General features: G+C 53.7%; 10 protein-coding genes and 1 pseudogene across 23 annotated transcripts; 7 read left to right on the top strand and 4 right to left on the bottom strand.

Moving 5' to 3' along the window:
• Window positions 1-1,299: 1,299 nt before the first annotated feature.
• FXYD3 (FXYD domain containing ion transport regulator 3) lies at window positions 1,300-15,696 on the top strand. Its single transcript, XM_010347898.3, has 9 exons — window positions 1,300-1,413; window positions 8,052-8,148; window positions 10,984-11,037; window positions 13,059-13,091; window positions 13,210-13,233; window positions 14,780-14,854; window positions 14,932-14,968; window positions 15,304-15,341; window positions 15,477-15,696. The coding sequence occupies exons 3-9, from the start codon at window positions 10,998-11,000 to the stop codon at window positions 15,494-15,496; spliced, it is 267 nt and encodes an 88-aa protein (XP_010346200.1). The 5' UTR covers window positions 1,300-1,413; window positions 8,052-8,148; window positions 10,984-10,997; the 3' UTR covers window positions 15,497-15,696.
• A 794-nt stretch (window positions 15,697-16,490) lies between these two features.
• On the bottom strand, window positions 16,491-34,711 carry LGI4 (leucine rich repeat LGI family member 4). Of its 2 annotated transcripts, XM_003937341.4 has the most exons (10): window positions 34,501-34,711; window positions 26,737-28,055; window positions 26,262-26,333; window positions 25,918-25,989; window positions 23,942-24,013; window positions 23,760-23,831; window positions 23,367-23,536; window positions 19,220-19,384; window positions 18,631-19,136; window positions 16,491-17,485 (listed from the first exon to the last, which is right to left on the bottom strand). In XM_003937341.4, exons 2-10 carry the CDS (start codon window positions 26,907-26,909, stop codon window positions 17,171-17,173), a joined length of 1,617 nt encoding a protein of 538 aa, XP_003937390.2. In that variant the 5' UTR covers window positions 26,910-28,055; window positions 34,501-34,711; the 3' UTR covers window positions 16,491-17,170. The 2 variants fall into 2 exon arrangements, with proteins under 2 accessions (XP_003937390.2, XP_010346201.2); XM_010347899.3 differs by lacking the exon at window positions 23,942-24,013.
• Window positions 31,114-32,347, bottom strand: LOC120362691 (uncharacterized; annotated as a pseudogene).
• Window positions 32,347-35,288, top strand: FXYD1 (FXYD domain containing ion transport regulator 1). Its single transcript, XM_074386555.1, has 7 exons — window positions 32,347-32,411; window positions 32,891-32,923; window positions 33,418-33,492; window positions 33,769-33,805; window positions 34,710-34,759; window positions 34,958-35,009; window positions 35,155-35,288. Exons 1-6 carry the CDS (start codon window positions 32,351-32,353, stop codon window positions 34,978-34,980), a joined length of 279 nt encoding a protein of 92 aa, XP_074242656.1. The 5' UTR covers window positions 32,347-32,350; the 3' UTR covers window positions 34,981-35,009; window positions 35,155-35,288.
• Window positions 35,289-35,401: 113 nt separating this feature from the next.
• On the top strand, window positions 35,402-47,364 carry FXYD7 (FXYD domain containing ion transport regulator 7). Of its 3 annotated transcripts, none has more exons than XM_010347903.3 (6): window positions 35,402-35,603; window positions 41,452-41,481; window positions 44,059-44,133; window positions 44,243-44,276; window positions 44,453-44,493; window positions 46,956-47,364. In XM_010347903.3, exons 1-6 carry the CDS (start codon window positions 35,573-35,575, stop codon window positions 46,976-46,978), a joined length of 234 nt encoding a protein of 77 aa, XP_010346205.1. In that variant the 5' UTR covers window positions 35,402-35,572; the 3' UTR covers window positions 46,979-47,364. The 3 variants fall into 3 exon arrangements, with proteins under 3 accessions (XP_010346205.1, XP_074242657.1, XP_003937398.1); XM_003937349.4 differs by having other exon boundaries at window positions 35,405-35,603; window positions 44,243-44,285; XM_074386556.1 differs by lacking the exon at window positions 44,243-44,276 and having other exon boundaries at window positions 35,403-35,603.
• A 402-nt stretch (window positions 47,365-47,766) lies between these two features.
• Window positions 47,767-63,822, top strand: FXYD5 (FXYD domain containing ion transport regulator 5). 3 transcript variants are annotated; one of them, XM_003937350.3, is made up of 9 exons: window positions 47,768-47,864; window positions 48,590-48,650; window positions 50,447-50,527; window positions 51,368-51,424; window positions 53,506-53,598; window positions 57,119-57,208; window positions 59,114-59,143; window positions 59,224-59,298; window positions 63,509-63,822. In XM_003937350.3, exons 2-9 carry the CDS (start codon window positions 48,590-48,592, stop codon window positions 63,556-63,558), a joined length of 537 nt encoding a protein of 178 aa, XP_003937399.2. In that variant the 5' UTR covers window positions 47,768-47,864; the 3' UTR covers window positions 63,559-63,822. The 3 variants fall into 3 exon arrangements, with proteins under 3 accessions (XP_010346208.2, XP_003937399.2, XP_074242655.1); XM_010347906.3 differs by lacking the exon at window positions 63,509-63,822 and having other exon boundaries at window positions 47,767-47,864; window positions 59,224-61,710; XM_074386554.1 differs by lacking the exons at window positions 47,768-47,864; window positions 63,509-63,822 and adding an exon at window positions 47,981-48,275 and having other exon boundaries at window positions 59,224-61,710.
• A 6,339-nt stretch (window positions 63,823-70,161) lies between these two features.
• On the bottom strand, window positions 70,162-75,937 carry LOC101043904 (protein FAM187B). The gene is made up of 2 exons (XM_003937352.4): window positions 74,358-75,937; window positions 70,162-71,521 (listed from the first exon to the last, which is right to left on the bottom strand). Exons 1-2 carry the CDS (start codon window positions 75,098-75,100, stop codon window positions 71,134-71,136), a joined length of 1,131 nt encoding a protein of 376 aa, XP_003937401.1. The 5' UTR covers window positions 75,101-75,937; the 3' UTR covers window positions 70,162-71,133.
• Window positions 75,938-76,048: 111 nt separating this feature from the next.
• On the bottom strand, window positions 76,049-82,092 carry LOC141581285 (protein FAM187B-like). Of its 2 annotated transcripts, none has more exons than XM_074386553.1 (2): window positions 81,508-82,092; window positions 76,049-79,168 (listed from the first exon to the last, which is right to left on the bottom strand). In XM_074386553.1, exon 2 carries the CDS (start codon window positions 78,421-78,423, stop codon window positions 77,707-77,709), a length of 717 nt encoding a protein of 238 aa, XP_074242654.1. In that variant the 5' UTR covers window positions 78,424-79,168; window positions 81,508-82,092; the 3' UTR covers window positions 76,049-77,706. The 2 variants fall into 2 exon arrangements, with proteins under 2 accessions (XP_074242654.1, XP_074242653.1); XM_074386552.1 differs by lacking the exon at window positions 81,508-82,092 and adding an exon at window positions 80,658-81,202.
• On the top strand, window positions 81,319-101,898 carry LSR (lipolysis stimulated lipoprotein receptor). Of its 7 annotated transcripts, none has more exons than XM_010347910.3 (10): window positions 81,319-81,412; window positions 83,698-84,042; window positions 93,360-93,479; window positions 95,984-96,040; window positions 96,591-96,737; window positions 100,292-100,462; window positions 100,607-100,666; window positions 100,764-100,895; window positions 101,037-101,668; window positions 101,759-101,898. In XM_010347910.3, exons 1-10 carry the CDS (start codon window positions 81,319-81,321, stop codon window positions 101,792-101,794), a joined length of 1,794 nt encoding a protein of 597 aa, XP_010346212.3. In that variant the 3' UTR covers window positions 101,795-101,898. The 7 variants fall into 7 exon arrangements, with proteins under 7 accessions (XP_010346212.3, XP_003937403.3, XP_010346213.3 ...); XM_003937354.4 differs by lacking the exon at window positions 81,319-81,412 and adding an exon at window positions 82,211-82,540; XM_010347909.3 differs by lacking the exon at window positions 81,319-81,412 and adding an exon at window positions 82,359-82,540 and having other exon boundaries at window positions 100,767-100,895.
• An 857-nt stretch (window positions 101,899-102,755) lies between these two features.
• Window positions 102,756-112,621, top strand: USF2 (upstream transcription factor 2, c-fos interacting). 2 transcript variants are annotated; one of them, XM_039465521.2, is made up of 10 exons: window positions 102,756-103,100; window positions 103,370-103,416; window positions 103,505-103,623; window positions 103,724-103,924; window positions 104,344-104,494; window positions 104,616-104,703; window positions 104,972-105,030; window positions 111,479-111,573; window positions 111,726-111,854; window positions 111,947-112,621. In XM_039465521.2, exons 1-10 carry the CDS (start codon window positions 103,039-103,041, stop codon window positions 112,034-112,036), a joined length of 1,041 nt encoding a protein of 346 aa, XP_039321455.1. In that variant the 5' UTR covers window positions 102,756-103,038; the 3' UTR covers window positions 112,037-112,621. The 2 variants fall into 2 exon arrangements, with proteins under 2 accessions (XP_039321455.1, XP_039321454.1); XM_039465520.2 differs by having other exon boundaries at window positions 103,002-103,100; window positions 111,726-112,621.
• A 107-nt stretch (window positions 112,622-112,728) lies between these two features.
• HAMP (hepcidin antimicrobial peptide) lies at window positions 112,729-118,098 on the top strand. Its single transcript, XM_010347913.3, has 5 exons — window positions 112,729-113,714; window positions 114,070-114,186; window positions 115,429-115,602; window positions 117,744-117,803; window positions 117,893-118,098. Exons 3-5 carry the CDS (start codon window positions 115,513-115,515, stop codon window positions 117,995-117,997), a joined length of 255 nt encoding a protein of 84 aa, XP_010346215.1. The 5' UTR covers window positions 112,729-113,714; window positions 114,070-114,186; window positions 115,429-115,512; the 3' UTR covers window positions 117,998-118,098.
• Window positions 118,099-120,146: the final 2,048 nt, after the last annotated feature.

The raw sequence follows: 120,146 nt of genomic DNA, 5'->3' as shown, positions 1-120,146 counted from the left end.
AAAAAAAAATTCCAAAGTGGGGTTTAACTTTGATCAAACCCCACTGAGCCAATCACTGCAGCCCAGAGGTTTTCTTAAGCCTATCCCATCCTCTCCTCAGGAGTTGTAAGTGGGAGAGACCCTGCCCCCACCCCTCCCCTCTCGAAGCCACTTCTTGCAGGGAGAGAGGGTGAAATGGGAACCCACCCCCATGTCCCGATGTCCCTCCAAACTAGTATTTCTTCCTAGCAATCTTGGAAGAATGTCAATCCCCTGGTAAAGCTCCGCTCTGAGACCTGAAACTTTTGTCTAGAACCCACAGGGGTGGCTGTGTTTTCCATGCCTGAGGGCCCCTGCCTACAAGAGTTTCATTGTTGGCTATTGGAAAACACACAGCCGCACCCCTCCCACTCCACCCCCTTCCAGGAAGGGAACCAGCTTTCAGAATTAGTCATGCTGTCAGCACCCCACACAATGAGCCCATTGACTCCAAAGGGCAGCCCAGCAGATGGACCGCTGATATTATCCCCGTGGTACAGATGGGGAAACTGAGGCCCAGAAAGGCAGACTTGCTTGCTTAACCTCATGGAGGGAGAAAGTGGTGGAGCTAGGATTTGAACCCAGGCTGTCAGGCTCTGAGTCCCTTCCCTCTCTGTCCATAGGCCTACTGTGTGCTCCCAAAGCTGTGACCAAATTAAGGAGAGTGGCATGCCTGATTCATCTGTGGTGGGGCCTGGGATACATAGTAACTCTCAAGAATGGCATTCATTAGACCGGGTGTGGTGGCTCACTCCTGTAATCCCAGCACTTTGGGAGGCTGAGTGGGTGGATCACACAAGGTCAGGAGTTTAAGACCAGCCTGGTCATAGTGAAAACTCCATCTCTACTAAAAATACAAAAAAATCAGCTGGGTGTGGTGTGCCTGTAATTGCAGCTACTCAGGAGGCTGAAGCAGGAGAATCACTTGAACCTGGGAGGCGGAGGTTGCAGTGAGCCGAGAGTGTGCCACTGTACTCCAGCCTAGGCAACAAGAGTGAAACTCCACCTCAAAAGAAAAAAAAAAAAAAGAATGGTATTCATTCATCCACTCATTAAATACTTCCTGAGCACCTACTATGTGCCAGACCCTAGACTCAGAGCTGGGGAAATGGCAGCGGGTGGAACGGTCAAGATCTCTCCCTTGTGGAGCTGAGATTCCAGAGGGGAGAGAGACAATAGCCATGACCAGTAAGTGTGAATCACGCAGTTTGTCAGGAGGCAGTATGCGTGCGTGTGAGGGAAGAAAATACACAACAGGACGGGGAGGGGCGGTGGTGGCTTCCAGACGGAAAACATGGTTTTAAATGGAGAAGCCAAGGAAAACCTCCTTGAGAAGGTGACATTTGAGCAGAACCCCAAGAAAGAGGAGAGAGAGGTCCATGTGCACATCCAGGGGTGAGTCCAGCAGGGGCTGGATGGTGCCTGGTGCGATGGAGGAGCCGCAGGGAGGTTGGTGTGGCTGGAGCTGAGTGAGTGAGGGTTGGGGAGAGGAGATGATGAGATCAGAGAGGTGACGGGGACCAGATGGAAGGGACTTATGGGGCTAGTGAGGACTTTGCTTTTGCCTGGAGTGAGGTGCTCCCAGGACAGTGCTCTGAGCCAGGCTGGCCCTGACAGGGCTCAGGTGGTCCCAGGCTCCCTCTGGCTGCAGGTGGGACAGACTGAGGGGGGCAGGACCAGACCAGGGAGGAGGCTCTGGGACCTCCAGGCTGGAGGGGACACAGGCTGGGCCAGGGTAAGGGCAGTGGGAGGGGAGAAGTGGATGGTTCTGGAAATACTCTCTGGGGTTTTATCCCCTCTTCAAACTCTGCTGTCTGTTCCTGGGGCCTTCAAGGTTACGTGGGCCCCGGTTGATTTTTAGTACTCCCCATGACCCCCCGCAATCACACAGGGTGTGTGTGCGTGCCAGATGTGGGTTAAAATCCTGACTTCCCCTTCATAAACTGGGTGACTTGCTGCCAAGCAACTAAGCCTGTGTGCTTCAGTTTCCCCAGGTGGAAGAATAACTCCCCAAAGGCAGTTAAGTCCCGAGGCTGCAAGCACCAGGGTTGAGAATAGAAAGACAGTCAGCAATCATAGGTCAATGACTCAGGCCTGAGCAGGGGTGTGGCGCTGGCGCTGGCTGAGTGCAGCACTGCCTTCTTGGATGCCCGGGTGCAGGGGGAAAGGGATGTGGAGCTGGGCCCCGGCTGCCAGCAGGCAGTGCCTCCCGGCAGCAGAGGGTGCCAGCCAGGTTCTTAGAACTGCAGACTCATGGTCCTGCCTCTGCAGCCAGGAGGGAGCCTGCCAGCCCTAGCACCAGCCTCAGAGCCTTGAAGCTCCCACTGGGCCGGGGCCCTGGCTAGGGGGCCGGGAGGGGTTAAATCATTCACAGCCAGGAAGGAGCAGAGCTGGGCCCCGAGGGGCAGTGGACCACGGAGAACTGATCCAGGAGGAAGGAAAAGGGAAGCGTTGTGGGAGGGCCAACAAGAACACAGGCTTGTATTAAAAAGATAAAAATATACAGATAAAGTATTTAATATAAACTATACAGTAATATACATATAAATATATAGTTTCTTAAGTTCAATTAAATTCTGTTTCCTTCGCTGTTTGTTTACCTGCTTCAAACTACTTTTCCGTCCACTCTTTTGGTGTTTTTTATCTTGTGATTTATTGTTTTGTGTTAACTTTAATATTATATTTTTAAGGGCCAGGCACGGTGACTCATGCTTGTAATCCCAGCACTCTGGGAGGCCGAGGTGGGCAGATCACTTGAGGTCAGGAGTTCAAGACCAGCCTGACCAACATGGTGAAACCTCATCTCTACTAAAAAATTATGAAAATTAGTGGGGCTCTCTTCCTGGATCCTCAGGCGGACGCGCCCTCTCTTTCTGGACCTGGGAGGACAGTACAGGGGCCTCTGCTGCGTAAACCACGCCCTGAGGCACCTCCGAGGCTGAACCTGTGTGGTCCGTGCTGTACTCGCGGCCTTGTAGGTAGAAAGCAGGTCTGAGATGGGAGGTGAGCAGAGCAAGTCTGGGATGGAGCAACCCCAAGCTCCACTCTCCCTTCCTCCCTCCCTCCCTTCCTCCCTCCAATCCTGCCTGCCTCCCCACCATGAAGCCTCAAACCAGGCAGAGCTGGGGCCTGGGTCACCCCAGGGTGACATATCTGCCACCCCAGCAATGGCTTCCAGGTGGAAATGGGAGTCCTTTTAGGCCAGGCCTTTCCAGAGATGCTGGAAACACAGCTTGTTATGTTGAAATGTCTGCTATTGAAATGTTAGCAATTCTGCATTTTTGCAGCGCTTTGTAAACTAAAGGAAAGATGTAACAGCTGAATTCCACCCTGGGACCGCCAGTTTGAGACCCTTCTTTTAGGGATGGAGTCAGGCTGGGAGGGGGCTGCAGGGCTCCCACTTGAACCAGATAGTCCCTGTCCTAGATGTCTAGTGACAAATGTGTTCCCTGCCCTATCCTGCTTTCCTGTAGCTCCTGCCCACACCCAGGACCCCCAGCCATACACCTGAGCTTTACTGCCCTCCCCTGCCATGATGGGGAAGCTGGCCAACAAATCCATTCCTCCATGCCCCCTGCCCCCATCAGCAGCTCCGCCCTCAGCACCCCACCTCAGCTCCTGCAAGGCCTCCTCTGATGGGGGTGGGGGTGGGGGTGGGGGAGAAAACCTTTCTTTTATAATTCTTTTTTTTTTTTTTTTTGAGACGGAGTTTCGCTCTTGTTACCCAGGCTGGAGTGCAATGGCGCGATCTCGGCTCACCGCAACCTCCGCCTCCTGGGTTCAGGCAATTCTCCTGCCTCAGCCTCCTGAGTAGCTGGGATTACAGGCACGCGCCACCATGCCCAGCTAATTTTTTTGTATTTTAGTAGAGACGGGGTTTCACCATGTTGACCTGGATGGTCTCGATCTCTTGACCTCGTGATCCACCCGCCTCGGCCTCCCAAAGTGCTGGGATTACAGGCTTGAGCCACCGTGCCCGGCCTCTTTTATAATTCTTTTAAATTTATTTTTATTTTTATTTTTTTAGAGATGAGATCTTTCTATGTTGTCCAAGCTGGTCTTGAACTCCCGGACTCAAAGGATCCTCCCACCTTGGTCCCTGCAAAGTGCTGGGTCTACGGGTGTGAGCCACTGTGCCCAGCCTGGTAATTAACAGATACTTCGTGAGCACCCACTGTGTGCCAGGCCCTGTTCTGTAATTCAGATGAAAATTCCTGAGAGGAGCGGAGGTACTAGCAGGGGAGGCAGATAGCACCACAAAAAAAGCAAACAGAGGCTGGGTGTGGTGCCTCACACCTGTAATCCCAGCACTTTGGGAGGCTGAGGCAGGTGGGTCACGAGGTCAGGAGATCGAGACCATCCTGGCCAGCATAGTGAAACCCTGTCTCTACTAAAACTACAAAAAATTAGCCAGGCATGGTGGCACATGCCTGTAGTCCCAGCTGCTCAGGAGGCTGAGGCAGGAGAATGGATTGAACCCGGGAGGCCCTGACCTCTCCGGCCCCATCTTGCCCAGGAAGTGGGACCTTGTGTATGGCTGTGACCACACCTCTCAGGCAATCAGCCTGGCCGCTCAGACTCTGCCTGCAAAGGCAGAGCTCCAACCAACCAGCACCCTCTCCTGGCTGGGGGCGCCTCCAGGCTGCCCTCTCTAGGGCCAGGAGCCTGCAGAAACACTCGCAGCCTTAATTAAATAAAGAGCAATGAAATGATTGAGACAAAATCAAAAAAAGTTTGAATCAGTGGTGGCATAACATGCTATGGCATTGGTTTTGTGCTTCAATTCAGCGTTCCTGAAAACCCTGTGATATTCAGAAACTATTTGTAGGTTTGTTTTTTTTTCATTTTCCAAGAATTCCCAGGAGAAATCACAGCCATTTGCAGCCTCGACAGGTTCTTTGGGGCCAAATGATTCCAAAAGCAAAAAAAGGACTTTTTTCAAATATGTTTATTGTCTATGTTATATGCACTATATTAATATATAAAACCTGTTACCTCTGTGCCTTTAAAACATAAAGGAGGTCAAATTGGCCAGAAGACTCACTCCAAAGGACACCTCATTCTTGATAGGGGGCAAGTGACTGCACAAACTCCGTTCCCCACAGCCCTTTCTTTTTTCTTTTATTTTTCTTTCTTTCTTTCTTTCTTTTTTTATTTTTGAGATGGAGTCTCACTCTGTTACCCAGGCTGGAGTGCAGTGGTGTGATCTCAGCTCACTGCCCCCTCCGCCTCCTGGGTTCAAGTGATTCTCGTGCCTCAGCTTCCCGAATAACTGGGATTACAGGCACCTGCCACCATGCCCGGCTAATTTTTGTATTTTTAGTAGAGACGGGGTTTCAGCATGTTGCTCAGGCTGGTCTCGAACTCCTGACCTCGTGGTCTGCCTGCCTCAGTCTCCTAAAGTGCTGGGATTACAGGCGTGAGCCATCTCTCCCCGTCCCATAGCCCTTTCTAAGGGTCTCTGTGTGCTCCTCACACTGGGGTCTCAGAATCCTCCTGACCGTAAACCCCAGCCCCAGCCCCAGCCCCAGCCCCAGGCCCAGCCTAGCACACACTTGTTCACTCATGTTCACGTCCAGCCCAGCAAGAATTTATGGCTGACCTGGCTTGGGTAAAATCCTGTAAACATCTGTCCGTCAGAATGTAAGATCATGGTGTTTAAAACTACAGAACATTCAGAGATTGTCAGAAGGCTCTAATTGCTAGTTCCCGGGTTGAAACCAGCCCTTAGATTTGTTTTGTTTGACCTGGAAATTTTTTTAAAAATCTGAACCCAATTTTTAGAATTAAACCTCTTTAAGATAGTACATTTTCAGGATGCAAAATTCAAAAACTGTAAGAGGGCTCGTGATGCTGAGTGAATCTCACTCCACCCCATCCTCTAGCTTCCCAGTTCCCCTCCCCAGAAGCAGCCCTGGATGCAAGTCTCCAAAAATATTTTATTCATTAGAAGTATATGCATATGCATTATTTTAACGCTCACAAATGACAGCATGCTCCAGGGTTTCCCTACACTTTGTTTTTATTTTTATTTTTTCCCTTAGCAATCTGTCTGGAAAGTACTTCTGTATCTATCCACGGGCATTGGGGTTCCTCCAGGATTTTTAGACAACCGTTCTCCAGTTCACCCTGTTCAGCTGAAAGGCAGAGCACCCCCCCACCCTCCCCAGCTACCCTGCACACACCATGACTTGCTCTCAGATGCCTGCAGTTCCCAGGCTTCCCAGCAGAGGGAGAAACCATTCCACTCCCAAGACCCCCAAGGGGTCGTCCCGGACACAATCAAGCTTCAAGGGTCTGGGGAAGACACTATCTGCTCAGGCACAAAGACCCCCTTAGCTACACCGACTTGGCCCCCACGCCTCTCCTTCCTGTTTCTATCTCTTCCCGGGCCTCTTGCTTGGAGCCCTACCCCGAGGGCGCCCCCTTCCTTGTGGGGACTGACCCCTCCTTCACAGGAGTAGGAGGGAGCCTTGTCCTTGTCTAGGGAAGCCTTGGGATTGACAGCTTGCCCCAGGGAACCACAGAGAGAAAGGGTGTAGCTCTGGGCGAGCATTGCCCGCCCCCATCCCTCCAAGATGAGCACTGGGGTGGAGGGTCCTTCTCTCTGTCCCCAGCAGGCCAGTTCCTGGCAGAGCCTTGACCCGAACCCCCCTTTCCTGTCCTGGGCTTCACACTCCGAGCAGCTGCCTCTCCCTGGCCTGGCCCTGTGGCCCTCCTCCCTGCCCCCACGATGGTGCTGGGGTCGCCTGGAGTCCAGCTGGTGGCCAGGGCAGAGCTACCCCTTTCCTGGCCCTACCCCTCCCCGTGACCCCAATCCTCCGCCAACCGCTCAAAGAATCCTTGTTCTCCATCCAGCCCCCAGACAAAAGTCCCTCTGTCTAAGAAGGCGGAATTGAGGGGAGGGGGCACCCCCAACTGGGACCATGGGAGGGCCTGCACAGACCCCATCCGGAAGGAATGCCTGGAGGAGGAGGAGCAGGAGAGGGAGGAGGGAAGGGAGAGGGGGACTCGCACAGTTCAGCGGCCTTATCTGGACTGGGAGGCTGCCGCCCCCAACAGCGCCCACTCTGTAGACCCAGCCATCTGGCTCTCAGCACCCATGGAAAGAGCCTGGCTAGGAAACTTCAGCCTGATGCCTGGGAGCCAGTTCTCATTCTCCCCAGGGCAGGGAGCGGGTGATGACCAGGCCTAAGGTCCCACAGTCCCCACCCCAACCCCTCCCTGCCATTCCAGCTGCTCCCCAACATCCACCCCTGCCCCATCTCCTGACTTCGGTCATCCCAGCATCTTCTGCTGACCCTGAAACTGTACCAGCAAGCAAGATGTGGCCTGGAAGGAGACTTTCAGTTCCCCACAACTGCCAGCAATCCTTCCATCAGGCAAACACGTCATCTAAGGAAAAGAAGTGAGGTCGGAACACCAACGCATCACCTCCCTCCTCCCTCCATGGCCCTGGAGGCTCTGTCCTTTAAAGACCCCGGAACCCGAAGGGTGAGGTGGCTCACGCCTGTAATCCCAGCACTTTGGGAGGCTGAGGGGGGTGGATAACCTGAGGTCGAGAGTTCGAGACCAGCCTGACCAACATGGAGAAACCTTGTCTCTACTAAAAATATGAAATTAGCCAGGCGTGGTGGCGCATGCTGGTAATCCCAGCTACTTGGGAGGCTGAGGCAGGAGAATCACTTGAACCCAGAAGGTAGAGGTTGTGGTGAGCTGAGATCGTGCCATTGCACTCCAGCCAGGGCAACAAGAGCAAAACTCTGTCCCCGCCCAAAAAAAAGGACCTCCAGAACCTTCGCCCTTTAAGGTCCTTTCCTGGGATCAGGAGACTGGAGAAAGCTCCTTCCTTAATTCCAGGGGCTGAGTTCCAGCCCATCTCATTCTCCCTCTCACCTGAGGCTGCTGTGGCCCTGGGAATCCCAGGGAGCAACCTGATGCCTGAGGCTGGGGAGGGGGTGAAGCTGTCTCTTTAAGAGCAGGAATGGAGCCCCTGGGCCTTAGGGCATCTAACTTGTTTTCTACCTGCCCAGGTTTGCTTAGGGCGTGGCAGCTTAGGATAAAGGCAGGACTCCGCCTGGCAGCCCCGACTTCTCCTGGAACCTCTGATCAGCCTGGTGAACCACCCAGGTGAGCAGCTGGGGCCCCTTCCTCCAAGCCCTCCTTGGCTCTGCCCCTGAATTAGGGAGAACCTACCCACCCACTGCCCCTACCACATAGAAGCGCAGCTGTTAAAGAGCATAAACTCTTTTGAGGTGCGTTTCTGGAGCCAGGAGATAAGAGAAAGACCCTTCCTCTAATGTCCCTTTCCCGCATCCTCCTCTCAGCGATTGGTTGAGCCAGCTGGGGTGAGGGCAGGATCCGTAAGTGTGGTTGGGTTGTCTGGGAAGACTGAGGCCTGCATGGATTAGGGGTATCTGGGCTGGGGATATCCGGGTGGAGAAGAGGGGGTACCTGGGTAGGCAGGGGTATCCAAGTGGACCAGTGGTGTGCAAATGGACTCGGGACATCTGGGTGGATGAGGAGTGCTGGGTGGACCCGGGGAGTCCAGGCATTGTGGGGAATCTGGATTCTGGAGACCTCTAGGAAAGGAGGCTGGAGCTGCTGGGGGAAGCTGTAAATGGGGTGTTGCTTGGGAAGTCTGAGGTGCACAGAGAGAGCAGGACGCTTCTGCTCGCCCTTGAAGATGAGCCCCTTCTCCCATGTCACGGAAGAATTGGGGATAGCAGAGGGTAGTTTGGGGAGACAGTCCTCAGGCGGGCACTGGGACCTCGTGGCCAGGAAGAATCACAGCCGGTGACGGAGCACCAGCTGCAGGGCCGCCTTCCTCTCTAACCTGCCCGCCAACCACGTTGGTTCAGGAGCAGTCGGGGCCTCAAACAACAGCCTGAACAGGGAATATGAGGGCAGACCCAGCTCCTGGCTCCCTGCAGCCTCCGGAAATGTGGGGCTGGACATTGTTATGCAGAGGCTGGGCGAGGCAGATACCGTCTGTCAGTCTCGGCTGGATGACGGATGACAACATGGGAAGGGGGAATAGTGGGGCGTCGCAGGCCAGAGGTGGCTTGGAGGAGCCCCTGGAAAGAGGCTTAAGAGGTGAGACTCAACAGCCACAGTGACAGAGCATAGGGCTTTAAGATGAATTTGCAGGGTTCACAGGATTACAACTGCAAAGTGGGCTAATCATAGTGCCCCCTGCACGAAGCTGCAGAGATTATATGAGTTAAAAAGCCGGAAGCTGAGAAAATGCCCCCGTGGGTAGACAGTCAGTCCGCATCTGCGGGGATTACCAGGATTCCTATGGTTGTGGGTGACAGCTTCAGACCACAGGCAGGCCACCTACCACCTGTGCCCATATCCACCATGTGGTCTTGCCCACCCACCCTTGCCAGCTCCCCCACCCCCAACTCTTGGGCCTCAGTAAAGCTCCCAAAGTCTTAGGCTTTCTTCCCCCCCCAAAAGGAAAAGAAATGGATGCTCAAACTAAAACTGTGAGTCCAGCATCTGGAATTAACCGGGAAGCGGAGAGGATTCCCAGGCCCTGGGGCGGGCGGGCAGAGGGAGGAGTCTATGCCAATCAGCAGGGACCACTCGCACCATTGGGTGCTGGCACCACCCTCTCTCAGCATTTCTGCCATCTATGAAATGCAGACTAGGGGATGGCCTCGGGGTTGCTGGGAGGTTAGGTGAGTGAGAACACAGCAAGGTCAGTGTGCACCCCAGGACGAGGGGAAGGAAGTGCCAGCTCTCGCTATCAAAATTATAACAAGGCCAGGTGCGGTGGCTCAAATCTATAATCCTAGCACTTACGGAGGCCGAGGTGGGCAGATCACCTGAGGACAGGAGTTTGAGGCCAGCCTGGCCAACATGGTGAAACCCTATCTCTATTAAAGATACAGAAATTAGTGGGGCATGGGGGCGCTCACCTGCAGCCTCAGCTATTCGAGAGGCTGAGGCAGAGGTTGCCGTGAGCTGAGATCATGCCACTGCACTCCAGCCTAGGCGACAGCGCAAAAGTCTGCCTCAAAAAAACCACAATTATGATAACTATGTGCTCAGCAGTTGGGCAGGGGCATGGCGTCCAGGGGCTTGCCGCAGCCTCGAAGCCTGGTGGGAGGGCAGGACTGATGCCAGGTCAGGAGAGAGAGAGAAACTCGTTCCTTATGCTGAGCAGGCCTGTCTGGGAGAGAGAAAGTGCTTGCTGCCGCAAGGGCCTGGGGTCAGGTCAGGGGCTGGGCTGGGGACCCAGGCTAGGCAGGGCCAGGGCTGGGACTGGGAAGGGCCAGGGTGGGGGTGAGGGGACGGGAGGTTCCGGGGAACATGCAGCCAAGCCCAGTTTGTTCCCCTCTACCCGCAGTCCCAGCCTCAAGTCATCTCCTTCCCACACCCTGCCCTGAGCAGCTTGAAGAACCTGCTCAGTCCGCAGCCTGAAGTCTGCCATGTCCTGGCAGGGCCAGGCAGGCTGCGAGCTGTCTGTGGAGACACTCCTGGGAATCGGGCCTCCTGCCACCTGGCTCCCAGCACCCTGCTTCCCCAAACACCCAAGGCTCTTACAGCCCTGAGTTAGGAGCAGCTGCTGGGGAGCCAGGCCTGCTTTAATTCCTGCTTCCTGGCGAGGGCACCTAGTTTCACCCCTCAGAGCCTCAGTTTCCCCATCTGGCCAATAAGGGTAACAGCAGGCAGTGGCACCCTCGTTTGGTGGTGGGCGATTCACGGAAAGCCTGAAGTTGGTGTCCAGTGAGTTATTACGGCTGCTCCCGAGTCAGGCCTGGGTTCCACCCAGGCCCCACTCCACAGCACGGCTGCTGCTTACCTCTCAGCCCAGCGAGTCCCGATGCCAGCCTGCCTGCCCGGATGAGCTGCACACCCTGCCTGGGCAGCAGGGGAGGAGGGTTGGGGAGCCACAGGCACAGGGCCAGCATCCCAGTGGCTCTGCTAAGGCCAGACCTCCCGCCACCCCTCTAGGCCAGCACTCTGACATGCAGAAGGTGACCCTGGGCCTGCTCGTGTTCCTGGCAGGTGAGTAGCCATCCCTGCACTGCTCTTTCCCCTGGATCCCCTGGCTGGGGGACAGCCAAGCCTCTGTCTCTCTCCTGTGCTTTTCTGCCTCCAGGGAGGTGGTAAATGTTAGAACAGCATCTCCTTAAGGGTCAGAAAAGTCAAACTGGCTGTATGCAGTGGCTCACGCCTGTAATCACAGCTCTCTTGGAGGCCGAGGCAGGTGGATCACCTGGGTCGGGAGTTCAAGACCAGCCTGATCAACATGGCGAAACCCCATCTCTACTAAAAGTACAAAATTAGCTGGGTGCAGTGGCGTTCTCCTGTAATCTCAGCTCTTTGGGAGGCCAAGGCGGGTGGATCACGTGAGGTCGGGAGTTCAAAACCAGCCTGACCAACATAGGGAAACAAAATTAACCAGGTGTGGTGGTACACGCCTGTAATTCCAGCTACTTGGAAGGCTGAGGCAGGAGAATTGCTTGAACCTGGGAGGTGGATGTTACAGTGAGCTGAGATTGCACCACTGCACTTCAGCCAGAGCAAAACTCTGTCTCAAAAAAAATAAAGAAAAGTCAAACCAGTGATTGCCAGGGAGACACAAGAAGAGCTGGCTTGCACAGCTGCAAAGTCACCGTCTTCCCCATTCTCTCACTCCTTTTTTTTCCTGAGTCTCTGTTGCTCAGGCTGGAGTGCAATGGCACAATCACAGTTAACCATAGCCTTGAACTCCTGGGGTCAAGCAATCCTACTCTCTTAGCCTCCTGCACAGCTAGGACTCCAGACACACCGCCATGCCCAGCTTATTTTTAAATTTTTTTCCAGAGATGGGGTCTAGTGAGACCCTATGTTGCCCAAGCTGGTCTCAAACCCCTGGCTGAGTTTGATCCTCCTACTTCAGCCTTCCAAAGTGCTGGAATTACAGGTGTGTGCCACCACACCAGCCTTGATTGACTATTAAACAGAAATAAGGGAAGCTAGAAGAAATGAAATGACACCTTCAAAGCACTGAAAGAAGATAACTGCCCAGCCAGTTCTCTTGTACATTTTCTAAAAACTTGAAGGAGCAGGCTCGGTTGGGTGCAACTGGACCTTTAACACCTTCCAACATACATTTTTTCATTTTTGTTTTGAGACAGAGTTTTGCTCTGTCACCCAGGCTGGAGTGCAGTGGCATGATCTCGGCTCACTGCAACCTCTGCCTCCCAAGTTCAAGTGATTCTTCTGCCTCAGCCTCCAAGTAGCTGAGATTACAGGCGTGTGCCGCCGTGCCTGGCTAATTTTTGTATTTTTAGAAGAGACATGGTTTCATCATATTGGCCAGTCTGGTCTCCTGACTTCAAGTAATCCTCCCACCTTGGCCTTCCAAAGCATTGGGACTACAGGCCTGAGCCACTGCACCCAGCCCTTTTTTTACTTTTTCAACACAGCCTTGACCTCTCAGGCTCAACGGATCCTCCCACCTCAGCCTCCCAAAGCTCTGAGATTACAGGCACACTTTTTATCCATTATGTAGGGCAAGACTAGTATTCTCTGCAGGGTAGTGATACAAGATCACATTTTCAATAAAGTCTACCTAAGTGTATAATAGTCAGTCACTTTCAATGATGTGCAAACACCAGACCGGGTGGGTGTGGATACGGCGGAAGCAGGAGGATGGGCTTTGAGCATGATAGCATTTGGGGAAACAGGAAGCTGGGAACTGAAACCATCTGTCATCTTGACCAGAAAAGTCCCCCGCTGCTGCAGGAGGCATGGATTAACCATGTGTCTGGAAACATGAGACCAAACGGTGGCCAAAAACCTCCCAGACTAGACCCAATTTCAGGTGGCAGAATGCTGGCGTGACTCGGAGGTGTGGGGCTGAGTGGGCGAGTCCACATTTCCACTATGGGATAAGACAGGATGAGGCGGCTGCTCAGTGACCGGACCCCTGTCCCTCAGGGGACCCTTTCCAGAGGCCCCTGAGGCTCCACGGGCCCTGCCCAAGGGCTTGGCTGAGGCCAGCATCACCATCTCCGCTCCCTCCCCTCTTCTCCCACCAGGCTTGCCTGTCCTGGATGCCAATGACCCAGAAGGTGAGTCAGACTGGACTCTTTCACCCGTCCCACCCCCAAATTCTCCCTGGGGGGCCCCTGATTGATAACAGCTCCTGGCTGTTATCCTGGATTCATGATCTTCTTTCTTTCTTTGCAGATAAAAACAGTCCTTTCTACTATGGTGAGAGCTGGTGCCCCCATTCCCCTCCCCTCAACCTCACATATTGCTTTGGTGCCAAGGGTTCCCACACAGGGTTGGGTGAGGGTCTGATGTGAGCATCACAGGACAAAGATAGGAAGGGACTAGGATGGCGGCAATGAATGTTCCACACGGTGGATTAAAGGAAATAGAGGCGGTGACCTGGCCTTTGGGAAGGTTCTATTCCAGCAAGATGGTTAGACACAGGCAGGAGGTGAGGACAGTTTGCAAGGACCCATTGTTTGGTTCAGATCAACTGCTGGGAGAAGCGTTGACTTCAGAAAACTTCCTGGAGCTCAGGAAGCAGCTTCACCAGAGGCAGTGAACTATTCGGTCAAACCCCCAATCTGGCCTCCAGGTTCCAATGACCTGCTCCCCACTCCCCGCTCTGCCCTCACCTCCTCCACGCTCCTCACTCCTGCTCCAAGCCTCCCAGACACAGCAGACACACTGCCAGCCTCTGACCTCTGCACTTGCTGGTTCCTCTGCCTGGAACACTTCCTTCCATAGACCTGCATGGCTCCCTCCCTCACCTCTGCTCAGATGCAGCCCCTTGAGAGGCCTTCCCTTATTACTCTCTCTAAAAGAGCTGCCACCTGACTTAATTTTTTAGACAGGGTCTCACTCTGTTGCCCAAGCTGGAGTGCAGTGTCATGACCATAGTTCACTGCAGCCTCAAATTCCTGGGCTCAAGCAATCCTCCTGCCTCAGCCTCCTGAATAGCTGGGACTGCAGGCGTGCACCACCATGCCTGGCTAATTTTTGTATATTTTGTAGAGATGGGGGTCTCGCTATGTTGCTCAGGCTGATTTAGAACTCCTGAAGTCCCAAAGCACTGGGATTATATTAGATTGGTGCAAAAATAATTGTGTTTTTTGCAACTGCTTTTAATGGCAAACATGCAATTACTTTTTTTTTTTTTTTTTCCTGCGGCAGAGTTTTGCTCTGTCACCCAGGCTGGAGTGCAGTGGGGAGATCTTGGCTCACTGCAACCTCTGCCTCCCAGGTCCCAGGTTCAAAGGATTCTCCAGCCTCAGCCTCCTGAGTAGCTGGGATTACAGGCACCCATCACCACACCTGGCTAATTTTTGTAGTTTTAGTAGGGATGGGGTTTTACCATGTTGGCCAGGCTGGTCTCAAACTCCTGACCTCAGGTGATCTGCCCACCTGGGGCTCCCAAAGTGCTGGGATTACAGGCATGAGTCACCTCACCAAGCCAAAAATGCAATTACTTCTGCACCATCTTAATAGGCGTCAGCCACAACGCCCAGCCTGCCCTCTGACTTTCCAGCTCCCACTCTGCTTATTGTTCTTCCAACCTCCCATCTCCGCCTGACCCCGAATGACAGATCTTGTTTGCTGGTGTGCGCACTAGAATGTGAGCACCTGGGATTCTGTCTGTTCTCTTACCGTGGTGTCCCTGGCACCCTGCGCATCCCAGGTGCTCCATATGTATTTATCAAGAGGATGGGAGGATGGATGGGGAGGACACAGCCTGGCACTGAGGTCCTCTCCTCTTTCCTCCTAGACTGGCACAGGCTTCGGGTCGGCGGGCTCATCTGTGCCGGGGTTCTGTGCGCCTTGGGCATCATCATCCTCATGAGTGAGTGGAGGAGCTGGGGGAGCAGGTGGGGTGGGGCTGGGGCTCCCCTCCCCTGACCACTCACCTCTCCCTAACAGGTGGGAAATGCAAATGCAAGTTCCGCCAGAAGCCCGGGTAAGATGTGTGCTGTTCTGGCATGCCTGCCTGCCTCAGGCTGGCTAGATGCTTTCCAGCCTGAAAGGGCTAGCTCTCCCAGCAGGAGAGGCCTCCAGACTCTGCCCCACAGAGTTCCTGCCGCTAAGATTTCCCAGATTCATTGTTTCTAGCTGGTAATCCCCAGAGGGCCCCAAATCCTTAAATGCATTAGCCCCTGGTATTGCACAACCCCTCTCCACCCCGCCCAGTGGAAAAGCAGCCAGGAAAATAAGTCTGGACAGGCTGAGAACCCTCTACCTGGAGGGCCAGGACAAATGGGGTGGACGCATATCTCACCACTTTTGTCTCCTTAGTCACCATCCAGGGGAGGCTCCACCTCTCATCACCCCAGGTAAGACGGGCAGCATGGGGCTGAGGGGAACACGGAAGTCGGGTGTGTGTGTGTCTGTGTGTGTGTACACACGCATGCACACTGGAAAGAAAGAACTTAGTCCACCCTCACAAACTGACCACATCCCTCTCCCAGGCTCAGCCCATAACTGCTGAGGACAGACCAACTGAAACTGGGTGGAGGACCCTTCTCTGTCCCCGGGTCCTGTCTCTGCACAGAAACTTGAACTCCAGAATGGAATTCTTCCTCCTCGGCTGGGACTTCCTGGCATAGAAGGGCCTCATCATCTCAGCTCTTGTGGGAGGGTCTCTTTGTTCGATTTTTTATCTAAAATGATTGTGCCTCTGCCCAAGCAGCCTGGAGACTTCCTATGTGTGCCTTGGGGTGGGGCTTGTGTCGCCATGAGAAGGTCGGTGTGCCCTGGAGGCTGGCAGAGGCTGGCAGCTGAGCCTGCTTGTTGGGAAAGACCCACAGGCCTGCTCCCTTGTGGCTGTTGCACGGCACAGGCCTGCACTCTGCCTCCTAAACCATGGGAACCTCATATGCAATTTGGGATTTACTAGTGGCCAAAAGGAATGAAAGAGAGCTCTAACCAGATGGAACACTGGAACATTCCAGAGGACCCTGGACCATCCCAGGAAAACTGGGACATAGGATGGCAGTGTCCAGACAGTTTATAAAAGTAAGACCCTGTGACCCTCTCACTCCCCACTGAGACCTCACTTGATTACAAGATCTTTCCAAATACCCAAATGTCCCTGCAAGCCTGTTAAATAATTCCCTATGCTACCCTTAATTATACACAATGGCCGCAGAGCGTGAGAACTTCCAACAAGCCTCAAACTCCCTTGAGACTCCCCAGTACCTAAAAAGGCATCCAAAATCTTCCCATGAACCACCTCACAAAATGCCTAAAACTCAAAACACCCAAAAATATCTCCTCCAATGTCCTGAGACATGAACCCAAAAAGAGACCCACAATAAACTCGTGACTTGTCCCCTCATCATCATGCCTTTTTATCCCTCAAACATCCCGAGTCCCTCCATAACCACGAGTCCACCATCTGGGCCCCTCCGAGCACTGCTCCGGGGACACCGCTTCCGTTTTCACAAGACACCCTCTCCCAGGGATCCACAACAGTGGGCGGGGCGGGTGCACAGCGCATTTATTGAGCTCGGACTCTTCTTGTCCTTGCCCCAGTCGCCCATCCAGGAGGGCACCGGGCTCCCGGCGACACCTCTCGCTGTCACGCCTTGTGCCCCGCGCACGCGCAGGAGGCGCAAGAGGCACAGCGCCCAGGGCGGCCGTACGCATGCGCACAAGCAGCAGCGGGGAACCCGCCCAGCACTGAGCTGTCTTCGAGGTTGGCGCTTCTCCAGGAAAGCAGATCGGCTGTGTGGAGTTTAGAATGGGAAGGGAATGCCATCAACCCCTCAGTGCTTTCAGGGGTTCCAGGAAGGGTGGGAGCAGGTTGAGAGGGGAGCTTCCAGACCTCACGGAGCTCTGCACGTGACCCCCACCTCGACTCCATGCAGCGCACCAGCCTGCACCCCCAGGTTGCCTTTGATGGGGAATCTGCCCCAGCCGGGATGTCCAGATGTTGCTTTAGACATGTGAGCAGCTCAGGAGGTCCAGTAGGCTAGGACCCTCTATGTCCCCTGACAGGTGCAGATCCTTTAAGAAGTGGGCTTAAGGTCTTAGACGTGTGGCTGATGAATGTGGCCCGTGGTCAGCAGCTGACAGGCAAGCCGCCACCCCAGGTGGGGCCGGGAACCAGCCAAGGGGCCGTCTAGGGGCCCCAGCCATGCCCAGAGTCCCGTTGGGGGTCTCAAGCACTGAGGTCGATCTCGTGATGCTGGTAGATCTGGGTGGGGCCCTTAAAGCAAGCAGCAAAGAGGAAGCGTCTGCCGGCGATGGTGACGTGGGTAAAGGCACGGGGGGCCACCAGGGCCGGGGGCCCCAGCTCCTGCAGTGGCTCCAGGAGCCCCTTGTCAGGCTCAAGGCGGAGGACCTGGCTGAAGGCGAAGTCACTGCCCAGGATGGCCAGCTGGTCCCTGGCGATGAGCAGGGGCTGGAAGACATGGGCACCTCTCGAGGGAAGTTGCTGCAGCAGACGAAACATGGAGCCGTCCCAGCGCATGACCTGTGGGGGTGTGGCCGGTGAGAGCCTGGGGTCCCCGGGGGGCTCTGGGGGCCCTGGAATAGCTTGGAAGCAGAAGCCTGTAGGCCCCCAAACTCCCACAGCTTTCTTATCTTCATAAAGGTCACAACCCAGCCGTTCAGCCACACACGCGGAGTTGTTCTGAGCCCTTCTCTTGCCCTCACACCCCGCACAGAAGCACTCAGCCATGGACTCTCAGTTTCACCTACTATAGTTGGACATTTCTCCCACCACCTCTGGCAGCACTCCATCCCCTCCCAACTGGACCATCCTGGCGGCCTCTTTCCTGGTCTCTAGGCTCCTCTCCCTGCTCCCTGAGTGTTCACCACCCTGTGAACACCTGAGTCAGATCAGGGCCCTTCCAGGCTCAGAACCATCCCCTGCCTGTGCCTCACTCCAGAAAGAGAGTGGGTAGGGCTTAACCCCAGTGTGAACCTGGGGGGGGCTCAGTGTCAGGGTGGGGATGGGTGTGGCTGTGAAGTCTGGAATGCATCTGAGTCACAGAGCCAGCATCTGGGGGTAGAATCAGGACGTTGGGGCCAGCATCACTGTCGGGGACTGGGGAGTGGTTTAGAGTCAGCCAGCTTTGAGGGGGTCACAGTCTTGGCATCAGTGTGGGGTGGGGTCCTGGCTCAAAGGTCGGCATGTGAGGCTAGGTCAGAGTTTAGAGGCTTAGTGTGCAAGACTGGGTAAGGGCTGAAAAGCCAGCCCTCGAGGCGGGGCTCGGTAGCTCACGCCTGTAATCTCAGCACGTTGGGAGGCGGAGGTGGGTGGATCACAAGGTCAAGAGATCGAGACCATCTTGGCCAACATGGTGAAACCTTGTCTCTACTAAAAATACAAAAATTTAGCTGGGCATCGTGGTATGCGCCCGTAATTCCCAGCTACTTGGGAAGCTGAGGCAGGAGAATGGCTTGAACCCAGGATGCAAAGATGAGCCGAGATCGTGCCACTGCACTCTAGCCTGGCAACAGAGCCAGACTCCCGTCTCAAAAAGAAAGAAAGAACAAAAGGAAGAAAGAAAGAGAAAGAAAGAAAGAAAGAAAGAAAAGAAGCCAACTCTCAATGGGAGTCAGCTGCAGCGTCAGGCCTGGCTGTGCCCCCACCTCCCCCAGGCCCAGCCTCACCATGGAGTCCCCAATGTAGCGTGTGAGGCACAGGAACACGTCCCCACCAGCCTGGAAGTGGCGTGTGGCATAGACATCCTCCGCCTCAGGGATGTCCGTGCGTCTCTCGAAGCGGCCACCGGTCCAGTGGAAGAGCACGGGCCGCTGGGAGGCTGAGGCCAGCAGCAGATGGGGCCGGCCGTCCAGCTCCAGGGCCTCGGCGTCCGTGTCCCGGTGCCAGGCGTGCAGGCTCTGGTGCGGGTAAAAGCCGGGCCCGTCGCGGCACAGCAGCGTGGTGCTGCCCGCCTTGGAGGCGTCGGCCACCACGAAGCAGGGCTGCCCTTCCAGCCACAGGAGCTCGGCGTCATTGGGCCGCAGCAGCCGCCTCGGGGCCAGGGTCTGCGTCGCGGCCAGGCGCAGGCCGGGGCTGGGCCGGGCCCACAGCTGGGAGCCCCCCCACAGGCGGGCAGCCAGCACCAGGAGGCTGGGGCCCAGCACCAGCGGCTTGCAGGACACCACGGAGGGCGCTGTGGGGAGGTGGGAGGCGGAGAGGCAGGTCAGGCCGGCCAGGCAGGCTGCTGGGCAGGCGGAAGGACGGGGAGGGGCTCACCGGGCAGCTCTTCCTCTGGCCGGAAGCGCTGCAGGCTGTAGTCCCAGGACAGGATCAGGCAGCGGCCGGCGAAGGGCTGTGCCAGCACGATGTGAGGCTCCCCCTGGTAGGAGAAGAGCTCTACGCTCAGCGCCGACTCCCCGACCGTCTGGAACCAGGACAGCTCTGGGGGTGGAGGAAAGAGTCAGGCAGGCCCCGGGAGGGCCCCCAGGGTCCTCATGGCTCAGCCTCAGTTTGCACATCTCTGAAATGGGGCCATTCATGATACTCCCCTCATAGGGTCGTAGAACTGGAATCTTGATCTGAAGATGTTTGTTTGGTTTGGGGGGGTGTTTCTTTTTGTTTTGAGACAGGGTCTCACTATGTCCCCCCAGGCTGGAGTGCAGTGGCACAATCATAGCTCACTGCAGCCTCCCCCTTCCAGGCTCAAGGAATCCTCCCACCTCAGCCTCCTGAGCTGCTGAGACTACAGCCATGTACTACCATGCCTGCCTAATTTTTTATTTTTTGTAGAGATGGGGTCTTGCTATGTTGCCCAGGCTGGCCTAGAATTCCTAGGCTCAAGAGATCCTCCTGCCTGACCTCCCAAAGTGCTGGGATTACAGGCATGAGCCACCACACCTGACTATAGACATATTAACTCACAACGGCATGATAAGCTTTATTTTCTAAGCTCTGTGGCATCACCAAATAATCCCTTAGAAACAGCATCTCAGTTAATTCATTTAACTTCACAACATCCCTCTGAGGTACAGTCTGTTATGATCTCCCCTTTACAGATGAGAAAGCGAAGGCTAAATGGCACAGGCAGCCAGTTATCCAACAAAATCTGTCCTTCTCACCTTCCAGGAGACAGGACTGAGTGGTCACCAGGCCACCCAGCTAGAGGCTGCTTTCTCCTGGACCTCCATTCACCGCCCTCCCTGGAAGTTAGATGTGGCTGTTTTGAGACTGAGCGACCAGTGGAACAAAGGCAGGTGTGATGAGTGCAGTGAGCCACTACGCCTGGAAACGGCTTGTCCCGACTTGGTCTCCTTTCCCACACTGGCTTCAAACATGAAGGCAAGGACGATGCCCAGGGGCTGCCCTGCACACCTGGACAGCTTGCTCCAGACCCCTCCATCCTTAATCCATGGTATTTTGAGAGTGTGTGATTTCGAGCTGGCTTCTGTGGTTACTGGGGCACCAAGGCTACTCTGCTTGTTAGTGGGGGAGCTGGGCAGTCAACTCCAGGCTGTAATATTTCACTCTGCGTGCCAGGCCCTGTTTCCAGGTGCCAGTGTCGAAGCAATGAGCCAAACTACCTATAATGCCTATAATGCCCACCTAAAGGGCGAATCTTTTTAAAATGGCTGTCAAATCACCTGCTCAAAACTCTCAGCCAAGAGTGGTGGCTCACGCCTTTAATCCCAACACTTTGGGAAGCCAAAGCAGGTGGATCAATAGAGCCCAGGAGTCCGAGAGCAGCCTGGACAACATGGTGAAACCCCCATCTCTACAAAAAATAAGCAGGGCACGATGGTGGCACACCTACGGTCCCCGCCACCAGGGAGGCTGAGTCAGGAGGATCACCTGAGCCTGGGGAGGTCAAGGTCTCAGTAAGTGGTGATTGTGCCACCGTACTTCAGCCTGGGTGACAGAGTGAGACCCGGTTCAAATAAACAAATGAAAAAAAAAAAAACCAACTCTCCATTCCTCCCATGGCCCAGAATAAAGTCTGCTCTCCTCTCTGTGGTTTCCAAAATCCATAGCTGTTCCTCACTCACCACCCCTAAGCCACACCTGCCTTCTTTTGATCTTCAAACAGGGCAAGCTCTATGCTGCCTCAGGGCCACCTGCCAGGCTGTTCCTTCTCTCTGAAGAGCCCTTCCCTTTGTTCCTCACTTAGCCACATTGAGACCTAATGTCCCCACTTCAGAGAAGCCTTCTCTGACTCTCAGGAACCTCCCTTGTCTTATCATTCCCTGTAGTTATCACAATGTATAGCACACATTTACCTGTGCAATTTTTTTTTTTTTTTTGGAGACATAGTTTCACTCTTGCTGCCCAGGCTGGAGTGTAGTGGCACGATCTCGGCTCACTGCAACCTCTGCCTCTCAGATTCAATCAATTCTCCTGCCCCAGCCTCCTGAGTATCTGGGATTACAGGCGCCCGCCATTGTGCCCGGCTACTTTTTGTATTCTTAGTAGAGACAGGGTTTCACCATCTTGGCCAGGCTGGTCTTGAACTCCTGACCTCAGGTGATCTGCCCACCTCAGCCTCCCAAAGTGCTGGGATTACAGGCATGAGCCACTGTGCTCAGCCTGTACTATGCTTTTTAAATGTCTGTCTCCCCAAATTCCCAGGACAGTAAGTCCCATAAGGCCAGGGCTCAGGCCCCAACCACAGTGACCCTAACCTCTCACAGGGCTGGGCATGCGTGAATGTTAGTGAACGTTTGTTGGATAACTTGAATGAAGAGGGACTCCCTAAGTTAGGTCTCCTTCTTCTGTGTGTCCCACAGACCAAAAACATGTCTTTCTTACACTTAGAATAATAATAATTATATGTCGATAATAATTATATATGTATATTGTTATAGATAATAACAATTGTTGTTATTGTATTCGTTGCATCTGTGGCCAGGTGCAGTGGCGAATGCTTGGTATCCCAGCACTTTTGGAGGCTGAGGTGGAAAGATCACTTGAAGCCAGAAGTTCAAGACCAGCCTGGGCAACATAGGAAGACCCTTTCTCTACAAAAAAGTTTTTTTTTTTTTTTTTTTTTTTTTTTTTTTGAGACGGAGTTTCACTCTTGTTACCCAGGCTGGAGTGCAATGGCGCGATCTCGGCTCTCCGCAACCTCTGCCTCCTGGGTTCAGGCAATTCTCCTGCCTCAGCCTCCTGAGTAGCTGGGACTACAGGCATGCACCACCATGCCCAGCTAATTTTTTGTATTTTTAGTAGAGACGGGGTTTCACCATGTTGACCAGGATGGTCTCGATCTCTTGACCTTGTGATCCACCCACCTCGGCCTCCCAAAGTGCTGGGATTACAGGCTTGAGCCACCGTGCCTGGCCTATGAAAAAGTTTTTTAAACAATATTAGCTGAGCACAGTAGCATGTGCCTGTAGTCCCCACTATTTGGCAGGTTGAGGCAGGAGGATCGCTTGAGCCCAGGAGTTTGAGGCTGCAGTGAGCTATGATGGCGCCACTGCATTCCAGCCTGGGTGACAGAGTGAGATCCCAACTCAGAAAAGAAAAGCATCTGTGTAAAGACCCTTCAGGCTTAAACTCCTTCCTGTCCCCCAGCTCTGTGTGGCCCTGGCCCTGACTCTGGGCTCCCTCAGCTCCCATGGCTTCCCCCATCCCTGCCCAGATCGTCCTGGGCTGTCCTGTCTGGGCCTGCCTTCCTTTGGTCATTTAACTCTTTGAGGGCGAGACCCAGAGCTGGCCTCATCATGCTTTCTGCACTGCCTAGTATCCCAAAAGGCACCAAAATCTATTTATAGAAAAGGCAAGTCAGCCAGGCGCGGTGGCTCACACCTGTAATCTCAGCCGAAGCAGGCGGATCACCTGAGGTAAGGAGTTTGATACCAGCTTGACCAACATGGTGAAACCCTGTCTCTACTAAAAATACAAAATTAGCCAGGCGTGGTGGTGTGTGCCTATAATCCCAGCTACTTGGGAGGCTGAGGCAGGAGAATCGCTTGAACCCAGGAGGCGGAGGTTGTGGTGAGCCCAGATCACGCCACTGCACTCCAGCCTGGGCAACACTCTCTCAAAAAGAAAAGAAAGAAAGAAAGAAAAAGAAAGGTGAGTTAATGTAAGTGAGGTGACTTCGCACCTGCAGTTCTTACAATAAAGCTTGGCACGTAACGAAGAATTCTTAAAGTGGTTGCTTTTATGTTAACAAGGGTGAACGTATAACGGCCTTCTGTCCTAGGCCCGGCGCCAAATGCCGAACAGGCAAGGACGTATCCTTGAATTCCCACGGCACTCCTGTGTCAGGGTTTATTACCCCCACTTTACAGATGAGAAAACTGGGGCTCAGGAAGGTGCTTCTGCTTGCTCAGGGTCTCCCCGCGGCAGGAATCGGCAGGGCGGGGAGTGAGGCAGCCATTCCCCCTGGTCTCCCGCCTCCCGCCCCATGGGGAAAGCCCCCCACCTATGGCTCTGCACTTGAAGGTCTTGGGGTCGAGGTGGCGGATCTGCATGTGGCTCAGGGCGGCGGGGCCTGCACAGGCGCCAGTCCCCACACTGGCGTTCATGGTGGGCATCCACTGCAGGAGCCAGAGGATGCGGCAGTCACACTGGAACGGGTTCCCGCGGAGGTCCCTGGGGCAAGAGGTCGCTGAGGGGCTGCAACCCAGCCCTGGGGGCCGTGCTCCGGCCCCCTCCCCAGGCAAGTGTCCCAGAGATGGTGCCCCATCGTGGTAAGAAAAGTATGTAAGAACCGTCGCAGCCAAACACATGCATGCCAACCAGTAGTGGGCATGGATTCCCCTCCCTGACACAAACATTCCCCAACCCCCACACTCCCAGCCCCCATGAGCCTCACACGTGAGTAAGGGTCTCCAAGCCTCGGAACAGGAATCTGGGGAGGGCCTCCAGATGGTTATTAGCCAGGCTTCTGGTAGAGGAAGAGAAGGCACCGTCAGCTGCCACCAGCATACTCTGTGTCCCCCGGGTGGTGGAGCGTGGGTGCCTGTCATGGAGGGCTGGGGCGGTGGAGGCACGCACAGGTGTGTGAGTGAGCGAAGTCCTCTGAGGGCGTTCTTAGAGATGGAGCCAATCTCATTGTCCTCGATGAAGCTGTGGAGGGAAGCTGGGGTGATGGGGAGGCCCACTGAGCTTCAGGGAATGCACCCCATGAAAGACAAAGGCCCACTGGAAGGTGCTGAATTCTCTTCCAATATCATGAACAATCCCAGGGTAAGCATCTTAGAAACCTCTCCTTGCCAAGGTCCCAGCTGTCAATTCTAGGAGCCATGAAGCTGGCCCTATAGTCATTGCCAGTTTCACTGTGCACACTGCTCTGCCACCACCACCACCAACACCATCACCAGTGCCAACGCCCACATCACCACGTTACCTCCAGCATCATCCGTAATGATCATCACCAGTGCTGGCATCCCCACACCCATGTCTCTACCACCATCTTCAACCTGGGACCAATAACTGCCATTATCCCCAACACCATACCTTGTCACTGTCATCACCAACACTAGCATCATCGTCACCAATATGACCATCACCACCCACTCCCATCAACACCAACACCAATATCATCACTACCAAGCTCTAGCCCAACACCGATATCATCACTACCAAACTCTACCCCACCAACACTGATCATCTTCACCAACAACACAACCTTCATGCCCAATACCAGAAAGACTCACACCCTCATCTTCACTGCTGCGCTCTCACACATCTGCATGAGCACCACCAGCACTGCCAACACCAGCAACCCCTCCACTGTGCTCAAGATGCACATGTTCACCCACCGCCAGTACCACTGCTGCTGGTTTCCATAAATACCAACACCTTCACCATCATCACCAACTCAGTGCCAACAACACTGCCCACAGCATCCTACCCACAGCCATCACCAACACTAACACCAATACTGTACTCACCAACCCCCACAACACTCAGAATTGTCAGGGACACAAGCCCCAAGAACTTCATCATCCATTTCTTCTTTTTCTTTTTTTAATGAATGAGAGGTTCCTATGTTGCTCAGGCTGGCCTCGAACACATAGCCTCGCCTCCTCAAGCGCCAAGACAACTCGAGAGCCACCACGGCTCCCACATCCACTTCATCCATAGCATCATCACCACTGGGGCTGCCATTCTTACCAACATCATCCCCACTCCATCAACATCAATAATGCCACCAACCCCACATCAGCAGCAGCAACGGGATCATCACCACTGCCATTATCATCAATGCCATGACCAACACCAGTGCCAGCATTGTCATGTCGTCACTGCCACTGCTACCACCATCACCACCACTACCCAACCCTCAGCACCACCCTCAACACCACCATAGTATCACCACCACCACCACCACCTAGTTCAGAGTTGTTTCCTGGTCATTTGAAATGTTTTGGAGTTTTGCTCTTGTTGCCCAGGCTGAAGTGCAATGACGCAATCTCGGCTCCCCACAACCTCCGCCCCCCAGGTTCAAGTGACTCTCCTGCCTCAGCTTCCCAAGTAGCTGGGATTACAGGCGCCTACCACCACGCCCTGCTAATTTTTTGTATTTTTAGTAGAGATGGGGTTTCCCCATGTTGGTCATGCTGGTCTCGAATTCCTGACTTCAGATGATCAACCCGCCTCGGCCTCCCAAAGTGCTGAGATTACATGTATGAGCCACCGCACCCGGCCCCTTGATATGTTTCTTGTCTCTGACTTCTTTACACCCTCCCTGGGCTCCCACAAGTCACGTAGAGCCAGAATCAGGATCTGGTTATCCGGGCCCTTTGTAGATCTTGAAGCAGAGAAGTTAGGTGATAATCAACACTGATAAGCCTCATTGACACCAGCCCTGAGAACTTCACCAATATCGCCCAAAGCATCGTCACCACTGGGTTTGCCATTTTTATCAACATCCTCCTACTAGGATGTCCAAAGACATTCTCTTCAGGACCACAGCTCCCATCTCCATCTCCCAGGCCCACCTGCCTCCATCCCCTGGCCTCACTCACAGGTACTGCAGGTGGGACAGGCCTGCAAACGCGTCGTCCTCAATCACGGAGAAGGAGTTGGAGGTGAGGAGGCTGGCAGGGGGGCAAGAAAGAAAATCTTCCAGAGCTGCTGCAGATATTTCAACCCTGGCCTCCACCCTCAGCCCACACAGGCATGGGCACACGCACGTGGCAGCAGGTGTGAGTATGTGCAGGGACACAAATGCTCTTGCACACACGTGTATGCACACCCCCACACACATGCATGAACGCCCACCTGACACCTGTGTAAGCCCACACTCCCACACATGCGCACGAATGCCCACTCCCTTGAGCTGGTCGTCGGCCCAGCCAGCCCCACTCACAGCAGGTGCAGAGATGGAATTCTCAGGAAGCTGCCGGCCTTCAGCTGGGTGACTCCAGTCCTGACGAGGGAGCTGGAGAGGTGGCCATGGTAGGTGAAGGGGATACCACAGCAATGCTCCAGTCCCAAACCAGAGCCTTCTGCCATTCGGGACACCCCAGTGTGCCACCCTGACCCTAGGTGTGTCTGCCCCACATGCCAGGGGAGGCAGGCATTTGCCTTCTTGGCTTGACAAGGACCCTGACAGCACTCAACCTTTCTCCCGGGCCCCAAATCCTGTCCCTGGCCTCTGGGGCTTCCCTCGGCTTCCTCCCAGATGCGAGCAGCCCTCTCTGCAAGGCATCCCGACAGCCTCTGCTGCCCATCTCCCGAGATATTGATGGGCCCCTGTTTCTCTGGGGACTCAGCACCACATCTCAACCTCTGGGGTCCCAGGACTTCCATCCCTACTTTCAGGCAGAGGGCCGGACACTCACAGTGACAGCAGGGTCGGAGAGAAGCTGACGGGCAGGTCCGGGGAGCCCTCACACAGGGCACTGTCTTTGGAGCAGGAGCAGCGCAGGGGACACTTTCCCTTTGGGGGTCTCCAGGCCACCACCGCCCCCGCCCCAGCCAGCAGCAGCAGCAGCAGAATGCCTGCCCCTCCCATGCCCCCACCCCCTTGCTGAGGCACCCGCTTCTCCCGGCCCACCCAGCTCAGCCCAGGCCACTATGTCTCCTCTGCCAGGCCGCCCTCCATCCGCCTGCTGGCACGCTGGGCCCTGGCTTCTCTCTCCTCTTCTCCGTCTTTCTTTCGGTTGGTCTCTCTCCCTGTTCGTATCTCCCTGGTGTCTAATTTTCTCTTTTTCCCTGGCTTTCTGTCGCTATGTTTCTGACTCTGCGTGTTAGTCTGTTTCTATTTCTGTCTTTGTCTCTCGTTCTTTTTCTGTGTTGCTGTCCGTCTTTCGGGCTTTAGGTAGCTGTCTGTTGGCCTCTGTGTGTATGTGTGCGTGTGTGTGTGTGTGTGTGTGTGTGTGTGTGTGTGTGTGTCCCGCTGCTGGGTGTCTTGATTTCTTGTCTCCTGCCCCCCCACCCCCCTTCCAGCTCCCTGCCTGTAGTTTTTTTGCCTCCTCCCACGTCCCTGCTCCTTGAAGGTTTGGGAATGGGGTTCGCTGGTCACCCGGTGCGCCCGGCAGAGTAGGGTGGGGAGGAGGAGGGGGTCAGAGGCCATGGGAAGGTCGGCCTTGGGGAAGGGACTGGACGGCTCCACAGGAGGGGGAGGGGCCATCAAGGGCTGGAGCCGCCCCGCCACTCCCGCCAGCCCCCTCCCCAAGATTCCCCACTCGACCCTATTGAGGGAGCAGGAGGAGGATGTCACCAGGGTGGGGACCGGATGGCTCTGCAGACCGGGGCTGGGTGGGAGGAGAGGCCACTGGGGGCTGGGGACATCCCGTCCTGGCCACTCTCTGCCAGCCCCCTCCTCTGGCTCCAGGAGGGTGCCTTGGGCGCTGTCAGTGGGGCCAGTTCAGGTCCAGCTGCTCCCTCTGGTGGTCACACTTGGCAGGACTTCTGCCTGGCCCCAAGCCCACAGCCTCCCTCCCCTACCCTGAAATTAACCCTCAAGTGCTCAACACCCACTGGGGGGCGGCACCAACCCAAGGACATGATAATGATGATGATGATGATGGTGAAGATGATGATCACGCCACTCCTTCTTCAGCGTCTACTCTGCTCCTGGCCTTGTCCTAAAAACTCACATATTAACTCGTTCCGATCTTGCCGCAGCCCTCTGAGGTTGGTGCTGTTACCATCACCTCTATAAAGCAGGAGGAAGTGGAGACAGAGGTCAAAGAACCTGAACTTGAGGCTACCCAGCTGGGGGCACAGCCAGGATTCAAACCCAGGCATCGGCTCCAGGGCCACTCCAGGTTATTTTGCATTCTTTCTTTGGAGATCAGAGTTCATGGATAGATGGATAATTGGTTGTTTTAATCTGGACTAAGCTTTTAGTCATTTGGATAGAATCTGTCCACTAAATAAGAAAAATAAGTAAATGACACTTGTTAGCCAACATGAAATAGTAGTAATGTTTATTCAGCTGGGACTAGGTGGCAATCTACTCAGTCTTCACAGCCACCCTGTGAGATGGGCAGTACTGGTGTGGAAACTGAGGTACAGGGAAGTTATGTGATTTGTTTCCTGGCTCTCATCAGCTGTAAACCTAATCCCTAGGCTGTACCACCTATCACCTGGGGACAAGACTCGCCCCGTGATTGAGGAATGCAGGCAGCCTTGCTCAAAACGGTGCCCACGCCCAAAGCCTTGTTGGAGGATAACGGGGCTTAACAGCACTAGCTCGGAGGTCACACAGATCTGGGTTCCAGGCCCAGTCCTGTGCAGCCTCAGTTTTCCCATCTGTCAAATGGGGGCAATTGTGGCACCCACTTCCCAGCTGTGGAGAGGACTCAGGTGATGGAGGCACCTCATCCTTTTGGGGTTCAGCCCCGGTGGGCATCCCACAGTGGTCAGCAGGCTTTGGGGTGGGCTCCGGATCCAGGTCCTAGAGGAGCAGACCCCAGCAGCTTGTGGTTTGAGCCACGCCTTTCAGCTCTTGGCTTCCTCCCCTGACTTTCGGGTATGATAAACAGGGTCCCTGAAAGTGAAGTTGGAGAGCTGAGTGCCAGGGACACAGAGGGGTCTGAACTCATTCTCATAGCGTGCCCAGCCCAGCAGCCTCCTCACTCCAGTTCACAAGGAGAAGGATGACAAGGACAATAATAATGGGCCGGGCATGGTGGCTCACGTCTATAATCCCAGCACTTTGGCAGGCTGAAGTGGGAGGATCGATTGAGGCTATGAGTTCAAGACCAGCCTGGGCAACATAGTGAAACCCCGACTGCATAAAAAAAAAAATTAGCCAGGCACGGTGTGGAACCCTTGTAGTCTCAGCTACTCGGGAAGCTGAGGTGGGAGAATCACTTGAGCCAGGGAGTTTGAGGCTACAGTGAGCTAAGAATTGTGCCATTGCACTTCAGCCTGGGTGACAGCAAGACCCTGTCTCAAGCAAACAAACAAAAAATGGAGTTAATGATAAGACAATGTCAAGTTCAGAGACCTCTGAACACTGCCCAGGATTACACATGTGACCTTGGTGATTTTTCCATTTTGGAGCATGAGAAAATGAGGCACAGGTCACAGGGCTGCTCATGTTCACATAACCAGGAGTGCAGTGCCCAGGCCTGATTCCAGGTCTCCGTCACCAGGACCTATAAACCTGGCCTGCCCATGGGGACGCCAGGTGTGCCGTCCCTGACAAGAGCTCAGGGGAAGGAAAGCGTGGGGTCAAATACATATCTGTGGTTTTGGAACGTGTGAACATACAAATGTGTCAGCCCGCGTGTCTGTCACCGTGGCCAGCCATGTGCCCGTTCACCCAAGCACAGGGTGTGAACAAGTGTGTGTGTTTCTGCTTTTGTGGGTATGTGTGAGAGCGGCAGGTTGTCCTGTGTTTCTGCTTGTGTGTCTGTGTCTATGGAGATCTGTCTGTGTGTACACAGCTTGTGGCCTGCTATCTTTGGGGCTGCGTAGGCATGCTGGCCGCATGTCTATACCTTTGGGGTTTTTTTTTGTTGTTGTCCCTTTGTTTTAGTTTTTGAGACAGAGTCTTGCTCTGTCGTCCAGGCTGGAGTGCAGTGGTGTGATCTCAGCTCACTGCAACCTCCGACACCTGGGCTCAAGTGGTTCTCCTGCCTCAGCCTCCAGAGCAGCCGTGATTACAGGCACATGCCACCATGCCCGGCTAATTTTTGTATTATATATTTTTTAGTAGAGATGAGTTTTTGCCAGGTTAGCCAGGCTGGTGTTAAACTCCTGGCCTCAAGTGATCTGCCTGCCTTGGCCTCCCAAAGTGCTGGGAGTACAGCTGTGAGCCACCGCACCCTGGCATGTTAGTATCTTTGACTGCATTTACGTGCAATGTGCGCATATTTGTGTGTCTCTGTGTGGCCATTTGTGGGTGGGTCTCCATAGCGAGATGCATATTTAAGGCCACTTTGTGAGTGTGGATGGTGGCATGGCTGTGTGTTTGACAGTGTCTCTGTATGGCCATCCATCTGCATGAGTGTGCCTGGGTCTGTGTAGACATAAACATGCTTGTTTCGGTATTTTGTAACTGGCAGAAGAGGTGCTGGCTGTGTCCGGGTCTTTGGTGTGTCATTCTGTGTGTGTCTGCCTCTGTGGATGTACATACATATGTGGTTTTGCCTGGTTTTGTACCTGTGTATCTGGGTCTTTGGCATTCCGTGTGTGTGTGTGTGTGTGTGTGTGTGTGTGTGTGTGTGGTGTGCATTGCTGGGGATCTCACCGCAGCAGATAGTATGCCCGCACACAGGAACACACACACACACACACACACACACACACACTCCCCTCCCTCCCACCCCCTAAAATAGCCCTGTTAAGGACCCCTTAGAGCACTGGGGTCAGAAGTCAGTGGGCTCCTGGGTAGTCAGGCTGGGTGACCTTAGGCCCTGGCTGGGCCCAGTTTCCAGGGGACAGCCGCCTTAGCCAAGAAGTTCTCAAAGGTGTGTGTGTGTGTGTGTGTGTGTGTGTGTGTGTGTGTATGTTCACAACTCTGTCCACAATCCTCCTGGCCTCTCCAGCCTGCTTGCTGGCTGCCGGTTACTCCTCCATCTGAGCTGAGAGAGTTAACCTAGCAGGCCAGGGCGGTCTGGGCTGGGGGCCGCCCCCTGGCCCCCCTCCAGCCCCAGCTCCAGTTACAGCTGCTGGTTGGGGAGGGCAAGGGTGGGGTGGGGCTGGGAGGGGAGCTTGCTGGGGGCGGCGCGTCCAGCTCTGGGCCAGGGGGTCCAAAGTGCTCAGCCCCCAGGGCACAGCAGGACTTTTGGGGGCCTCCTTTCAGCAGGGGACAGCCTGACTGGGGTGAGCGTCCCCCACTCCTCCCTTCCAGGCCTCACCCCTGGCCTGGCTGGGCTTCCTATTTTGGGAGCAGGAGTGGCCAGCCCCAGGCTTCCCAGGCAGGCCAACCCAAGAGGGAGGGAGTGTGTTTGGGGCATTGGGTTCTGCAGGGTGGGAGTGTGGGCAACTCCTCCCTGCCCTGCTGGTGTGCGTGTACCCTGGCAGGGTGTGGAATTTGGACACGCACGTGTGCAGGGCTGGTTGCGTCACTGTTTGGGGGCACCAGAGGCCCAGAGGAGGAGGACTGGAAGACTGACGGTGTTTACACCCCACGTCCTGCTCCAACCAGAAGTTTGGGGAGAGGTTGTTGTCTCATGTCCATTCCGGCCCCAGTGTGTGCGCGCGTGCGTGCGTGCGTGTGTGTGTGTGTGTGTGTGTGCAGCCCTGCCCCGGCATGTGTCTTCTATCTCTCAGGCCCACTTGCCTGTGCCTCTTGTCACTTGCCTGACATCCGATTGTGAAAGATGTCACCCAGAGGCGGGCAGAGAGGCCGTCTTTTCCTTTTCTCCTTGCTGCCCAGGGAGGAGACGGGAAGGGCAGCCTGTGGCGATGTGGCAGCCGGGCCTTACCCCGGCAGGGCTGTGCGTGACCCCCCGAGTGGGGGAAGTCTGGCTGTTGCCATGGTGGCTTGAGCGAGCCGAATTCCTCCAGAGTGAAGTGGGAGATATTTATACCCGGGGTTAGGCCGGGAGCGGGCGGGTGGAGAGGGCAGGGCGCTGGGATTCCGAGGGGTGCAGTGAGGCCGGGTGTGCAAGCAGGTGGGACCTGGGCGTGCCCTGCTGTCTCCTGCTCTGTGTCTGTGTGAGCCGGCTCCTCCTGTCCCCCTGCCAGGGTAGGTTTGGGAACCGGGGGCCTGCTGCGGGAGGTGGAGTCCCAAGGGAGGACCCTGGGAACTGTGTGTCTCACTCCTGTCCCTCTACGTTGTGTTGTTGTGTGACTCTCATTGTGGAGGTTGTTTTGTTGACACTGTGTCCCCATGAAGCTTGGGATACCCCTGTTCCTCGGAGCCACCAAGTGAGAGAACAAACACTTCTGATTCAGTCCCTGGACTGTCTCTAACTTAATCCCTTGGGTTCAGGCCCTATGTTGGGGGGCCAGGGCACACACTGCCTGACCGGTAGTGTCTCCCCCAGGATAATGGTGTCTCTTGGCCACATCTTGGTTTTCTGTGTGGGTCTCCTCACCATGGCCAAAGCAGGTAAGTGTAAGGGAGGCTGCCTGCCACCCACCTCGGCCCCAGGGGTGGCGGCGGGGACCAAACCCCCAGAAAGAACCAAGTTGGAGACCCCAACCTAGACTGAGTTAGCTGGGTACTAAGAAGTTTGGGGGTCTCCACATGGGTTTCAGTCACAGGCTGTGATTTGGGGGAGGGGAGAGGAAGCCCCAGATCAGGTAAAGGCTGGGTGGGATGGGGCTGAATCCCTGGTGGGATAACTGGGTCACGGACAGCCTGCCATGAGTCAGGGAGCTGGGGCAGCTAGGTGCCCCCTGCCCCATCCGGAACAGTGCAGAGAGGGCAGCTGGGACTGCCAGGGCAGCCCAGAGAGGGTGGGCAGCCTGCCTAGACACCCTCATACTCTCAGCCCAGCAAGGCAGAGCACCCAAATGGTCTCCTTATGCCCTTCCCTGTCCGGGACCCCAGGAAGCATTCAACCCCTGATTTCTCTCTCTTTCCAGAAAGTCCAAAGGAACACGACCCGTTCACCTACGGTGAGAGGGGTCTATCTTCGAGAGTCTCGCGGTAGAGCCTGGCTTTGCTGGTCCTTCAGTTCCTGTCTCCCTCCCCCAGAGTCCCAGCGTTGAGATCTCTGTCCTCCTCCTTCCCTCTGTCTTGTATTTCGTCTCTGATTCTGTCTACATCTTCCCCTGTCTGTGTCTCTCTGTGTCGCTGCGTGAGCCGTTCTCTTCCTTTTGCCTGGGTCTCTATCAGCATTTCGTGGCTCGTCCTCTGCTTCTTCCCATCTTCTCTCCCGCTCTATTCCCCTCCTCCCTACCCCCCTCCTTTTCCTATACATCCTATACACCCCTCTCCTCTCCCTCGTCCCCCGCTTTCCTCCTCCCATGTCTGCTCCCCCTTAATTGATCTTATTTCTCCCCTCCTCCCTGCTGATCCTTTCTCCCTGTCCCCTCCTCGCCATTGTGCCTCTCTCCTATTCTCCCTCCTCTCCTCCCTGCCCTCACCTTCCCTGCTCTGCCGCCCACAGACTACCGGTCCCTGCGGATCGGAGGCCTCATCATCGCTGGGATCCTCTTCATCCTGGGTATCCTCATCGTGCTCAGTGAGTGCCCATCTCCCGGCCCCGCCCTCTACCCCGCCTGTCCCTGGCCCCGCCTCTCCCCGGGCCCGCCCTGGCCCCGCCTCTCCCCGCTCCGGCCCCTTCCCGGCCTTGCCCCGCCTACTCTGCCTCAGCTCCCTGGCCCAGGATCCCGGTCCCGCCTCTAGCCCCGCCCCATCCCCGAAGCCCCGCCCCTCGCGAAGCCTAGCTGGAGCAACAGCGCCGCGTGGCGCCCGCCGGAAGGGAGCCTCAGCCTCTCCTACCTCTCCACGCCCACAGGCAGAAGATGCCGGTGCAAGTTCAACCAGCAGCAGAGGTAAGACGCTCCTCCCCGCCATCCCTAGCCCGCTCGCGCTCTGGAGGGCCCCGCAGGTGAGGCGGCAAGTCCCTCTGAACCGCAGCCCGATCCCCATCAGCGACTATGTTTGAAGCACCTACTACGTGCCCTGGCCCAAGCCAGGCCATGGGCCCAAGCGAGGAAAAAACCTCCCGCCCTTCCTGGCCGAGCTCCCAGGCTAGTGGAGGCGGTGGCCATGGATTCCAACAGCCCACAGATAGAAAAATCACAAATCGTGATAACACGAAGTGCAGGAAAGAAGGAACGGCGGTGAAATGAGATCATCTCACACGCGGCTCAGTTTAGCTTGGAGTCCTGTTCCTAGCTCTTTGATTCATCTTCAAATAAAATGTTAAAGCATGGACAATGTTTGAATATGTTAGACAATTATAGATATTATCATAAGTAGTAGCCAATATTTATTGGGTGTTGTACCACGTGTCAGATACTGTTTCACTTCCCTCTGGGAGGGAGGTGAGGTTATTAATTCCATTTTACAGATGAGGAAACTGAGGCACAGGGAGGTTAAAGTCACTTTGCTCAAGATCACTCAAGTGGAAGATGGGTTCTGGGTTTCCAACCCAGGCCATCACGTGGCAGTCTGCCAAATCCTCTTGACCATCCCTCCCCTACCAACTTCGTATCCCCGCCTCCAAATCCGCGGAGGTACTCACTGTTAACCGGCTTGGAAGCCTCCTGCCAGGCACTTAAGCTGCTCCTAGGTGCTCCTCACTTCTGGCGGACCCCGGGCCTACTTCTCGTCCATATCTGGGCCTCCTTACACCAGTCTGAGAAAGGAGGCTTGTACTTGGGGGGGGTGGTTCCTAGAAGGGCAGCCTCTCCCTCTTTCCATCCCGAAATCTCTTTGCTTCTGTCTTCCCAGGACTGGGGAACCCGATGAAGAGGAGGGAACTTTCCGCAGCTCCATCCGCCGTGAGTTTGGGGAGACTGCGGGTTTTAGGGGGAGGGGGCTGGTTCCAAGGACCCCTTTTCCTGGCCCTCCCGGGTTGCATAGAGGGAGGGACTGGATCTGAAAGCGGAGGGCAGGGAGTTACCCCGCCGTGGGCCCCTCCTGCCCGAGAGCTGGGGATCCCCCTCCTAATTGCCCCCCGACCTCCGTGTTCCCCCCAGGTCTGTCCACTCGCAGGCGGTAGAAACACCTGACACAATGGAACCCGGCCAGGTGCTGCAGCTCTGACATGGCGGGAGGAGGGAAGGAGAGAGGAAGGAAGGGCGGGACAGGGAGGGGGCCAAGTGCCAGGGTGGGAGGGAGGCGAGGGGTGGGGCTGGACGTACCCCCTCGCCTCTCACCCTTTTCACCCCCACAGGACTCCCCTGACACCTGACGTCTCCCACGCTCCACTTGCGCGCTCACCGCCCCCTCCACCGCCCCTTCCCCAGCCCTGCCCCTGCAGACTCCCCCTGCCTCCCAGATTTCCAATAAAATGTGTATTCCTCTAGACAGCGTTTAGTCGGTCTCTGTCCCTCAGCGCGAAAGCCCAGCGCTCCAGGACCCCAGCAGGGGGCGCCCCACCCTAGAGGAAGGGGCGGGGACGACAGTGGTGGGCGGGGGCGGGGGCGGGGGTGGCCTGCACGGGGGCGGGCTCCCCGGGCCCCCATTGGCTACAGGCACCCCCCACGCCAGGGCTCCCCCCAGCTCCCCTCCACATCGGTCCGTCCTGCTTCCAGCTGCTGCAGCGCGCCTTCGTCGCCAAAGCATCCAGAAGCCCCCTGCTCCGTCCGAGCATGGCGACCCCGACACAGACCCCCACAAAGGGTGAGCGTCGTCTGGGGTGGGGGTTGTAGGGGGGCTCCGGGATCTGAAAGCCTAGGAGAGAGGGTGTTGGGAGATTCCAGCAATGGTAAGGCAGGGGAGTGGGGAGGGGGAGGTCTGCTCCTCCTGCCGGCGGAGGCCCCTGTACTGCATCCCCCTGCTCACCCTTCTGGGTCTCTGGGGCACCCTCTCCCCGGCGGGCGACCTGTGCCAGACCTGCGGTTGGAGATTGGCAGTCCCGGGAGAAGGGATGCTCGGACAGGTCGCTATGGCAACCGGGTGGCTGGTCCGGCACCGTGGTGGTAGCAGACGGGAAGAGATGGGCTTGCAGGGTGGGAGCGGGTGGGTCTGCGGCCAGAGACTCTCTGGAAGATTTCAGGGTCCCTGGGTGGGCAAGGGAAGGGGAGGAGGTCCATGTCCCTCTTCTTTCCAGTGCTGTCTCCTGGGGTATATGTTTCCTGAAAGAGCCAGGTTCAGAGGAAAGGAGTGAGAGCTGAGGGAAGAGACAGAGAAGAAATATTCAAGAGACAGAGAGAACCTGGAAGAGACAGAGACCAAGAAAGGCAGAAGATCCAGAGTCACACAGACACAAAGACCCAGGAAGAAAAATAGAGGGACTCAGAGAGATTCTCAGTGGAGGGGAAAGGCAGAGAGCAGTAGCCAGAGATGCAGAGAGAGCAAATGAGAGGCTGGGAGATAGTGGGATTGAGACCGCTGTGGAGAGAGAAGCAGAGACGGACCCATGGGGAAAAAGGGCAATAGAAAGAGAAGAAGGGAGCAGTCAGTGTGGGGTGGGGCCCAAACCACCGCAGTGAACCCCCATGGGTGGAAATGGGTGATGGGACCTTCCTTCCCAGCCCGCAGCAGGGGTGGGTTCCAATCCCAGAGGTGCACTTGGTGTGCACATAGCTGCCCCTACTGCCCCCATCCAGCCGCCTGCCCCCACTGCCCCCATCCAGCCGCACACTGACTTCCATTCCACACCCATTAACCCAGTTATGCACCCGCTTAAACACCCGCTTCCACCGTCTACCCCTAATAACCCCCATTGCTCAGCTTGCTTCTGCAGAGGGGCAAGGCACAGACTGCTTCAAGAGAGAGCAGGTGCCCAGCCAGGGTCTCTAGCACTGAGGGCAGGGCCTGGGGATGGATCGATGGTGCTGAGAAGCCCCTGGCAGTGAAGGGAACCCCAATCCCACTTATGGCTCCCTCCCTTCCGCGCTTCCCAGCAGGCGGGGGCTGCTGCACTGAGCCATATCTGCAGAATCCGAAGCAGGGCGGGGGGTGGGGGGGGCTGCAGAGGCTGGAAACCACCCTAGGGAGAGGGGGCAGGGCTGAGGCAGCAGGCCTGGCAGGAGCCCAGGGCTTCTTTTTGCAGAGGTGGTGGTTAGCAGGATCGATGGCAGCAGACGGGCAGAGGTGGGAGGACAGACTCCTCAACCCCACCTCCTCTGCCTCCCCCTTTCCCAGTCACAGCATGAGAGGGGACCGCAGATCTCAGGGAAATCCCGGGGGAGGAAAAGCATGTTGTGCATTGCAAACTGCTTAAGGAAACTAATTAATGAATTGTTGGGGAGTATTGGGGGAAGAGGGGAGATTGTCTTCCTCCACCCTGCCAGAGAACAGGAGGGAGAATTAGGGGTGAACAGAAAGGGATGCAGGTGGGGCCGGGTCCCTATGCCTGAAACGGACCCTCAGCTTGGCCAGAAGCCAGTCCTGCAGAGGCAATAGCAGCAGGTGCAAAAGGAGCAGAGGGGGTCAAGATTGAAACCTGCATCTCACACAGGACCCTACAGGGACCCCACCCAGCCTGAGGTGCTGGGACCTATCACCTCTCTTCACCTCCCAAGATGCCCCAGTTGCCATAGTAACCACCTCCTTCCAGATACCTCCTTGGCAGCTGGCCAGGAGTAGTGCACATTCCTTTGCCTGACTTCTGGCCCCACCCTTAGCCCAGCCTCGCCTGACAGCCCAGGTTGCTGGGGCAGCAGGGACCCAAGGAGGATCTTCTGCGTGGAGCACCAGTTTCTGGGACAGGTGCTCACCCAGTGGGCTCCCAATAACTTTAGGGAAGGGTGGGTGTGTGGAAAACAGCAGACAAGTGAGACAATCCACCTTTTGCAGTCTCCTGCAACCTAAGAGTGCCTTATAATCATTCCTTTATTCATTCACCCCAGAAAACTTGGAGAGCCTTTCATAAATGTCAGGATGAACAGCAGCGATGAGTCAAACAAATTTACTCACTCTCGGGTGGGGAAACTTACACAGAGCACGAGGGACCCTGAAACAGGGTTTGCCCATCTTGGCGCTTTAGAGTACTACCATCACAATTTTTGCTTTATTCAAATATTACCTCACACTGCTACTTACCTAATTTTTTCCTTCAAAGGAATAACTTTTTTGTTTTAATTATTTGAGACAGGGTCTCACTCTGTCACCCAGGCTGGAGTACAGTGGCGCAATCATAGCTCACTGCAGCCTCAATGGCCTGGGCTCAATCTATCCTCCTGCCTCAGCCTCCTGAGTAGCTGGGACTACAAGACGCTCACCGTTACATCCAGCTAATTTTTGTATTTTTTGCAGAGACAGGTTTCGCCATGTTTCCCAGGCTGGTCTCAAACTCCTGGGCTTAACCATTTCACCTGACTTGACCTCCCAAAGTGCTTAGGATCACAGGTGTGTGCCACCAGGCCCAACCCAGGATTAGCTTTTTAAAAACAATGAACTTTATTTTATATAGCACTATCACAAATGGAAAATTCATCTACTTCTTTTTTTTTTTTGAGATGGAGTCTTACTCTGTTGCCCAGGCTAGAGTGCTGTGGCACAATCTTGGCTCACTGCAACCTCTACCTCCCGGTTCAAGTGATTCTCCTGCTTCAGCCTCCCAAGTAGTTGGGACTACAGGCATGCGCCACCATGCCTGGCTAATTTTTGTATTTTTAGTAGTGATGGGGTTTCACCATATCGGCCAGGCTGGTCTCGAACTCCTGGCCTCGTGATCTGCTCTCCTTGGCCTCCCAAAGGGCTGGGATTACAGGCGTGAGCCACTGCACCTGGCCAGAAAATTCATCTTCTCTTTGCCTTAAATTGAAGGCAGGATACAAATAATCGGAAGCGGGTGATTTCACTTTTCTGGATCGAGTGTCCCCCTTCCGGGAAATGGGGATGAAGATAGCACCCATATGAAGTAGCTATGGGTGAAGTAGCTATGGGTAGCTATGAAGATTAAGAATAAATGCACTGATATCCACCAGATGCTTAGCAGGGAGGTGGGCCTGGAGTCAGTGCCATCCATTGCTGGTTACATCGATAAATAAAGGAGAAAACTAAATAATGCCACAAAATTCTGCCTCGATTTTATTGCCCGCTGAAGGCTTAGAGCCCAAGGCCTGTTTTCTCTTAGATAAAGGGGGAGATTAACAAGAGTTGGAAGGTGTTAAAGATACCTCAGCACCAACCTAAGACATCCTTTTTAATGACTGGACAGAGACTGGGAAGGTTAAACTACACGTTGTGTGAATCATGGTCTTGCTTGGGGCCTCCTCCATCAGTCAGTTTCAGCTAGAGTATGCTGCAGTAACAAATAGTACCAAAAGTCTCAGGGGCTTATGACAACCAGCGTTCATTTCTCACTTAAGCTATATGTCCATCACAAGTTAACCAGCCACCAAAGAAAACTAGAGCAGTCACCATCGTGAACATTCAGGCCACCAGGCTAAAAGTGAAACAGAGCTTTGGCCTAGTGGCCTGAATGTTCCTGAATGTTAAACGCCCCAGCCTGGAAGTGACAGTGCACTTCTACTCACAGTTCCTCAGCCAGAATTAGTCACATGGCTCTACCCAACCTCCAGGGAGCCATCCATCTCTCAACCTGGAAGGGGGAAGAAGAACACAAATGACATCAGGCATCACCCTGGCACCCCTTCCCCTCTCCCCAGGTGACAGACAGTCTGCCAAATTCTGCTCTAGGCAAGGCCAAATGTAATAAGAACTATCAGAGGTATTTGAGAACCATCAGGATGAACTTGTCGAATGGGAAGGGTGTTCTGAGCTCTTCCGCAGCAGAATGTGATTAGGGCCAGGAAGGTGGGGAATGGAGAAAAGTGAATCCAGAGACACACATACATTATGCACATTTTGTCCACATGTGAACGTTTCTGAAAACAGCATGTGTCTTCTAATGGATGGGAGCATTTCACATGGTAGAATTCCAAGCATATTCTCACACACACACACACACACACACACACACACCACAGACACAGAAAACTATTACAAACTCAATTTTGAATCTTTTAAAAATTTAATTAATTAATTAATTAAATTTATTTATTTTTGAGACAGAGTTTTACTCTTGTTGCCCAGGCTGGAGTGCAATGGCACGATCTTGATTCACTACAACCTCTGCCTCTCAGGTTCAAGTGATTCTCCTGCCTCAGCCACCCATGTAGCTAGGATTACAGGCATGTGCCACCACACCCGGCTAATTGTTTGTATTTTTAGTAGAGATGGGGTTTCACCATTTTGATCAGTATGGTCTCGAACTCTTGACCTTGTGATCCACCTGCCTCGGCCTCCCAAAGTGCTGGGATTATAGGCGTGAGCCACTGCACCTGGCTCAATTTTGAGTCTTAAACTTGATGATGTCTTAGAAATAAGTAATAATAGGCCGGGCATGGTGGCTCACACCTGTAATCCCAGCACTTCGGGAAGCTGAGGCAGACGGATCACCTGAGGTCAGGAGTTTGAGACTATCCCAGCCAACACGGTGAAACCCCATCTCTACTAAAAATACAAAAATTAGCCAGAACTGGTGGTGCGCACCTAAAATCTCAGCACTTGGGAGGCTGAGGCAGGAGAATTACTTGAACCAAGGAGGTGGAGGTTGCAGTGTGCTGAGATCGCCTGGCTGCACTCCAGCCTGGACAACAGACCGAGACCCTATCTCAAAAAGAAGAAAAAAAAAATAGAAAAGAAAAGAAAAAGAAATAAGTAACGAAATAATGTGGTGTATGAATCAGCACGGCTCATGTGTACTGGGTGGAGTGTCAGGAGTGAGTGGATGACGGCAGAAGCAGCAGGTGCCTGTGGGAGCCCTCAGGAGACTGAGAGGTTTTGGGAGTGTTTAGGGGAAACAGAGACATTCATTGGTCCACCAGTGGAAATGGGGTCTGTTTTAGTGTCGTGGCGTCAAGTGCAAGTGGAAGTGCATCTGTGTTTTTCAGGGAATGAGTCCATAGCTTGCATTAGACCTCTATGGGGGTCCAGAACCAGGACGGCCATGTACGGTTGGGTAGATTGTGCACTGCATAGAGAATGGTGCTGACTGATGGAGTGAGTGGGGGCTGGAATCCAGCTTGGGCTGCGCTCTTCTGTCCTTGTGGCCTGCCATGAGGCCACATCATCCAAAGCAAGGGGTCTCTATCTGACTTCCACAAAGAAATGATTGGCCCAGTGGTCCCACCGGGATCCTCAAAAATAATTAAGAAATCCACTGTTGGCTGGGCACAGTGGCTTACACCTGTAATCCCAGTACTTTGGGAGGCCAAAGTGGGAGGATCACGAGGTCAGGAGACTGAGACCATCCTGGCCAATATGGTGGAACCCTGTTTCTACTAAAATAAAAAAAAAAAATTAACCAGGCGAGGTGGTGCATGCCTGTAGTCCCAGCTACTTGGGAGGCTGAGGCAGGGGACCCAAGAGGTGGAGGTTGCAGTGAGCCAAGATTGTGCCACTGCACTCCAGCCTGGCAACAGAGCAAGACTCCATCTCAAACAATAAAAAGAAAAAAGAGAAAAAAAAATCAACTTTTTTTTTCTTTATCTTTTTCTCTGCTTCTTTCCCTCAGCTCCTGAGGAACCTGACCCATTTTACTATGGTGAGTGTTGGATTTGGGGTTGGGGCTGGACTGGGGAGTGGCTGCAGGTGCTCACAGATTACTGCTGACATGGCTTCAGCTATGGCCACACGATAAGTGCTGGGCCCCTGGCCATGGGACCATATATATGGGTATGGTTCACATCAGCTGGGTTTGCGGAGGGCAGAACCAGACTGGGGAGTGGGGTGGCCTCACACACTCTCTGAGCCCCCTTGAGGTTTCACTGGGATCTGGGCTGGTGCCTTGGTGTCGTCAGAGAAGCAGATGAAGGAAAACCTTCGAAGCAATAACTCTGAGGCCAGGCTGCCTGGATTTGAATCCTGCCTTATCCATTCACTAGCTGTGCGGCCTTGGGCAGGCAACTTTGCCTCTCTGGACCCTTCTATAAACAAGTGATAGTAATAGTTCCCACCTAGGAGGACTGTGGAGAAGATTTACCTGGCTGGCACCATTAAATTTCCTCCATGGCACTGAAGCTCAAAAAATCACCCCAGGCCTGGTAGATCTGGCTCCAGTTTACCCTCTGAACACCCTCCTGTTGCCCTGACCCCACCCGTTTGCTCATTCATACTTTTCCCCTACGTGTCAATTTCTCTCCCATCTCAGGGCCTTTGCATGTGCTGTGATTCTGCCAGGAATGCTTCTCCTCTAGCTTTGCACACAGCTGGCTAAGGCTCCTCCTTATTCAAGCCTCAGATCAAACATAGACTGCTCTGCTGGGAGAGGCCCTCCTAAATCCCTGGCAATGAAGAGCCACACCACACCTAGCTGGGGTCGCATTATTTGTTTTGGGGGTTTTTGTTTAATGCTTTATCACAATACAAAAGTCAACTCCTTAAAGGTTCCTTGGCCAGAATTAGTCACAGGGCCTGGACCACTACTGGTACAGTGAGTGCTCCATAAATTCATAACTCAACAAATATTTAGTGGGCACAGGTTCTGTGCCAGGCAATGCCCCAAGCACCCGCAAACACTGCTGTGAACCACACAGACAAGAATGCAAAAATTCCTGCCCTCCTCCTGGACCTTCCACTCAACAGGAAAGAGAGAGATATTAAAAAAAAAGCATGAAAATTATATATTAGATAAGACTATTATTGGCCAGGCACAGTGGCTCATGACCATAATCCCAGTGCTTTGGGAGGCTGAGGCAGGAGGATTGCTTGAGGCCAGGAGTTTGAGGCTGCAATGAATTATGATTGTGCTATTGTACTCCAGCCTGGGTGACACACAGTGAGACTCTAAAATTTATTTATTTATTTATTTATTTATTGTTTGAGACAGAGTCTCACTCTGTAGCCCAGGATGGAGTACAGTAGTGAATCTTGGCTCATTGCAATCTCCACCTCCCAGGTTCAAGCGATTCTCCTGCCTCAGCCTCCCGAGTAGCTGGGACTACAGGCCCACACCACCACACTGAGCTAATTTTCATATTTTTAGTAGAGATAGGATTTCACCATGTTGGCCAGTCTGGTCTTGAACCCTTGATCTCCAGTGACCCGCCTGCTTTGGCCTCCCAAAGTGTTGGGATTACAGCATGAGCCACTACACCCAGCTCTACAAAAAAATTTTAAAATTAGCTGGGCATGGTGGTGTGTGCCTGTAGTCTCAGCTACTTGGGAGGCTGAGCAGGGAGGATCTCTTGGAACCCAAGAGGTGGAGACTGCAGTGAGCCATGATCACAACACTGCACCCCAGCTTGGGTGACAGAGTGACACCCTGTCTCTCAAAAAAAAGGTAAGAATATTATTAAGCAAGAATAATTCCTATGAAGTAAAATAAAGGAATGAGATTGGAAAGTGTGGAGGAGAGGATGGAAAATTCTAAATAGGAGGGCCAGAGAAGATTTTGCTCACAATCGAATAAAGCCCAGACATTGGCGAGGGAAGCAGCCATGTGGATATTTGGGGGAAGAGCTTTCAGGCTGCGGGAACAGCCAGTGCAAAGGCCCTGAGGTAGGATCACGCCAGATATGCCCTAGGAACAGTGGAGAGGCCATTGTCCAACAGTGGTTAGAGTAGGATTGATGGGGAGAGTGAAGTGGGATGAGAGCTGAGGAGGAAAGGGACTGGATCCCACAGGGCTGTGAGGACCATAGCGAGGACTTTGGTTTCTACCTTGAGAGCAGTGCGTTCGAGGGAGGGCTCTGAGTGCAGGAGGAACCCAATCTGACTCAGATGGTGATGGGTCCTTGTGGCTATCGGGGATAGGGGTGTGGGCAGGGCAGTAAGACCCTAGAGAAGGCTGCTGCAGAGGCCAGATGGGCAACAATGGTGGACAGAACCAGGACCAGGGAGGAGGTGGTAGAGGGAGAGTATTACCTATCAATCTAGGGTGGAAATGCAGCGGGAGAGGGCAGGGGAGGAGGGTAGAGGACACAGATGGCAAGGGGAGCTAACAGTGCCCAAGCCCTCGCCCTGCACTCTCACATCAGGCCCCTGGAGGAGTGTCCAGCATGGCCCACAGCCTCCCTGGGCAATTCTGGGCCCCTGGCTGGGCAGCCCAAAGCCAGGACTGGGACTCTAGGAGGAGCTGAGGTGCCACCCCTGCCTCGATATCCCCCTTTGTCTCCCACAGACTACAATACGGTACAGACGGTGGGCATGACTCTGGCCACCATCTTGTTCCTGCTGGGTATCCTCATCATCATCAGTAAGTGCAACCCCTTCCTGGGCTGTCTCGGCCTCCACTTTCCCTGCCGGCTTCCATCCATATCCTACACCCTATGTCCTGTCCTCGTGTTCTGTCTCTCTCTCAACAGGCAAGAAGGTGAAGTGCAGGAAGGCGGACTCCAGGTCTGAGAGGTCTGGCAGGAGTGGGCAGAGAGCGGGAGGGGGTGGGAGCAGCCTGGGGCCTTGGGGTGCCTCCCTAGCAGCAGGGCAGGGTCCGCAGGGGCCTGCCACATGTTTTCCCCAAAGTCTGTGGTTGCTGACCCTCTTTCGGCTTTTCTCTTTCATCTCTGCCTCCACAGCCCAACCTGCAAATCCTGTAAGTCCGAGCTTCCTTCCTCAGGTGAGGGTGAGAAACGGTGTGGTTCTGGGAGGGTTTTGGTTGGGGCAGGGAAGGGAACCCTCAGAAGGCAAGTTGTATGGATGGACCAGACAGGGTTGCCGCCTGCAGGTTATCACGGGACAATTCCCCAGGAAGCCAGGGCAATGCCGTAGATGAAACATACTAAAGCTGGCCAGGCGCGGTGGCTCACGCCTGTAATTCCAGCACTGTCAGAGGCCGAGGTGGGTGGATCACAAGGTCAGGAGTTGGAGACCAGCCTGGCCAATATGATGAAACCTCGTCTCTACTAAAACTACAAAAATTAGCCAGATGTGGTAGTTCATATCTGTCGTCCCAGTTACTTGGGAGGCTGAAGCAGGAGAATCACTTGAACCCAAGAAGCAGAGGTTGCAGTGAGCTGAGATCATGCCACTCCACTCCAGCCTGGGCAACAGAGCAAGACCCTGTCAAAAAAAAAAAAAAAAGAAAGAAGGAAGGAAGGAAAAAGAAAGAAAAGAAAAGAAAGAAGAAGAAAAGAAAGAAGGAAAAAAAGAAAGAGGCTAAACCCTGGGGAGGCAGTGGGATGTGACGTGTCCCAGAGTCCACGAAGATTCCCAGAAACAAATGCTCAACCCTAGAAAAGCCAGGACAAGCTGATTTCCCAGGAGAGAAGCCACAAGCCTGTGAAGAGAGGGGCGCCGCCATGTGGGAGGAGCTTTGCTAGTCAGGAGGGAGAGAGAGGGAGCACTGGGGAAGACAGGAGAGGCTTTCCAGACTTGATCTTTCAGCCAGGCAGATCCAGGATGAAATAGGCAGAGGAAAAGGGACAGAAGGAGGGAGGGAAGATTTCTGAATAACTGCATCAAAATAACAAAAAGAGGGATGAATAGAATGCAGATTCTATTGGAAAAGAACAGATGGGATGTAGCTAGTGTGGGAATGGAGAAGAAAGCTGGGAAGTATGGGAGCGGGAGAGGGGAGAGGATGGAGGTGTTGGGGAGAATGTGGGAAGGAGGAGCGCGGGAAGAAAGGGGAGGAGGGAGAAGGAGGCAAGCAGGGTGGAGGAGGGAGAGTGGGTGCAGGCATGGAAGGTGTAAATGGAGAGTGAGAGGGATGCAGGGCAAGCATGTAGACAAAAGATTCTGACTCCTTGGGGGTGTTAATTTTAATTATGTAAAAATATCTTGACCTGTTTTTAGTGGAAGTGCAGCCTTTCTGGAGACTTGTAAAAAACCAGAGATGGGAATTTCTGTGCCTCTTATAAGGTTCTTATAACTAAAAAAAAAAAAAAAAAAAAAAAAAAAAAAAAAAAAAAAGTGGGAGGTGGACACTGGATTATTCAATAGTTGGGGGATATTTGGTGTGAAATTTGTTTCTTTTTTTTTTTTTTTTGAGCACCTACTATGTGCGCAAGATATTCTGTGCACAGAGTCTCGCTCTGTCTCCAGGCTGGAGTGCAGTGGCACAATCTCAGCTCACTGCGACCTCTGCATCCCAGGTTGAAGCGAATCTCTTGCCTCAGCCTCCCAAGTAGCTGAGACTATAGGCATACACCACCATACCCGGCTAATTTTTATTTTATTTTTTGAGACAGAGTCTTGCTCTGTCACCCAGGCTGGAGTGCAGTGGCACAATCTTGGCTCACTGCAAACTGTGCCTCCCAGGTTCAAGGAATTCTCCTGCCTCAGCCTCCTGAGTAGCTGGGACTACAGGTGCAGGCCACCACGCCCAGCTAATGTTTTTTAAATTTTTATCGGAGTCGGGGCTTTACCATGTTGGCCAGGATGGTCCTGATCTCCTGACCTCGTGATCCACCCACCTCAGCCTCCCAAAGTGCTGGGATTGGTGTTTCACCATGTTGGCCAGGATGGTCTCAAACTCCTGACCTCAAGTGATCCACCTGCCTCGGCCTTCCAAAGTGCTTGGACTACAGGCCCCAGCCTCCCCACCTGGTCTGTTTCATGTTTGTTTAATGAGATATAAAACATGAGCAGGGCACTTATGGATGCCTGGGCCAGTGTGTGGGGTGGCCTTGGTACCTGGGCACAGCTGAAGATTTTGCACAGGTTTCTGGCCTGTCCCAGGTGAATGATGGTCTGGAGTGGGTGGGAATGGGGGAACTTCCGTGGTATCCAAATGTTCAGGACAGGGAGTGTAGGAAAGGAGTGGGGGTGTAGGAGGAGACTGGGGATGTGGAAGGGGACTCCGTTTTTGGCAGGGGACAACCCAAAAAGCCCAGGTTGGGTCTGGGGTCACCAGCCCCATGGCAGGTGTGTTTCTCTCCATGGCAGCAGCCACGAGGTGTCCCCAAGGGAACCAGACATTAGAGTGTGGGAGGCAAGATAACTCCTCAGTGTTAGCTCAGGGGTGACAGGCCTAGGGGGTCTGGCTTCTACGGTGCCGGGGAATGGAGCGCCAACGAGCTGTGGGGAGGGAGGCAGTTTCCCGTCTCGGGTGGCTCATGCAACTCCCTCTCTCCCCAGCCCCTGGCGGCGGCGGCGTGTAAGACCTGCCCGAGGAACCTCCGCTGCCGACCCTGCCTGAGTGCGGGAGCCTGAGGACCGGGTGGAGGCGGTGGGGACCCAGCCGCGCGCCGGGAGCGCTCCCCGGAATGAGCCGCCCCACCCACCCCAAGGCCGGAGCCGCTGCACCCCGCTGTCCCTCCCCAGGCCTTGGCAATGACGATCCCCCAAAGAGCCCATCTGCACCCCAGACCCGGGGCCTCAGGCCTCCAGCTCCCGAGATTCGGGAGTCCACTCCGCCCCAGCGTCCCCAGCATCCCCGTGTACGGCCCCGCTGCACCTCCTTGTCTCCTCCCCGAAGATCCGTCCCCCTGGCCCCTCGGTGTCCATGTCTTGAGCTTAATAAATGTGCATTTGGTTTTTTCCCCTGTTCTGTCTGTGTGTTCTCATCTGTGGGCACGGTGGGGGCAGGGGTGCAGAACGGAACCTGGGGCAGCTCTCCCCTGCGTGCCCGGGGTTGCCCCCTCCTCCTTCCCCTCTGCCAGTGCCCCGAGTTGCCCCTCCAGTCCCTTCTTCCTCAACACCTTCGGATTCGTCCTTTCCCTTCCTCCAGCGGTCCCAGAATAGACCCCTCCCCTTTCTCCCTCTGCTCTCTCAGAGGCGCCCACTCACCTCAGACCTGCCTGCCCCATCACCGTCCCCACCCTCCCCCACCGCGAAGGCCTCACCCCTGACCCCCGTCGCCCTCAGCGTCTCCCCCTCCTGCTCCCACCCGGGCTCTGAAGTCAGGAAACCCAAGAGGAAATGACTGAGCCCGTCTGGGTCCCCGCCCGCGCGCGCTCCCCTGGCCACACCCTCCGCCTGGACGCAGCAGCCACCGCCGCGTCCCTTTCCCCACGAGGCTGCCGGCTCCGGACCCCCAGCTCCGACGTAAGTCCCTGTGGCGCGCCGCCTCCGTCCGCCGCCCCTCTGCCCAGGGGCGGGCTCAGGTGGGCAGGGGTCTGGCCCCTTCCGCGCCTCTCCGCCCCTATCCACGCCCACATCTCTCTGCCTCCTTTCCTGGGTTGCAGTGGGCCGCTCTGCCTCGCTCCCGCCCGCCTGCCTCAGTCTCCCCAGCTCTCCGCCACCCCCTTCGGACCAGTGCCTCATCTCCCCAGCGCGCCATCCCTGCAAGGCGGCCCCGGACACCAACTCACTTTTTCCTCTGAGCGCAGGAGGGGTTACTCACTCTTCCTCCTTCCCCTCCGCGCCGACTCCTGGGCTCCGGGCCTGCGGGGGAGGGAAGAGGTCTCCTGTCTACTCTTCTGCCCCAGTCCCCTCCTGTGTCAGTCCCAGCGAGGGGTAAGTGCAGCGGAAGGCGCCGGGAGGTGCTTCAGAAGGCCTCGCCGGCCCTTGCAGCTGCTGGGAGACCCATTTTATCTGATGCTTCTTGTTTTCTTTGGGGACCTGCAGAGGAAGGAAGCAGGGTGACGGTTAGGTATCTCCACCACTGAGACCCTCCCCCTGCCCCTGACGCCAGCCGTCAGCCCTGGTAGGGGGTCCTGGAAGCCAGAGGTGTTTGCTCAGGGCAGGGAAGGGGCTGCAGGGTCCTCGGGGCGGCCCCAGGTCAGCCTCACTGACATCATGGCTGACCCCTGCATCACCTGGTCCCACAGATGTCGCCCTCTGGTCGCCTGTGTCTTCTCACCATCGTTGGCCTGATTCTCCCCACCAGAGGTAAGACCCATCCCTGGCCTCCACCCTGCCCCAGAGCCCCATGCCAGGCCGGCCCTACGTGTGCTTCGGGGTGGGTGGCTGGCTGGCGAGTGTGGATGCTCTGTCCCGCCCCGTCACCCTCCCGCTGAGCGGGCACCAGGCAGTGGGGATCCCCATGGCGGGGCGACGATGTTACACCCTCTTTGGACACCTCAGATCCCGGTGGCTGCTTCCAGTGAGTCTTGCCAGGGCCTGTCCTGCTGAGCATCCTCCAATTTCACCTCCACGAAGAACTCACTGAGTTTGATTTGGCCAGAAGATTGGTGTCGGTTTTCTACTTGGCAGCCAGGAAACCTGGGCTCCCAGAAAAGCAGATCGCTGGGTTCCCAGGCATCAGACAGTTAGGAAAAGCAGTTGAGCGGGTTAGTCCAAAGAGTTGACGGGAGCCGCTGGGGGCCATTGCGCATGCTTTCTGCATGGCAGGTGTGGTGTGCGTTAGCTCAGTTAGGCTTTGCCTCTGTCAGTCAGTCACTCTGTTGTCATGCCCATTTTACTGATGAGGAAACTGAGGTTCAGCAAAGGGAAGTGCCCTCTGTCAAAGGCCAGTGGGTGGAGGAGCTGGGAAAACAACTGTTCTTCCTGCCCCCAGAACCCAGAATGCACACCCCACTAACGGCGCCCCTCATTTCTCCTTCATAAAATGATTTTCGTTCACTCATTCAGTCATTTGAGAAATATTTATTGAGCACCTGCTATGTGCTAGATATTCTGTGCACTGGGGAAACAGCAGTGAATAAGACAAGAGGTTACCCGCTAGCGGGGAGAGACAAGTTAATAAATTATATCGTGTGCTAGGAGGTGATACGTGCTTGCGGAAAAGTAGAGGTAATGGGGATTGTTTCAACTGGGTGGTCAGGGAGGGCCTCACTGAGGAGGTGACATTTGGACCAACAAACACTTGGAGGAGATGAGGGAGTGGGCCTTGCAGGTGTGTGTGGGCTGAGTGTTGACTGGTGTGTCTGAAGAAAAGCAGGCAGGTGGGGTGGCTGGATTAGGACTACAGGGGCCGAGAAGGGGCAGAGTGTGATGACAGAGGAGAGAGAAGTGGCAGGGGCCAGATGGAGGGAGACTTATGGGCCACGCTAGGGCTTTGCTTTTATGTGGAGTGTGGTGTGGCCAGGGCAGGGTTTGAGCCAGATGGGCCCCAACAAAACTCAGGTGTTCCCAGGCTCCCTCTGGCTGCAGGTGGGAACAGACTGTGGAGGCAGGGACTGGAGCAGAGAGGCCAGAGAGGAGGCTGCGGGGACGTCCGGGCTGGACGGGACGGAGGCAGGGCCAGTGTGGGGGCAGTGGAGGTATCCAGGACTGACCACGTGGAAAGCGGTGTGGGAGGCCCTTCCCCTGCTCCGTGTCCTTTTACCCTATCTGTAGCCCTGTGAAATAGATTCAATTATCATCCCTGCTTTGCAGCTGAGGCAACTGATTCCCAGAGAAAGAACTTCACTTGTTCCAGGCACACAGCAAGGAAGTTGTTGGGGCCACGATTTGAAACCAGGGACCTGGCTGACCCTAGCACCTGGGCTCACCAGACTAAACTGCCTCTCCCATTCCACAGGGATGGGCTGGAGGGGGCCTAGAAGAAGGGTTCCCGGGCATTAACATAGCTGAAAACTTCCAGAATTATGGATTGATGCAGCCAAAGCTGAGAAGGTCCACCAGCAGACAGGAGCCCCACTATTTCACCAGGGAGGGGAGGGTGGAGGTGGAGGGAAGAGGAGGACAGGCTCCCTCCCAGCTTCTCATCCTTGATTCCGCAGGACAGACGCCGAAGGAGCCCACATCCACTGCTTCAGCAGACCCAAATACCGTGGGCTTTCAGGTTCTGACCCCAGCCCCAGGTAAGGAAAGAGGGACACTTCTATCAAGATCCTATCATTGCAAATAACAACAGCAACACAAATCCCAAACTTGGACCAAACAAGGGAATTTATGGATTTATGTAACAAAAAAGGCGAGGTACCGACCTTCAGGCATGGCTTGATTTAGGTGCTCAAACGTTGCTATCAGGAACCTCCTTCTACCCCTTGGTTCTGTTTTCTCTGTGTTGGCTTCATTTTCAGGCAGAGTCTCCTCTCATGGGCCCTTGAAGTCTGGGGCTTTCATCCTGCCTGCTAAGAATCCCAGCAAGAGACTTTCCCTTCCCCAGTTGAGCAAATGTCCCAGAACTGAGTTGTCTTTGGCCAGGCTCAGGTCGTATCTCTGAGCTGAGCACTGTGGCCACAGGCATAGAAAGCTGATTGCCGAGGCCTGGGTCCCAGGCCCAATCTCCACCAGGGCTGGTATCAACCTTGCTGAATAAAGTGGACCAAAAGTCAGGGAATGATGGTCCCTAAAGAAAGTTCTGGGGGCTGTTATCAGAGCAGGTGCACTGGGAAGCTGAGTTAAACATGTTTTTTTTAGGCAGCACTTCTCAGAGTCTTGAGAAAGCTAGTTTGCAGCCAGCATCCCGAAGAAGGAGCTGTAGTGTGGCATCTGTGGGACGTGAGGTCCTGAAGTACCCTTACTTCAGGTATATGGGTAGCACATTTCAGCAGTTAGCAAATGGCTGGATTAGTTAAGCCATTTCTATTACATTAAAGTTGAGATGCTGTGGGAGTCTCTGGCGCCTCCATTCGCACACCTTGTCCACTTCTCTCTCTTTCCTTTTCTCTCCCTGACCCCCTGTTTCTGGACTCCAGATGCAATCTACCCAGACGTCCAGCCCACCCCTCCAATCCTTACCCGGCCTGCTGATGGTGAGTAGTGCAGGAGCAGGTGTTGGGGGCGGGACAAGGGCGGACAAAGTTCCCCCTCTTCCTCTGACACTCTAGGTCTTTGGTTGCCCACTTCAGTCCCTACCCCGGGCTCTGAATGCCCTCGTTCACTTTGGGCAGGGCAGCCAGCCAACTCTATTCAATACTTATAAAAAAAAATCAAAACACTTTTGAAATTGTGAAATTAACATGCAGATAGAAAAACACAAAACCCATAAATTTACAAGATAATGACTTACTCTAAATTGAACGCCTATGGAACTACCAACCAGGTCAAGGAGCAGAACTTCGCAAACACCCCCAGAAAAGTTTCTGTGTGCCAGTCACATTTCTTTCTTTCTTTTATCTTTTTCTCTGATCTCTTTTTTGAATTTTTTGAGTAATTTTTGAACGTTGTCTTGGAGTATAATTCAAAAAGTGCTCCCAGCCAGAGGTGGTGGCTTATGCCTATAATCCCAGCACTTTGGGGAAGCCAAGCGGGGCAGATCGCTTGAGCTCAGGAGTTGTAGGCCAGCCTGGGCAAAACAGTGAGAGCCCAACTTTACAAAAAATACAAACATTAGCTGGGTACATTGGCCTACTCCTGTAGTCCCAGCTACTCAGAAGGCTGAGATGGGAGAATCACTTGAGCTGGGGGGCAGAGGTTGCACTGAGCCAAGATCTCGCCACTGCACTCCAGCCTGGGCAACACAGCAAGACCCTGTCTCAAAAAAAAAAAAAAAAAAAAAAAAAGAAAAGAAAAAATTGCTCCCTAATTTTTTCATTCGGCGTTTAATGACACAGTGGTATGTAAACACATTCTATCTGGAAAGAATAAAACGATTGTAGGCAAAACTAAATCCCATTGTCACCTCCCCTCTGCAATCCTCATTCTCTCCCTCTATCTCTGAGAGGTCCCTACTGTGAACATTGAAGTAGTTCCCCAATTATGCTATCCTATGTATATTACCCGGAGGAAACACACTGGCTGTGTGCTGTGTCTGTGTGTGAGCTTAAGGATACGGTATGATTGTTCTGCAACTCGCTTTGTTTCTTCATGCAGTGGTATGTTTGAAATTCTTCTCACATTACTGTATAAAGACTCTGTTTTCTCTTCTGCCTAGTATTCCACAAGGTGCCCATGTTACAGCTCCTGTAGTCACACACTTCTTGATGAACATGTTGGTTGTTTCTAGCTTTTTCTATCTACACACAGCACCACGATGAGCAATCTTGTCCCTTCCCCCTTGAGCAAACGCACTTAGAATATGTACTGACTATGTGCTGGTGATGTTTCTAAATATTTCACGTATGTTAACTCATTCAACCTTCACGCAAACCCTCAGAGACAGAAACTACCATTATCTTCATTTTATACAGACTAGGAAACAGAGGCTCTGATTAACTTCGTCAAGGTCTCACAGCAAGTCAGGGATGCAGCTGGAATCGAAGTCTGGGAACCTGGCACCAGAACCTGTGCTTTTATCCCAGACAGTACAGGGCAAAGGACGTGAACATTTAATTGTTTTAAAAGTTGCCGTCCTGCTCCCTGGGTGCGGTGGCTCATGCCTGGTATCATCCCAGCACTTTGGGAGGCCGAGGTGGATGGATCCCTTGAGCCCAGGAGTTTCAGACCAACCTGGGCAACACAGCAACACCTATCCTCTACAGAAAGTACAAAAAGATTAGCTAGGCATGGTGGCACGTGCCTGTAGTCCCAGCCACTTGGGAGGCTAAGGCAGGAGAATCAGTTGAGCCCAGGAGTTCGAGGCTGCAGTGAGCTATGATTGCACCACTGCACTTCAGCTCAAGCCATAGAGTGAGACCCTGTCTTAAATATAAATAAATAAAAGTAAAAATAAAAGTTGCCCTGCCTAATGGCTATACCCGTTTCCTCACTCACCACCAACAGTGTGTGGGAGCGTGTCCCCCTTCCCACCCTTACAGTGACACTTGGTATATTGATATCTTTGGGTTTTGCCAGGCTGTTGGAGGGAGATGCCCTCTTACTGTTCTATGGAACCGCCTGTCCCTGATTCACTCTTTTCTTATCCTTCCCTCCTTTGCTCTTCTGACCCAAACAGAAACACCACAACCCCAGACCCAGACCCCGCAACCGACAGGAATGGATGGGCCTCTAGTGACAGATCCAGAGACACCCGGGAGCACCAAAGCAGGTAGAACGTGGGGCTGACAGCAGCAGCCTCTGGTTTTTGTTTAATTCTCTATCTAGGTCAACATTTCCCTCAGTACGTTTCTCAGCGCACCTGTTTGGGGAATTGTTAATACATTTTTTTTTTTTTTTTTTTTTTTGTATTTTTAGTAGAGGCGGGGTTTCACCATGTTGACCAGGATGGTCTCGATCTCTTGACCTCGTGATCCACCTGCCTCGGCCTCCCAAAGTGCTGGGATTACAGGCTTGAGCCACCGCGCCCAGCCGTTAATACATTTTTAAGAAAGAAAGTGTTGGTTTGTGGTGAAAGGTATTTGGGGAACCCTGAGTTAAAGTTAACCATGTTTCTTTATGGCAGGACTTCCAAGAGTCTTGATTAAGCTAATTTGCAGCAAAGGATCCCCCAGGGGCAGGTACAGTGTACAGTGTTTCCCTAACTGATGGACTTTGGAGTTTTCTTTCCGTCAGTTCTCCTAAGAGGGTTGGTGCCGTGAAATGTGCCTGTGGGTGTTTCCTTTTTGTAAATCTCCTTAATGTTAGAGCAGAAGCTTTTCAGTTGCAAAATATAGAAACTTCGCCTTAAACACACACACACATAACTGATTGGCTGTGTAAGTTCTGGAAAGTCCAGCAGTAGCCAACTTCAGGCATAGCTGGATCAAGGAGCTTAAGCTTTGTTCCCTCTCTTGGTTCTGTTGTCTTCATTCTCAGCTAACTTCTCCCCTCTTAATGGCAGAGATGGATAGTTCTAACTTTAGGCCACATATCTGGTGGCTAAAGAACAAAGTATTTCCCATTATTTCTAGCCTAAGCCCTAGAATGGACTCTCATTGGCCCAGCTGGAGTCACATGCTCATGTCTGAACCAATGAGAGCCTGAGAAATGATCTGCTGTCATTGGTCAGGCCTGAGTCTTGTGCCCCACCCTGGGGATAGAGAAGAGGCTCAGCCAGGCATGCCTGAACCACACAGAGCAAGAGTCAGGGAAGAGGGGATTTTCCTCTGGACAAGTGAGTTAGTATTACCAGAGGTGTGGGAAGGGAGACTGAGCTAAGATAAGGCAACAGATGCTCTCTAATGCCTGTGTGATAATCCTTATTCGAGGGGCAGCCCTCCCACTGGAAAGTATTGTAGCTTAGGCCGCTCCCAGGCTGAGAGACATGTACAGTTGTGCAGACTGGGCACTGACCAACAGCACCGTCTCTCAGGCCGTGCCATTTCCCATGTGGGTCTTTATAATTGTTCTAGCTTTCTAGTGATAGCAGTAAAGCATCTTATTTTTACAGAATCTGTCTATTAAAACAATTCTACAACAGATGGAAATAAAGTGTCTTGTAGAAGGGAACGTTTCTATTTTGTACAAAAGTGCACCTGTCGGGGGTGGGGGTTAGCAGCTGTGTCCACACTTCTTAATTGATAAAGCGTTCTCACGCCTCTGCATTAATTTGCTGTCTTTGCTGACCTGAGTTGCTCTATGTGTTTGGTCCATGTTCCTGGATAGATGTGACAGAAGTTCATCAGGGACAAATGGCTGTCACTGCTGAGCCTCTGGGTTGTCTAGAGGCTGGGCATGAAAGTCCCCAGGCCCCTCTTCCTCTGCTACCTTTGTTTCTCTTCTGCCTAGGGAGGAAATGGCTCATGTCACCTCCTCGCTCAAAGCTTCCAGGCTTCACCTAGGGTTTTAATCTGCTTGAGGTACCATAACGATCCCACAGACTGGGTGGCTTAAACAATAGGAATTCATTTCTCCCAGTTCTGGAGATGGGGAGTCCAAGATCAGAGTGCCAGCAGGGTGTGTCTGGTGAGGGCTCGGCTTGGGTCACAGACGGCCACGCTCTTGCTCTGTCTTCACTGTGTCCTCTCCACATGTGAGTGGGCTTGTGAGCTTGAAAGCGAGCTCTCTGGTGTCTTTTTAAAAGGGTACTAATCCCATCACGAGGACTGCATCCTCATGATCTGATCTAACCCTAATTACCTCCCAGAGACCCTCGCTCCAAATACCATCACATTAGGGCTTAGGGCTTCAACATACGGAATTTGGTGGGGCAGATAGAATTCAGTCAATAGTACTTAGCTGTCACTCATTATCCCTACTTGGAATTTGAAAGGTCTCAGGGAAGGACCAGACGGGGGTCACATGCTTCCTTCTGTAGCCTGGGTTATAACTGGGAAGAGAGGGCAGTCCCTCCCCGACACACCCCCAAAGAAAAGAGGAGCTGTTCCAGAAGAAGGAAAGAGTGCCGAGCAGACAATAAGAGCAATGCTGACTTTTGCTGAGAGCTTATTCATGCCGGGCATTGCGCTAAGCTTTTGTGTATTAAGTCATTTGATGCTCGTGATCACCCTGTGTGGTGGAAACTGTCATTACTCCCATCTCACAGGAAAGGGAACTGAGACCCAGAGAGGTTACTCAGCTTGCCTTAGGCCATGCAGCCGAGTGACAGAACCGGGATTTGAGTCCAGACTGTCTTGCCCCAGGGTGCATGAGCACCAGACACCAGCATGGCTGTCCTTCACACTCCTGCGGTCTCTGCGTCTTTGTCTCTGCTGTTGATCTGGCTTATACCTTCCTCTGGGCGATGCATTCCCAGAACATCTTGTAATCCTTGGCTGCCAGTTCCTATTTAGGGTGTGGGGCACTGAGATGGTTCCCGGGAACTTGGGTTTCATGAGGGAGCTTCTCTGCCTGCTGGCTTCCCGTGGAGGCCTCAGATGTGGTGTGGGGGCCCTTCTCAGTGCGGGGGGGCAGACCTTTTCTTTGGTGGTATTGATTTTCTTTTTTCAAGAGAAGAACCCTTTGGTATTTTCGGTCTGGGGGCAGAGGTGATATTCAGAATAGTTTGTTGTGTTGTTGTTGTTGTTGTTGTTGTTTTTGAGATGGAGTCTCGCTCTGTCGCCCAGACTGGAGTGCAGTGGCAGAATCTCGGCTCTTTGCAAACTCCACCTCTCGAGTTCAGGCAGTTCTCCTGCCCCAGCCTCCCAAGCACCTGGGATAACAGGCGCGTGCCACCACGTCTGGCTAATTTTTGTATTCTTAGTAGAGACAGGGTTTCACCATGTTGGTCAGGCTGCTCTTGAACTCCAGACCTCAGGTCATTTGCCCGCCTCAGACTCCCAAAGTGCTGGGGTTACAGGCATGAGCCACTACACCTGGCCAATATTCAGAATGTTTTATGAGTATTTCCAGACCATGTAGCCGGGCCAGAGTACTTGCCAGGTGTTGCCTTTTAGTTCCTTTATCTCTTGAATTATAGGGTGGGCCAGGAGGTCCTAGGAGAGGGGTCAAGAGTCCCTGGGGGATCGAGGCAGATGGTCATAAGCAGGGAGTACATGCTTATTTCAGCATTTCAAGGCCTGCCATTACTTATTACCTCTAGGTATGGAGTAAGGGGGACGCCTGACCTTGCACACCAGCTATGTAGATGTGGGAGAGGGGTTTCTTCCAGATACAGACTCTCACTAATAACCCTTGTTTCTGCCTCCATGGCTCATTCCTGCCTTCCACCGATCTGGCCACTCTCTCAGCTCATCCCACCAAAGGTACCACAACGCTCACTGAGAGACCATCCCCAAGAACAGACATCCAGACACACCCCCAGACCCTCAAGCCATCTGGTCAGTATCTGCCTCCCCAAACTGGAATTAGGCTATTTTCTGTTCACTGTGTATTTCCAGCACCTAGCATGCAGCTCAGCACAGAATAGTTCTCAGTAAACACATGTTGGGAAAGTAAATGACTTCAAGCCTGGCAGAGGGTGGGCATATGATAAATGTCCAAATAGATAAATGAATGTGTAAATTATTGCTGCAGACAAACCACCTAAAAACCCAGTGGCTTAAAAGGATAACAATTTATTTAGCTTTCATTTCTGCTATTTGGAAATCTAGGCTGTGCTTAGCTGGCTGGTTCTTCTGGTTTCAGCTGGACTTACTCAGGCATCTGAGATCAGTTGTGGGTCAGCAGGGAGCTCTGTTTCTAGAGGCAATTTGATTCTTTCCCTGGTGGTCTTATCCTCCACTTCCTGCCCGGTCAACCCCCAATGAATGAATGGAAATGATATGCCCATGGGTCATGTAGAGAGCCCATTCATCCATTCATTCAACAAATATTCACTGAGTGTTGTGTGCTAGACTAGGTTCTAGGGGACAGGGATACAATGGTGAACAAGCCAGACAAAATCTCTGCCCTCATGGAATGAATATTCTAGTGGTAAGAGAAATACAACTAGTAATCATCACCATAATTATACATCAGTTGATTTTAAGTTGCTATCAAGAAAAATAAAGTAGGGCTAGAGAGTGACTGGGGAGTACAGGTTGAATATTCCGTATCCAAAATGCTTTGGACCAGGAGTCTTTTAGGTTTCAGATTTTAGAATAGTTGCATTATGCTTACCAGTTCGGCATTCTTGACCCAAAAATCTGAAGTCCAAAATGTTTCAATGGGCATTTCCTTTCAATGTCATGTCAGACTGTTACTGGAAAGGGGTCCTGATCCAGACCCCAGGAAAGGGCTGTTGGATCTTGCCCAAGAAAGAATTCAGAGTGAGTCCATAGAGTTTATTAAGAAAGTAAAGGAATAAAGAATGGCGACTCCATAGGCAGAGAAGCCCCAAGGGCTGCTGGTTGCCCATTTTTATGGTTGTTTCTTGATTATATGCTAAACAAGGGGTGGATTATTCATGAGTTTTCTGGGAAAGGGGTAGGCAATTCCTGGAACTGAGGGTTCCTCTCCTTTTTATACAATATAAGGTAACTTCCTGACATTACCATGGCATTTGTAAACTGTCATGGTGCTGGTGGGACTGCCTTTTAGCTTGCTAAGGTATTATTATAACTAGCGTATAATGAGCTGTGAGGATGACCAGAGGTCACTTTCACTGCCATCTTGGTTTTAGTGGGTTTTAACCGGCTTCTTTATTGCAATCTGTTTTCTCAGCAAGGCCTCTATGACCTGTATCTTGTGCTGACCTCCTGTCTCATCCTGTGACTAACAGTGTCTAACCTCTGGGGAATGCAGCCCAGTAGGTCTCAGCCTTATTTTACCCAGCCACTGCTCAAGATGGAGTTGCTCTGGTTCAAACACCTCTGACATGATGTCAGAAAGTTTCAGACTTGGAACATTTTGGATTTTGGATTTGGGAATTAGGGATAGTCAACCTGTATTTCATATACAAAACCAGGGAGGGCCCCACTGGGAAGGGAGTGACAGAGGGAGCCATGCAGACGTCTAGGGAAAGTGTGTTCCAGGTAGAGGAGATAGCCAGTACAAAGGCCCTGAGGTGAGAAGGTGCCTGCATGTTCAATAGAAGGGAGGCCGGTAGGAATGGAGTGCAGGGAGTGAGGGGTAGGGGAGGAGATTAGATTAGCGGGATAATGGGAGCCAGATCGTGTGCCATGGTGAGGACTTTGGGTTTTGTTCTAAGGGTACCCAGGTGTCCCCTTTTCCTGGCTGCCATTCACGCATTCACTTCACCAACCTTTGCTGAACCCTGACTTGCTCCTTGTCTGCCTCTCCAGGTTCTCATGAGGACGACCCCTTTTTCTATGGTAAGTTATCCATGGGAAGATGTTGGGGAAGGAAAGGTGAAGACCCCTCTGACTGTAGCCCTCCATTTTTCTCTCTGCAGATGAACACACCCTCCGGAAACGGGGACTGTTGGTCGCAGCTGTGCTGTTCATTACAGGCATCATCATCCTCACCAGTGAGAACTGGAATTGGGCGGGAAGGGCACCAAGACTGGGAGAGGATGGCCTGCACTATGACTGAGGGCTGGGTTCTCAAAGGCCCCTGGGCAATTTTGTTTTAAATGAGGTATCTATTAGCTGGGTATCCATACAAACCACCACAGAATTCAGTGGTTTAAAATGATGACCATTTATTGAGCTCTCAAGACCACGGTTTGGAAAGGTAGGCTGGGCTTAGCTGGCTGGTTCTTCTGTTTGCAACTGGATTTACTCTTGCATCTGAGTTCAGTTGTGAGTCAGCAGGAAACTGTTTCTGGGGCACTTTGGCTCTTCGCCTCATCATCTTGTCCTTCACTAACTAGCCTGGGCTTGTTCACATGGTGGTGGTGGCGGCAGAGCTCTAAGGGAGAGAGAAAGTGAATGAGTACAGGCTCAGAACTGGCCATTATCACTTCTGCCTCATTCCATAGGTCAAAGCAAGTCATGAGGCCAGGCTTCATTCAAGGAAATAGAATCCCCCTCTTGATGGGAAGACAGGCAAGTCACATGGCAAAGGATGTGAATACTGACAGGGAGGGGCAGAGACTAAGGGCAGTTTGGCAGTCAGCATACCACCCCAGCAGTCAAAAACTCACTGCAGCCAGGCCTGCCAGGGAACAAGGGCTGAACAAGGATGTGTGGGGAGGAGACAACTGAGGATTAGATGCCTCATGGAACAACCCCACCCACTCAATCTAGCAAGAATAGGGGCCTGGAGCAGCCACAGTAACTACTTTTTTAAGAGCTTAATGTTTCTGTAAAATATTTTGGTACTCAAATGTTGACCGCTGTGTTGATCAGGGTCATGGCAGGTGGCAGAAGGACCTGCAAAAGGTTAACTGGAGAACATTTAATAGAGTGATATCTCGGGAGGTACAGGCAGGGTAATTAGATGGTGCAGTGTCCTATGACTAGCAAGGATGGGGATCTGTTATCCCTCAGCCTGAGGGGCAAGAGGAGGCACTGGCTTTGCAGGGGGCCTGGCGAGAGATGGAACTGGAGCTGGGGCCGCTAGAAGGAGCTGTGGCCTCAGGAAGAGGGTTCCAGCCACTGCCTCACTTGTGACCAAACCAGAAGGGAGCAGGGGCTGTGGGGATGAGATACCTAAACCTCCCTCTCCTCCCACCCCCCTGTCTCCTGCCGATGCTGAACTAGAGGGCAAGGGCCCTACAGCCCAACGCCAGGAGGGGAAGCTGTGGGGGAAAGGCAGAATAACAAGCAGAGAAACTAATTTTTTTAAAGGGTTAAAAAATGTGGTTGAAATAAAACACAAGCTGTCAGTTAATCGGTATAACTGATGCCAAGTTTCATTACCTCTCTTGTCCAACTTCCTCATCAAGAAAATGAGCATAGCTACTTTGTTTTTCTGCCTTAAGGGGAGAGGCAGAATTCTAACAACCATGAAATATGATTCCTACTGTGTGCCTGATCCTCACTGAATCTGAGTCAAGCACTGTTGCCTCAGGCACGCAACATGTGTGTGTTGATCCTGACCTTGTGCCAGGCCCTATTCCCACCCCAGTGGGAAAGTTAAAGCTTGGAGAGTTAAGGAGTTTGCCTAAAGTCACACAGCACATAAGAGTCAGTGAATTCATTCATTGGCAAGGCATGGTGGCTCACTCCTGTAATCCAGCACTTTGGGAGGCTAAGGTGGGAGGATGGCTTGAGCCTAGGACTTCAAGACAAGCCTGGGCAAAATAGCAAGACCTTATCTCTACAAAAAAATATATATATTTTTGAGATGGAGTCTCACTCTGTCACCTAGGCTGGAATGCAATGGTGCGATATTGGCTCACTACAACCTCCACCTCCCAGGTTCAAGCGATTCTCCTGCCTCAGCCCTCCGAGTAGCTGGGATTACAGGCATGTGCCACCACATCCAGCTAATATTTTTATATTTTTAGTAGAGACGGGGTATCACCGTGTTGGTCAGGCTGGTCTTGAACTCCTGACCTTGTGATCCACCCGCCTTGGCCTCCCAAATTGCAGAGTGCTGGGATTACAGGGTGAGCCACAATGCCCGGCCTCTTTTTTATTTTTTAATTAAAATAATTTATCTGGCTGGGCACAGTGGCTCATGCCTGTAACCCCAGCACTTTAGGAGGCCACGGCCAGCAGATCAGAAGATCAGCAGATCACGACCATTCTGGTCAATACGGTGAAACCCTGTCTCTACTAAAAATACGAAAAAATTAGCTGGACGTGGTGGCGAGTGCCTTTAATTCCAGCTATTTGGGAGGCTGAGGCAGGAGAATCACTTGAATATGGGAGGCAGAGGTTGCAGTGAGCTGAGATCACTCCACTGTACTCCAGCCTGGGTGACAGAGCAAGACTCTGTCTCAAAAAAAAAAAAAAAAAAAAAAAAAAAAAAAAAAAAAAAAAAAAGGGAATAAGTGAAGGATTGAACCCAGGTTTGTGTGAGGGCAGAGCCTGAACGTTAGCTCTGGGGCCATGTATTTTTCCAACAGCAAACATTTGTGGGTACCTACTCTGTACCAAACCTCTGCTGGGTGATGCTGGGGGCATGGTCGTGACAGGCATCCCTGGCCCCTGTCCTGAGGACATCACATCTGGGAGGGAGAAGATGATAAGCAAATAAACGTATGAATGAGTGGACACAGAGGAGGATATTTGCCAAATACGGTAGAGTGACTGGGAAGAGAGGGGTGGGGAGAGAAGCTCTCCCTGGAGTGGTGAAATTGGAACTGATTCCTGATGGCAAGCAGATGAATCACCAGGTAGAGAGGGCAGCCAGTGCCAAGCCCTGGAAGCAGCAATGAGCTGAGCCCGTGGCAATAGCAGCAGAGGAGGTGAAGTGGCCAGGACAGAGTAGGTGGGGACAGCGTAGAAGGAGACGGGGTCTGAGAACCGAGGGGGTGGAGGAGGCAAGGATGGCAGCTTTTTTTTTTTCCCGAGACAGAGTCTTGCTATGTTGCCCAGGCTTGAATGCAGTGGCATGATCTCAGCTCACTCCAACCTCCACTTCCCAGGTTCAAGCTATTCTCCTGCCTCAGCCTCCTGAGTAGCTTGGACTACAGGCACCCACCACCACGCTTGGCTAATTTTTGTATTTTTAGTAGAGATGGGGTTTCAACATATTGGCCAGGCTGGTCTCAAACTCCTGACCTGTGATCCTCCCGCCTCAGCCTCCCAAAGTGCTGGGATTATAGGCATGAGCCACCGAACCCGCTGTCCCTTTGGCTTTTAAGGTGCCCCCCCGCCCACTTTAGACCAACCACAGATGGGTCTCTGGAGCCCATCTGTGTCCTCCTACCTCAAGGCCTTTGCACTACTGTTCCCTCTGCTTGTAACGCCTTTCCTCCAGCTGTCTCCCTTACCATCTTCATGCCTCTGCTCAAATGTCACCTTGGCAGGGTACAGTGGCTCACACCTGTAATCCAGTTTAGGAGGCTGAGGCAGGTGTATCCCTTGAGGCCAGGGGTTTGATGCCAGCTGGCCAACATGGTGAAATCCCATCTCTACTAAAAATGCAAAAATTAGCTGGGCGTGGTGGCATGTGCCTGTCATTCCAGCTACTCAGGAGGCTGAGGTGGGAGAATCGCTTGAAACCAGGAGGTGGAGGTTGTGGTGAGCCGAGATTGCGCCACTGCACTCCAGCCTGGGCAACACAGCAAGACTCTGTTTCAAAAAAAAAAAAAAAAAAGTCACTGCCTTATTGAAGCCCCAGGAGCCATCCCTGTGAGGATAAGGCCAGCTCCTGGGCCTCCGTGCCTCCTCCTGGCCTTATTTCCCCTCGTAGGACTTAACACCATCCCACTTAGCACCTTTGTACATTTGACTGTGTCATTTTTCTCCTTGTTGGTCTTTCCTCCTAGAAAGACAACTCTACCAGGCCAGGGATTTTTTTCTTTGTCCTCAACTGTGTTCTTAGCGCTTGAATCAGTGCCTGGCACATAGTAGGTGCACAATAAATGCATGCTGAATGAGTAAGTGACATACAAAATAACAAGAGTTTCCAAAGGGCTCATCTGTGTTCCAGTGTGGGAAGCGCCTCTCACAGGAACCCAACACCAGCTGTTCTTGGCGTGTTTCTCCATCACCTGTTTATGGAGTTGCCTTTGAGCTCCCAAGGGGCAGGGTTGATTGACCTGGTTCCCAAGCCCCAGAACACACAACAAGAATCAATATAGCTACAGCTTGTGACTGAACCATTTCCTTCACCCACAGGTGGCAAGTGCAGGCAGTTGTCCCAGTTATGCCGGAATTATTGCAGGTGAGTCCATCAGAAGCAGGGACCGACAACCCGCTGGGCACTCTGAGACTGCCCCCTGTTGGTTCACTGTGCCCAGCCTCCTGCATCCCCTCGAAGAGTCCGGCCGGAGAGGGAAGACACAGACGATGGAGCTGGAGCCGGGGCTGCTGGTTCCAAGTCTCCTACCTCCCCTAACCCTGCCCGCCCTGAAGGCTGCCTGGTGCCTGGGGGCTGTCCCTCAAGTTATCTCCTCTGTTCAGAAGAAAAGTAAAGCACTGTGGTTCTTGTCCTAGGGTCTCTGATCATTTGGGACAGGGGAGTAGAAAGAGGAGGCAGGGCTGCCTCAAGGAATAAAGCAAAGGCCAGACTCGATGGCTCATACCACTTTGGGAGGCTGAGGCAGGAGGATCACTTGAGGCCAGGAGTTCAAGACTAGTCTGGGCAACACAGTGAGACCTTGACTCTACAAAAAATAAAAATATCAGCTGGATGTGGTGTTGTGTGCCTATAATCCCAGCTACTCATGAGGCTGAGGCAGGAGAATTGCTTGAGCCCAGGAGGTTGAGACTGTGGGGAGCTGTGATTGCACCACTATACGCCAGCCTTGGTGACAGAGTGAGGTCTCGTTTATAAAAAAGAAAAATTTAAAAAGACAAGGCAGGGAATAAGGTGAAGGAAGCCAGTCTAGTGTGGGGCAGACAGGATGGTGTAGGTGGTTGCCAGGTGACTGGCCAGAGAGCGAGCCAGGGCTGGCTTCTACCTGCAGGAATTAAATTCCTGGCTTACACAACAGGAATTTCTTTTCTCACAGTTCTGGAGGCTGGTAAATCCAAGAGCAAGAATCTGGGTTGTTTGCTTTCCTGGTGAGAGGTTTCTTGCCGGCTCACAGATGGCAACTTTCTTGCCGTGTCCTCATCTGGTAGAGAGAGAAAAATCTATCGTCTTTCTTCCTCTTACATTATATTATATTATATTATATTATATTATATTATATTATATTATATTATTTATTTATTGTCAGCTGGAGTTTCACTTTGTTGCCCAGGAGTGCAGTGGCACAATCTCGGCTCACTGCAACCTCCGCCTCCCAGGTAGTCAACAGAGAAGGGCTCTGGGGTAACGTTGATGAATCACAAGTCAGTGGCATAAATGTCTCCTTAACAAATGTGGAGATGGCCCGGCATGGTGGCTCACTCACACCTGTAATCCCACCATGTAGAAGGTCGACGTGGCAGGATCACTTGAGGCTAGGAGTTTGAGACCAGCCTGGGCAACATAGTGAGACCTCATCCCTACAAAACGTTTAAAAATTAGGCAGGCTCGGTGGCTCATGCCTGTAATCCCAGCACTTTGAGAGGCTGGGGTAGGTGGATCATCTGAGGTCAGGAGGTCGAGACCAGCCTGGCCAACGTAGTGAAACTAAAAATACAGAAGTTTTAGTTTTCGTATTTTCTCTACTACAATTTTGTATTGTCTCTACTAAAAATACAAAAATGAGCCGGGTATGGTGGCGGGTGCCTGTAATCCCAGCTACTCGGGAGGCTGAGGCAGGAGAAACACTTGAACCACAGGAGGCAAAGGCTGCAGTGAACCAAGATCGTACCACTGCACTCTAGCCTGGGCGACAAGAGTGAAACTCTGTCTCAAAAAAAAAAAAAATTAAAAATTAGCAGAGCATAGTGGTATATGTCTGTAGTCCCACCTACTCAAGAGGCTGAGGTGGGAGGATTGTTTGAGCCCAGGAGTTCAAGGCTTCAGTGAGCTATGACTGCACCACTGCACTCCAGCCTGGGCAACAGAATGAGACCCTGCCTCTGGAAAAAAAAAAAAAGTGGAAATTGTGAGAGACGCATGACAGCAGAAATGTGACTGCTGCTTGCCTCTGGAGGAAGGAAGAGGCGTCGGAGGAGAGATCGGTGGCTGGGCACTGTGGCAACACCAGCATGCTCAACCAGGCTGGGGTGAGGGGCAGTCAGGATGTGAGGCCAAAAGCTGTGAATCTTAGAATAGAGGCAATAAAATCAGAGCGGTTGATCAAGGTTTGGAGGCTACCGGTAGGGGCTGGACATCCTGCCTGCAGGGCAGCCTTCAGCTTGGAAGCTTGTGGTCCGGAACGGTCCCCGTGGGCACACCCAGGTGGAGGGCTTCGCTAGACGCCACCAACAACAGGAAACATTCGTGACGCACATGCTCTGTGCCACGCACTGTTCTAAGCACTGCACATTACAGTTGAATCCTCCCAACAAGAATGATGTGGCTACCAGTGCTAACCCCATTTTACCAAAGGGGAAACTTAGGCGCAGAGAGATGATCCCAGGAAAGGCAGTGGGGACTCCTCCAGGAACCTCCCGCCACAAAAGATCACCGCAGAGTAAGGACAAATCGAACATCAGATTTCCTCAACAGTGGGTACTTTCTCGATGCATTTCTGGTGCATCGAGAATTTCAGCTGCAGTGGCCACAACGCCATGGGTGTCAGCGACGGGACTAACCATATGCCTTATGCATGGGGGACTCAGCTGGGAAGAGCCGCCCTGGGATTCCCACCGTGTGTGTGAAATGGGCGGAATCGTGGTGTTTACTGGAGAATCAGCAGAGACCGGGTGAGGAAGACTTGGGATACTTGTGAGACCATTTAACCATCAGCGATTGCTAATACTGTGTTTATTGCCTTGATAAAAAGAGATAAATAAAGGAAAAAGAGGAAAGGAAGGGAGAAAGGAACGAAGAAACCAGAGAAAAGAAAGAAAGCATTTTCAGCTGGGCGTGGGGGCTCACACCTGTAATCTCAGCATTTTGGAAGGCCGAGGTGGGCGTTTGGTCAGGAGTTTGTGATCAGCCTGTCCAGTATGGCAAAACCCTGTCTCTACAAAAAGTACAAAAAGTAGCTGGGTGCAGTAACGCACACCTGTAATTCCAGCTAGTTGGGAGGCTGAGGCAGAAGAATTGCTTGAATCCGGGAGGTGGAGGTTGCAGTGAGCTGAGATTGCACCACTGCACTCCAGCCTGGGAAACAGAGTGAGACTCCGTCTCAAAAGAAAAAAAAAATGTATTTTAATATCAAAGAGGAAGGAAGTGGGCCAGAAATAAGAGATAGGGCTGAAAAAAGAAGGCAGGAAACAGGTAGAATGTTTCCAAAGAGTCCCACAAACAATTAAGAAGAGTTTTATCTTTAAAGGAGTTGACAGTGGGGTGTGGACCGTGCAGCTGAGAGAGCTTGCAGGCTGAGTTAAGAGTCCGCCTGGATTCCATCCTCAGCCCTGCCACACACTGACCATGAAGCAAGTGACTGTCCCTTCCCAAGCCTCGGTTTCTGCACTGCAGGATGAGGACTGTGGTCCGCAGTGTGCCCACAGGTTGGTGTGAGAACCTGTTGAGCTCACGCAGCAAGGTGTGCCTGTTGTCTGTGGTAAGGGGCAGACGGCATTGCCTACTTTCCACTCATAAGATGTCACTGCATTTACCCGGTTCTCACTTGGCAGACAAATCAAAGGGCTATAAATAGCCACGTCTTGGTTTCTCATAAACGCAGTAAATACGACTTGGCATCTTGCCCAGGCTTCCTGTCAGGGCAGTGGATGAGGATTGTTTTGCAGCGGTCTGATGAGTGTCAAGGTTATGGTCACGTGCAGGTGTGTGAGGCAGGACCCGCAGGGAGCCCCAGCTGCCCCGGGGAAAGAGGGGTCTTCCCTTCCATCCCTCACACCCTCCTTGGCATAGGCTCACACCAGCCATTCTGGGCCCCGGTGAGCCCCACCTGGTGGCTCAGGCCGGGCCACTGGCTTCTTTGCCGGCTGTGCCTGGACTCACCCCTGTGGTCCAGTTTGCATTAGGTCACAAGTGAATTCTGGGAAGGCTGGGCCAGGCTGTGGGAAGAGGGGAGAGGAGGGAGAGGTGGACACATGGCTCGTGAGCTCACTCTAAGGTGACATATGGGCTACTGGCAGCTTTGTCTACATTTCTGCAGCTTTAGAAAAAAAGGGAATATTTTCTCCTTTACTTTCTCTGGCAGAGTAGAAGAGCATTACAGCAAGACTAAGTACTGGAATTGCATTTATAAGCAAGTTTCCTTCCCCCTCCCCAAGAAGTTAAAAAATTCCAATAAGAAAAGGAACGGGATGGTTAAAAATGGAATCCGGGGCATGTTTTGTCTTAGGCTGTACTCTGTGGTGCAGGCGAGGGTGGCAAGGCTGGGCCTGACCATGCCTCCTGCTTGGTGAGGAAAATATCTCATTGTACAGCTGGCCACATGCAAAGCGGCTGCTACTCCCTGCCCCAACCAGGGCAGGGGCAACCCACGCTTACCTGTAAGGAAGCCCACCTTGTCAGAATCACTTTTTTTTTTTTTTTTTTTTTTCAAGACAGAGTCTTGCTCTGTCACTCAGGCTGGAGTGCAGTGACATGATCTCCCTCTGCTTTCTGGGTTCAAGCGATTCTCCTGCCTCAGCCTCCCAAGTAGCTGGAATTACAGTTGCCTGCCACCACGCCCAGCTAATTTTTTGTATTTTTCTAGAGACAAGGTTTCACCATGTTGGCCAGGCTGGTCTTGAACTCTTGACCTCGTGATTCACCTGGCTTGGCCCCACAAAGTGCTGGGATTACAGGTGTGAGCCACCACACCTGGCCTTCTTTTTTTTTTTTTTTTTGAGATGAAGTCTGTCTTTATCGGCCAGGCTGGAGTACAGTAGCATAATCTTGGCTCACTGCAACCTCTGCTTCCCTGGTTTGAGCGATTCTCCTGCCTCAGCCTCCCAAGTAGCTGGAGTCACAGGTGCCTGCCACAACGCCTAGCTAATGTTTGTATTTTGAGTAGAGATGAGGTTTCACCATGTTGGCCAGGCTGGTCTCGAACTCCTGACCTCAGGAGAATCACCATTTTAAGTGGACATCAGGTCATGTCTCTCCACTGCTCAAAACCCTCCCATGGCTCCCATTTCATCTCAAAGCCCACAGCAGTTACCCTGGCCTACAGGGTCCCATACAGTCTGGCCCTGGTGACCTCCTTGATGTCCTCTCCCACCACAGTTGCCTTCCTGTCCTAATCAGCTCCATCCACCAAGCTGACACCCACCCCCAGAGCCCTGATATATGAGGCCTGTGCCAGCAACTGCTTGGGGTGGGCTGAATATTGCTTCCCAAAGATGTCACTCTAATCCCCAGCACCTGTGAATGTTACCCATGAGGACCTCCAAGAGGATGTGTAGAGTGTGCCTTAGAGGGGTGAGGAAGCTGGGTGCTCCCATTCCTGTCCCTCGAGGTTAAGGACTGCTCCTGGGACATCAACTGCCCAGCTTCCAGCCTGCTCCATGAGTAGCCCAGCAGCCTTCTGGTATGACTTAGGAAGCCCCTGGCACCCACTGGAACCATGTCTATGACTGCTAAAGCTGCAGGAGACTTCCACGACCTTCCAGGGATATGGGTGCATGTATTTGTTGTCTGCGGCTGCAAAACAGATTGCCAGAAATTAAGTGACTTAAAACAACATGTGTCTGTGATCTCACAGTTTCTGTGGATCAGGAGTCCAGGCACACCTTAGCTGAGCCCTACTCTGAGGTCTCAGAAGGCTGCCATCTGACATGGAGTGGCTGCACTTTCATCTGGAGGCTCGGCTGGGGATGAATCTGCCTGAATTCATCTGGATTATTGGCAGAGTTCATTTTCCTCTGGTTGTGTGACTGAGGGCCCTGGCCTTTTGCTGGCTGTCAACTGTGAGCCTGCCTCAGGTCCTAGAGGACACTTCCATCTCCTGGAGGCTGCCCACAGCTCCCTACTATGTGGCGGGCTTCCTTAGTGTGGCTGCTTACTTCATCAAGCCAGCAAGCCTCCCTCCCTCTGGTCTGCTAAGACAGAGTCTTAGATAACATAAGCCAAGCTAGCGAGTCGCAGCTCAACACCTTTACTGTGTGCTGTTGGTTAGATGCCAGGTCACAGGTCTGGTCCCCACTGGAAGGGAGGGGATCATACAAGGCATGGACACCAGGAAGTAGGAAGTCACTGGGGTCACCTTAGGGGCTGCTCTGACAGCCTCTGCTGTGGGTTGTGAGACTTCAGTGCTGTATAGAACAAACACCCTGGGCACAGGACCGTGCTTGGCTCTCCCTGTTCCAACTCCAGCTACCATACAATAGGGGCTTCTATGAGTGTGGGCATTGAGGTGGGGCTCCCTGGGAGCTGGGGTGGGCACTACAGGTCTCCTTTCACCTTCTGACCACTGCCCCTTCCCATGCTCACTGTGTGACCTAAGGCAAGTTGCTTAAAGCTTGAGTCTTTTTTTTTTTTTGAGACAGAGTTTTGCTCTGTAGCCCAAGCTGGAGTGCAGTGGCATGATCTTGGCTCACCGCAACCTCCACCTCCCAGGTTTAAGCGATTCTCCTGCCTCAGCCTCCCAAGTAGCTGGGACTACAGGTGCACACCATGATGCTTGGCTCATTTTTGTATTTTTAGTAGAGACAGGGTTTCATCAAAGCGGCCAGGCTGGTCTTGAACTTCTGACCTTGTGAACCCCCACCTTGGCCTCCCAAAGTGCTGGGCTTATAGGCATGAACCACCTCGCCCAGCCGCTTCTGAGTCTTGATGTTCTCAGCTGCAAAACAAGGTTAACAGTAGCACCAGCCTCATGGGTGACTGTGGGGACATAGCCCTTATGAAGGGTTTGAGTTTTGACCACACCAAATATTTGCTATGATTATCATTATTATTGTCTACCTCTGGTTCCCAGGGAGGCCTCTTTAGCAAATGCTCCCTCATTCTGCAGGAATCTCTGAGCATCTGGGTACCATATGGAGCCCTAAGTGTTTTTGCAAGTGTGTGGTACACGAGGGGTGAGCCCTGCCCTGTTCTGGGGGCAGAGGTTCTGTTCTGGGAGTATCATATCTGTCCAGTCATGGTTTCACTGCACTGTTATGGCAATGAATTTTAATGGCATGCATTAGTTTTCACTCTTGCACTCTGCTGAACTGCGTATGATTTCTGGGAACAGCCAGGCCTGGTGATTCCTGCTGGTCAGCTGAGCCAGGCCTGGCGCCTTGTACCGGCAGAAGGGCCAGTCTCCCCTTCCAAGTGTCTGAGGGGCCTCACTTCACTGCCAGAGCCGGGAAAAGTGGCGCGTATCTGGCAGTGCCTCTGACTCGGGGAGTGGTGGCTGGGCCTGAAGGCCTGGGCACAGTGGGGAGGATGGGTGGGCAAGGGATGGGCAGGGAAGATGGCAGGGCCTGGTGCAGATCTTGGGGGCTGGGGTGCCCTGCTCACATCCCCCACCTTGCTGTCGGGAGAATGGGGTGAGTGAGGAGGATGGCCTTGTTCCATCTCTCCCTCCCTCTGAAGAACATGGGGGTTGGGCCAGGCAACCTGGTTTCAACTGGAATCCCCAGTCTCAGTTTTCTCACCTGTGGAATGGGAATTACTAATGAGTTAACAGATCAGGACCCGATCCAGGGAAGAGCCTGGTCACCCTGGGCTGCGGCTGCAGGTCTGACCTGGTTCATAGATCTCAGAGCAAGGTGTGGGTGGGCCGGCGGCAGGGCCAACAGAAAGGGCGACTCTGGCTAGAAGGGAACCATAGGCCGGGTCTGCTGTGCACCGGCTTGGGTGGGGGCTCACTTTATTTCACCATCAGCACCTGTTTGCTTTTCCTGCCTGGGGAAGGGTGCATGAACTTGAGCAGCGCCCCCAGTAGGGCCAGGACGATGCCCACGAGCAGCACCAGCTTTAGCCCCTTAAGCACGGAGTCTGCCCTGCCCCGTGGGGCCTTCCTTGCCTCTTGCCACTGGGCCTCGTTCTCTCTCCATTGAGCCTCCAGCGCCTCCGGATTGGCGGCGGGGCTGAACTGGGCCACGAACTCCTGCTGCACGAAGCACCTGTAGATGGCCGGCTGGAAGACCTGCAGCTGCCGGCCACCGGTGGAGGGGTCGAGGAAGGTGGTGAAGTCCCGGCCGGAGAGCTGGCTCTCCCACGTCAGGGGGGTGTCGTTGGCATGCCAGTTGACGGGCCTGCAAGGAGGACAAGGTGAGGTGCAGGGCCCAGGGAGAAAGGAGGAACCGACGTCTGAAGGGAGGTGGAGACAGCGGCACCCTTCTCCCTGGGGAACAGAAAATAAAGCACCGCCCTCCCTGCAGCCCACCAGCCCACCGAGCACTGTGCAGCTGTCAACCACGGGGTGGGGACGGTGCAGCTGGGGCTCCCCGGGGCTCCCAGGGTTCCATCCCTTATGGGCCCCACCCGTTACTGGCTGGGTAACCTGGGCAAATGCCTCCAGCTCTTTGAGCTTCCATTTTCTCATCTAAAAATGACTCTAGACCAGGCTTAGTGGCTCACACCTGTAATCTCAGCATTTTCAGAGGCAAAGGCAGGAGGATGGCTTGAGCCTAGGAGTTTGAGCCCAGCCTGGGCAATAGAGTGAGACCTCATCTCTACAAAACTGAAAAACTTAGCCAAGTGTGGTGGTGCATGCCTGTAGTCCCAGCTACTGTGGAGGCTGAGATGGGAGAATCACCTGAGCCCAGGGAACTGAGGCTGCAGTGAGCTGTGATTGTACCACTGCACTCCAGCCAGGGTGACAGAGAAAGACCCTGTCTCTAGTAATAACAATAAAAATAAACTATGTATTTATGTGCCACAAGGGCAGGGATCTCTGTTGGTTGTGTTCTTCACTGTCTCCCAGGTCCTTAGAATGAAGCTTGGCATATAAATGAGCAGTGAACACGTGTTTAGTGGAGAAATTAATCAGGCACCGACACACCCATTGTGGCAGAAGAACAGAGAGGATACTCCACAGACAATATCATAAAAGCATGTGCTCCCAGGTAGGTACAGTGTGGAACTTTTTATTGGCTGCTGGGGCAGGCACTCTAGTCTTTAGTACCCTGACACATCCCAATGACCCCGTGTGGCCAGGGGCTAGCAAGACCTCTGCACTGAGTTGGATAGTGGCCCCCAAAAACGCATGTCCTTACCAGAACCTCAGAATGTAATGCTATTTGGAAATTGGGTAGTTGCAGATATAATCAGCTAAGATCAGATCATATTGGAGTAGGTGGGCCCTCAGTCCAGTCTGACTGGTGTCCTTTTATGAAAAGGAGAAGGCCAGGCATGGTGCTGCACACCTGCAATTCCAACATTTTGGGAGGCCAAGGCGGGCAGATCATTTGAGGTCAGGAGTTCGAGACCAGCCTGATCAACATGGTGAAACCCCATCTCTACTAAAAATACAAAAATTAGCCGGGCATGGTGGCATATGCTTGTAATCCCAGGTACTTGGGAGGCTAAGACAGGAGAATTGTTTGAACCCGGGAGGCGGAGGTTGTAGTGAGCTGAGATCACATCATGGCACTGCAGCCTGAGAGATGGAGTGAGACTCTATCTCAAAATAAATAAACAAATAAATAAGAGAAAGAAAAGGAGAAAAGACACAGGGACCTAGACACCAGGAAGAATGCCAAGTGATGATGGGCATTGGAGAGAAGCAGCCACAAGCCAGAGAAGGCTGGGGATCTCTGACTGCATCCAGAAGCCAGAAAAAGGGGAGGGAGGATTCTGCCCAGCTCACTCAGAGGGACTCAGAAGGAGCGTGGTTCTACTGACACCTTGGTTTCAGACTCCCAGCCTCCAGAAGAATGAGACAATGAACTTTTGAGATTTTCTCTCTCTCTTTTTTTTTTTTTTTTTTTTTTTTTTAGTGGGAGTCTCATGCCGTCACCTGGGCTGGAGTGCAGTGGTGCAACCACCCCTCACTGCAAACTCCCCCTCCTGGGTTCAAGCGATTGTTCAACTCAGCCTCTTGAGTTACTGATATTGCAGGTGCCCAACACCACGCCCAGATAATTTTTGTATTTTTAGTAGAGATGGGGGTTTCACCACGTTGGCCAGGCTAGTCTCGAACTCCTGACTTTAAGCAATCTGCCTGCCTTAGCCTCCCAAAGTGCTGGGATTACAGGCATGAGCCACCACGCCCGGCAAATTTCTGTTGTTTTAAGCCACGCAGTTTGTGGTGCTTTGTTACGGAAGCTCTAGGAATCTAAGACAACCCGATTCTACAGATGAGGAAACTGAGGCCAAAGTCACGCAGCTGGAAACTGGCAGAGTTGAGATTGAAACCCAAGTCTGGCTGAGTCCAGAGCCCCCATACAGAAACCACACGAGAAATATGAGAAATGCCACCCCATGGGCCTCCTTAGATTCTACAGCGACCTCCCTCCATTCCTATCTCAAGGTCCCTGCGGCTCACACTCCGGAGCTCCTTGTGTTCAAATGGTATGGAGTAGGTGCCCCCGTATAGATGGCAAGAGGGTTCACACCCACTTTCCTGCACTTTGGAATTTTTTTTTTTTTTTTTTTTGAGACAGAGTCTTGCTCTGTCGCCTAGGCTGGAGTGCAGTGGTGTGATCTCAGCTTACTGGAACCTCTGCCTCCCAGGTTCAAGTGATTCTCCTGCCTCAGCCTCCTGAGTAGCTGGGATTACGGGCGCCTGCCACCATGCCTGGCTAATTTTTGTATTTTTAGTAGAGACAGGGTTTCACCATGTTGGCCAGGCTGGTCTCGAACTCCTGACCTCAGGTGATCTGCCTGCCTCGGCCTCCCAAACTGCTGGGATTACAGGCATGAGCCACCATGCCTGGCCTGCATTTCTTATTAAGGGGCAGGTGGACTGGGGAAGAGTAGGGGAAGAAGGGATTTTCCCCGGCTCCTGGCAGGAAGCAAGAAGACGAGTGAGTTATGGGAGGTAGACCTTGATGCATAGAACACCCCCTCACCCCTCTGCACATATTACCACGAAGGACCCCCGACCGGAAGAACCTGGCTAGGGGCCAGAGGCAGGAATTCCATCACCTGTAGATGGATCCTAAGGGACAGTTGAGCCACACAAATTCTGTCTCCTCATCAAGCCTGAAGTTGTCAAAAATGACGTAATTCATCTTTAACTGTGTGTTGTTGGTGCACTGGACGTGGCAGGCTTCCACCTGCAGCTCAGGCCGCAAGCGGCTGGACCACACCTGCACATCTCCCAGATAGAGCCCGCAGGGCATGGCTTCCTCCAGACGCTCCTCAATATAGCAGTACCCCAGGCGCTTACGTTCGCCAGGCTCCTTGCAGTGGTTGCAGTCCTGCCAGGGCTCCCACCGGGTAAAAATTAGCTCTTTGCCGCCCAGATGCAGGGTCTCGTTCTGCAGGGGCCTCTGACCCAGGCCCTTGTGTGTTACATGCAGGGTGGTGACATCCTGGAAGTCAATCTCATACTGCACCACTTGGCGGTCATTCTTGTTCCAGCAGTGGTAGAGGCCCGTCTGGGAGGGCAATGGATCTTTAATGAGAAGGCTGCCCTCAGGCATTATTTCCATATTGGAAATATTGGTGAGGCTGGTGAACGTGCCCTTCTCGCCTCGTGTGAATAAATAGTACCAGCGTGCCCCCGAGGAGTTGCAGTACAGGAGAATATCATTGCCAGAGAGGAGGGCCTGTTGGCACTGGTTACCGCTGGGGCAGCTGATGGAAAAGTAGAACCCCAGCGCCGGGGCAGCAACCTGGAGCAGCAGCCACAGCATGGGTGGCATGGTGGACTGGGGCTGTGGCATCAGGCTGGTGCCACCCTGGACATTGTGAGGTCACCCACGAACTCTGGCCTCAGCCCTGGGCAGCAGGATGAACTGCAGGCCACCCCATGGGTGTGTGAGGTCACCATCCCCTTTTGTTTTGTGACAAGCTGACAACACCACATTTTTTTTTGAGACAGAGTTTTGCTCTTGTTGCCCAGGCTGGAGTGCAGTGGCATGATCTCGGCTCACCACAATCTCCGCCTCCCGGATTCAAGCGATTGTCTGGCCTCAGCCTCCCGAGTAGCTGGGATTACAGGCGCCCACCACCATACCCAGCTAATTTTTATACTTTTAGTAGAGATGGGGTTTTGCCATGTTGGCCAGACTGGTCTCGAACTCCTGACCTTGTGATCCTCCCGCCTCAGCCTCCCAAAGTGCTGGGATTACAGGCATGAGCCACTGTGCCCCCACCAACCGCACTTAATTTGTCTATTCAGAGTGGTCTCCACAATCTGCCTCCCTTCCTTTCCCAGGGGTGAGACTACATTCCCAGGGATGGAACAAGAGCATGAAAGTGTCACATGTGAACATTCATCACGTATTTCCTTAATTCTTACCATGTTGTGGGAACGCTTCTTAGCACTGGGGATAAAATAGTAAGCAAATCCTCTCTGGGGCCAGACACAGTGGCTCACGCCTGTAATCCTAGCACTTTGGAAGGCCGAGGTGGGTGGATTACGTGAGGTCAGGAGTTCGAGACTAGCCTGGCCAACGTAGTGAAATCGTGTCTCTACTGAAATACAAATATTAGCCGGGTGTGGTGGTGCGTGCTTGCAGTCCCAGCTACTTGGGAGGCTGAAGCAGGGGAATTGCTTGAACCCGGGAGGTGGAAATTGCAGTCAGCTAAGTTCGTGCTGCTGCACTCCAGCCTGGAGACAGAGCAAGACTCCATCTCAAAAAAAAAAAAAAAAAAAAAAAAGACCAGCCTGGAAATGTAATGAAAGCCCATCTCTACTAAAAATACAAAAATCAGCCAGGTGTGGTGGCAAGCAGCTGTAATCCCAGCTACTCTGGTGGTCGAGGCAGGAGAATCGCTTGAACCCGGAAGGCAGAGGTTGCAGTGAGTGCAGATTGCGCCACTGCACTCCAGCCTTGGTGAGACAGACCCTGCCTCAAAATAAAATAAAATAAAATAAAATATATTAGATTGATCTTCCAAACTTTTCCCAAAATAGAAAAAGGTGGAACCCTTCCATGAGACTTGCATCACCTTATACTAAAGCCTTATAAGGGCATTACAACAAGGAAAAGCTCAGGTCAATCTCTTTCATAAACATAGACACAGTATCACAAAGAAAATATTAGCAAATTGATCCCAGCGATTTTCTTTACACAAGGATAAATATAAAAACCAAATTAGGTTATTTCAGGCAGGCAAATTTGGGTTTATATTTGAACATCAATCAATGTAATTCACATTAACAGAGTAAGGGAGAAAAACCATATTATTATCTCAGTAGATACAGAAAAAGCATCTGATAAAACTCGACATTCAATTATGGCTCAAAACTTTTGGCAAACTAGGAACAAAAGGAAATTTTCTATGAAGATAAAGTGTTTCTATTAAAAACCTAGGGCAGGCCAGGTGCAGTGGCTCACACATGTAATCCCAGCACTTTAGGAGGCTGAGGCGGGTGGATCACCCGAGGTCAGGAGTTTGAGACCAGTTTGGGTAACATGGCAAAACCCTGTCTCTACTAAAAATACAAACATTAGCCTGGTGTGGTGGCGGGCACCTGTAGTCCTAGCTACTTGAGAGGCTGAGGCAGGAGAATCATTTGAACCCGGGAGGCAAAGATTGCAGTGAGCCGAGATTGTACCATTGCACTCCAGCCTGGGCAACAGAGTGAGACTGCATCTCAAACAAAACAAAACAAAGAAACAAACAAACAAAAAAACCAAAGAAAAAGACACTGTAGCACTGGAGCAAGGATGGATAGATAAATTGTATCCCCCAGGGTCCGATCAGGAGGCAGAACTGGTAACTCTTTAAAAACCTCTGAGAGCTCTAGGCTCTGGTTACGTGGAGAGATGCTTTTGGCCAAGGGCTGCTGACCACCAGCAGCATGGACCTCTGGAGGCCAAAACAGGACTGACAGTCACAGATGTGTTTGCCATCTCATCTTTATGTGAGTGGAGTAAGGAAAGATGAAAGCCACAGAATGAGACCTTTCTGGACATGACTATACAGGAGCCCAGCCTGGAATGCACTCAGAGTTGACACATCAGTGTCTGCACGGGCGTGAGCCCATGAACCTGAGTAGGTTGGTCTCTAGATTCTACATTTGGCCTCCCCCTGAATATCAGAAGCCTGTTCAGACAAGAACTAGGTCTTTGTTAGTCATTTCTGTAGCTCTAGCATCACCTGCCCAGGGCACACTCAGAGGAAACACCGGGAAATTCTTCCTGAATGCATATCTCAGCAAGCCAATGAAGAGACCCTTTCCTGCACAGACCCACCATGCAGGCTTGAGGGCTGGGAGAAAGAGCCAGGTCTTCTGTTGGAAGGTAACCCCACTGCCCAGGTGAGCACAGAAAGGAAAGCCTGGGTGAGGGTCAAAGGCAGGGCTATGGCCCTGGTCCTATCACCTGTAGATGGAGGCCAAGGGGCAGGTGAGCCACATGTTATTCGTCCACTTGCCGGGCTGGTCAATGTAATAGATGAAGTATGGCTGGTGAATTTCCCTGAAGGGGTTGCAGGGTACATGGCAGGCTTCCACCTGCAGTTCTGGCTGCATGCGGCTGAATTGCATCTTCTTGTCTCTCAGATACAGCCAGCAGGGCATGGGATTTTCCAGGGGCTCCTCAATATAGCAGTACCCCAGGCGTTTGCGCTCACCCAGTTCCCCGCAGCGGTTACAGTCCTGCCAGGGGTCCCAGTGGGTAAAGACAAGTACCTCACCATCCAGGCTCAGGGTCTCATTCTGCAAGGGTTTTTGGTTCAGGTTCTTGTGCGTAACATGAAGGGTGGTAACGTCCTGGAAGTCGATTTTGTATTCTACCACGAGGGTATCATTAATGCCCTGGCAGCGATAGAGGCCCGTCTGGGAGGGCTGAGGCTTGGTCAACTGGAGGCTGCCTCCAGGCAGTTGCCTTATGTAAGGCATTGAATTAAGCAGAGAAGGATCTTCCCCATGAATGGAAGAGAAGTACCAGAGTGCCATGGGATGGTCACACTTCAAGACAACATCATTGCCCGAGAGGAGGGCTCGCTGGCAGAGGTTCTTGTAGGCACAGCTGATTAACATCTGGGCCCACAGAGTGGGGCAAGAAAAGCTAAGCAGCCACAGGGTATCCAGCATGGCAGACCAAGGCTGAGGAAGGAGGCTAGGAACTCCCTAGGCATTGTGAAGTCACTCATAGAACTCGAGGATCAGCCCAGCCAATGGAATGAACCTTGTTCCACTGTGTTTTCAGGAGTGCAATTCAGTTCATGTCATCAAGTGGCTTGTCATAGGTTGTAGGGTCGAAGATGAAATATCCACAGGAGCTGGACAAAATGGGTGAGCCTAAATCTAAACCAGCAAACTACAAAGGCAAATTATTGGCCTTCCACATACCCAGTATTTAATGATGGAATGGGACAAAATGGCTTTATGATCATTAGAAAGAGGAAGAGGCCACGCACGGTGGCTCACACCTGCAATCCCAGCACTTTGGGAGGCTGAGGCGGGTGGATCACTTGAGGTCAGGAGTTCAAGACCAGCCTGCCCAACACGGTGAAACCCTGTCTCTACGAAAAATACAAAAATTAGCCGAGTGTGATGGCATGCGCCTGCAGCCCCAGCTACTTGGGAGGCTGAGGCAGGAAGATCACTTGAACCCAGCAGGCAGAGGTTGTAGTAAGTTGAGATGGTGCTACTGCATTCTAGCCTGGGCAACAGAGTGAAACTCTGTCTCAAAAAAACAAAAACAAAAACAACTACCCCCAAATCTCAACATAAAACAAGAAAGGTTTACTTCTTATTCATTGTACATTGGTATCAGAATCATTCAGGGATCCAGGGTGATGGAGCAACTGCCATCTCAAACATTTTCAGTTTCTTCCTAGGAGAAAGAAAGAGATCGCTGTAGGATTTCAGGTCTACATTAAATGCTCTGCCCTTAAGTGACACGTCATGCCACTTGCTCACAAACCATTGGCCAGAAACAGCTACATGGCACCGACAATCCACCAAAAGAAATGGAACTCTACAATTTCCAAGAAACTTTTGGCAAATGGCAGTAATGATTTCTATGGCTAATATCTATTACAAGGAGTTTTTCCTCTGGTATTTTCCTTTATATCATAGAGCTAAAACCATTTCCAAAATCCTCACATCAGTTCTCTCCTAACATTCTATTGGCCAGGATTGGGGTCCATGACCAGCTCTTGTTCCTAGGAGGATTGGGTAAGGTCAGCTTTTTCTTACCAGAAAAGCCATTGCAGACCCAAATGAAATCAGGGTTTTGTATGCAGGAGAGTTGTAGAAAAGAATGCTGATTTGGTGTAACCAACCACATCTTCCACATAGCAAAGAAACCACCTAGCAAAGAAACGTCTTAGACCAGATGGTTCATGAGTTAGTTCAACCAAACATTTAAAGAATTCAAACAAATCATTTTGAAACTTCCAAAACATTGAAGGGAAGGAAACACTTCCTAACTCATTCTATGCAGCCGGTATATCCATAATACCAAAGCCAAATAAAGACATCACAAGAAAAGAAAATTATAGACTCATATCCCTTATGAATATGGATGCAAAAATCCTCAGCGAAATATTGGCAAATCAAATCCATTAGCATATTAAAAGGATTACTCACCATGTCCAAGTACGATTTATGCAGGAATACAAGGGTGGTTCAACATAAGAAAATCAATCAATGTATAACACATCACATTATTAAAATGAAGGAAAAAACACACATACATGATCATCTCAATTAATACAGAAAAGGCATTCGACAAAATTCAACACACCTTCATGATTAAAAAAAAAAACCAAAACAAAGGAAACTGTCAGGCACAGTGGCTCACACATGTAATCCCAGCACTTTGGGAGGCAAAGGCGGGCAGATCACAAGGCCAAGAGTTCAAGACCAGCCTGACCAATATGGTGAAACCCCGTCTGTCTCTACTAAAAATACAAAAATTAGCTGGGCATGGTGGCAGGTGCCTGTAATCCCAACTACTCAGGAGGCTGAGGCAGGAGAATCTCTTGAATCCTGGAGACCAAGGTTGCAGTGAGCTGAGATCGTGCCACTGCACTCCAGTCCGAGCAATAGAGCGAGACTCCGTCTCAAAGCAACAACAAAACAACAACAACCAGAAAATTAATCATGCAGGGAAAATTCCTCAATGTGATAAAGAGTATTTATGAAAGGCCAGGCATGGTGACTCCCGCCTGTAATCCAAGCACTTTGGAGGCCAAGGCGGGTGGATCACCTGAGGTCGGGAGTTCAAGACCAGCCTGACCAACATGGTGAAACCCTGTCATATATATTTGTGTGTGTGTGTGTGTGTGTGTGTGTGTGTGTAGTTATGAAAAACTCACAGCTGCCGGGCGCGGTGGCTCACTCCTATAATCCCAGCACTTTGGGAGGCCAATACGGGTGGATCACGAGGTCAAGAGATCGAGAACATCCTGGTCAACATGGTGAAACCCCGTCTCTACTAAAAATACAAAAATTAGCTGGGCATGGTGGCACACGCCTGTAGTCCCAGCTACTCGGGAGGCTGAGGCAGGAGAATTGCTTGAACCCAGGAGAGGGAGGTTGCGGTGAGCCGAGATCACGCCATTGTACTCCAGCCTGGGTAACAAGAGCGAAACTCCGTCTCAAAAAAAAAAAAAAAAAAAAAAAAAAGAAAGAAAGAAAGAAAGAAAAACTCACAGCTAACATCATACTCAATGGTGAAACACTGGAAGCACGGGCGATGGCTCTGAGGACTGTGAGAAGCATATTTGAGAGCACCAAGGAGCTCAGTGTGTAAGCTGAGTAAGCCAGAGAGAGTGGGAGGAGGTGAGGTAAGAGAGGAAAGGTCAGTTTCTGCTGAGAGTAAGGAGGAGCCACAGGAGGGTTGGGAGCAGGTGGGCGAGATCTGGCTGGAGTTTTAACCGGGCCATTAGAACAAAACGTGTTGGTACGGAAACCAGCCAGTGGCCAGTTGGCGACCCGGAGGAATCTAAGCGAGAAAGCGCCCAGGGTTCCCCCAGGATGCGCTTCCCCTCGCCGCCACCTGGAGACAGCAGAGTCGCGTCCAGCGCCGCGCAGGCTGATCGCCGCGCCGCGTCTCCGCCCTCGGGTGCAGGTAGCTGGTCCCCCGGAATTCCTAAGCGGAAACCGGTTCCAGGCCCCTCGTCTTCGCTCGGCCCCTTTAAGAGCCAGAATTTCCGGAGGGCTGACCTTGCGGGTTAGGGATGTCCAGGGGCCGAACCACGAGTTGGGAACGGGTGGGGGCGATGGCGAAAACTTCCGAAGTGGAATTCCAACTTTTCCTGGGCCTGATTCCCCTTGAGCGTCCCTGAGGGGGCAGAGCTTCCCTTCCGGGGAATTCAGAGAGTTCCTCAGGTCATCTAACTGGGAGGCGCACGAGGCCCGAAGCGCCCCCCACTACACGCGGTCCGGAGGAACCCCAGTGGACATGGAGAAGTCAGGCGCCACCGACAAGCCTCTCCCAGCCAGGACTTTGCTTAGACTGGCTCCTCTCGGCCGGGCGCACCTAGGCGGGTCCATCGCTAGCCGAGGAGAGGGGTGTGGGTAGGGAGGGAACAGGTGCGCTGCGGGACCCGCCCTATCTCAACAGGTGAATCGCTCCAAGTGGGTCTCGGTATCGTGAATCTCGGTGCGCTACGTTTGGCCGGTGCAGGAGAGGGGCGGACAGGACCTGTGGTCTGCAGGCGCCCTCCCAGCGGGCCAGTCACTTGGTTCATGCCCCGAGGGCCGGAGTGCACCTGGGTCAGCCCACTTCCGGGGAGGGAGGCGGAGGAGCCCCTCCCCGCCGCCCACCCCTAAGCCCAGCCCAAGGCTCCCACCCTTGTGTACCTGGGCCGAACCATTTCCAGGAACGCGCAGCGGGTGGAGTGGCTCGGAGAAGTGCGGTGGGTCAAGCACTTTTCTCCCCCAAATCTGAAAGCGTGCCCTTTATCCACGTCGTTTACGTTCATTAAAACTTCTAGAACGCGGCAGGTTGGGCTTGGAGTAGGGACGAGGAACGGAAGCGGGAAGGGGAGGAGCGTGCACCCCTCCTGGCCTTGGTGCGCGCCGCGCCCCCTACCCTCTCGCTACTTGGGAAGGGACGCGCAGGCCAGACGCGCCCAGACTGCCGCGATGGCGCTGGTGGCCGGCGGACTCTCCGGTGGGTTGGGCTCCCACCCGGCCACGCCAGGCTGGGACGCGGTCCTGTTTGTGTGGCTTCTGCTTAGCACCTGGTGCACAGGTACGGGTCATGGGGTCCCTGACGCTGCGGAACGGCGGAGGGCACTGTAGAGGGGGGATGGATGGAGTTGGAGGCGGCAGGGGCGCCTGGGGCGCGGGGAGCCGGGGGTCGCAGAGCCTGGGACCTTCCTATCTCCTGGGTCTTGGGCGAACTCTTGTGTGCCAGAGTGAGAGGAATTCCCCATCCGTGCCTGGGAACGCTTCCCCCGCCCTTATCTGGGAGATAGCAGGAAGTGAAACTCCCTGAACGGTGAGACCCAGAGCGGCAGGGAGCATGGAACTCTTTGTGGGGAGGGAGTGGAGGGCCTCTGTTCACTGGGTAAAGAAAAGCCGGGACGGGGCTTGGGCGCACCCGGGGATTTCTAAGTGTTGGAGTAACAGAGAGGGCACATGAGGGCTGGATCAGACGCTTCCTAGAGGGAGAGAGACGAAGGAACAATGCCCAGGCCTCGGGTGGGTGTGGGACTGGGGACTCCCCACCCCCCCACCCACCTCCCGCGGGCTCCGGATTATCCGTGCTTAAGAGTCTGGTAGGATGGACTTAGGGACTTCAAACAGACTTCTGCTGGCAGGCTTTCACCCGGATGGGATGTTTGGGTGGGGATGAGGTTTTTCAGCACTTTTGGCGCAGTCATTTGAAGTGACTTTAGGGTAGGGTGAGGTGGTGGGAGGCTGATGGAGATATTGTGGGGGCTTTAGTCACTCCATGGCAACGCAGTTCAGGCAAACAACTCTATAATTTTTGTCTCCAAATTCAAAAGACCCTGGGTAGTTGGTTTTGAAGTGGGGCCTTGAGTGCTGGGGGCATGACCTAGTTATTTGGGCTTGCCTGCCCAGCCCACACAGAGGTCCCCTGCTGTGGGTGAATGGAAAAGGGAAGAGGGGACTGGCAGGTTCAGAGGCCACAGGCTGGGAAGAGGGATGGTGGGTCCAAGGAAACTGGCTGTGCCACTGTGTACCTGCCACTTCAGCCCCACGGGTCTATAAAATGGGCATGATTATCATGGCTGCCTCACCAGTCATGGGGATTAAGGAACAATGTGTGCCAGGCACTCTGTAAACCACACACTTGCAAGTGTCAAGCTGGTGACAAGTGGCATTCCTGTTGAAGCACCTCCCTGAGCTCACAGCAATCCCTGACTCTCCTCTTGCCCTCAGCCCCTGCCAGGGCCATCCAGGTGACCGTGCCCGACCCCTACCACGTGGTGATCCTCTTCCAGCCCGTGACCCTGCCCTGTACCTACCAGATGGCCTCGACCTCCACGCCACCCATCGTCATCTGGAAGTACAAGTCCTTCTGCCGGGACCGAATCGCCGATGCCTTCTCCCCGGCCAGCGTGGAAAACCAGCTCAATGCCCAGCTCGCAGCTGGGAACCCAGGCTACAACCCCTACGTGGAGTGCCAGGACAGCGTGCGCACCGTCAGGGTCGTGGCCACCAAGCAGGGCAATGCTGTGACCCTGGGGGACTACTACCAGGGCCGGAGGATTACCATCACCGGAAGTATGTTGGGTCAGGACAGGGGGGTGAGGTTGGGCTTGCTCGGGTGGTGGGGCTGGCACCCTTGTACCCAGCCTGGAGTCCCCATCTGAAAGCTCTTGAGTGCCAGTGTCTGAAAGGACCAATGAAGGCAGCAATTCTTTTTTTTGTTTTTGAGATGGAGTCTCACTCTGGACTCCAGGCTGCGGTGCAGTGGTGCGATCCCGGCTCACTGCAGCCTCCGCCTCCCAGGTTCAAGCGATTCTCTTGCCTCAGCCTCCTGAGTAGCTGGGACTCCAGGTGTGCACCACCACGTGTGGCTAATTTTTGTATTTTTAGTTGAGATGGGGTTTCATGATGTTGGCCAGGCTGGCCTCAATCTCCTGACCTCAAATGATCTGTCTGCCTTGGCCTCCCAAAGTTCTGAGATAACAGGCGTGAGCCACCACGCCCAGCCTGATGGGAGCAATTCTATTTTACTATTCCTCCTTCTGCTTATCCTTCCATTCCTTAATTTAACATCAAAGATTTCTTGAGCATCTGTCATATATCAGGGCCCTGGGAATACAGCTGTTAACAAAATCATCAAACCACTTCCCTCTCGGAGCCCACACTGTAGTGAGAGACAAACATAACATACACTCAAGTGCTTGAAGATGAAGAAAACTGGGTAATGGAGAGACGAGGCTGGGGTTTGCTCTAATCATATTAATAATACGGGCAGTAAGAAGTAAAATTTATCTAAGTAACAACTCATAAAGGGCCTGTTGTGTGCTAAGCTCCCATCCAGGTTCCCAAGGATTAACTCAGACGCACACTAGTTGAATAGATTCTATTATTGTTATCTTCAGAGGCCCAGAGAGAGAAAGTGACTTGCCTATGGTCGCTTAGCTGGTAACAGGGCTGGGATTCTAACTCGGCCACTTTGGGTCTAGTGGCCAAGCTCCTAATCCCTTTGCTTGCCTAGGGTGGTCTGCAGAGGACTCACAGAGGAGGTGGCAGGTGTGAACTGTGGGGGCAAGAGATCTTAATGGAGAAAGCCTATGATGTGCCAGGAATATCACACACATTCTCCCACTGAGTCCTCTACATTCCTGACAGCTGAGGCACAGACAGGTTAAGTTGTGTAAATGGGTGCATGGGAGGTCAAGGTCTGGAGCTGGGGTTTGAACCCAGGGAGCCCTGAAAATCCTTGTTCTTAACCATCATGCTGCCTCCTGATAGGAAGTGCCTCTTGGGACTAAGCAAGGAACACTCATTCTTTTGTTCATTTGGGATTTATCAAGCATCTACTATGTGTTGTTGGTGCTGGGGATAGAGGAGGTGATTGGGATGGCTGTTTCTGTCCTCAAGGAGGTGACATTATGGTGGGGTGAGACTGGCAGTAAATAAGCAGATAAAGAAAGAATATGAGAATTTCAAAGTCTGGGTTAGGTGGCTCATGCCTGTAATCTCAGCACTTTGGGAGGCTGAGGCAGGTGGATCACCTGCGGTCAGGAGTTCGAGACCAGCCTGGCCAATATGGTGAAACCCCATCTCTACAATACAAAAATTAGCCAGCTGTGGTGGCGCATGCTAGGAGACTGAGGCAGGAGAATCACTTGAACCCAGGAGGTAGAGGTTACAGTGAGCCGAGATCACACTACTGTACTCCAGCCTGGGTGACAGTGAGACTCTGTCTCAAAGAAAAGGGGGATTTCCAGCTCTCTGGAAATCCAGCTCCCACATAGTGGGAGCTCTTTCTTCCCTCCTGGATTTCCCCTCTGGGGTCCCCTTCCACCCAGTGTGGAAGCTGTTTTTCCTCGCCTGGATTCCATCTTTCCGGATTCTCTCATTCAGTGTGAGGGGAGTTTTCCTTCTCTGATTTTCTCCCTCTGGGAACCCTTCTTACTCACTTCGAGAGCATCTTTTCTTTCTCTCATTCAGTGTGAGAGCTAGTTGTTTCTTTCTCTCTCCTTCTCCTTTTTCTTTCTCTGCCTAAATAAATCACTTTTCTGCAACAACAACAACAACAAAAGACTTCATCTCAAAAAGAAAGAGTGAGAATTTCAGAGAGTACTAAGTGCTGCAAAGAAAATAACACCAGGCTGGGTGCAGTGGCTCATGCCTATAAATTTCAGCACTTTGGGAGGCCAAGGCAGGAGGATTGAGGAGGAGTTTGAGACAAGCCTGGACAACAAAATGAGACCCTGTGTCTGCAAAAAATTGTTTTGAGATGCAATCTTGATCTTTTGCCCAGGCTGGAGTGCAGTGGCACGATCTCGGCTCACTGAAACCTCCGCTTCCCAGGTTCAAGCGATTCTCCTGCCTCAGCCTCCTAAGTAACTGGGACTACAGGTGTGCACCACCACACCCAGCTAATTTTTGTATTTTTAATAGAGACAGGGTTTCATCATATTGGCCAGGCTGCTCTCGAATTCCTGACCTCGTGATCCTCCCACTTCAGCCTCCCAAAGTGCTGGGATTACAGGCGTGAGCCATCGTGCCCAGCATGTAAAAATTTTAAAATTTAGCTGGGCATGGTGGCATGCACCTGCGGTCCCAGTTGCTCAGGAGGCTGAGGTGGGAGGATTGCTCGCGCCTGGGAGGTCGAGGTTTCAGTGAGCTGTGATCGTGCCACTGCATTCCAGCCTGGGTGACAGAGTGAGACCATGTCTCAAAAAGAAAAGAAAATAGCACGGGGTGATGTGCTACATGGAATGACTTGGGCTGCAAATATGATTTGAGAAGGGCCTGGGCCCTACAGAACCTAGAAGGCAGAGAGGAAGAGGAGGGGCAGGGTGCCAGGGATGAAGGCTCACCTACCCCATGTCTTAGTGTGTGTTCACTGTCTTAAACGAGGATTGAAAATTGGGCATGGGGCAGAGGGGAAGGGAGCATCCCTTTGCAGACCCCAAGAAGCCAGGAACTGGAGCACATTCTGGTAGAGGAGGGATGGGAGGCCGGGTTCCAGGGCTGAGCCTGTCAGTCCTGTTTCAGGGGAGGCACCAGGCTTGCTTGCCCTGAATTTCTGTGGGCAGCTCAGCCGCGAGCATCCAGCTGTCACTGAGGTCACAGTAGGAACCCTCCTCTGTAACCCAGGGAGTGTGGCCGCCTGGACCAGGCAGGACTGCTCAGCTCCTGCCAGGACAACCCAAATACTGAGGGTGCTGCCTCTGCTGGGCACAAAAGTGCAGGATGACACCCCAGGCTCCATCTGGGGGAAGGGGCCCTGCATGCTCCAGGGGCCTCACAGGCCTGGGTCTTTCAGATGCCTCCACCTGGGCCCGGGTTGGATAGCAGCCCTGAGTGTAAACATCCATTGTATGTGTCCTTTCAGGAAACCCTGTAGCCACAGGAGCTTCCTCCATTTCAGCTTTGAGGATGGGGGAAAAGTCGACTCCCTGTGGTATTGTCAGCCACTGTGCTGTTTTGTTTTTTGTCGCCTAGGTTCGAGTGCCATGGCGTGATCACAGCTCACTGCAACCTCTGCCTCCCAGGTTCAAGCGATTCTCCTGCCTCAGCCTCCTAAGAAGCTGGGACTACAGGTGTGTGCCACCATGCCTGGCTAATTTTTGTATTTTTTGGTAGAGACGGGGTTTCGCCATGTTGGCCAGGCTGGTCTCAGACTCCTGACCTCAGATGATCTGCCTGCCTCGGCCTCCCAAAGTGCTGAGGTTACTGGCTTGAGCCACTGCGCTCGGCCTGTCCTGGTTTTAAAAGTGAAAATAGTCCTGGGTGAACTAAAAGGCTGTCCACTCCAGGTATCCCTCAGGTCAAGTGGCTCCTGCCCTGCTTCCATCCTTCCATGCTTTGGGTGATGGAGCAGCACCTGGACAGGAGGCCCTGTTCCACCTCCTCAGGCTCTTGGGGTACAAGTGCCCCCACCTCCAGCTGCACTGGAGCAGAGAACCCATGGGACCTCTGAAATCACGAAGGTCACCTTTGTGGTGTATAAAGATGCAGAGTCCTGGGTGCTGTTCCCACTGGAGAGCTGGCATCTTGGCATTTTCTCCCTGCACCCAGAACAATGAAAGCAGTGCTCAGCCCGGGTGATATCAGGGCCAGCCCAGGACCAGGAACAGGGTCTGCCCTGCAGGAAGAAGGTGTGCCCAGGCCTTAGGATGGATCAAAAGAAGCCGGAAAACTGTATTTTTTGTGGGTTTTGAAAATGTCAGATCAAAGAAAACACAGTAAAGTCTAACCTTGGCCCATGAGAAGCCAGATTTCAACCCCTGGCCTATATGATGTTTGCTGTGGCAGGGGGTTCCTGTCCACTCTTTTGCTTACGGCAGGGACCAGCCCTTGAGCTCCAGTGCTGGAGAGGCATAGTCAGGGTCTGATCCAGGCATCCCCAAACTACGGCCCGCGGGCCGAATGCGGCCCCCTGAGGCCATTTATCCGGCCCCCTGCCGCACTTCAAGAACGGGCACCTCTTTCATTGGTGGTCAGTGACAGGAGCACAGTATGTGGCGGCCCTCCAACGGTCTGAGGGACAGTGAACTGGCCCCCTGTGTAAAAAGTCTGGGGACACCTGGTCTGATCTGAAGACACTGGTGGCTCATGCCTGTAATCCCAGCACTTTGCGAGGCCGAGGTAGGAGGACTGCTTGAGGACAGGAGTTGGGAAACCAGCCTGGGCAACACAGTGAGACCCAGACACTACAAAAAATAAACTAGCGGGGCGTGATGGTGTACCCCGGTAATTCCAGCTACTCTGGAGGCAGGAGGATTGCTCGAGCCCGAGTTCGAGGTTGCAGTGAGCCACGATCGCACCACTGTTCTCTAGCCTGGGTGACAAAGCTAGGCCCTCTTAAAAAAGATACAGGTGGAGCCGGGCGCGGTGGCTCAAGCCTGTAATCCCAGCACTTTGGGAGGCCGAGGCGGGTGGATCACGAGGTCAAGAGATCGAGACCATCCTGGTCAACATGGTGAAACCCCGTCTCTACTAAAAATACAAAAAAAATAGCTGGGCATGGTGGTGCGTTCCTGTAATCCCAGCTACTCAGGAGGCTGAGGCAGGAGAATTGCCTGAACCCAGGAGGCGGAGGTTGTGGTGAGCCGAGATCGCGCCATTGCACTCCAGCCTGGGTAACAAGAGCGAAACTCCGTCTCAAAAAAAAAAAAAAAAAAAAAAAAAGAAGATACAGGTGGAAAAATGATAGACATAGAGGGCATTATGGCAAACCTGGACGATTTAGGAAAACCTAGTTTAGAACTCTATGAGGATTCAGCCACTGCTGCGGCCCACGTGGCCACTGACGCAGGCCTGGGTGCTGCGTTGCTGTGGCTGTGGGCAGCGACGGCTGCCAAAAAAAAAAAAAAAAAAGAATTCTATGAGGATTCAACGAAAGAATGTGTGCAGAGGGGCCCAACACATAGTAAGAGCTCAATAAACGGGGCAGGGGTGGGCAGGGGCGGTGGCTCACGCCTGTAATCCCAGCACTTTGGGAGTCTGAGGCAGTTGGATCACCTGAGCCAGGAGTTCAGGATAAACCTGGACAACAAAGGGAGATCCCTTCTCAAAATTTAAAAAGAAACAAAAAACAGGGGCTTAGATGCCTGATCGTGAGGGGAAGTCGTGTCCTCTACCCCTTCACATCTGCTCTGAAGGTCACCATATTCGGAAGCCTGCCCTGGCCTCCTTGTTTAAAGTGGCACAACCCCCACTCCACCCCTGGCACGCTCTGCCTGCCCTCCCTGGTTCGTTTTCTCCATACAGCTTATCTCTGTCTGATATGTGACAGTGTTATATTTTTAATTTGTTTTTCTTTCCCAGTTAGAATCTGAGCTCTAGAAGGGCAAGGGAAAGGATTTATAACTCAAATGTTTTGGGCTTAGACCTCTTGACACCCTTAATTTTGAAGTTAATTAAGAGCTCAGGCCTAGCTTGGTGGCTCATGCCTGGAATCCCAGCACTTTGGGAGGCCCAGATGGGCGGCAGATCACTTCAGGTCAGGAGTTCCAGGCCAGCCTGGCCAACATGGTGAAAACCCTGTCTCTACTAAAAATACAAAAATTAGCCAGGGATGGTGGCGGGTGCCTGTAATCGCAGCTTCTCAGGAAGCTGAGGCAGGAGAATTGCTTGAACCCAGGAGGCGGAGGCTGCAGTGAACCGAGATTGCACCACTGTGTTCCAGCCTGGGCAAGAGCGAGACTCCGCCGGGCGCGGTGGCTCAAGCCTGTAATCCCAGCACTTTGGGAGGCGGAGGCAGGTGGATCATGAGGTCAAGAGATCGAGACCATCCTGGTCAACAAGGTGAAACCCTGTCTGTACTAAAAATACAAAAAATTAGCTGGGCATGGTGGTGCGTGCCTGTAATCCCAGCTACTCAGGAGGCTGAGGCAGGAGAATTGCCTGAACCCAGGAGGCGGAGGTTGCGGTGAGCCGAGATCGCGCCATTACACTCCAGCCTGGGTAACAAGAGCGAAACTCCGTCTCAAAAAAAAAAAAAAAAAAAAAAAAAAATTCATAGATATAACATAAATAACATATCTTTTAGGAAAAAAAATAATCATTTTCTGAAACCAGACAAAACATCGTTAACGAGAAGGTGGCGTGGTTTTGTTTTTTTTTGCAACTGTCTGAAGCCTGGCTAAACAGAAGAGGCTGGCTTCTCAAAGCTGTTGAGTCTGTTGTGACGTCTGTCATATGTCACATAACCTCTGGAAAACTCCAGTTAGTACTGTTAGGAAAATAGCTTTGACCTCAGGGTCTAGAGGCTGCAGTTTGAGAGCTGTGACTGGTATACCAGGTGTCTCAAACACTGCCTAGAATGTAGGTGGCACTCAGGAATTACTGTTGAAGGGCAAACGAATGAAATGTGTCTTTGAATACAGCCATGTGCCCAGAATGATGGGACAGATAAAGAAAGCTAAGGGACTTTAGCATGAGGAGAGAAGGGGGTTCATTTACTTTTTTTTTTTTTTTTTTTGAGATGGAGTTTTGCTCTGTTGCCCAGGCTGGAGTGTAGTGGTGCAATCTCAGCTCACTGCAACCTGCGCCCCCTGGGTTCAAGTGATTCTCCTGCCTCAGCCTCCCAAGTAGCTGGGACTACAGACATGTGCCACCATGCCTGGCTAATTTTTTAATATTTTTGGTAGAGATGGGGTTTTATTCTGACGACCAGGCTGGTCTCGAACTCCTGACCTCAAGTGATCCACCTGCCTTGGCCTTCCAAAGTGTTGGGATTACAGGTGTAAGCCACTGCGCCCAGCCTATTTTTTAGTTTTTATTTTTGTTTTTGTAAAGACAGGGTCTTGTTATGTTGCTTAGGCTGCTCTTGAACTCCTGGCCCCAAGTGATCCGCCCACCTCGGCCTCCCAAAGTGCTGGAATTATAGGTGTCAGCCACTGTGCCTGGCCGAGAGGGTGTTCATTTCTGCTCGTGGCCAGGCATTGTGTCAGCCACCGGGGACCCAGCAGTGACTGAGACAGACAGGGCTCTGCCTCATGGAGCCCACATTCTCAGCAGGCAAGGGGTGGCTGGTCCCTAAGCTGGGTGATAGATTTCAGCAGTTGGGCCAGGGAGCTGTGGCAGGAGCTGAGCCCATGGTGGGGATAGTGCAAATCCAGAGCCAAGGTGACGGCAGGGGTGAGGCTAGCACAGTAGCTAGAGGCCATGTTGTGCCAAGGGCCTTGGTGACCTTGGGACCTTAGGGAAGGCGTCTGGAATGTTGTAGCCAGGCACTGTTGCAAGGAGGACTTTTCTGTAGACATGACTCACACCTGTAATCCCAGCACTTTGGGAGGCCAAGGCAGGCGGATCACTTGAGGCCAGGAGTTCAACAGCAGCCTAAACAACGTTGCAAGACCCTCTCTTTACAAAAATAAAAATAAAAACTAACTTCCTTGTGAAGAAGGAAGAAGGCAAGGGTTCTTTCATTCCTTCAGCAGTTACTGACAGGCCTGGGGGTGCCAGGTGCTGTGGACTGGGGCACGCATGGTGGCTGCTGTCACAGAGCTGTCGTGCAGGAGGGCAGCATGTCCTCGGGAAGGTGGCAGGCAGGTCAGGCTGGGAGGAAAGAGGCTGGGAAGCAGAGGGCAATTCCTGCCGGGGTGGATGCCCACCAGGAAATTGCTCCACTCCCCAGGCGGAGTTGCCTGGTAGGTGGCGAGTCTTAACCTGGTGAAAGGCTGAAGGTATTAATTAAGGCCTGAGGAGCAGAGAGGAAACAGGATGTGCCAAAACACTTTGACGGATGGCAGAGTGAACAAGCTCCTTGCCTGCAGGTTCAGACCTTAGCGTCCCCAAGCCCTGGGCCTGACCTGGAATGTGGGGATGGAAGGGGACGGGGAGGGACCGAGGCACTGGGAGGGTAAGTCTCTCCCCACCACATACGCATTCCTTGTGGGTGCCTGGGTGTCTCCTGGTATCTAAAATCTGGCCTGTTTATCTCTACACCCATCCCTGGGGTCTACACTAGGCCCTGTGGGTGGCAGTTCACATTAGGGGAGTTCAGACTTTGGCTCTGAGAGGTGGTTCAGAGATGGGTGTAAGTTGAGAAGCACAGGCTGCCCACGCGGTGGCTCATGCCAGTAATCCCAGCACTTTCGGAGGCTAAGGCAGGCAATCACTTGAGGCCAGGAGTTTAAGAGCAGCCTGAGCAACATAGCAAGACTCTGTCTTTACAAAAATAAAAATAAAAACAAAACAAAAAAATAAGCTGGGTGTGGTGGCTCACGCCTATAATCCCACCACCTTGGGAGGCTGAGGCGGGCGGATTACCTGAGGTCAGGGGTTCGAGACCAGCCTGGCCTACACGGTGAAACCCCATCTCTACTAAATATGCAAAAATTAGCTGGGTGTGGTGGTGCACACCTGTAATCCCAGCTGCATAGGAGGCTGAGGCAGGAGAATCACTTGAATCTGGAAGGCAGAGATTGCAGTGAGCTGAGATCGGATGGCACCATTGCATGCCAGAAAAAGCTGGGCACGGCGGGGTGTGCCTGTAGTCCCAACTACTCTGGAGACTGAGGTGGGAGGATTGCTTGAGTGCAGGAGGTTAAAGCTGCAGTGAGGTATAATTACACCACTGCACTCCAGCCTGGACCACACAGTGAGACCGTCTTGAAAGAAAGAAAAAAAAAAACCTCAGGCTCTGAGGACAGCATTACTGCTCTACACTGAAGAGCTGTCCAGCTTTTCCAGACCTGATGTGTCATCCACAAAACAGGAGTGATAATGGCCCTGCCTCTCAGGCTTCTTGCAGTAGCCCAGGTGTTTAGAATGGGACATAAAAGGCCGCACACCCTTGATAGGAATCTGCATACGCACTTGCTCATTAGCAGCCCGCCGCTTGCCTACTCCTGGAGGTACTGGGAAAGGCTAAAGTGCCTTCATGCCTTCTCATCCTGACTCAGATGCCGACCTGACCTTTGACCAGACAGCGTGGGGGGACAGCGGTGTTTATTACTGCTCCGTGGTCTCAGCCCAGGACCTCCAGGGGAACAACGAAGCCTACGCAGAGCTCATCGTCCTTGGTGAGTGGGGTGTGGGAAGGGGGAGGCACGGCCCTTTATCTTGTCCGCTTCTGTCTGCCCTCCCGTGTCCACCCTCTGCCCTCCAGCAGCTTACCCTCTTGGGCTCTGTCGCCTGCTCTGCTGTCCCCCGAGCTCTGCCAGTCACTTAGGCTCCCCCGTGCCCTGCACCCCAGGCAGGGACCCCTGGCCCACAGTGCCTCCAACCAGCCAAGCCGAATGAAGAGAAGACTGGAGAGAATTGGAGACTCTGCCTCTTTGAAGTCTCATTTTTTTCTTTTTTAATGCAGACTTGGGGTCTGGGTACAGTAGTTCATGTCTATAACCCCAGCACTGGGAGGCCAAGGTGGGTGGATCACTTGAGGCCAGGAGTTCGAGACCAGCCTGGCCAACATGGCAAAACCCTGTCTCTACAAAAAATATGAAAATTACCTTGCGTGACGGTGCACATGCTTGTAATCCATTACTTGGGAGACTGAGGCATGATGATTGCACATGCCTGTAATCCCAGTTACCTGAGAGGCTGAGGCATGAGGATTTCTTGAACCCAGGAGGTGGAAGTTGCAGTGAGCCAAGATCACACCACTGCACTCCCGCCTGGGTGACAGGGTGAGACTCTTATCTCAAAAAAAAAAAAAAAAAAATCCAGATATGGTCAGAGCTGGGATGGTGCTGCATGGCACACACAGAGTGTGTAAGTTTGAGTGCAGCCAAAACAAGGCCGACTCCAGACACCCAGGGGCAGGGTGGGGTATCCTTGTGGCTGGGAAGCCACACTCCATGTGCTGGGGGACATTGCCATCAGCCAGGTGCCCTGCTGTAAGCCAACACATGGAGTCTCGTGTGACATGTGCTCTGCGTGAGTGATGCTGCCAGGCTGTACACTGCCATCTTCACATTTGTGAATGAGCACATGATTGGGAGGCACTTGGGCCTGAAGTTCATGTGTGAGGGGCGGAACACGTGTTACAGTGACCCAGGAACCTCGGCATGTTCTTCGGTAAAATGCACCATTGGCATCAGCAGTTCCCAAAATTTAGTCTCCAGGTCTATTTACACTCTAAAAAATTATTGAGGGGCTCTAAGAGTTTTGTTTGTTTCTGTGGGTTTTATGTCTATATGTTGCTTAAATGTATTAGGAATGAAAATCAGGAAATTTTTCAAGCCCAGGACACACAAGCAAGCCTGGGCAACATGGCAAGACCCCCGACTCTACACAAAACTTTAAAATTAGCCAGGTGTGGTGCCATGCACCTGTGGTCCCAGCTTCTTGGGAGGCTGAGACACAAGTATGACTTGAGCCCGAGGGTCAAGGCTGCAGTGAGCCGTGATTATGCTACTGCACTCTAGCATGGGGGACAGAGACCCTGGCTCAAGAAAACACACACTTAGCTCCATACTGGGTACCAGGAAAAAGAAACACACACACACAGACACACAAGTATATAGTCCATTAGGTATCAGGGTGATGATGGCATCAGGGAGCCTGGGAAACTCCACTGTACATTCATGGCAGAACAAGTAAAAATGGCAAATACCATCTTAGTGTTATTAGCATTCTTCTGGCCTAGCAGACAGGACCATGCTTTCAGAGCCGCCACCGACATGCCTCTGTCCTGTTGCGAGGGCCTGTGGTGCCAAGTGTATGAGCTCTGGGGAGGGCTTCGTGGGTCAGACTGGGCCTGTGGAGGCCCCTCAGACACAGCACTGGTGGGGCTCAGAGCCCTCACCACTTGAGGGAAGACAGAACCGGGTCTGAGACGCACGAGTATGTCAGTGCATGAGTGGAGAGGGAGACCTCATGGGTCCCAGACACAGGACCACATATGACTTTTCTATATGGGCATTTTTGCCTTCATGGGTCCCTTTCTCTGTTTTTTTTTTAAAAAATAAGATTACGTTGTCATAAAGATAGTTCATTATTATATATTCAATATTAATTTTTTCAGATTTGTGAAATAAAACCATTTCAGCCAGGTGTGGTGGCACATGCCAGTAGTCCTAGCTACTTACTCTGGAGGCTAAGGTGGGAGGATTGCTTGAGCCCAGCAGGTTGAGGCTGCAGTGAGCTATGATCGCACCCCTGCACTCCAGACTGGGCGACAAGAGCTGAGATCCTGTCTATTTTGTGGGCCCCAGGGCACTGTGCCTGCTGGAGTAGGACATCCCTATCACCTTGGTTGGAGCCCCTTGGGGTGCTAAGACGTATAAATGAGGAAAACTTAGGATACCCAAGCTGAGGTAGAGCCCTCAGAGCCCCCTGGGATCTGTGCTGGAGCCCCCATGGCATGAGACACAGGTGGATTTTGCAATGGGAGTTTCTTACCTACGGGCACCCACATCTGGGCAGTGGAGGGTAGGTGCTATGCGCTAGGGCTTCAGCCCCACCAGCCCCTCCCCAATTCAGGGTGCACCTTCCACCTGGCCAGCCTGGAGCTGGGCTTTTGGGGCGGTGTGGCCTGGGCTGGCTCTGGCCAGCATAATCTGTTTCTCTTTTATCCCTCCAGGGAGGACCTCGGGGGTAGCTGAGCTCTTACCTGGTTTTCAGGCGGGGCCCATGGAAGGTACGGGGGGTGGGTCCTGAGTGGGGCTTCTCAGGAGCTCCTACACATCACCTACTGCTTCTGACTCTAGTTAGTATCCCCCTTTCCACTAAACCCTGCTCACTGTGGACCCCTCACTAACCTGGCCTGTGACTCTGAGACATCTAGTGGCCTGGTGCTGGGCTAGGCTGGGCTGAGGAGAGCCTGGGGTGCAGGCCGGGGCTCTGTGACTGGCACCTGCGGTGCTCTTGGAGGTGTGGTGTCTGGGCAGCTGGCTCTCTCTTTTTGTCAGTCTGTCTCCCTGTGGCCAGGCTGCCTCTTGTTTTCTGCATTGTGTATTTGCACCTGGGGGAGGGCCCTAATTTGGGGACTGGCTGGGATTTTAGAGGGGGGAGTATGCTGTTCCCAGCCTCTGGCACAGAGAATCCAGCCAGGGCTGCAGCTTCCTTGGTGAGCTTTGCAAACAGTCCCCAACCTCAGTGCTGGCCCTGCACCACGTGCCCCTGCTGCTATGCCATCGGCCCTGTTCCCTCCCAGGCCTCCAGGCTCAGGGCCTGTTCTCTCTCTGCAGACTGGCTCTTCGTGGTTGTGGTGTGCCTGGCTGTCTTCCTCGTCTTCCTCCTCCTGGGCATCTGCTGGTGTCAGTGCTGCCCACACACTTGCTGCTGCTACGTCAGGTGCCCCTGCTGCCCAGACAAGTGCTGCTGCCCTGAGGCCCGTAAGTGCCCCGCTCACAGCCACCCTGGTTCGGGCAACATTCTGTGTCCTAGGGGAGGAGGTGGCCATCCGCCTGCCCCAGGACAGTGGTGTGGGTCTGGAGGGGGTGAATCTAGCCAGTGGGGGAAGTGGGCTCAGGAGGGTCTGCTGCTTTCGACTGTCATTTACTTCCTTCAACTTCCAGTTTGTTTTTATTCATGTTATTTTTTCTTTTGGAAGTATAATCCATACACATAGTAAAAATGTCCAAGAGTACAAGATATTATTCGTATAAAAGTAAAGCCCTCTTTAAAAACCAAATCTAGGCCAGGCACAGTGGCTCATGCCTATAATCCCAGCATTTAGGGAGGCCAAGAGTTCCAGATCAGCCTGGCCAACATAGCAAAGCCCTGTCTCTACTAAAAATACAAAAATTAACTGGGCATGGTGGTGTTCACCTGTAATCCCAGCTACTCAAGAGGCTGAGGCAGGAGAATAGCTTGAACCCAGGAAACAGAGGTTGCAGTGAGCTGAGATCACGCCACTGCACTGCAGCCTGGGCGACAGAGCCAGAATCTGTCTCAGAAAAAGTAATAAAATAAAACAAATCTTAAGTGAAAAAAGTAAGAAAACAAGGTTTACAACACCACATGATTTAAGCAAATTTTATTTTTTTTAGAGAAAGCATCTCACTGTGTCATCCAAGCTGGAGTGCAGTAGTGCGATCATAGTTCACCATAGCCTCGAACTCCTGGGTTCAAGCAATCCTCCTGCCTCAGCCTCTGGAGCAGCTGGGACTGTAGGTGCACACCACCACGCTCAGCTAATTTTTTGAGTTTTTTTTTTTTTTTTTTTGTAGAGACAGGGTCTCACTATGTTGCCCAGCCTGGTCTCAAACTCCTGACCTCAGGTGATCCTCCAACGTCAGCCTCCCCAAAGTGCTGAGATTACAGGCATGTGCCACCATGCTGGCCAGTTTTAAAAATTTTGTTGTAGAGACAGGGTCTTGCTACATTGCCCAGACTGGTCTTGAACTCCTGACCTCAAGTGATCTTGCCTCAGGCTCCCAAAGTGATGGGATTACAGTCATGAGCTACCACCCCTAGACTTAAATTTAAGGAAAAAAAAATTTTTTTTCAGACAGTCTGTCGCCCAAGCTGGAGTGAAGTGCCGAAATCTCGGCTTACTTCAACCTCTGTCCCCCGGTTTAAGCAATTCTCCTGCCTCAGCCTCCTGAGTAGCTGGGATTATAGGCGCCTGCCATCACACCCGGCTAATTTTTGTATTTTTAGTATAGGCAGAATTTCGCCATGTTGGCCAGGCTGGTCTTGAACTCCTAACCTCAGGAGGCCCACCTTGGCCTCCCAAAGTGCTAGGATTACAGGTGTGAGCCATCACACCCGGCCAAAGGTAAGCAAATTTTTGAAAACACTTATCCACAGGAATGCTGCACATTTTACCTGGCTACTATGTCTAGGGACTTATCTACCACATCAGCATGGGTACCTGTGAAAGCTGGGACTCACTGTGGGACTAGAGCTAAAGGGGAAGTAAGCAAACCAAGCAGAGGAAGGTAAGAGAAGATGGGGGAGAGAGAGAGACAGAGACAGAGACCTAACTCTGAGATGAGTCAGACATGCAATTGACAAAGACTTGCTCCTGCCTCTCTTCTGTGAATATCCCAATTGGACATTTTCACACAGGAGCTGATAGACGTGGTCACAGCCATCAGCCTTGGGACACCAGGGCCCCAGGGTGTACACTAGGTGGCACTGATGGACACTTCAGCATCCCTCCAGCTGCTGCCCTGTTTCCTCACCTCGAGGACCACAGCTATTGCCAGTCCTTGGTTTCCTTCGGGAGGGTGTCTGGGTAGACCAGCCTCTGCACGCAGTCCAAGATACACAAACAGTGAAGTACCAGGCAATCCTTGCAAGCGTGGGCAGGTGGAGGGCTGAAGCCTGCTTGACACCTTCCTGCTCAGAAGCCCAGTGAGCGATTTCCCTCCCTAAGGCTGAGTGTCCTCCCCTGTAAATTGGGGCTTATGGCAGAGTTCACCATACTGGGTGCATCTGGGGTTTTGGTGAACTCATGCACAGCATTGAGCCTGGAGCCTGATCTATATAAAATATTCTATGCCTGCCAGGTGCTGGGCACCGCCACTGTAAGTCTCAGTAATGACTCAAGGCCAGCACAGTAACCCCGGAGAAGCAGCCTTCCCTCTCTGAGTCCCGTTTACTTCTCTGTAAGGTCCCGACTTTATGGGGTGTTGTGAACATTTGAAGTCGCTGACTTTTATAGTCACTGAACTCAGTAGTGTGCGACCTGGTTCCTCAAAAAGATCACTTTCCTGAAAAAATTCCACTGCTCCCTGGAGGCTTATGCAGGCCATCCCCTCCTTTCCCTCTTGTCGTGTTTAGCTGACAGCTCTTTGCTCAGGCAGTGGGTGTTAGGTCCATTTCACAGATGGGCTGCAACCAAGTTTGCAGTGAACTCACAAAGACCAGAGATAAGCCCAGGACTGCAAATGCTGGTCCCCATGCCACATTCCCCTATCCCAACACCACATTTCCTCCATCCGAGGACCCTGTTACCCCAACCCAGGGCCCCATTAACTCCCTGGCAGAGGCCCTGTTACTTCTGATGCTGCCACAGCCTTTGCCCACCCGTCAGGAGGCAGCAGGTCCCACTGCTGATTATGAAGTTGCAGGCTGCTTGAGCTAATGAAGAGGCTTCGTCTAGGCTGTGCACTTAGCCTTCTGCTTCCAAACCAAATCAGAGGTGAAGCACCCTCTTGGAGCCCATCTCTCCCTGCCATTTTCCTGTTGGGAGTCCCAGGGAGGAAGCCACTTATCTAGGGCCCAGAAACTTTGTAAGCCTTTTGCCCTGGGGGGAAAGGAAAGGAGGAGGATCTTACTTTGAGCTGTCAAGCCTAGAGCCTGGTGGGTGTTGCCACTTCGCTGCTTGGCTGGGGCAGGCAAGTTAACTCCAGGCTCCTGCCATTGCATCTTGGTCTGGAAGGTGACTTGGTGGGCAGGACCTACGTCTCCCAGCTAACTCATTTTTTTTCTAGAGCAGGAGCTTGGCCACCAAAGAAGATATTTGATTTCCACTTGTGGGGACAGTGGTGGACCCAGCACCTGGGCTTTATCTAAAGGGGCAGCTTTGTTGCACTGTAAACACACAGGCCCTGGGTGGCCACTTCTTCCAGTAACTTAGCTGGAGAGCTGGAGTTTTAGGTAAAACCTTTTGCTTGACAAATGTTGGCAAATCATCATGAGGTTAAATGTAACACTGTCCTGCCACCCTGGGGCCGTGAACTGCCTGTGTGCATCCTCTGAAAAATCACCAAGGAAGTGGGGTGGGATCTCTTGTGAAGCTGGTGTCCCCTAGGCTCAGGGATTCTGCAGAAATGGAATGAGGACCAACAGGGACCCAAGTGCCCAGGGAAGCTCTGCAGTGGAGAGGGCAGGTTAGGAAGGAGGTCCAGGCCCAGGTCCCTCCGGAACCGGATGGGTGTGGGGCAGCCTGGCTCCTGCCTGGCCCACCTTCTCATGTTGATTTTTGTCCTCACAGTGTACGCTGCTGGCAAAGCAGCCACCTCAGGTGTTCCCAGCATCTATGCCCCCAGCACCTATGCCCACCTGTCTCCTGCCAAGACCCCGCCCCCACCAGCCATGATTCCCATGGGTGGCTATAACGGGTACCCTGGAGGATACCCTGGAGATATTGACAGGAGTAGCTCAGGTGAGTGGGCGGAGCAGGAACAGCTGGTGGGGGTGTCCTGGGCATCTGGACACTGAGGGGCAGGAGCTGGAAGGAGGAGGGTCTTGGGAGCTAAGGAGGGGCTCTGCTCCTGGTGGGCAGCCCCCGACAGCCACTCTCCCCTAGCTGGTGGCCAAGGATCCTACATACCCCTGCTTCGGGATACAGACAGCAGTGCAGCTTCTGGTGAGAATCCATCATCCCGACGTTGGATGTACCTCTAAGGGAGAGGGCTGGGCCAGGAACCATCCTCCCAAACCAACCACCTCCACCCTATCCCTAGAAGTCCGAAGTGGCTACAGGATTCAGGCCAACCAGCAAGATGACTCCATGCGGGTTCTGTACTACATGGAGAAGGAGCTGGCCAACTTCGACCCTTCTCGACCTGGCCCCCTGAATGGCCGTGTGGAGCGGGGTGAGGAGCAGCCTTGGGATCTGAGAGCTTTTAAGGTGGGGTGGGGGGAAGCATGACTCCCTGATACCTGCCCCAGGGACGCTTGGTGCAAACCCTGGACCCTGGGCTCCTCCAGCAGTCAATGACACCTCTTCCCTGCAGCCATGAGTGAAGTCACCTCCCTCCACGAGGACGACTGGCGATCCCGGCCTTCCCGTGGCCCTGCCCTCACCCCGATCCGGGATGAGGAGTGGGGTAGCCACGCCCCCCGGAGCCCCAGGGGATGGGAGCAGGAGCCCCCCAGGGAACAGCCAGGGGGTGTCTGGCGGGCCGGGCGGCCCCGGGCCCGCTCCGTGGATGCCCTGGACGACCTCACCCTGCCGAACTCCGCGGAGTCAGGGAGCAGGTCTCCCCCGAGTAGTGGTGGGAGGAGAGGCCGGGCCTACATGCCCCCGAGGAGCCGCAGCCGGGACGACCTCTACGACCAAGACGACTCGAGGGACTTTCCACGCTCCCGGGACCCCCACTACGACGACTTCAGGTCTCGGGAGCGCCCCTCTGCCGACCCCAGGTCCCACTACCACCGGACCCGAGACCCTAGGGACAACGGCCCCAGGTCTGGGGAGCCGCCCTATGATGGGCGGCTACTGGAGGAGGCCGTGAGGAAGAAGGGGCCCGGGGAGAAGAGAAGACCCTACAAGGAGGAGGAGGAGGAGGAGGCCTACTACCCGCCCGCGCCACCCCCGTACTCCGAGACCGACTCGCAGGCGTCCCGCGAGCGCAGGCTCAAGAAGGTGAGGGCCGCCCCCGCCGAGCGTCCAGACCGTCCCTGGGTCCCCAGCTGGTCCCCGCGGCTCATACCCTTCTTCCTTTCTCCCTTGCAGAACTTGGCCCTGAGTCGGGAAAGTTTAGTCGTCTGATCTGACGTTTTCTACGTAGCTTTTGTACTTTTTTTTTAATTTGAAGGAATACTGATGAAGCCCTGCCATGCCTCTCCCGAGTCTAATAAAACGTATAATCACAAGGCCGTGGTCTGAAGAGAAGCGTTTGTTCCGCCGCGCGGGGCGGGGGGAGGGCCGGGGCTGCTGCCGTGTGTGTCTGTAAAGCGCCGCGTCCCGGGGGCGCCTGAGTCCCGGGCCAAGAGGAAGAGACCCAGCCCGGCCCAACCCGCACCCGCGCCACCGTCCCGAGGACATGCCCGGAGCAGCCACCGCCCGCCTACGTGCGCGCCCCAGCCCCGCCCAGGCGTGCGCATGCGCCTAGGACCTCCGCCTTCGCGCAGGGCAGCCCGACCTCCGGGAGCGCGCGCGCGCGCGCCCCCTCCCAGCCCATCCCCCCGTCCTCCCACCGACCTACTTTACTGTCTCCAATCCCGGGCAGCCCGCCTGACGCCCGGCGACCCAGGCCCCTGCTCCGGGTGCCCCGACGTTCCATCTGGACCCGCGTTCCAGCCGGGCGGCGAGCGGTGACCTCGCGCCCCGCGGAATCCCGGAACCGCGCGCGCCCGCCCGCACTCGGAGATAGACAGCGCGCGCGCTCCCGGGCCGCCTCCCCCCGCGCGCGTCCGTCCCGCGCCCGCGCCGCCGCCGCCGCCGCCGCCGCGCGCGCGCAGCTCAAGTAAAGAAGGAAAAAAAAAAAGGGGGAAAAATAGAAAGCGGCGGCGGCTGCAGCAGCGATCCGCCGCCGGACTGGGCCAGGCCGGGCGGCGGCCACACGAGCCGGCGATCCAGGGCACCGGCGGCGGCCAGCCAGGGCGGGCCGTGTTCAAAAAAAAAAAGTCGCGGCGGCGGCGGCTGCTCAGGGAAGGAGGCCCGAGGGCCGCGTGCAGCGGGCGGGCGGGCGGGCTGGGGGCGGCCGCGCGGCGTCCCGGAGCCTCGGGCCGCCCGGAGCCGGCGGGCGGGCGGAGGCGGAGGCCGCGGCGGCTGCAGCGGCTGCAGGAGCGGCGGCGGCTGCGGCTGCGGCGGCGGCATCTCCTCCTCACATGACCCCACTGTTTGTCCCCGTGATCAGCGCGAGCGGCTCCCGTATCTCCTCCGTCCCCTCCTGCCGCGCGGCGTGAGCGCCGGGCTCGGGGCCCCCCCGGCCGCCCGCCCCCTCCCCTCCCTCCCTCCCCTCCCCTCCCCTCCCCCCCGGGCCCCGCGCCCCCCCCGCCCCCGCCCCCCCCATGGACATGCTGGACCCGGGTCTGGATCCCGCTGCCTCGGCCACCGCTGCTGCCGCCGCCAGGTAAGAGCCCCGGCCGGGCCGTGCCCCCGCGCCCCAGCCCCGGCCCCGCGGCCTGCAGGCCAGGCCGCCATGATCCCAAGCGGCCGCCGGCCCGGCTCAAAATGGAGGCCGCCGGTGCGGGGGGGACCCGGCACCTCCCGTCCCCGGACCCCGGCCTCAGCGGCGCCCCTGACCTCAGGCGCCGCCGGGCGGGACTGGGGCCCCACAGCTGGGCGTGGGGGCGGGGGCGCGGGCCGCGCTGACCCCGCTCCCTCCTGTGCCCGTGGCAGCCACGACAAGGGACCCGAGGCGGAGGAGGGCGTCGAGCTGCAGGAAGGTGAGTGCTTGCCGGGCCGGCCGCGCCCGGGGAGGGCTGGGGGCTCCAGGCGCGGCCCTGACAGTGCCCCGACCCTCCTCGGCCCCAGGCGGGGACGGCCCAGGGGCGGAGGAGCAGACGGCGGTGGCCATCACCAGCGTCCAGCAGGCGGCGTTCGGCGACCACAACATCCAGTACCAGTTCCGCACAGAGACGAATGGAGGACAGGTGAGCTGCGGGCCGCGAGGAACTGGCGGGCGGGCGAGCGTGCGGGGAAGGCTCGGACTTGGCCCCAGCGCCGGCCTCGCCGCTCTGCTGCCCCCTGCAGGTGACATACCGCGTAGTCCAGGTGACTGATGGTCAGCTGGACGGCCAGGGCGACACGGCTGGCGCCGTCAGCGTCGTGTCCACCGCTGCCTTCGCGGGGGGGCAGCAGGCTGTGACCCAGGTGGGTGTGGACGGGGCAGCCCAGCGCCCGGGCCCCGCTGCTGCCTCTGTGCCCCCAGGTCCTGCAGCGCCCTTTCCGCTGGTAGGTGCCCCGCCACCCCTGGGAGGGTGGAGAGGGGACATTGGCTGGGCTCTTGGGGAGCCCCGGGGGTGGGATGCTGTGTCGCCCAGTGGATGCTGCCCTCAGGCCTCAGGCTTTGCGGTGTCGGATCCCTGTTGCGCACAGTGAAACCTGGGGAACAGTACTCTTGGAATTTTTTTTTTTTTCTGCAAAATGGGAATGATGTGTCTAGGAGAAAAGTTTCTTAGACTGCTTAGCAAATGATCGCCAACTTCCTGCCTGTTCCAGGGCAGTCTGAGACACTGGACGACTGCTACATGCAGGAGTCTTCACTCTTCTGTTAATTGCAGAAAATGTAGTAAACCCCAAACTCAGCAATGAGGGGACGGGATGGGGGAACAGAGAAAGCTAAGGGTAGTCTCTGCCCTCCTATTCCCCAGGCTGTGATCCAAAATCCCTTCAGCAATGGTGGCAGCCCCGCAGCTGAGGCTGTCAGCGGGGAGGCACGATTTGCTTATTTCCCGGCGTCCAGTGTGGGAGATACTACGGCTGTGTCTGTACAGACCACAGACCAGAGCTTGCAGGCTGGAGGTGAGGAGAGGAAGAAGCCAGATTGGCAGGCAGGGGAGGCAACTGGTCCAGCAGGGAGGGAAGCCCCCACAACCAGTTCTGACTCTGCCCTCTCGTGCCACTAACCCCCCGTTCCCTGCAGGCCAGTTCTATGTCATGATGACTCCCCAGGATGTACTTCAGACAGGAACACAGAGGACGATTGCCCCCCGGACACACCCCTACTCTCCGTACGTGCAGGGGGCACCAGGAGGGCCTGGCATTGGAACCAAAGGAAGGGAGGAGTTTCTGGAGTAGAAGCTGGGCAGTTAGTATGAAGCGGGTGCATGGTGTAGTATTTTCTGTTCTTTGCCTGTTTCTGCTACTCTAGTGCGTATAAAGTATCATCTCTTTTCTCTCTTTACCTAGATTTATCTTGCAAAGATAATTTTTAAGTCTGATGCTTGAGCAAACAGATCTGCCATAATACATGCCCCCTTTTCTTTCCTCCTTTTCTAGAAAAATCGATGGAACCAGAACACCCCGAGATGAGAGGAGAAGAGCCCAGCACAATGAAGGTGAGGACAAGGTGGGGCTTCAGGCCCCCCTGACCACCACCCTCACAGGCTCAGCTGGCCCCGGGGTGTGGCGTGACAGAGAGGGAGGCCACTCTGGCCCAAGCCTGCCACAAGTGCTCCAGAGGGCTTCACTGGACGCTGAAAAGGTAGAAAATGAGCAACGAAGGGAGAGTACAGTGTCAGGAGCAGAGGAGCAGGGACCGTGAACAGGGAGTGTGTGCTGACCCAGCTGATGATCTTGAATTCATGGCCCACATCTAAGGTGGGGGATTTCACATTCCCATTTGGATTGCCTGCCCTGCTTGAAAAATAGGGCTGACCGGGTTCACCTGGGCTGACCTTTCCACGTGGCAGCTGTCGTGCTCACATCCCTCACTCCCATGCCTGCCTGGTCTCCAGAAGTAGGTCTGGTCCCCCAGGGAGCACATCTGAGGGAGAAACTGCGTGAAGCGCTGTCTGAGGCTGTAGCATTCTGCCTTTCCAGAAACACCAAGTCTCGCCTCAGGTCATTTGGCACTCAGCACCGTCCTCTCCTCTCCTCCCTTCGCCCCCCCCTCCCCTTAGTAGCCCTGCAGTGTGCAAGTGCCAGGGGAGCGTTTATACCCAAACAACCATCATTCAACAAATACTTACTGCCCGTGGATTCCAGGCTGAGCGGCACGGGCCCTGTGCCAGGTCTGGAGTCTGGCCTGGAGTGTCAGAGAGGCTCGAAGGCTGGAGGGCTTGAGTCTCATGGGACTTTGATGTGGGGTGGGCTGGGGTGAGGCATCCCCAGGGAGAGGGGAGTGTGGGTCAGATTGCTTTGTGGGGTTCTGGTTTGGTTGTGGGAGAGGTTCCATGTGGAATGCCTCAGGAAGGAAGACTGGGAAGATCAGGAAGGCCTTGAATGTCCGAGCGAGGCCGTGAGTCTTGAGTCCTAAAGGTGGCGATGGGACTGGGGTCTGTGGCCCAGGTAGTTGTGTTTTGAACCGTTCCTCTGAGTTCAGGTGTTCATGCCGTTCATTCAGCGTGTGTGTTCGGCCAGCCCCCATTTTGCATCAGATACGGCAGTGCGGTGGTTAACAGGACAGACGAGGTCTGAGCGCTCTGTGCATTCTGGTGGAAGAGATGGAAGTCACACAACCAGAGCAGGTGTCAGGCAGCATGGGCAGCCACAGGCAGAGTTGGAAAGCTGGGGAAGGAGGTGGCGGGTGATGACAGCACAGCAGTGTACCCTGAAGGGCTCTCTGAGAGGTGACATTTAAACAGAGGCCTGAAGGGACCTGAGGGAAGGGGCCTGTTGAGAACCTCAGGAGAGTCCCAGGCAGAGGGAAGAGCTAGAACACAGGCCAGGCCCTGAGCCGGGGCCACTGCGGTGTGTCTGCAGAAGAGCAGAATTCAAGAAAGAAAAGAGGAACCTGGTGCAATGGAGGGGGCTGCCCAGGCCAGATGGTGGAGGACTTTGGAAGAGGTCCCCAGTGTGGCTGTCTGGGCCCCTGCAGTTTTATTCCGGGGTGATAAGAAGCCAGCGGAGGGGTTTGTGCTTGGAGGCTGCTGGCAGGGCTGGTGGGAAGAGGCTGGGAGGTAGGAGGCCATGTAGGTGTCAAGCCTGAGACAGGGCAGGGGAGCAGGAAGATGGGGGGAGGACTCCAAGGCTGGAGAGTCAGGTTTCATGCCGGATTCCTGTGCTTGGAAGGGAAGGGGTGCATCTGAGCTTGGCTTTGGGACGCATTGAGTTTAGGGGGCCCCAGGGCAGCCCCAGCCCCACTGCTTACCTACGGTGGCGAGCATTAGGGTGGTTCTTAATCTCCATGCCTGTCCTCCCTCTGTGAAATGCTGGAAGCACAGCTGCCCCTGCGGGGGTGCAGTGAGTCGTGGTGGCCACATAGTAAGGCTGAAGAGAAGACTCGGGACCCTCCCACCCCCTGTCACTCCCACCTCTCCCTTGGTTAATTCGACTCTGGCAGCCTTGAGACTTTCTCATCCTGTGAAGCAGTCGCCATCACCTGCCCGCTTCTCCAGCTCTGTCCCATCTCTGCTCTCCTGACCTCCAGATCATCTGCCCCCATCTGCTCATCCTCCCAGTACCCTCGGCCGTCTGGCTCATTGCTCTACCTAAACAACTCCACTTCAGGTCACCTATGGTGACCCCATTGCCACATCCACTGGCCTCCTTTGCTGTCTGGGCTCCAAGCATCTGACGCTGCCTGTGTCTCTCTGTTCCTTTCTGGAATCTTCTTTCACCTCTATCCTTTTTGATTCTCCTGTGATCTTTGTCCCTCCTGCCCCACTGTTAACAATGCAATCTCCAGGGCTCTCCCAGTTCCAAGGGAGTAGATGGGAGCGCCTGGGAATCTGTTTTCCACCAGCTCTTCAGGTGATTTTCATAGTCCACTAAAAAGAGCTGTTTCTGAGAAAAACGCAGTTTTTGAGAAACTGCTTTTGCTGCAGGTGTTTCCTTTTTTTTTTTTTTTTTTTTTGATAAGTGGGGGGGGGGGGTCTCACTCTGTCACCAGGCTGGAGTGCAGTGGCACAATCACAGCTCACTGCAGCCTTGACCTTCCAGGCTCAAGTGATTCTCCCATCTCAGGCTTCTGAGTAGCTGGGACCACAGGCAGGTGCCATCACATGGGGTCATTTTTTATCTGTAGAGTCGAGGGCTTGCTATGCTGCCCAGCTTGTCTTGAACTTCTGGCTCAAGCAGTCCTCCGGCCTTGGCTATGGGCCTGAGTCTTGCCCAGTCTTGCTGGTGTTTCTTAAGGTCCAGCCCCTTCTTCCGTCGGCCTCAGGTGTATGACGCGTGAGGCCAGGGGCGGGCTCGGGAGCTTTTGGTCAGTATCCCCCAAACTCTGTTCCCACTTGTAGGTGTTCCTCTTTTCTCTTTGCTCCAGAAGAGTGTGTGACTCACGAAAAGTTGAGGACTGTTTCTTGATGTCCTCCCAGGCTTCGCCCACCAGCTGGCTCCTGGTAATGCACAGAGCTGGATTTCCATTCCATTCCTCTCATTGGAACTCCAACCCCACATTTTGAACTACCCGTTCAAGATCTCCATCTCTGGACATCCCTGCAATGCCTCAAATTCAACTCGCCCAAAACAGAACGTGCCATCTCCCCTCTCCAAAGGCTCTCAGGCAACGTTCCTCTTTCCAGAGCAGCAAAAGCCACCCCTGTCACAGTTGCCCAGGCTGGAAGCTAAAACTAGAGTTGCTTTCAACTCTGCCCTCTTCCCTTACGGCCGCAATCCCCAAGTTTTCGTTCTGTGGCGAATTTCAGATCTGCTTCTTTCACTTCTTTTTCCCTCCTTCCCACCACTTCTTGGTACTATAGCAGCTCATCCCAGAGTCACAAACTCAACGGCTGCAGGGGCCTGAGGGAGGGAGGTGGCATGTCAGGAAGGGGCGTGTGGTGGGGCGTGGTGGCTCACACCTGTAATCCCAGTACTTTGGGAGGCCAAGGTGGGTGGATCACTTGAGCCCAGGAGTTCGAGACCATGCTGGGCAATGTGGTGAAACCATGTCTCTACCCAAAAACTTAAAAAATTAGCCAGGCCTGGTGGCGCATGCCTATAATCCCAGCTTCTCAGGAAGCTGTCGGGGAGGATGGCTTGAGCCCGGGAGGTGGAGGTTGCAGTGAGCTGAGATTACACTCCAGCCTGAGCAACAGAGCCAAACCCTGTCTCAGAAAAGAATAGGAAGGGGTGTGGGAACCCCCAGTGTTGTGGGGCATGTGTGTCCTGCCTGAAGGATGGCCCTTTCCCAGTGTTCAGGTTTTCTGTCTTGATTTTCTTTGCTTGTTCTACCAGTTCTTGAGAAGGGTGTCCGTGTCTCTCCCGATATTTGTGGATTTGTCCATTTCTTCCTTCAGTCCTGGCAAGTTTTGCTTCTGAATTTTTTTTTTTTTTTTTTTTTTTTGAGACAAGAGTCTTGGTCTGTCGTCCAGTTTGCAGTGCAGTGGCGCGGTCTCGGGTCGCTGCAACCTCCGCCTCCTGCGTTCAAGCAATTCTTGTGCCTCAGCCTCCTGAGCAGCTGGGATTACAGGCACACACCACTATGCCTGGCTAATAAATTTTGTATTTTCAGTAGAGATGGGGTTTCGCCACGTTGGCCAGTCTGGTCTCGAACTCCTGGCCTCATGTGATCCACCTGTCATGGCCTCCCAAAGTCCTGGGATTACAGGCATAAGCCACCCCATCCGGCCTCTGAATTTTGTTTTTAAGTGTCCTGTGGAGTAACTGAAGTGCTTCTGCAGAATGGACGTGGCCTTGGTCCTAGTAGGCCTTCCCGTATTTCTAATGTGCTGTGATGGTCTTCTGAAGCCGCAGGCTGGACAGCATCACCACCTGCTAAAGTCAGGGCCTAGACTCAAGGGCCTGGGCCTCCAGCGGAGGAGGAGATGCAGTCCTGACCTGCCAGCCGGTCTTGACAAGCTCTTCGCACCCCCACACAGCCACAGTGTGTTTTCAGGCCACCATTTCTGGGATCTTCCCACCTGTCTGCCTTACAGCCCTTCTTCTCAGGAACCAGCCTGAGTGTTTCCTGGCTCTCTGAGGATTCGTTCCACCCCCATTCCCATGCAGAGGCCATGGCCCGGCGTCTGGCATTCCCCAGGCACTTTGTACCATCTTCAACGGTGACACAAATGCTATGGCGTCAGTGCCACCTGCCCACAGTGGTGCTGCAAGTGCCAGTGGGGTGGTGCTGCTTCCACCCTGGACCCTGGCTTGGCAGAAGACCTGGCACGCAGTAGGGCAGGCAGTAGGTACTTAAGAAGTAATCACATGCTGGAGAGGATATAGCTGCAGCCGGTGCCCAGCCCTTGAGAGGACCACAGGAGGGCAGAGGCTGAAATGAGGCCGCCTACCAAGTTCCTCCATGGACTTCTGGGCGTGGAGTGCTGTGCTGGGGACTGCGCCAGCGGTGCTTCCAGGCCTGGCCTCTCAGCTCCACTGATGCTTTTGGCCACGGAGTTCCCGCAGGCAGGTGTGGCTGTTTCTGGTGGGAGGGTTCAGAGCACTGTGACAGTCATAGGGGAGCAAGCGGTCACTGAGCCCTGCACAGGGCCTGGACCCTGCTCTCTAGTGAGCACTGATCTTGGGGTATCGGTTTTGGAGGAAAGAGAGGAGCACGAGGGTGGAAGAGGGGCCAGGGAAGAGTGGTCATGGTGGGAGGGGAGAGTCCACGTCCATGAGGGTTTGTCACTCGGGCCTGAGTGGGAAGCATTGAAGGCTGGGAGGGCTGGTCAGTAGCATGCGGACACAGCCCAGAGAAGCCAGAGGGGTTTGCTGGTGGGTGGGCCCAGCCTTCTCAAGGGAACGGCAGGGCCGGGGAGCTGCTGATCTTGGGGCATGAGGGCAATGGGCAGGCTGTGGCCCACTCCTCCTCCTCACGCTCACCGGAGCCCTGCCCGGTTTCCCGTCACCACTACCCAAGGGTTGGAAAACACCCCTGGCCTTCCTGCCACATCCGCACTAGCCATAGGCTCCATTCCCCTCCACAAATGCCCTAGACAGCCTGAGCCACCCTGGCAGGGGGCTGGGGGTCCATAGGGTGGGAGTTGGGGGTAGCTAAGCATTCTTTCCTGTCTCCACGGTGCCTGGTGCTGGGGCTTGGCAGGCGGTGAAGGGTTGGGACAGCCTGGCTTCAGCAGGCCCTGAGCCAGGGGTCTCAGGCTCTGGGACACACAGACCCCAGGCAGGTATCAGGATGGGATGTGCTCTGGGGGCAGCTGCCGCCCGGCCAACACAGTTGGGGTGAGATTGTGGAGTTTTACGGAGTTAAGTCACAAATCTGCGTTTTTAAAGTAAAATCTTCTATGAGTTGCCATCTCTGGCCTTCAGCATAGGGTTTGTGTCTCTCCTGGGTGAGCCGATGCCCTGTGAGCCGCAGGTACCAGTTAGGAGCTGCCATTGCCCTGTGTAAGGATTTTAAGCAGGGGCGAAACATAGTCAGACTAGGACTTAGGGATGAGGGAAAAAAACAAAATTACGCGGCCCAGAGTCTCTGGGGAGACTGGAGAATCCAGTGCAGGGGCTGCCGGAGCCAGAGAGGGAACCTGTCCTAACGAAGAGGAGCCCAGCCCATCCCTGCCTCCCAGTATGTGCCCACTGTGGCCAGAGCGCCATTTCTCCAAATAAGCCAGCGATGCCAGTTACGACGTGAAATTTCCTTATTTTTAACTGTCAATTCAAATTTGTACAAGTATGGCCAGGCAGGCCCCCAAAATGAACTCAAAGTGCCTGGCCTTTGATACCCGTCCTGGCACTAGATGGCTCAGCTTTCCTTGTTACACTTGAGAAGCTGGGGTGGGGGCTGGCTGGGCTCATGTTTCGGCCCTGCACTTCCCAGGGCTGTGGTCTGGGTGGGGCCTGCACCGTGCCTTGGTGTCCTCGGGGTGAGCCTCTGCCCTGTGAGGATGGCCGCTCAGGCACAAGCACTGTCAGCGAAGCCGTGGCTGTGACTGTTTCCTGCAGTGGAGCGGAGGCGGAGAGACAAGATCAACAACTGGATCGTCCAGCTTTCGAAAATCATTCCAGACTGTAATGCAGACAACAGCAAGACGGGAGCGGTGAGCGCCCCGGACCCTCAGGGGCTGCAGCGGGCCTGGCCCCCAGCCCTTGCACGCAGAAAGTCCAACTGCCATGGGGCTTGGGAGTCGTCCTGGGGTGGGGGCCAGTGGGTGGTGCCCGCCCTAAGGCTCCTGGTCCCCTCGCCCCCCAGAGTAAAGGAGGGATCCTGTCCAAGGCCTGTGATTACATCCGGGAGCTGCGCCAGACCAACCAGCGCATGCAGGAGACCTTCAAGGAGGCCGAGCGGCTGCAGATGGACAACGAACTCCTGAGGCAGCAGGTGGGTGCCAGGCCTGGAGTGGGTCAGGGCCCAGGAGCCCCAGAGGCCAGGCACTGGCCCTCTACTCCCTTGTCCCCCGTCGTGTCCGCCAGATCGAGGAGCTGAAGAATGAGAACGCCCTGCTTCGAGCCCAGCTGCAGCAGCACAACCTGGAGATGGTGGGCGAGAGCACCCGGCAGTGATGCCCGCCGCCACCGCGCAGCCGCCGCCGCCCACGCCGGCCTCTGCTGCCCCCTTCCCCAGCCCTTAGCACAGAGAGGGACACACGCCCCTCCCCCAGCTGCGTTTTTTTATAGTAGATTTTTAACAAAAAAAAAAAAAAACGGGGAGAAATAATGCATTTCTGTGGATACAGTGCCCACCGCCCTCCTCCACTTGGAAACGGTATCCTCCCTCCCCATCCGTCTGTCTGTCGCCCTACTCCTGGCCCTCACTAAGCCCCAGCACTTCTAGTGGTCTCACCTGGAGGCAGGAGGGAGGGGGACGGAGGCCCTGCTGCGTCCCACTGCCTCCTGGTCTCTGGAGGTACTGAGACAGGGTGCTGATGGGAAGGAGCGGAGCCTTTGGTGGGGGCCACCCAGGGCCTGGACCTACACAGGGTGGCAACATCCCACTCCACCTCTTGTTTCTGGGTCCCTGCTCCCCTTTGGGTGTGTGTGTGTGTGTTTTAATTTTCTTTATGGAAAAAATTGACAAAAAAAAAAAAATAGAGAGAGAGAGAGGTATTTAACTGCAATAAACTGGCCCTATGTGGCCCCCGCCTTGTCTGCTTGTGTGTCTGTCCGTCTCAGGAGTGGGGATGGGGCCTGGGGTCTGCAGAGCTCCACAAGGCACCGTTCCACTGTTGTGCACATGGCTGTGTACCGTCCCTGCCAGCTGCACCACCCGGTACCCAGTGGTTGGATGGATGAAGGACTTAAGGAATGAATGTCCCGTTTGAGGCCCTAGGTGTGTATGAGGGTGTGGAGCAGCAGGAACTGGGGTCAAGGACGTGTCCCATGTTGGAGGAGAGGCTGGGGTCTCTGTGTCAGCAGTTCCTGGAAACAGGACCAGCCCCTGGGCCTACCCTGCTGGGCTGAAGCCCTTCCCTCTGCATCAGCCAATGGTGGGGCCTGGCCTTGAGCCCCTCACCCCTGGAGAGGGCAGATAGCCAGAGCGCCAAGCTTGGCCCGTCAGCCTGTCGCCTTCCACCGAGGCTCTGGCGCCTGTGCTGTGACCCCTGCCCTGGCTGATGATGAAACCTGGCCCGAGCTGAGATGCAGTCTGGTAGGGCTGGGGGCTGCCGCATGTCTCCCCGAGTGAGCGTGCCCCGACTCTCTGAGCCCTGCCTCATCCTGCAACCCCCTTCAGCTCCTTCCAGTCCCAGGAGCTGGGCTTGCCACTCTGCTCACCTTGTGGAGCTCAATGCCCTACCTTACCCCAAATGCACCCCACCTTGTCTCTTCCCTCAAGAGCCCTGTCTCCTTTTCCTAGCCATTCCCATCTGAAGCCATCTTTATTCACTCAGTTTTCAGAGATAGGGTCTCACTTTTGTCACCCAGGCTAGAGTGTAGTGGCGATGATCATGGCTCACTGTAACGTTGACCGACTATGGCCAGGTTTCTGTAGAGATGGGGTCTCACCTTGTTACCCAGGCTGTGGCATGAGGAGCTTCCCACGTGGTGTGGATGGGGAGGCAGATGATGGGGCCTGTCCATTTCTGTGCTTTGAGTGGGCCTTGGCAGCGGCTCAGCAGCCAGGAAGAAATGTTCATTCCTTGACAACAACATTCCCAGGCTCTGGTGACTGGACTGACACTGGATGGCCCTGGAATGAAAGAGAAAAAGTGGCAAAATGTCCAAGGGCCCATCTGGAACCAAGGTTTGTCGGTCCCTTGGGCCATGTGCACCCTGAGCTGGACCTAGTAGTGGATAGGAATAGTGGCAGTGGGCGGGAATAGTGGCAGTGGGTGGGAATAATGGCAGTGGGTGAGAATAGTGGCAGTGGGCGGGAATAGTGGCAGTGGGTGAGAATAGTGGCAGTGGATGGGAATAGTGGCAGTGGGCGGGAATAGTGGCAGTGGATGGATGATTGCTAACAGCCAGCAGTCAGGCAGCCTGGGTTTATTCCCCAGCCATTGGGGTCCTAAGGAACCAGCTCCCTGTAAACATCCCTGGCTTGTAGTGCTTGCCGATTTCTGTATGTCAATCAATACTCCCACCGCTGCTGATTTCAGGGTACCACCATGATGCTACTGAATGCAGAATTTCGAGATGTGCGTGGTCTGCTCTGGAGCAGGTCTAACAAGCCACTGTGCCCTGCTGTGCTTTAGGGGAGATGGGGAAGCCTATGGGTAAGTCCACAGGCCCTGGGGTCAGGTTGTCCAGGCCAGCTCTGCCTCTGTCTGGGCAAGCTTGGGCTATACCCTGATCTCTGACTTTGGTGCGTTTTCTTTAAAGTGAAGGAAATGAGTGTTCAGGGAGGAGGCTCCTAAGAGGGAGCAGGGTCTGGGGAGCCCAGGCCCCTGGGGTTGGATGGCTGAGAAGGCAGCCCCTGAATACAGAGCAGAGCCCAGGGTGGGGCAGCAAGTGCTGCTGGGAGAATAAGCGGCACAGGCTGAGCTGGTGCAGAAGTGAGTTAACATATGTGCTGTCTTACAAAATGCACTCATCAGACAGCAGATGTTAGCTATTATTGTTACCGTTATTTCATATTTTATAGATGGTCTCACTCTGTCAGCCAGACTGGAGTACAGTTGCATGATCATAGCTCACTACAGCCTCAACCTCCTGGGCTTAAGTGATCCTCCTGCCTCAGCCTCCCAAATAGCTGGGACTACAGATGTGTGCCACCATGCCTAGCTAACTTTGTTTAAAAATTTTTTTTGTAGAGATGGGGTCTCCCTATGTTGTCCAGGCTAGTCTTGAACTTCTGGGCTCAAGCAATCCTTATGCCTCGGCCTCCCAAAGTGCTGGGATTACAAACATGAGCCACGGTGTTGGGCCATATTACTGCTGTCATTTATGGCCAAAAGTTTGCTCAAACATTTTCCAGTTACCAGAGCCATATCTCAAGGGTCTGACACTGGGAAAACACCATGTGCGGTTCAGGGGCACACGCTGATGCCCGTCCTGCTCAGGGCTATCCAGCATTCCCAGCCAGAACCTATGCATGTGTGGTGAGAGCCCAACACAATGGATGCTTCCCCCAACAAGTCGGACACTCCTGAGGGGCCTGCAGCTGCCGGCCATGCCCCGTGCTCATGGCGGCTGAAGCAGGTGGAGGAGAGCGGAACCTTGATTCTGGTCGTCAAACTGCTTAACCGCTGAAGCAATGCAGGGAACTTTTTCCCAATCAACAGGATGATGTCATGATGGGGAAAGGTTTCCCTGGATGGCTGGGCTGGCGAGCAGTGTGTGTCTGTGGCCCCATCTGCCCCACCCCCTGGACACACCTCTGCCGGCTGAGGGTGACACAACCCTGTTCCCTGTTGCTCTGTTCCCGCTTATCTCTCCCGCCTTTTCGGCGCCACTATCTTCTTGGAAATGAGTCAGAGCAAAGGGGAGGGGGCTCAGACCACTGCCTCCCCTGGCAGGCCCCATAAAAGCGACTGTCACTGGGTCCTAGACACCAGAGCAAGCTCAAGGCCCAGCAGGGAGACAGCCGGACAGACAGCACGATGGCACTGAGCTCCCAGATCTGGGCCATCTGGCTCTTCCTCCTCCTCCTCCTTGCCAGCCTGACCAGTGGCTTCGTTTTCCCACAACAGGTAAGAGCCCAGCAGCCTGGGTCCTAGCAGGGTAGCAGGGATGGGAGAGCCAGGCCACAGCCGAGGGCACTGGAGACACCCGAGTACTGAGCAGAGCTCAGGATGGCTCGGGGACTGGCAACTGCTTAAAGAACAGGAATCAGGCCAGGCACGGTGGCTCACACCTGTAATCCCAGCACTTTGGGAGGCTGAGGCAGGTGGATCACTTGAGGTCAGTTTGAGACCAGCCTGGCCAACATGGTGAAACCCTCTCTCTACTAAAAATATAAAAATTAGCCGGGCGTGGTGGTGGGTGCCTGTAATCCCAGCTACATGGGAGACTGAGGCAGGAGAATCACGTGAACCTGGGAGGTGGAGGTTGCACGGTGAGCTGAGATTGCACCACTGCACTCCAGCCTGGGTGACAGAGCAAAACTCCATCTCCAAAAAGAGAACAGAAATCAATGAAGCACAGAGCGACAGGGACTGGAAGGTCCTAATTCCATGGATATTTATGAAGCCCCAATGCCGTGTCACTCAGTAGAGTGACCGTGATCCATTCGCCACACAGCAGTCACTTTTTTGGTTTGTTTTTTAGAGACAGGGTCTCCCTCTGTTGCCGAGGCTGGAGTGCAGTGGCACAGTCACAGCTCACTGTAGCCTCAACCTCCTGTGCTCAAGCCATCCTCCCACCTCAGCTGCCCGAGTAGCTGGGACGGCAGGCACATGCCACAGGTGGAGGGACCACGGGCGCGGTCAGGGGGCTGGCAGTCAAGCAAGTGTTTCCTGAGAAAGTGACAGCTGACCTATGTCTCGGAGGGTGAGAGATGGAGGCAGCAAAGAACCAAGGAGAAGACAAGCCAGCATAGCCCAAGGTCAGAGCTGAACCAGAGGAGAAGGTGGGCCTTGGGGATAAGGCTGAGGGTGGGCAGGTCCCAAAGTCTTGTGGGCAGCCATGCAGACACTGATTTTTCCTTGGAGTGAAGAGGAAGCCCCTGCAGGCTTTGTGTGTGTGTGTGTGTGTGTGTGTGTGTGTGTGTGTGTGTGTGTGATGAAGTCTCTCTCTTGCCCAGGCTGGAGTGCAGTGGTGTCATCTCGGCTCACTGCAACCTCCACCTCCTGGATTCAAGCAATTCTCCTGCCTCAGCCTCCTGAGTAGCTGGAATTACAGGCGCCTGCCACCACACCTGGCTAATTTTTGTACTTTTAGTAGAGATAGGGTTTCACCATGTTGGCCAGGCTGGTCTTGAATTCCTGACCTCAAGTGATCCACCTGCCTCGGACTCCCAAAGTGCTGGGATTACAGGTGCATGCCACCATACCCGGCTAATTTTTGTATTTTTAGTAGAGACAGGGTTTCCCCATGTTGGCCAGACTGGTCTTGAACTCCAGACCTCAGGTGATCTGCCCACCTCAGCCTCCCAAAGTGCTGGGATTACAGGTGTGAGCCACTTTGCCTGGCCGCCTGTAAATTTGTTAAGTGGGGAAAACCACAGTCTCACTGGCCATGTTTTTAAAAATGTTAGTCTGCCACCTGGGCACTGTGGCTCACATCTGTAATTCCAGAATTTTGGAAGGCCAAGGTAGGAAGATCACTTGAGCCCAGGAGTTTGAGACCAGCCTGGGCAACACAGCCAGACCCCACCTCTACAAAAAAATTTAAAAATGTGTCAGGTGAGGTGGTGTGCACTTGCTGTCCCAGCTACTCGGGAAGCTGAGGTAGGAGGATCGCTTGAGCAAAGGAAGCTAAGAGCGCAGTACGCCATGACTGTGCCACTGCACTCCAGCCTGGGTGACATAAGGAGACCCTGTCTCTAAAAGAGCCAACAAACAAAGTGGTTCTTCTTTGTGGCAAATGGATTGAGGGGTGAGAATGCAGGGAGATGTGTTAGGAGGCTGGCACTGGTATGCAGGCAAGGGAAGGTGATGTCCCAAAGAAGAGTCACAGCTGTGGAAAGAGGAGGCGGATCTGGGAGGTTTTGATTTTTTTAAGGAAGAACCGCCCGTGGGAAGGTGAGCAGAAGCAAGAAAGCAAGGTCCCTCCTAGAAGTCCAGCTGAGCTCTGGGTTTAAACCACTTAGAGAGGAGCAGGTTGCTGGAAGCCAGTCTAAGAGGTCCACCGGGTCCCCTGCCATCCTCAACGCCCCCTTCTGTTTTCACAGACAGGACAACTCACTGAGTTTCAACCCCAGGACAGAGTTGGAGCCAGGGCCGGCTGGATGGTGAGCAAGCCAGTGACGCCCTTCCCAGCCCCCTGCTCCCTTCCCATGCTCAGGCCTGTTCCCAGCTCACACTCCCTTCCTTCCCACAGCCCATGATCCAGAGGCGAAGGAGGCGAGACACCCACTTCCCCATCTGCATTTTCTGCTGTGGCTGCTGTCGTCAATCAAAATGTGGGATATGCTGCAAGACGTAGAACCTGCCTGCCCTGCCCCCGTCTCCTCCCTTCCTTATTTATTCCTGCTGCCCCAGAACACAGGTCTGGGAATAAAATGGCTGGTTCTTTTGTTTTCCAAACCAGAGTGTCTGTTGTCCTTCCTCTCTGCCGAGTGCCTGTGCTAAGAGCTTGTCCTGATCCCTGCCTTGCAAGTGCCAGTGCTTGGTGGGTCATGTGGGGCTGCTCGGTCCTGGAGGTTGCCAGAAAAGTTGGTAAAACACATTTGTTTCTGTTCTCCCCCTTCATGTTGCAATAGCAGGGAATGTAAGTTAATGTTTCCTCTCCTTGAGGTCTTCCTGAAACAGCAGTAGAAATCAGTGCCTATAAGGCAAGCTTGTCCAACCCGAGGGCCACATGCAGCCCAGGATGGCTTTGAATGCTGCCCAACACAAATTTGTAAACATTCTGAAAACATTATGAAATTTTTTTTTTTTAAAGTGACGGGGTCTTGCTACATTGCCCAGGCTGGAGTACAGTGGCTATTCACAGGCACAATCCCACTACTGATCAGCACGGAGTTTTGACCTGCTCCATTTCCGACCCGGGCTGGTTCATCCCTCCTTAGGCAACGTGGTGGTCCCCTGCTCCTGGGAGGTCACCATATTGATGCCAAACTTACTGTGGACATCTGATCGGCACAGCATACTACAGCCCAGAACTCCTGGACTCAAGCGATCCTCCCACCTCAGTCTCACAAGTAGCTGGGACTATAGGCATGCACCACCACACCCATTGAGATTTTTTTTTTTTTTTTTTTTTTTTTGAGACGGAGTTTCGCTCTTGTTACCCAGGCTGGAGTGCAGTGGCGTGATCTCGGCTCACTGCAACCTCCGCCTCCTGGGCTCAGGCAATTCTCCTGCCTCAGCCTCCTAAGCAGCTGGGATTACAGGCACGAGCCACCATGCCCAGCTAGTTTTCTGTATTTTTAGTAGAGACGGGGTTTCACCATGTTGACCAGGATGGTCTCGATCTCTTGACCTCGTGATCCACCCGCCTCGGCCTCCCAAAGTGCTGGGATTACAGGCTTGAGCCACCACGCCCGGCCGAGATTTTTTTTTTTCCAACTTTTTTTTTAAAACTCATCAGCTATTGTTAGTGTGTTTTATGTGTGGCCCAAGACACTTGTTCTTCCAGTGTGACTCAGGGAAGCTGAAGCTGAAACAGACACTGCTATAAAGGTTCTCAAATTAAGATCCAGAGACTCTTTTTTTTTTTTTTTTTTTTGAGATGGAGTCTCACCTTGTTACCTAGGCTGAAATGATTGGATCTCAGCTCACTGCAACTTCTGCCTCCTGATTTCAAGCGATTCTCCTGCCTTGACCTCCTGAGTAGCTGTGACTACAGGCTCCAGCAACCATGAATGGCTAAATTTTGTATTTTTAGTAGAGATGGGATTTCACCATGTTGGCCAAGCTGGTTTTAAAATCCTAACCTCAAGTGATCAGCCCACCTCGGCCACCCAAAGTGCTGGGATTATAGGCATGAGCCACCATGCTGGGCCTGCCCCACACTTGATAGAAACAAAGGTAGGATCTGCATTTCACTGCCTTCTTAGCTCTGTGGAAGCAAGAGCTCCCACTCGATGGTAAAGGGCATTGGTCATCCGGCTTTGACGCTGGGAGTGGACAGGGAGTGGGAAGGCCCAGGCTTAGCTGGAGAGGGCCCCAAGACACGGCCGCCACGCCCAAGGGAGGCAAACCTGGCTAGAGCTTCAGATTTTGTCAAGAGAAGGTGGGAATTCCTATTTTTATATATTTCTTGCTTTTACAGTATTGGCAACTGAGCAAAGGAATTTGTCTTTTTACATCAACATTCTGTGAGCCAAACTTATCCCAGCTGGGAGCCAGACTGGCCCGGCGCACCACCAACGTCTGTCTTAGCTTTGGAAGCCACAGAGGCTTGTCTTCTGGGAGGGGAGGTTTCCTGAATGAAGACTGAAGGCGTAGGGAGAGGGGAGTTGTGGTGAGCTTGGCATCTTGTTAGCTGCAACATCTTGCATGCATCTTCTTCATATCTGGAGCTCCACATCCTCATCTGTATTTTTTATTTTATTTTTTTAGTCTGGGTCTTGCTCCATAGCCCAGGCTGAAATGTAGTGTTGTGATCATGGCTCACTGCAGCCTTGACC

The sequence above is a fragment of the Saimiri boliviensis genome, chromosome 14, assembly GCF_048565385.1.
Source record: "Saimiri boliviensis isolate mSaiBol1 chromosome 14, mSaiBol1.pri, whole genome shotgun sequence".
NCBI lineage: Eukaryota > Metazoa > Chordata > Mammalia > Primates > Cebidae > Saimiri > Saimiri boliviensis.
This window is presented reverse-complemented; position numbering and strand designations above follow the sequence as displayed.

Bases quoted from the DNA above. Each gene is read 5' to 3' on its own strand.
- FXYD3 (XM_010347898.3), top strand. From the start codon at position 10,998: ATGCAGAAGGTGACCCTGGGCCTGCTCGTGTTCCTGGCAG. The intron at 14,855-14,931 runs GTGAGTGGAGGA...TCTCCCTAACAG, and splicing joins GGGCATCATCATCCTCATGA to GTGGGAAATGCAAATGCAAG. The intron at 14,969-15,303 runs GTAAGATGTGTG...TTGTCTCCTTAG, and splicing joins AAGTTCCGCCAGAAGCCCGG to TCACCATCCAGGGGAGGCTC.
- LOC101043904 (XM_003937352.4), bottom strand. From the start codon at position 75,100: ATGCCACAGCCCCAGTCCACCATGCCACCCATGCTGTGGCTGCTGCTC. The intron at 71,522-74,357 runs GTGATGGAATTC...TCCTCCTTGCAG, and splicing joins CCCTTAGGATCCATCTACAG to GCCCGTCAACTGGCATGCCA.
- LGI4 (XM_003937341.4), bottom strand. From the start codon at position 26,909: ATGGGAGGGGCAGGCATTCTGCTGCTGCTGCTGCTGGCTGGGGCGGGG. The intron at 25,990-26,261 runs GTGAGTGGGGCT...CCCCCCTGCCAG, and splicing joins ATTCCATCTCTGCACCTGCT to CCTCCTCACCTCCAACTCCT. The intron at 23,537-23,759 runs GTGAGGCTCATG...CTCTTGCCCCAG, and splicing joins TTGGAGACCCTTACTCACGT to GGACCTCCGCGGGAACCCGT.
- USF2 (XM_039465520.2), top strand. From the start codon at position 103,039: ATGGACATGCTGGACCCGGGTCTGGATCCCGCTGCCTCGGCCACCGCT. The intron at 105,031-111,478 runs GTGAGGACAAGG...TGTTTCCTGCAG, and splicing joins AAGAGCCCAGCACAATGAAG to TGGAGCGGAGGCGGAGAGAC. The intron at 111,574-111,725 runs GTGAGCGCCCCG...CTCGCCCCCCAG, and splicing joins ACAACAGCAAGACGGGAGCG to AGTAAAGGAGGGATCCTGTC.
- HAMP (XM_010347913.3), top strand. From the start codon at position 115,513: ATGGCACTGAGCTCCCAGATCTGGGCCATCTGGCTCTTCCTCCTCCTC. The intron at 115,603-117,743 runs GTAAGAGCCCAG...CTGTTTTCACAG, and splicing joins GCTTCGTTTTCCCACAACAG to ACAGGACAACTCACTGAGTT. The intron at 117,804-117,892 runs GTGAGCAAGCCA...TCCTTCCCACAG, and splicing joins GAGCCAGGGCCGGCTGGATG to CCCATGATCCAGAGGCGAAG.
- FXYD7 (XM_074386556.1), top strand. From the start codon at position 35,573: ATGGCGACCCCGACACAGACCCCCACAAAGG. The intron at 41,482-44,058 runs GTGAGTGTTGGA...TGTCTCCCACAG, and splicing joins ACCTGACCCATTTTACTATG to ACTACAATACGGTACAGACG. The intron at 44,134-44,452 runs GTAAGTGCAACC...CTGCCTCCACAG, and splicing joins GGGTATCCTCATCATCATCA to CCCAACCTGCAAATCCTGTA.
- FXYD1 (XM_074386555.1), top strand. From the start codon at position 32,351: ATGGTGTCTCTTGGCCACATCTTGGTTTTCTGTGTGGGTCTCCTCACC. The intron at 33,493-33,768 runs GTGAGTGCCCAT...CCACGCCCACAG, and splicing joins GGGTATCCTCATCGTGCTCA to GCAGAAGATGCCGGTGCAAG. The intron at 34,760-34,957 runs GTGAGTTTGGGG...TGTTCCCCCCAG, and splicing joins TTTCCGCAGCTCCATCCGCC to GTCTGTCCACTCGCAGGCGG.
- LOC141581285 (XM_074386553.1), bottom strand. From the start codon at position 78,423: ATGCTGGATACCCTGTGGCTGCTTAGCTTTTCTTGCCCCACTCTGTGG.
- FXYD5 (XM_010347906.3), top strand. From the start codon at position 48,590: ATGTCGCCCTCTGGTCGCCTGTGTCTTCTCACCATCGTTGGCCTGATT. The intron at 48,651-50,446 runs GTAAGACCCATC...TTGATTCCGCAG, and splicing joins CCTGATTCTCCCCACCAGAG to GACAGACGCCGAAGGAGCCC. The intron at 53,599-57,118 runs GTAGAACGTGGG...CCACTCTCTCAG, and splicing joins ACCCGGGAGCACCAAAGCAG to CTCATCCCACCAAAGGTACC.
- LSR (XM_003937354.4), top strand. From the start codon at position 82,432: ATGGCGCTGGTGGCCGGCGGACTCTCCGGTGGGTTGGGCTCCCACCCG. The intron at 84,043-93,359 runs GTATGTTGGGTC...ATCCTGACTCAG, and splicing joins GAGGATTACCATCACCGGAA to ATGCCGACCTGACCTTTGAC. The intron at 100,896-101,036 runs GTGAGGAGCAGC...TCTTCCCTGCAG, and splicing joins GAATGGCCGTGTGGAGCGGG to CCATGAGTGAAGTCACCTCC.